Source organism: Helianthus annuus, chromosome 9, assembly GCF_002127325.2.
Source record: "Helianthus annuus cultivar XRQ/B chromosome 9, HanXRQr2.0-SUNRISE, whole genome shotgun sequence".
In the NCBI taxonomy this organism is placed as follows: Eukaryota; Viridiplantae; Streptophyta; class Magnoliopsida; order Asterales; family Asteraceae; genus Helianthus; species Helianthus annuus.
Window position 1 is genome coordinate 183,379,414 of NC_035441.2, and position 143,077 is coordinate 183,522,490.

The 143,077-nt window shown below is 37.2% G+C and overlaps 14 protein-coding genes and 1 long non-coding RNA gene across 30 annotated transcripts; 5 read left to right on the forward strand and 10 right to left on the reverse strand.

Annotated features, from left to right (window-relative positions):
- Positions 1-40,104: 40,104 nt before the first annotated feature.
- LOC110880033 lies at positions 40,105-44,050 on the reverse strand. The gene is made up of 11 exons (XM_022128584.2): positions 43,739-44,050; positions 42,943-43,146; positions 42,677-42,858; positions 42,465-42,591; positions 42,205-42,372; positions 41,829-42,116; positions 41,655-41,725; positions 41,512-41,563; positions 40,769-40,852; positions 40,609-40,679; positions 40,105-40,518 (listed from the first exon to the last, which is right to left on the reverse strand). The coding sequence occupies exons 1-11, from the start codon at positions 43,835-43,837 to the stop codon at positions 40,323-40,325; spliced, it is 1,542 nt and encodes a 513-aa protein (XP_021984276.1). The 5' UTR covers positions 43,838-44,050; the 3' UTR covers positions 40,105-40,322.
- A 965-nt stretch (positions 44,051-45,015) lies between these two features.
- Positions 45,016-47,150, reverse strand: LOC110880034 (40S ribosomal protein S12). The gene is made up of 5 exons (XM_022128585.2): positions 47,032-47,150; positions 46,887-46,924; positions 46,463-46,757; positions 45,301-45,366; positions 45,016-45,214 (listed from the first exon to the last, which is right to left on the reverse strand). The coding sequence occupies exons 2-5, from the start codon at positions 46,892-46,894 to the stop codon at positions 45,155-45,157; spliced, it is 429 nt and encodes a 142-aa protein (XP_021984277.1). The 5' UTR covers positions 46,895-46,924; positions 47,032-47,150; the 3' UTR covers positions 45,016-45,154.
- Positions 47,151-51,510: 4,360 nt separating this feature from the next.
- Positions 51,511-53,020, forward strand: LOC110880035 (probable CCR4-associated factor 1 homolog 7). Its single transcript, XM_022128586.2, has one exon. It carries the CDS (start codon positions 52,031-52,033, stop codon positions 52,850-52,852), a length of 822 nt encoding a protein of 273 aa, XP_021984278.1. The 5' UTR covers positions 51,511-52,030; the 3' UTR covers positions 52,853-53,020.
- On the reverse strand, positions 52,630-54,824 carry LOC110880036. 2 transcript variants are annotated; one of them, XM_035977974.1, is made up of 3 exons: positions 54,135-54,824; positions 53,395-53,621; positions 52,630-52,767 (listed from the first exon to the last, which is right to left on the reverse strand). In XM_035977974.1, the coding sequence occupies exon 1, from the start codon at positions 54,544-54,546 to the stop codon at positions 54,202-54,204; it is 345 nt and encodes a 114-aa protein (XP_035833867.1). In that variant the 5' UTR covers positions 54,547-54,824; the 3' UTR covers positions 52,630-52,767; positions 53,395-53,621; positions 54,135-54,201. The 2 variants fall into 2 exon arrangements, with proteins under 2 accessions (XP_035833867.1, XP_021984279.1); XM_022128587.2 differs by lacking the exon at positions 52,630-52,767 and having other exon boundaries at positions 53,289-53,621.
- Positions 54,825-55,902: 1,078 nt separating this feature from the next.
- On the reverse strand, positions 55,903-58,115 carry LOC110880037 (60S ribosomal protein L7-1). The gene is made up of 6 exons (XM_022128588.2): positions 57,959-58,115; positions 57,461-57,645; positions 57,209-57,306; positions 56,997-57,134; positions 56,763-56,865; positions 55,903-56,208 (listed from the first exon to the last, which is right to left on the reverse strand). Exons 2-6 carry the CDS (start codon positions 57,641-57,643, stop codon positions 55,993-55,995), a joined length of 738 nt encoding a protein of 245 aa, XP_021984280.1. The 5' UTR covers positions 57,644-57,645; positions 57,959-58,115; the 3' UTR covers positions 55,903-55,992.
- Positions 58,116-59,707: 1,592 nt separating this feature from the next.
- On the reverse strand, positions 59,708-63,724 carry LOC110880038. 9 transcript variants are annotated; one of them, XM_022128593.2, is made up of 7 exons: positions 63,590-63,724; positions 63,363-63,418; positions 62,378-62,419; positions 61,894-62,195; positions 60,428-60,477; positions 60,268-60,320; positions 59,708-60,181 (listed from the first exon to the last, which is right to left on the reverse strand). In XM_022128593.2, the coding sequence occupies exons 4-7, from the start codon at positions 62,121-62,123 to the stop codon at positions 59,864-59,866; spliced, it is 651 nt and encodes a 216-aa protein (XP_021984285.1). In that variant the 5' UTR covers positions 62,124-62,195; positions 62,378-62,419; positions 63,363-63,418; positions 63,590-63,724; the 3' UTR covers positions 59,708-59,863. The 9 variants fall into 9 exon arrangements, with proteins under 9 accessions (XP_021984285.1, XP_021984281.1, XP_035833868.1 ...); XM_022128589.2 differs by having other exon boundaries at positions 62,378-62,984; XM_035977975.1 differs by having other exon boundaries at positions 62,378-63,281.
- Positions 63,674-65,568, forward strand: LOC110880039. 5 transcript variants are annotated; one of them, XR_002559168.2, is made up of 5 exons: positions 63,674-63,950; positions 64,210-64,263; positions 64,329-64,551; positions 64,732-65,048; positions 65,226-65,568. XR_002559168.2 is itself a non-coding variant. In XM_035977977.1 (5 exons), the coding sequence occupies exons 1-4, from the start codon at positions 63,836-63,838 to the stop codon at positions 64,824-64,826; spliced, it is 438 nt and encodes a 145-aa protein (XP_035833870.1). In that variant the 5' UTR covers positions 63,807-63,835; the 3' UTR covers positions 64,827-65,048; positions 65,226-65,568. The 5 variants fall into 5 exon arrangements, 1 of the variants encoding a protein (XP_035833870.1); XR_002559169.2 differs by having other exon boundaries at positions 64,210-64,258; XR_004868165.1 differs by having other exon boundaries at positions 63,701-63,950; positions 64,978-65,048.
- A 2,138-nt stretch (positions 65,569-67,706) lies between these two features.
- On the reverse strand, positions 67,707-68,358 carry LOC118482274. Its single transcript, XM_035977978.1, has 3 exons — positions 68,306-68,358; positions 68,148-68,200; positions 67,707-68,064 (listed from the first exon to the last, which is right to left on the reverse strand). The coding sequence occupies exons 2-3, from the start codon at positions 68,163-68,165 to the stop codon at positions 67,747-67,749; spliced, it is 336 nt and encodes a 111-aa protein (XP_035833871.1). The 5' UTR covers positions 68,166-68,200; positions 68,306-68,358; the 3' UTR covers positions 67,707-67,746.
- A 1,641-nt stretch (positions 68,359-69,999) lies between these two features.
- LOC110880042 lies at positions 70,000-73,116 on the forward strand. Its single transcript, XR_004868166.1, has 4 exons — positions 70,000-70,273; positions 70,407-72,005; positions 72,176-72,822; positions 72,920-73,116. It is a non-coding gene; the product is annotated as an uncharacterized LOC110880042 (long non-coding RNA).
- A 3,443-nt stretch (positions 73,117-76,559) lies between these two features.
- On the reverse strand, positions 76,560-80,715 carry LOC110880040. Its single transcript, XM_022128599.2, has 5 exons — positions 80,588-80,715; positions 80,104-80,405; positions 77,222-77,271; positions 77,064-77,116; positions 76,560-76,974 (listed from the first exon to the last, which is right to left on the reverse strand). Exons 2-5 carry the CDS (start codon positions 80,331-80,333, stop codon positions 76,657-76,659), a joined length of 651 nt encoding a protein of 216 aa, XP_021984291.1. The 5' UTR covers positions 80,334-80,405; positions 80,588-80,715; the 3' UTR covers positions 76,560-76,656.
- A 397-nt stretch (positions 80,716-81,112) lies between these two features.
- On the reverse strand, positions 81,113-81,675 carry LOC110876931. Its single transcript, XM_022125089.2, has 2 exons — positions 81,622-81,675; positions 81,113-81,540 (listed from the first exon to the last, which is right to left on the reverse strand). Exons 1-2 carry the CDS (start codon positions 81,637-81,639, stop codon positions 81,223-81,225), a joined length of 336 nt encoding a protein of 111 aa, XP_021980781.2. The 5' UTR covers positions 81,640-81,675; the 3' UTR covers positions 81,113-81,222.
- Positions 81,676-85,777: 4,102 nt separating this feature from the next.
- On the reverse strand, positions 85,778-89,870 carry LOC110880043. 2 transcript variants are annotated; one of them, XM_022128601.2, is made up of 5 exons: positions 89,729-89,870; positions 89,245-89,543; positions 86,355-86,404; positions 86,197-86,249; positions 85,778-86,112 (listed from the first exon to the last, which is right to left on the reverse strand). In XM_022128601.2, exons 2-5 carry the CDS (start codon positions 89,472-89,474, stop codon positions 85,795-85,797), a joined length of 651 nt encoding a protein of 216 aa, XP_021984293.1. In that variant the 5' UTR covers positions 89,475-89,543; positions 89,729-89,870; the 3' UTR covers positions 85,778-85,794. The 2 variants fall into 2 exon arrangements, with proteins under 2 accessions (XP_021984293.1, XP_021984292.1); XM_022128600.2 differs by having other exon boundaries at positions 85,780-86,112; positions 89,245-89,546.
- Positions 89,871-93,771: 3,901 nt separating this feature from the next.
- LOC110880046 (deSI-like protein At4g17486) lies at positions 93,772-95,428 on the forward strand. The gene is made up of 3 exons (XM_022128603.2): positions 93,772-94,066; positions 94,170-94,457; positions 94,932-95,428. The coding sequence occupies exons 1-3, from the start codon at positions 93,931-93,933 to the stop codon at positions 95,174-95,176; spliced, it is 669 nt and encodes a 222-aa protein (XP_021984295.1). The 5' UTR covers positions 93,772-93,930; the 3' UTR covers positions 95,177-95,428.
- Positions 95,429-100,146: 4,718 nt separating this feature from the next.
- On the reverse strand, positions 100,147-103,634 carry LOC110880047 (DCN1-like protein 4). 2 transcript variants are annotated; one of them, XM_022128605.2, is made up of 9 exons: positions 103,372-103,634; positions 102,674-102,752; positions 102,494-102,568; positions 102,361-102,397; positions 102,069-102,152; positions 101,899-101,959; positions 101,717-101,823; positions 100,596-100,661; positions 100,147-100,420 (listed from the first exon to the last, which is right to left on the reverse strand). In XM_022128605.2, exons 1-9 carry the CDS (start codon positions 103,451-103,453, stop codon positions 100,325-100,327), a joined length of 687 nt encoding a protein of 228 aa, XP_021984297.1. In that variant the 5' UTR covers positions 103,454-103,634; the 3' UTR covers positions 100,147-100,324. The 2 variants fall into 2 exon arrangements, with proteins under 2 accessions (XP_021984297.1, XP_021984296.1); XM_022128604.2 differs by having other exon boundaries at positions 102,674-102,758; positions 103,372-103,631.
- A 38,050-nt stretch (positions 103,635-141,684) lies between these two features.
- Positions 141,685-143,020, forward strand: LOC110880048 (ethylene-responsive transcription factor ERF003). Its single transcript, XM_022128606.2, has 2 exons — positions 141,685-141,999; positions 142,200-143,020. The coding sequence occupies exons 1-2, from the start codon at positions 141,917-141,919 to the stop codon at positions 142,645-142,647; spliced, it is 531 nt and encodes a 176-aa protein (XP_021984298.1). The 5' UTR covers positions 141,685-141,916; the 3' UTR covers positions 142,648-143,020.
- The last annotated feature ends 57 nt before the right edge of the window (positions 143,021-143,077 follow it).

A 143,077-nucleotide genomic window follows, 5' to 3' on the forward strand; every position in this document is an offset into this window, starting at 1 on the left:
GAGGACAAATGCTCGTATGTCTACACGAGGAGGAGGGGGTATCCACTTCAGCACTCCTCGACATTCTAGTAGTAGCCACTATCCGCCACTACAAGAAGAAGGACCTTCAAGTCCTATACAGGAGGCGAACTCCGCACCAGCTGCACGAAATTCGCCACCATTTGGGTATGACCAACCCATACCTGCTTATACGGGTCCAACGGCTTACAACCCGTTCGAACCGTCACAAGCACAATACAACTACGGCTATGAGCGCGACCCATATGTGGTGTCGGCAAGATATAATGCGCGCTACCCTGACGGAGCACATGGAAACATGGGACCACCGGACTACTCAGCTCATGGGTATCCGATACCTCCCAGACCTCCAGTTCCGCATCAAGCGCCGCAACCACGTTTCTCTCCTCCTGAACAGGAAGAAATACTCCATCGACTAGATCGTGTGGAGAGAGAGTTCGAGGAAGAGAAGAAAAGCCACCGAGGATTTCTCAAAGGCTTGGCGAATCTACTAAAGGGCAAAAAGAAGAAACGTGACCATTAGCCCTTAATAGTTGTACTAATGTAATTTCTACTTTGAAATAAGTCCCTGTGTGGGCAACTTATCGTACTTCAGTCCCTACGTGGACTTATCTTTAGTCCTTGCATGGACACCTATCTTGTATTAGTCCCTGCGTGGACTTGTCACTTATTTTAAAACCTCTCTGGAGGTATGTACTGTTTGAAAGACCCGTTTAGGGCAATATGTAATTGTATTTGAGATTTTGGAATGTATGTTATGAGTTTTGTTTTAATATATATAAAATAAATCAAAACCAATCCTTTTAATTGATCTGCCTAAATAAAGAATCTTAAAAGGTGAAACCTAGCTTGGTGTCTTTTAAGATCCAGCCAAGATGGTACGACCTAAATGAAAGGATTTTGATTCCCTGTTAACCTCTGTACGCATGTTAACAATCATGGCAGATGTGATTCGTTAAAATCACGCACGTCATTCCTATACAATAATCCCTTAAGGATTTCAAAACCCAACTAAATGATTCATAAATCGCGGGTTAAATCACCAATGAAGGTGATCAATATTATAAAGACATCCATTAGTGATGCAATGCCTACGGGCCAGTATTATTAAAACATCCATTAGTGATGTAATGCCTACGGGCCAATATTATTAAAACATCCGTTAGTGATGTAGTGCCTACGGGCCAGTATTATAAAAGCATCCATTAGTGGTGTAATGCCTACGGGCCAACCATATTAAAACATCCATTAGAGGTGTAGTGCCTATGGGCCATAATAATTGTCTTATAAAGACAAAAGGCAGTGGTAGTCTATGACTCTCTGTCAGAAAGAGGCAAGAGAACTACGGTTCAAACCTCTATGCCTTTGATTCTCTGGAATCTCGGCTAATATTATAAAACATCGTCATGATTAGGCTTTATGCCGCCAATACTATTTATATAGCTGAAATAGGATATATTCAAATCCTAATATATAATGAAATAATAAGTTAACCAAATATGGTCTTTGTACCATGGTTGACAAATTGTCATAAAAGACAATTATATAATAATCTCCTAAATAAAATTTTGTTATCTTCTGTAACAGATTCAAATTACAATGGCGGATCCCAATGGAGAGAACAGCCACACAAATGAAGATGACTATGACAATGCGTCAGTGCATTTGACAGGCGCACAGCTAAAGGCTCTGATTGACACTGCTGTTCAGGCAGCTATTGATCGTCAACATACTGAGTCCCAAGGCAGAACTGTGTCAAAACCACCCTCTAAACCAAAGACACACTCCAAACCACCCTCTGAACCCAAGAAAGATGACGACAAACACTCGTCCACTGAGCACAGCGTTCATCGCGATAGAGAATATACTGATGCATCCAGTGCTAAGGGTTGCACCTACAAATACTTTGTATCATGTAAGCCCCGTGAGTTTACAGGGGAGAAAGGTGCGGTTGACTGTATCATCTGGCTAGACGAGATGGACACAATTGTGGACATCAGCGGGTGCGCTGAGAGGGACGTGGTTAAGTTTGTGTCCCAGTCATTCAAGGGCGAGGCCCTGGCATGGTGGAGAGCTCTGGTGCAGGCTTCAGGTAAGTCTGCCTTATACAAAATGTCATGGGGGGAGTTTATTGCCCTCATAAAAGAAAACTACTGCCCTCAGCACGAGGTTGAGAAGATTGAGGCAGATTTTGTCTCACTAGTGATGACAAACCTGGATTGTCAAGCATATCTGACAAGCTTCAATACCATGTCACGCCTGGTGCCATATCTTGTGACACCAGAACCTCGAAGGATTGCCCGTTTCATTGGGGGCTTAGAGCCGGCGATCAAGGCCAGTGTGAAGGCCTCTAGGCCGACGACCTTCAGGTCAGTTACTGACCTCTCCTTGTCTCTTACACTTGATGCTGTCCGTCTGAGGGCACGTGGGTGAAAACCGGTGCTTGTAATTGTTTAATTTGATGTTTTTACACAAGTTTTAGTTTCGAATTGCCTACTCTTGATTAGATTTGTGTTTTGCAGGTTTAAGGGAGTTTAAGGAGCTTTTTGGGAGCTTTACGGGTCACCGGAGCGAAAACGGAACCACCGGGAAGCGACATGGGTCAACCGGAAGCAAGGAATGAGGAAAACAGAAAACCAAACATTCAAACACCGTCGCCGACGCCCATAGGGGCCGTCGCCGACGGTCTATGCATATTCCCGTAGCCAAAAGTTCTCCGTAGACAGGAAGTTAGGCCGTCGGCCAAATGTGAACAAGCAAGCACCGTCGCCGACGGGGCTTCAGGCCGTCGGCGACGGCTCGTCAATTGTGGAAACGCGCAGATTTTGGTTTGGGGGTTATGTTTGATTATGATTGGTTCTTGGAGATTCAATTCGGGAGTTACACTTCATTTGGAGTTTGAAAACAAGTCTTGGAGCCATTATTCACCCATCTTTCATCACCACTTCATCTCTATTCCATATTCCATCCTCTCAACAACCCGAATTCTCATCCAAATCTAAACCCTAGTTCATCACGATTACAACCATTCAACCCATTCATCACCACCAACCATTCCAAACCCTAACCATTCCATCATCCATCTTCAAGTCCCAAGATGATCCAACTCAAGTTCCGTGCATCCGTTGATCGTGCCATTTACACCATGAGCGGCTAATTCCTCGGAGGTTTCACCCCGGTGTAGGTTAATTGTAAGTCTAGGGTTTGAACAATGTTTTAGTTTGGTTTTGTGACAACTTGATTTGTATTTGAATTGATTGACAATTGTCTTGCATTTGAACTATATTTGTGAATTGTCGAGTGAGTTATGAAATTTGACTTTGCGAAATAAGTTTGTGCAATTATGCCTTGTCATTCAAAAGGTTTTATTTGTCCGAAGTAACGAAGTGCATTGTAGTCCGTGTATGCGTTGATAACAATTGGCACCTAAGCTTTGATGATAGAGATCCGTTAATAACATATTCAAGTGAATTAAATCTAAAACGTGTAAGAACCCTAGGATTGCAATAACCGAACCGGGTGTGAACCTTGTTTTCTCTATATTGTCCAATCCTTTATTTACATTATTGCAATTGCTCGTTTTTTTAGTAGTTATAATTTATATCTTCCAATCAAACAAAAATACAAAAACATATCTTAGCAAGCTTCATAAACGTGACATTTTCTGCATTTCATTCAAAGTCCATTCGCAAACCACATACTCTTCGTGGTTCGACCCCTTGCTACCACTAGCTATTTGTTAAGGGTAATTAGGGTATATAAATATTATCTTTGACCGGAGCGCGACTCTCCGATCAAATTTTGGCGCCGTTGCCGGGGAGTGCGTGCGCTTTGTGTTTGGATATTGTTTGAAGTTGTGTGATTAACTGTTTAATTTGTTTTGCTTTCTTTTTGTATTGTCTTTTTCCTTGTTACGCGGGGTGTGTTACTTGTGCAGGTTACAGGTAGTGCATGCGTACACGAAATTCCGGGAGGACTTCACCTCTAGTCTACGAACCGGAAATTGAAAGACTCGCAAGAAGAAACTTAGCAAGCCGGTTAGAAGCAACTCTTGCTTCTAATCAAACCAACCGAACACCACCACTTACACCGACCATTGAAACCGATTCAATGGCAAACCACAATTCCAACCAAGAATTTAACCCAAACCAAAACCTCCACCCAAATCAATTCCAATCCCGAGGAACCTTTTTCCCTGCTCAAGAGCTACCGGGTGGTAACACCAATGCAAGACCACCCACTCCACCTTTCCGAAACCAAAACACCAACAACACCCAACGAACACCTCAACAACAACCTCTTCACCGACAAGCATCGTTACCTATTAACCTTGATGATCGGAATGTCAACTCCGATCGAAGAGGTAACCGTGATCACAGCAATCCCGTGAACGAAGACCCGTTTTTCAACATCGACGATTTAAGGAATGCAATTCCCGATGACGAACCGTATAGTGTTCCCGGTTATCAATCGCCGGAACACGTGAGCATTCATACGGAAAATTCGGACGATGGGGGTTATTATGATGATCGAGCCAATGATGATGAAGATTGGGGTTACTTGAATAGGGGAAACGTATACAATGCTCGAAGGTACGACGATGAGGAGTTTGGGTCTCAAAACGCCAACTATGTTGGGGAAGAGGAATATGGCTACGGGGGTGGAAGAAACAATGGGTATGGGAACAACCGTCAACCACAAAATAACAACCAACGGAACCGGAATGAAGGGTTTTACAACAACAACAATGTAAACCCTAACCGGATTCCTCGTTTTGTGGGAGGTGGTAACCCGAGAGATAATCGAAGAGAGGAGCGACGGGATGAAAGACGGGATAATCGAAGACCGGTCGATCAAGAAGTTAATGGGCCACAACGTCGTCAACAACCTCCACGGGGAGTAAACGACCGTTTCCGACCAATAGTGACCGAGAACAACTCTCCAATAGTATGCGAAAGGAGGATGTTCGATTGTAAGCCGCATTACATCAACATCCTTCCTCATTTCAACGGGAGGTCCAATGACGAGCCGTACACCCATTTGACGGAGTTCTCGTCTATTTGTGATACTATTGGAGGGCATAATTTCGCATTAGAGGAAGTGAAGCTTCGCCTATTTCAATTTTCATTGAAAGATAAAGCAAAGCAATGGTTCTTTACACTTCCGGCCAATAGTATTCGAACTTGGGAACAAATGCAACAAGCATTTTTGGACGAATACTATTCCATGGCCAAGACCGACGATGCTAGAGATGAAATTCGGTCATTTCGTCAACTTTCAAGTGAGCCTTTACATGAAGCGTTCACCCGATTCAAAGAACTCATGAGGAGATGCCCACATCACCAAATAGAAAAATGGGAATTGGTGAAATGTTTCGTACGGGGTTTGGATGATGCGACTTGGAATCGGCTCGAGACGACAAGCAATGGTACACTCTTGAGCAATCATGAGGATGACGATTGGGAATTTTTGGAGAGGATGAGCAAACGGTCCAAACAAAAAGAATCGGCCGATAGAGCAAAAAGGCATCCGGTTTCCCGATCACTTCCCGATCTCGATTCCAAGGATAGGATTTCCACTTTAGAGCGGGAAATAGCTCAATTGAAGAAAAAGAAGGAGGTGAACGCGGTTCAATTTGAAGTATGTGAAGATTGTGGTGATATTGGGCATAGCACCAAGCAATGCCCAACGGGATCGAGTGACTACACCGAAGAGGTAAATCAAGTGTATGGGGATCGGAAGCAATACGACATGAATTCCAACACTTACCATCCGGGTTTGAGAAATCACCCTAATTTCCGGTATGGTAACGCCTCAAATCAAATGAATCCGAATTTCCAATCGGGTAATCAAGGTGGTCAAGGTGGGTCCTCATACAACAATCGTCAAGGTGGTAACCAAGGGGGTTACCAAAGGAATCACAATCAAGGGGGTAACTAAGGGTATCAAAACCGTGAAGGTAATTATCAACGTGGTTACAACCAAGGCGGAAATGGGGGTAATGCTTCTAACTCCCAAGGTGATGATTCGATTAGTTCGAAATTCGATGCTATTATGAATGCTGTGAGTACTCTTACCAATTCACACCATGAGTTCAAATCTGAAGTGAAGAAAGAGTTTGAAGTGAGGGATAAATCTCAAAAAGCATTAGAGAAGCAAGTGGGGCAACTTGCTCAAGAGATGGCTCAAATTCGTGGAAGCGGAGGAGGACTTCCAAGTGACACCACGGTGAACCCTAAGCATCATGGGTCAAGCTCGAAAAACACACGTGAGGTACCAATAAACAAAATTTCTTTACGTAGTGGTCGAGTGATAGATAACGGTGTTGAGCCACCACCACCCAAGTTTGTTGAAGGGGTGGTGGAAGATGCGAGTGATGATGAAGAGAATAACGGTCGAACGGGTCAAAATAAAAATGAATTAAAAATTAACAAAGATACACCCGTTGCGACCATTCCCATCCCAAAGGCTAAGGACAAGGGTGTGGAGGGTAATACCGCCCCTTTTCCCGAAGCTCTTTTGGGACCATCTAAGAAAGTGGTAAACAAAAGAGGCCCACATCAAGAAGAGATGTGGGAAATTTTTAAACAAGTTAAAATCAACTTACCACTCTTGGATGCTATCAAACAAATTCCTTCATATGCGAAATACTTGAAAGATTTATGCACCCAAAAGAGAACTCACAAATTTCCTAAAAAACTTGATTTAACCGAAAATGTGAGTTCAATCCTTTCGGGTGCACTTCCACCAAAACTCCAAGATCCGGGGGCGCCCATTATTTCAATACAAGTGGGTGAATTCAAAATGACACGGGCACTTTTGGATCTTGGGGCGAGTGTGAGTATCTTGCCGGGTAGTTTATATGACCAATATGATTTTGGTCCACTTCAAGTGTCGAACACCACCGTGGTGTTAGCTGACTTGACCCCTAAACTACCCCGTGGGATAGTCACGGATGTAATAGTCAAGGTCGAGGACTTTTACTATCCGGTGGACTTTCTTGTATTAGATTATGTTTCTTTGGACCGAACCAAGCAACCAACGGTGATTCTTGGTCGACCGTTTTTGGCAACATCGAATGCCCAAATTAATTGCAAATCGGGCACGGTCGACATGACTTTTGGTAACCGTCGGTTGCGGTTAAATGTCTTTTCAGGATTAACGGATCCTCTAGTTGGCGATGAATGTTATATGGCGGACATCGTTGACGAGTGTATACCTCTATGTGACACTAGTGTCGAAGAGGAAAACACAATAGAGGAGTGTTTCATGTTTGACAGGTTACAAGGAGAAACGAATCGGAGCATGGATGAAGAGATGAAGGAGTTGGAGGTTATGGCGGCAAAAGAAGGAAGGCCCACTTGGACACATCAAGTGGAAAGTCTTCCGGAAAGCATAGACACGAAGTTGAAGCCGTCATTGGAAGAACCTCCGGCATTAGAGTTGAAGGTGCTACCCAAGCATCTTAAGTATGCTTATGTGGGTGAAGGTAGCACGCTCCCGGTTATTATTGCATCCAATCTAACCGGGGAGCAAGAAGAGAGGTTGATGAAGGTATTGGTCACCCATAGAGCCGCTATCGGGTGGACCATTGCGGATTTGAAGGGAATTAGTCCCTCGGTGGTGATGCACAAGATCATCACGGAAGATGGAATGAACCCTTCTCGCGACACACAAAGAAGACTAAATCCGAATATGCGAGAAGTGGTAAAGAAGGAAGTTTTGAAGTGGCTAGATGCGGGTATTGTATACCCTATTTCGGATAGCCAATGGGTGAGCCCGACGCAAACAGTTCCAAAAAAGGCGGGTATTCAAGTCGTCACAAACGACGCAGGTGAAGAGGTCGCCACTCGGCCGGTAACCGGGTGGCGTATTTGTATTGACTATAGGAAGTTGAATGCCGCAACTTCCAAAGACCATTTCCCTTTGCCGTTTATTGACCAAATAGTTGAGAAATTGGCCGGACAAAAATTTTATTGCTTTCTGGATGGTTATTCCGGATACAATCAAATTGCTATACATCCGGAAGACCAAGCAAAGACTACCTTTACTTGTCCATATGGTACTTTCGCATTTAGGCGGATGCCATTTGGACTTTGTAATGCCCCCGCCACCTTTCAAAGGTGTATGATGAGTATCTTTTCAGATATGGTGGGGGAGTCTTTGGAAATCTTCATGGATGATTTCTCAATATTTGGGTCATCGTTTGATACATGCCTTGACCAACTCGAAAAAGTTTTGAAAAGATGTGTTGAGAAAAATCTTGTTTTGAGTTGGGAAAAGAGCCATTTCATGGTTCAAGAAGGGATTGTGTTAGGGCATGTAGTGTCGAGTCGTGGGATAGAGGTTGATCGTGCAAAGGTGCAAGTTATTTCTACCTTACCTTATCCCACGAATGTTAAGGGTATTAGGTCGTTTTTGGGTCACGCGGGGTTTTATAGAAGATTTATAAAAGGGTTTAGTGATATAACCAAACCCCTATGTAAGTTATTGCTAAAAGACCAACCGTTTGAATTTAACCAAGATTGTCAAAATGCCTTTAATGTGTTGAAACAAAAGTTGGTTGAGGCCCCAATCTTGCAATCACCGAATTGGTCGTTACCATTCGAAATTATGTGTGATGCAAGCGATTATGCGGTGGGGGCCGTGTTGGGTCAAAGGGTAGATAAGAAAGCGGTTGCCATTTACTACGCAAGTAAGACTCTCTCGGATGCACAATTGAATTACACAACCACCGAGAAAGAGCTGCTTGCGGTGGTATATGCGTTGGATAAGTTTCGTGCTTATATATGGGGTACTAAAGTCATTGTTTATTCTGACCATTCTGCAGTTAGGTATCTCATGGACAAGAAGGATGCGAAGCCGAGGCTAATCCGATGGGTTCTCTTGCTACAAGAGTTTGACCTAGAGATTCGAGATAAGAAAGGGAGCGAGAATGTGGTCGCGGACCATTTGTCTCGATTGAGTGTAGAGGATTCTTCCCGTGAAGAAATTAATGAGACTTTTCCAGATGAGCAAATCTTAAAAGTTGGAATATTACCATGGTATGCTAATATTGTCAACTATTTGGTTACAGGTGACTTGCCGGCTCATTGGGATAGAAGGAAGAGGTTGCACTTCCTGTCTCAAATCAAGTATTACACGTTGGAGGAACCGGACTTATTCAAGATTTGTCCGGATCAAGTCGTTCGAAGATGCATACCCGACGAGGAGATTCCTAGCGTCTTGATGCACTTGCATTCATTTGCTTGTGGGGGCCATTTTAGTGGTCACAAAACCGGGCACAAAGTGCTCAATAGCGGCCTTTATTGGCCGACTATTTTTAAGGATGCTTTTAACTTCGCTAAAAATTGTGTTGAGTGTCAAAAGTTAGGGAGCATATCAAAAAGGGATGAGATGCCCATGCAACCGATCCTTATTGTAGATATTTTTGATGTATGGGGGATCGATTTCATGGGCCCATTCCCTAATTCGCATGGCAACTTATACATTTTGGTGGCGGTCAATTATGTATCCAAATGGGTCGAAGCGATTGCCACTAAAACGAATGACCACACCGTTGTTTGCAATTTTGTTCAAACAAATATAATTTCTAGATTTGGGGTTCCCCGAGTGATCATTAGTGATGGGGGATCTCATTTCAAGAATTTTAACTTTGGCAAACTTTTGAAACGGTATGGTGTTGACCATCGAATTGCTACTCCCTACCACCCACAAACAAGCGGTCAAGTTGAGGTTTCCAATAGGCAAATAAAAGAAATTTTGCAAAAGACTGTTCGACCCGACCGAAAGGATTGGTCAACGAAGTTGAATGATGCTTTATGGGCTTATAGAACGGCTCATAAAACACCTATTGGAACCACTCCTTATCGTTTAGTTTATGGGCGAAATTGTCACTTGCCGGTTGAGCTTGTGCATCGTGCTTGGTGGGCTATAAAAGAAGTTAACATGAAATATGACGATGCAGGAAAGGAGCGAAAGTTAAAGCTTTGTGAGTTGGAGGAGCTTAGGGAAGAAGCGTACGAGTGTGCCTCAAAGTACAAGGATGACATGAAGAGGGCACATGACGCGAAGTTGAAGCCAAAGGAGTTTGAAGTGGGTCAAAAGGTTTGGCTCTACAATTCGAGGCTTAAATACTTCCCCGGAAAGCTCAAGAGTAAGTGGATGGGCCCGTATGTGATTACACGGGTCGGGAAACTTGGAGATGTTACAATCAAGGACCCGAAGGATGGGTCGAAGCAAACGGTTAACGGTCACCGCCTTAAATCATTCCTTGATGGTAACGAAGAGAAAAAGGACGCAAATGTGGAGTTGGTATGTTTCTTGGTAAGCGTGCCAACATATGAGGTGAAGTAAAAGGACCGGTAACACGTTTTGTAAAGTTATGTATATTTATTCAATTGTTTGCGTAGTTGGATGTGAATCGTTTCCGGTTCATACTAACCTTTCTTGATTGTGTGAAGTTCGGGCACTCCAAACGGGTCATGAAGATACAAGGTATGTTTTAGACTTGATTTGGTGCATTGAGGACAATACACGACTTTTTGGGGGGTGGTAGGGCCGTTAACGGTTATTTGTTTAGGAATTCTAACTCATAAAAACTCACAAAAAGATTTTTATTAATTTTTAGGAATTTTTTTTAGTGTACATAGCCCTTTAATAAAAGTAAAAAAAAAAATTGAAAAATTAAAAAATGGAATATATAGATGCCGTCGCCGACGGCATGTCTTCCCATCGCCTACGGTCCCTCAATTTCTCCGTCGCCCAATTTCTTCCGTAGACAGGAAGATAAGCCGTCGCGTGCCACAACAATTGCACATACCGTCGCCGACGGTCACCACACCCGTCGCCGACGGTGTCTCCAACATCAGCCGACGCTGATTCTTGTTTGACGCATAAAATCGAACCCAAACCCCTCTTTAACCTTCATAACCCATTCCAAAGTCGTTTTTAACCTCCTTTGTAACTTAAAAACCATACCATATCATTCTTACATCCATTCAACTCCTCCCTAAGCAGATCCATACGTTCTTCTCCTTCTCTCTCTTGCCTTTCAACTTCACCTTCCCCAACTTCCTTCTAAAACCCTAAATCTTCTTTTCTTCATAACTCTCTCAAATCTCCGCCAAATCAATTGATTCTTGAGTCCATTTTGAGTGATTTTCAGAGAAGAACAAAAACCCCATAACCAATTCCATCAATTCTTGCTTGATTGTAAGATTTCTGGACGGGTGTGTTAGGGTTCTTGAAGAGTGTGCATCCAAGTTCTTGTTTTTACACTTTTCTTTGGTTATTCCTGTCAATCTTCACTAAAGGTATGAACTTTCACTCCATCTTCACTAAAGGTATGAACTTTCACTCCATTTATGCATGATTTTCATATATTGTTGTGATTTCTTCCGAAATTTTAGACTTGTTGTTTAAGAGTAGGTTGTTTATCATAATGTAGGATGTTTAAGCATAAATTCAAGGGTGTTTGCTTGATTTGGGTGGGATTTGAGCATGCTTAGTTTTAGTGATGTGATTACACTAAGATTTTGGCATGATTGAACATAATAGTGATGTTGAACATTGTTGAACCATGATTTTTTATTTTAAAAAAAAAATCTTAGGAATAACCATATTAGTCAATATAGATGATAAAATGAGCGACTTTGGAAGTTTAAAAAGGCGATTTTACATCTAATATTGGATTAAAATTCAACATTACATATCATGTTCAAAGTATGAGATTGTTGAAGGTTGGAATGTACTAATTGTTGTTATCTTTGTCTCATGATTGTAGCCATGTTGCGTGGGAGCAAAAAGGCAAAGACCTCCGGTCAAGGTTCATCTTCGGGAGCCGGTTCGGGCTCTGGGGTTTATCAAAGACGATGGGAACAACTTAGTAATGTAGAAGAAGGCGATGGTCAACTTGAAAGACAAGATTGGGCTTGGGAAGAGGCGAAGAATAGTGGGTCGGCTTCGAAATGGAAGGAAGAGAAAACAAAGGCTCTTTCTAGATACAAGAACAAGAAGTTGGAAGCCAAGATGTGGAAGATGAAAATGGTTACGGGCATTTCGAAACCCGTACCTGACAGGGCGGTTTGTGAACGTACGGTGGATATCGAAGAGTTTAGGAAGATTGGGATAGTGCAGAGGTTCGAGAAACTCGGTTGGGAGCGAGTGATTGATTGGTGTGATGACATTACCAATCGGGTATACTTGGCGGCAGTTTGTGAGTGGCTATCCACTCTTCGTTTTGAACATTCCGATAGACCAGCCCATATGTGGAAGTTGATTGGAAACATTGGGAAAAATCAAATGGTGATGTCCGTCGAGCATATGAATGCTATAGCGAGGTTTGACTCGCTTGGGGTCGATGCATACGATTATTATGGGTATGATCAGTTTTTGGATAACAAGAGGAATGATGCTGACCCAGTGACTCTCTTGGAGGATACATTACCCGGTTCTGGGGGTTCAGGTAATGCAAGGGCAGATTTGTCTCTGATGGGAAAAATATTGCAAGGTATCTCGTTGGAGAACATCATGGTACGGTTTGGAGACCGTGGGACGGTGAAGGCACCCGACTGTCGGGTGGTGCATGCATTATTATATGGGACGCCCAAGCTCTCGTGGCGCCAAATTGTTATGATTAACACATGGGATACACGGGAATCATTTAAACGCAAAATGATTCCTTACCCAAGATTGATCAGCGCCATGATTCTCCAACAAAACGCATTACCTCAAGACTCACTATGGGTATCCAAACCCATTGATCAATTCAACTTTGCCTCTATGAGGCGACATTGGAATATAACCGTGAAATCTTTTGGGCATTTGCACACGGTTGAAGATGACCAAGGGGATAGCTATCGGTTCAACGACAAGGAGGTTGATGAAGAAGGTGAGGAAGAAGGGGGCGATGAGGAGATGCCCGATGTTGAGGAGGACATTGATCCTTCCGGTCCACGGGGACCGAGGCGTAGGTACCGAAAAAAGCATAGGGAAATCTCTGCCAATGTGGCAGATTTTGTGAATCAAAGACAAATACCGTCGTATCGGTTGTGGAACCGTGCGGATCAAGGGATCTACGACAATGTGTCGGCGGGTATTGGTGAAGCAAGAGAGTACCATGCTAGTCGGAAAGAATGGGAAGAGGCGCAAGGGGCGTACTCACAACAACAATGGGGTTTTCAATCATCTTTCCGCGAGAGGGTGGAAAAACAGTTGGAGGAACAGCAACTGCAACATGCGTTACAACAATCTCAAATGGAACGCATGATACAGCTGCAAGAAGAGGAAAGGGCCCACAGACAAGCGTGGGAGGAAGAGGATGCTAGACGCCGGAATGCACAGGCAGAGTTGGACCAACGCCGATGGGGGGCGTTGGCTTTCTCCAATCAGATGGCAATTAACAATTTCAAGGTACTCCATGACCAAGAACGCCATCAACGAGATTATCAAGCCGGGCTTCCATATGCTGAACATTCGGGGTGGACTGATTACCCCAACCTTCCTCATCCGCGAGGGCCAGCCGATCCAATCCCTCACTGGCCCGAAGCAGTCGGCTCGAGTTTTGTTCCCATGCCATACCAACCGCCACCCCAACAAGAGTCAAGCCCGTTGGATAACTATAGGGATATGCTTGAGGCCCTTACTGGTTATCCGTACCAGCCGAACCCGCCCGTGAACCCCAATGAGAGATATCAGCGGTAGAGGCAAGGTACGTTTTTTGTTGTTGTTGTTGTTGTATATTATTAGTTTAGTTTCGTTTTTCTCATTTTGATTATTTAAATTGTTACTTAGTTAAATGAACTTTGTGGGTGTGTTCCCTATATAACCCTCACGAGACCGACTCGTCCTCCCGAGCTATCGGGAGGTTTAAAGGGCTTGCGTGCATATGCTAAATGCCGTCGTGATTCCTACGAAAGTGAGTTAGGTTTATTGTAGTATAAAATATTTTCCACATAAAATCAAAAGTAAGATAATGTATGGCTTGGTAAAAATTTCATAAAAGTGGTAGAACTAGGTAACTAACAAATTTTGATAGCTGTGAGAAGCATGCTTCTACACAAGGGTTAAGATTTGTAGGTACACTATGTTCGTGAGACGACCGCTTCGTTGAAAAGATGAAGAGCACACGAGGAACTAGCGACAAACCAGGTGCATACATTTCTTTTTATCTTTTGATTTTTAGTAGCAAATAAGTGGATTGTAAATTGTATTTTATTTTCCGGGGTGTATTTTTTGGGAGGATAGCCGTGTCACATCCCTTGTGCTCTAAAAACTCTAGTTCTTACACATTGAGGACAATATGTACCTCAAGTGTGGGGATGGGGGAGTAGTAAAAATTTTCGATTTTGACCCGTTCATTTAAATACTACACATTGAGGACAATGTTTACCTCAAGTGTGGGGATGGGGGAAAATTTCAAAAATTTTTCAAAATATCTTGTTTTCAAGGCAATCTCAAAAGCACAAGTAACCAAGTCAACGAGGGATGTCACAACCCATTTGGTCTTTTGTCATGGTCAAGTTCAAATTAATAAGCATATCAGGTATTTAGCGGGTGGTTATTTGAGAATAATTCGCCTAAGGAACCAGCAATGTATGCATATCACATATCATACCCTTTTACGTGAGGTTTGAGCCCTTTATACATCATAGATTCACATTCACATGTTTCTTTGTTTGAGTGGGCCATTAGTCGCGTATTGTAGAACTTGCAACTTTTGATACATTCGAGACTATAGACCGAATACAAGCACGAGAATGATTAAGGCATTAGGTAAACCTTTTCCTTTTAAACCATTTATCTATCCTTACCCAAACAAGTCCCCTAGTCGCCCAATTTGAGCCTAAACCTTTCATTTGACAACCCACTTAGCCCATAACCATAAGCCTTTTATTTTTAAACCCGTGTGATGAAAATTCGATTATAGGATCTTAAGTTTGTATAGTTGTGATTCATTTGTATTAAAAAAAAAATATTTTTCAGAAACTGTTGCGAAAAAGAATGAAAAAGCATTGAGAAAAACACAAAAAGATGTGATAGTAGTTGGTTGAATAAAAGGCGGAAGTTGTTGCCTCATAGTTGATGTTTATTTGTAGTCTTGTTTAGTTTAGTGGTTTGTAATAAAAAATCGAATTTTTCATCACCTTAGTCACTTTAAAAATATCCTATTCCTACCCTTCGCCTAGCCCCGTTACAACCCCTCAAAGACCTTTTGTCACACCCCCATTTCCACGTGTCACCGGTGGGCCCGGTGTGGGGTACAGTGACGTAGTTGGCATTGTCATAGACAATCAACACAATATAATAATGCACAGCGGAAGCAGAATAGAAACATTTCAACTTTTAAATAAAGTGTAATGATAAATATCACAGTAGTTGAAATGGATCCACAGGCGGATCAATAAAATAAGATAAAAATAGTTCAACAGATATTTGTCGTCCGAGCTTGCGAGACTATAGTGGACGCTCTTAGGAAACAACCAGCCTATTTCCGTATAGTACCTGCACTTAACCTTTTGGGAAAAATACGTCAGTTTACACTGGTAAATACAAATCGACTGACTCATTTTGAAAATGATTGAAAATTTATTTAAATGCACAAGGCATAAATATTTTTATTAACTTGGGATAATTATATAATATAAACTTGTGAATGAATTACATGCACTTATATCTCTGGTGGCCCGGGATCTACTGTCCGGGCTAGAGATTTAATTGACACACCACATTAAAGAGTTATACACGACGGGTGTACGCCTACACCCCGTGCTCTGGTCGTGGCCATCTCGTAAGATAATGCCAAGGATATCCGGGACACGGTCAATAACCCCCCAAAGCCTTTTTAAGTAAGACAAAACTGTTTAAACGAAGTCGCACAAGCTATTCAAGACTGAACACCTATAAGGAGCAGGACTTGTGCGCCCGATCAAGCGGTATTTTAAATACCGTACCCCAAGCCCGTATAGGGAAAATAAGTCAAAATGTATTTACCTGAGTAAGTATGTAACACAAACGATAAGTGGTGGTAGCTTTTACCGGGCCTCCTAATCTGGAACAAAGGTTTATAATTAACCTATTAGATTTCTAACGGCCTTTTATTTAAGCTTAAGCTTTGACCGGTTAGTTTTAGGAATGATACGGTTTACGCACGATTAAGCGAAAGACCGGATAGAATGTGATTTAGACCCGACAAGTTTGAATACTTGTATATTATGGGTATACTAAATACATTCTGGATTTTGAGATAAAAATGATGACGTTTGACCCGGTTCGGTCAATTTACGCAAACTAGTTACGTAAACCGAACCGAACGCAATAAGGGCGATACGGGTAGCCAAATGATTCAAATACAAGTTCCCTGAAGTAATATGCTTAGAATATGATATTATATCAGTAAGTTATGTTCTATATTGCCCGGAATAGTTTTAAACCCAATTTATGCCTTAGAAGGGCATTTTGGTCATTTAAAAGATAATAAAAGGATAAAATTAGAAATCTGAGTTTCGGGTCTGGTTCATACAGTAAATATACTTAATATAACATATTATATCAGTAGGGTATGACCCATATACCAAATATATCATTTAAAACCAAACTATGCACCGTAGGGGCAATTTAGTAATTTCACAAGGGCTAAAAATGCCAAAACTGGAAACCTGAGTTCAAAATATTATACTTACTGTTATTATATGAAAATATGTAATTTACATCAGTAGGTATAAGTCTTATAGGTTTAAAACAAGTATAACGCTCACTAAGCGCTTAAAACGCTAATTATGCGATTTAAGGGTGTTTTCGGGTTTTCAAATTAATTCTGAGATTTTTATATTTCCAGAATACTTAAAATAATTTATTCATCATATAAAATCAGTAGAAAAAGGTTTCGGGTCAAAAGGATGTGTAAAACTCATTTTATGGCTAAAACGGTCAAAACCGACATAAGCCGAAATGACTAGGTGATCTAGGATCCGTTCAGCCAAAAATTAATTAAAAATCATCAAAATTCCCAGAATATTATATTACATCAGTTGGTAAAAAGTTTTGTACCAAAACGTGGCCAGAAACGGGTTCTACGCAAAAAGGACCGTTTATGCAAATCTATAATATAGTTTTACGCTAATGGCCATAACTCACAATCTGGACCACCAACTGATCCGAAACTTCCGGTGCAAGTTTATATAATAAAAATAAAGATTTCTATCCTTTCACTTTTCCAAAAATCCCGTTTTAAATCAAAAAGGGCAAAATAGTCAACTTTATGCATAAACCGGAAACATACATTCGAATAGGCTAAACATAGACTCAATCAAAGAAAATTCCAGAAAGTTTAACTAAAATAAAAATAGTCAAAAATACTTTCCAATACAGATCTCGAACATGCATGTATGAATCCGAATCGATAGTCTACGAAATAATCGTTTTACAAGACTTTCGGTTCCGATTCGTGGCTATACTATAGATTGTCGAGTTGATGATGATTAAAACACATTCTTATATATATTACAGGTTATTTTCAATGATCAATCAGGTTGCATGTCATCTATATCATTAATCATGTCATTTTTCACAAAAATCACTTCTGTTGACTTTTTAGAAATAGGTTTGACTCGACATTAAGCATGCATGTAGTGGGAATCAGTTAGTAACCTTTAGAGGGTTTGTTTCCCACATAAATACCAATCTATAACAAGTTTCAATTCGAGAAATTACTGAAAGAAATCCGTTTAATCAGAAAGTCAAAGGTTATGAACACCCAGTTTGACTTTTAGCAATAATCACTATAAAAACGGATTAAAGAACGAATTGAAGGCTTACAATAGTCCTAAAGATGTTTAGTGGACACTAGAAGTCGGCCTTGATGATCAGATTTCCTCCAGAAAGCTTGCTTGAAGTTCTTGAATATTGAGAGCACTTGGTTACAATGAAAAATGATCAAGAAATGATCAATAATCTGATTTAAAGCCAAGATTTCGAGGTTCCTGTAGTAGTAGGCATGCAAGACATGTCATTGGTGCATTTGGAGGCGAAACCAGCTGTTAGGCACCCAAAATCGGACTCAAATAACCCATTTTCGCATTTCTGCACGCTGGGCAACCCACGCGGCCCGCTTGGGCTTTCCCAGGCGGGTCGCCTGACCCCTGTTTCAGCCAAACAACTTTCAATTGTTGACAGCTTTGACCCCTGAACTTGTACGCGATGTTTCGGCTATTTTTCTCGACCCGTAAACCCCCAAACTTGGTTTTTAAGAACCTTAGGACTTTTACCAACATGGTAATGCCCTCGGATAACTTTGCGCTCAACCGAAAAGCCCTTAAATTCGACGTTGACGCTTTTAGTCCCTTAAGTACGGTTTTGGCCATAACTTTCTCATACGTTAACGAAACTTCATGAAATTTTTACCACATATTCTAGTGAGTATATTTTAGCTATACAAAGCTTCGGGTCTGCCAAAAGTTCACTCAGAGGTATAAATTAAACATGTTGACACTTTTGGCCCCTATAGTTTACAATACTTCACTTTTGGGCAATTTCCGCGTCGTATGATCCATGAACCATCCGTTAAAGGTCATAAACATTATGTGGGGTTATCATAGAGCCTATTTATCCATTGTTGACACTTTGGACCCTTACGTTCCATAGTTTTCACTGTTTGTCACTTTTAGTCCCTCTAAAGTATGTTTTCACATAACGGAACCTTATGACACGTGTCAAGACATTATTGGACGAAATTTTTTCGAGGTGTTACATCCTCACCCCCTTAAAAGAAATCTCGACCCCGAGATTTATTCAAACAAATGGGGATATTTATCTTTCATCGTGGATTCCACTTCCCACGTGTATTCGGGACCTCTACGGGCATCCCACTTGACCTTAACGATAGGCACGTGCTTCCTTCGAAGCTTCTTTACCTGTCGATCCTCAATCGACAAAGGTTTTTCAACAAACTTTAGACTTTCGTCTATGTGTATATCTGTATGCGGTATAACCAGTGAATCGTCAGCGAAACACTTCTTCAAATTACAGATGTGAAACACATTATGAATGGCACTAAGCTCTTCAGGCAAGTTTAACTTGTAAGCGACTGCCCCGACACGTTCGATTATCTCGAAAGGTCCTATATATCTCGGGCTCAGCTTGCCTTTCTTTCCAAATCTCATCACACCTTTCCAAGGTGATACCTTAAGCAACACTTTTTCACCTACATCGAAGTGAAAATCTTTGCGCTTAGGATCCGCATAACTTTTCTGCCTATCCCTGGCAGCTTTCAAACGATCACGGATCTGGACGATCTTGTCTGTCGTCTCAAAGACGATATCTGGTCCAGACAACTGGACATCTCCAACTTCTGCCCAACAAATAGGCGATCTACACTTCCTACCGTATAGGGCCTCAAAAGGCGCAGCCTTTATGCTGGAATGGTAGCTGTTGTTGTAGGAGAATTCAATCAGTGGTAGGTTCTTATCCCAACTACCACCTAAGTCGATCGCACATGCACGAAGCATGTCTTCCAAAGTTTGAATAGTACGCTCACTCTGACCATCAGTCTGAGGATGATAAGCCGTACTAAAATTTAAGCGAGTGCCCAACGACTGTTGGAAACTCTTCCAAAAATGTGACGTATATCTAGTATCTCTATCAGAGATAATAGATATAGGTATACCATGTAGCGCTACTATCTTATCGACGTATAATTGAGCTAACATATCTGAGCTATACGTCTCTTTGATGGGTAGAAAATGAGCTGACTTAGTCAGTCTGTCTACTATGACCCATATGGTATCATTTCCCTTTTTCGTCTTCGGCAACTTGGTGATAAAATCCATTGTCACCATTTCCCATTTCCATTTGGGAATTTCAGGTTGCTGTAGCAAACCTGACGGCTTCTGATGCTCAGCCTTGACTTGCGCACAAGTCAAACATTTGGCCACATACTCGGCCACGGACTTTTTCAAACCAATCCACCAGTAGTTTGATTTCAAATCCTGGTACATCTTGTCAGCTCCAGGATGAACGGAATATTTAGAGCTGTGGGCTTCCTGGAGGATAACATCCCGAAGTCCTCCATATACTGGAACCCATATTCGTCCGTTTAGTCGTAACATTCCATCCTTGTCGTGGGACAACTGCTCCTCAGTTACTCCCAACTTTTCTGCAGGATAGTTAGCTTCCAGCACAGCTTCCTTTTGTGCAGCTAACACCCTTTCATTCAAATTATTCCTTATTTCAATGCGCTTGGCATTGATTCTGATTGGTTTAACCCTTTCTTTTCTGCTTAAGGCGTCGGCAACCACATTTGCCTTGCCTGGATGGTATCGTATCTCACAGTCATAATCATTGAGAGTTTCCATCCATCGCCTTTGACGCATGTTCAATTCCTTCTGATTGAACAGATGCTGAAGACTCTTGTGATCCGAATAAATGATACACTTGGTTCCATACAAGTAGTGTCTCCATAGCTTCAAAGCAAATACAACCGCACCCAATTCCAAATCGTGGGTGGTGTAGTTCTTCTCGTGCACCTTGAGCTGTCGAGAAGCGTAGGCAATGACTTTGCCTTTCTGCATGAGTACGCAGCCCATGCCAGTATGTGATGCATCACAATACACCACAAATTCATCTATACCATCGGGCAATGTCAACACTGGCGCATTGCTCAGCTTCTGCTTCAGAATGTCAAAGGATTCCTGCTGCTTAGGGCCCCAATCAAACTTAATCTTCTTACGGGTCAACGAAGTTAGGGGCGCAGCAATCCTTGAGAAGTTCTCGATGAATCTTCTATAATATCCTGCCAATCCGAGGAAACTGCGAATTTCCGTAGGAGTCTTCGGCTCCTGCCAATTCATGACTGCTTCTACTTTAGCGGGATCTACTTGGATACCACGCTCGCTTACTACATGTCCAAGGAATTGGACTTCCCGAAGCCAAAATTCACACTTCGAGAATTTGGCATAAAGCTTCTCTTGATGCAAGAGTTTGAGAATACAACGAAGGTGTTTCTCATGGTCAGCTTGGCTCTTCGAGTAGATAAGGATGTCGTCAATAAAGACAATGACGAATTTATCTAGATAAGGCTTGCAGACACGATTCATGAGATCCATGAACGCGGCTGGTGCGTTAGTGAGCCCAAACGGCATCACTAGGAACTCGTAATGTCCATAACGAGTCCTAAACGCGGTCTTGTGTACGTCTTCCTCCTTGACCTTCAACTGATGATAACCTGACCTCAGGTCAATCTTGGAGAAATAACTTGCTCCTTGCAACTGATCGAACAGATCGTCGATCCTGGGTAACGGATACCTATTCTTGATAGTGACCTTGTTAAGCTCACGGTAATCGATGCACAGACGCATCGAACCATCCTTCTTTTTAACGAACAAGATTGGCGCTCCCCAAGGAGATGAGCTAGGTCTAATAAAACCTTTGGCTAAAAGCTCATCCAACTGCGTCCTCAACTCCTTCATCTCCGTCGGTGCCAATCTGTATGGTGCTCTTGCTGCAGGTGCTGCACCTGGTATGATATCTATCCGAAACTCTACTTGTCTATCCGGTGGCAAACCAGGTAGCTCTTCAGGAAATACTTCAGGGTATTCCGAAATAACAGGAATATCTTCAATCTTCGGCTTCGGCTCATCAATGGTAACTTGTGCCATATAAATGACACATCCCTTCTGCATGCATCTGGATGCCTTGAGCATGGACACTTGCTCCGGCAATCCATGCTGGGTATCTCCTTGAATAGTAAGTGACTCACCAGACGGAGTCTTAACTATTACTTGCTTTCTATTGCATAGAATCTGGGCTTGGTTACTCGACAACCAATCCATGCCTATCACTATGTCGAATCCAGCTAACTTAAAGGGAAGCAAGGATAGCGGGAAAGAATGATTCCTAATGGATATAACACATCCATCTAGGACAGTCGAGGCGGTTTCTATGGTTCCATCGGCTAATTCCACCTCATATTTCACACTTAACGTTTTAACAGGAAGGTTCAACAGTTTACAAAACTTATTATCTACAAATGACTTATCAGCCCCCGAATCAAACAAAACTCTAGCAAATATATCGTTTACAAGAAACGTACCGGTAATGACGTTATCGTCAAGGACTGCTTCCTTTGCGTCCATTTTGAAGACTCTCGCATTAGTCTTCTTCCCTTCCTCGGCCTTCTTCGCAAACTTTGGACAGTTGGGCCGAATGTGCCCTTTCTCGTTGCAACCAAAACACGTTGCATCCTTCATCTTCTTGCAATCCACAGCTTTATGATCCGTGGACTTGCAGATTCCACATCGTTTCTCCGAAGACTGGGATTTTGTTTCAAACCGACACCTCCCAAAGTGGTGTCTCCTACAAATCTTGCATCTGGGTTTCTCACCCGACTGATGATCACTTTTCCTAGACCCCGACCCTTTCCTGTGGTCGTTGTTCCCTCTATGTCGCTTTTCAGATCTTCGTGAGGTGTCATCCTCACGTTTCCGCTTGTTCTCCTCAGAGCTCCTTATGGCTCTCAATCTAACCACGTCTTGAATGAGGGAGAGGGATAGATCCGCTACGGATCTAAATGTAGTAGGTCTTGAAGCTTTGACGCTGGCTTTAATCTCCGGTGCCAGACCCCCAATGAATCGAGCAATCCTACGCGGCTCCGGGGTCACCAAGTAAGGCACTAAACGAGACAGCGTGTTGAACGTAGTAAGATACGCTTGACAATCGAGGTTCTTCATGACTAAGGATACAAAATCCGATTCAATTCGCTCGACCTCGTGCTGCGGACAGAAGTTCTCTTTAATCAGGGCCACAAACTGTTCCCATGACAACCCGTACAGTGTGGCCTTACCGGCAGCTTGTAGGAGTGACTTCCACCATGCTAACGCATCTCCTTTGAATGACTGGGACACGTACTTCACGACGTCCCTATCAGCACATCCGCTGATATCAACTACAGTGTCCATCTCGTCAATCCACGTCATGCAGTCGACGGCTCCTTTTTCCCCAGTGAAATCTCTGGGCTTGCAGGATACAAAATACTTGTACGTACAGGACCTGCTGTACGTGTCATGCTTCAGCTCAATCTCCTGCTTTGGGACGCTGCTGTGGTTGGAGGAACGATTATCACCCTCAACTTTCTTTGGCTCACTCTTTTTAGACGGCGGCTTACTATGAGCCCCAGAATGAGTCTTAGCCTTGACATGCGTCACTGAGCGGGTTCTACTCTGAGTACCACTAGATTCTTTGAACTGCCTATCCATAGCCTTGGCGACAGCATTATCTATCAGTGCTTGCAATTCCGCACCGGTAACGTGAATCTTTGCATTATCTGAGCGTTCCCCAGAATGACTGTTGGTTTCTTCCGATTTGGCCATTGTAGCTTTAAACTACAATAAAGGACAAGGTCTTATTTAGAACCTAACAGTATTATCGTCCTAGACGATTTATTAACCATGGTATCAAAAACCTTAGCAGTTAATTTAATAAATTTCATTCAGGCTCTTATTAGCAATCAAGGAATGAAAATATATATATTGGCACCATAGGCCTAGTCACAAGGACAATCACTAAATTATAAATTTAGATTTTTATAGGACTATAAATTGTATAATTAAACAAATAATCCTTTACTAGACAGAGAGTCATAAACCACAACTATCTTTATATAACATAGTTATAACCCGTAGGTATCAAGCCATTAATAGACTTGTGTACAGATAAAATCTGTAGATATTTTCTTTACTAGGCAGGGAGTCATAGACCACAACTGCCACTATATGACATAGTCATAACCCGTAGGTATCAAGTCATTAATAGACTTGTATACAGATAAAATCTGTAGATAATTTATTTAAAAGGGTGGCTCGTGTGATTCTACAGATCACGCTTAGCCAGAATGTTAACATGTTCTCAGATGTTAACAGAGAGTTGAATCTTTTCAACCAGGTTTTACCATCAGAGCCAGGCCTGTTAACAAGGCATTCAGGCTAGGTTATACCTTACTAAGATTCTTATAAAATGGCAAATCAAATAAAAATTGATATCTTTCCATTATTTTAATATTATATTCATGCATATAAATAAAATGATAAATTCAAATTAACCATTTAAATTTTCAATAAAATACCAGTACATAATTGCCCTAAACGGGACTTTGAAATAACATAGCTAGCATGAATAACATGCCCGCGCAGGGGCTAAACAAGTACATCAATAACAAAATGAAATAAAACAAACCCACGCAGGGGTTAACAGAATAACATACCCACACAGGGGTAGAGAAAGATAGATATACCCACGCAGGGGTAGAGTACTGGAATAAATGTCCGCGCAGGGACATGAGTACATGAAATAATAATCGAAGGATTCAACGATCCTTCTTGCTCTTACCCTTGAGCAAATCAAATACCTTCTTAAACATGCCACTGGTGCGTCGGCGATCCTCTCGCATATTGTGCTGAAACTCGCGTCGCATGCTATCAATCCCCTGCAGGATCTCCTGAACCTGCGGCGGCGACATCATAGGCGCCGGTGGTGGTGGCTGGTAGTGCTGCGGCTGCGGCGGCTGGTAAGGCTGCGGCTGCGGTGGCTGCTGGTAACCCGGAGGGTAACCAAAAGTAGATGGGCCAGCAGCCCAAGGGTCTCCAAGTGGACCACTATGTGGGAGTGAGCTGTAGTTCACAGCTTGCCAATAAGGGTCTCCCGTGTAATCATAACCCTGAGGGAATACCTGCTCGAACGGGTTGAACTGAGCGGCACTAGCATAAGCCGGAATCGGTTCTCCAAAATTCTGCGGCGGCAGAGGCGGGATCGTAACAGAAGTAACCTCCGATACGGGATGCTGAGACTCCCCTGTCTCAGACTCCCCGGGTAGAGACGTGTAGCGGCTGCTACTAACACGTGGAGGGGTGCCTATGCGAATCCCTCCGCGCGTAGACATGCGCGCATTCCTCCTAGGCCTCTGAGGCGGAGGAGGTAAGACTGGTGGCGGCGGTGGCGACGGAGTGATCACGTCGCGCCACAGGGCCTCAGATAGGTCCTGCGGTAATGGCGGCTGCTGCTGAAGCTGCTGCGAGTGGTGCTGCGAGTGCACCGGCGAACCATGGAGCGATTGAAGCATCGGAGTACCATGGAGTGATTGAAGCATAGGAGAGTTGTGGCTAGGGGTGAAGTACCAATCATGCTGCTTAAACCTCTCCTGGAAGCTGTCCCCACCATTATAGGGTGATCCCCTAAATGGCGACCCATCCGATATCTCAATCGGATGGTTAGGTGTACCTGATGGTGGTAGTGACGGGTCCGTATCCTCGTCTACGTCCATCTCGTGCTCTCCCTGAAAATGGTCCTCCGGCCCGAGTGGGTTGTGGCCCACTGGCTCCTCCACATAAGCATTAGGGTTATACAAACCCTGGTAGGCTGGCGCTGGATACTGCTGCGGTGACTGGTGCAATGGTATGTATGATCCATGCGAACCATGGGGCCCGTTCTCCGAATGGGGCCCAAACGAGTGGGGTAATGACGGAGAAGTGCTCGCGGAAACCGAATGCCTAGCAGGCTCGGCAATAGACCTCCAAAGGTCGTTGGCGGCTGTGTGGTGTGTAGCAGATGGGGCCCGCCTATGCGAGGGACCAGCCTCATGATCGTGCGATGTAGGAAATCCTCCACGACCTCTCATCCTTGGCGGCATCCTGATCCTGTCAAAAGTCAAACAAGTTGCGCAACAAAATATATAAGACAATGCATAATAATAAAAATAAATTAAACGAAAAGTTGAACATCTCCTAAGTTCCTTGTCTAGACTCGAAAATCGAGGAATGTGCAATTGTGTAACTGAGATTAAACACATTAGGATAGTGTTTAATTCACTCAGCATTGGCTCTGATACCAACCTGTCACACCCCCATTTCCACGTGTCACCGGTGGGCCCGGTGTGGGGTACAGTGACGTAGTTGGCATTGTCATAGACAATCAACACAATATAATAATGCACAGCGGAAGCAGAATAGAAACATTTCAACTTTTAAATAAAGTGTAATGATAAATATCACAGTAGTTGAAATGGATCCACAGGCGGATCAATAAAATAAGATAAAAATAGTTCAACAGATATTTGTCGTCCGAGCTTGCGAGACTATAGTGGACGCTCTTAGGAAACAACCAGCCTATTTCCGTATAGTACCTGCACTTAACCTTTTGGGAAAAATACGTCAGTTTACACTGGTAAATACAAATCGACTGACTCATTTTGAAAATGATTGAAAATTTATTTAAATGCACAAGGCATAAATATTTTTATTAACTTGGGATAATTATATAATATAAACTTGTGAACGAATTACATGCACTTATATCTCTGGTGGCCCGGGATCTACTGTCCGGGCTAGAGATTTAATTGACACACCACATTAAAGAGTTATACACGACGGGTGTACGCCTACACCCCGTGCTCTGGTCGTGGCCATCTCGTAAGATAATGCCAAGGATATCCGGGACACGGTCAATAACCCCCCAAAGCCTTTTTAAGTAAGACAAAACTGTTTAAACGAAGTCGCACAAGCTATTCAAGACTGAACACCTATAAGGAGCAGGACTTGTGCGCCCGATCAAGCGGTATTTTAAATACCGTACCCCAAGCCCGTATAGGGAAAATAAGTCAAAATGTATTTACCTGAGTAAGTATGTAACACAAACGATAAGTGGTGGTAGCTTTTACCGGGCCTCCTAATCTGGAACAAAGGTTTATAATTAACCTATTAGATTTCTAACGGCCTTTTATTTAAGCTTAAGCTTTGACCGGTTAGTTTTAGGAATGATACGGTTTACGCACGATTAAGCGAAAGACCGGATAGAATGTGATTTAGACCCGACAAGTTTGAATACTTGTATATTATGGGTATACTAAATACATTCTGGATTTTGAGATAAAAATGATGACGTTTGACCCGGTTCGGTCAATTTACGCAAACTAGTTACGTAAACCGAACCGAACGCAATAAGGGCGATACGGGTAGCCAAATGATTCAAATACAAGTTCCCTGAAGTAATATGCTTAGAATATGATATTATATCAGTAAGTTATGTTCTATATTGCCCGGAATAGTTTTAAACCCAATTTATGCCTTAGAAGGGCATTTTGGTCATTTAAAAGATAATAAAAGGATAAAATTAGAAATCTGAGTTTCGGGTCTGGTTCATACAGTAAATATACTTAATATAACATATTATATCAGTAGGGTATGACCCATATACCAAATATATCATTTAAAACCAAACTATGCACCGTAGGGGCAATTTAGTAATTTCACAAGGGCTAAAAATGCCAAAACTGGAAACCTGAGTTCAAAATATTATACTTACTGTTATTATATGAAAATATGTAATTTACATCAGTAGGTATAAGTCTTATAGGTTTAAAACAAGTATAACGCTCACTAAGCGCTTAAAACGCTAATTATGCGATTTAAGGGTGTTTTCGGGTTTTCAAATTAATTCTGAGATTTTTATATTTCCAGAATACTTAAAATAATTTATTCATCATATAAAATCAGTAGAAAAAGGTTTCGGGTCAAAAGGATGTGTAAAACTCATTTTATGGCTAAAACGGTCAAAACCGACATAAGCCGAAATGACTAGGTGATCTAGGATCCGTTCAGCCAAAAATTAATTAAAAATCATCAAAATTCCCAGAATATTATATTACATCAGTTGGTAAAAAGTTTTGTACCAAAACGTGGCCAGAAACGGGTTCTACGCAAAAAGGACCGTTTATGCAAATCTATAATATAGTTTTACGCTAATGGCCATAACTCACAATCTGGACCACCAACTGATCCGAAACTTCCGGTGCAAGTTTATATAATAAAAATAAAGATTTCTATCCTTTCACTTTTCCAAAAATCCCGTTTTAAATCAAAAAGGGCAAAATAGTCAACTTTATGCATAAACCGGAAACATACATTCGAATAGGCTAAACATAGACTCAATCAAAGAAAATTCCAGAAAGTTTAACTAAAATAAAAATAGTCAAAAATACTTTCCAATACAGATCTCGAACATGCATGTATGAATCCGAATCGATAGTCTACGAAATAATCGTTTTACAAGACTTTCGGTTCCGATTCGTGGCTATACTATAGATTGTCGAGTTGATGATGATTAAAACACATTCTTATATATATTACAGGTTATTTTCAATGATCAATCAGGTTGCATGTCATCTATATCATTAATCATGTCATTTTTCACAAAAATCACTTCTGTTGACTTTTTAGAAATAGGTTTGACTCGACATTAAGCATGCATGTAGTGGGAATCAGTTAGTAACCTTTAGAGGGTTTGTTTCCCACATAAATACCAATCTATAACAAGTTTCAATTCGAGAAATTACTGAAAGAAATCCGTTTAATCAGAAAGTCAAAGGTTATGAACACCCAGTTTGACTTTTAGCAATAATCACTATAAAAACGGATTAAAGAACGAATTGAAGGCTTACAATAGTCCTAAAGATGTTTAGTGGACACTAGAAGTCGGCCTTGATGATCAGATTTCCTCCAGAAAGCTTGCTTGAAGTTCTTGAATATTGAGAGCACTTGGTTACAATGAAAAATGATCAAGAAATGATCAATAATCTGATTTAAAGCCAAGATTTCGAGGTTCCTGTAGTAGTAGGCATGCAAGACATGTCATTGGTGCATTTGGAGGCGAAACCAGCTGTTAGGCACCCAAAATCGGACTCAAATAACCCATTTTCGCATTTCTGCACGCTGGGCAACCCACGCGGCCCGCTTGGGCTTTCCCAGGCGGGTCGCCTGACCCCTGTTTCAGCCAAACAACTTTCAATTGTTGACAGCTTTGACCCCTGAACTTGTACGCGATGTTTCGGCTATTTTTCTCGACCCGTAAACCCCCAAACTTGGTTTTTAAGAACCTTAGGACTTTTACCAACATGGTAATGCCCTCGGATAACTTTGCGCTCAACCGAAAAGCCCTTAAATTCGACGTTGACGCTTTTAGTCCCTTAAGTACGGTTTTGGCCATAACTTTCTCATACGTTAACGAAACTTCATGAAATTTTTACCACATATTCTAGTGAGTATATTTTAGCTATACAAAGCTTCGGGTCTGCCAAAAGTTCACTCAGAGGTATAAATTAAACATGTTGACACTTTTGGCCCCTATAGTTTACAATACTTCACTTTTGGGCAATTTCCGCGTCGTATGATCCATGAACCATCCGTTAAAGGTCATAAACATTATGTGGGGTTATCATAGAGCCTATTTATCCATTGTTGACACTTTGGACCCTTACGTTCCATAGTTTTCACTGTTTGTCACTTTTAGTCCCTCTAAAGTATGTTTTCACATAACGGAACCTTATGACACGTGTCAAGACATTATTGGACGAAATTTTTTCGAGGTGTTACACCTTTTGACTTGTGCTTAGTATTTGTGTTCAATAGTGGAGGATGATTGAGTTGCAAGCCTATGCGGGTACGTGTTCTAATCGGTTTTGAGCGATTAATTGTTGAAAAGCTAATACATCATACATGTTAGCAAACTTTAAGCCGAGTGGAGAGCACATTGTGAGGGATATGCATGAGTTGTTAGTTTTACGGGCGGGTTAATCTTGGGTAACCATTTGTGTATCTAAAGCACGTTACCATTAAATACATTGAATATTGTAAAGAGTTTGAACTTTAGCATGACATTAGACCTTAACCTTTGTCTCGGGAATGGGATGTACGTTCATTGTTCGACCCACGTGAAAGTGAAAAACAGATTTGCTTGAGGACAAGCAAAAGACAAGTGTGGGGATGTGATACGTGGGTGAAAACCGGTGCTTGTAATTGTTTAATTTGATGTTTTTACACAAGTTTTAGTTTCGAATTGCCTACTCTTGATTAGATTTGTGTTTTGCAGGTTTAAGGGAGTTTAAGGAGCTTTTTGGGAGCTTTACGGGTCACCGGAGCGAAAACGGAACCACCGGGAAGCGACATGGGTCAACCGGAAGCAAGGAATGAGGAAAACAGAAAACCAAACATTCAAACACCGTCGCCGACGCCCATAGGGGCCGTCGCCGACGGTCTATGCATATTCCCGTAGCCAAAAGTTCTCCGTAGACAGGAAGTTAGGCCGTCGGCCAAAAGTGAACAAGCAAGCACCGTCGCCGACGGGGCTTCAGGCCGTCGGCGACGGCTCGTCAATTGTGGAAATGCGCAGATTTTGGTTTGGGGGTTATGTTTGATTATGATTGGTTCTTGGAGATTCAATTCGGGAGTTACACTTCATTTGGAGTTTGAAAACAAGTCTTGGAGCCATTATTCACCCATCTTTCATCACCACTTCATCTCTATTCCATATTCCATCCTCTCAACAACCCGAATTCTCATCCAAATCTAAACCCTAGTTCATCACGATTACAACCATTCAACCCATTCATCACCACCAACCATTCCAAACCCTAACCATTCCATCATCCATCTTCAAGTCCCAAGATGATCCAACTCAAGTTCCGTGCATCCGTTGATCGTGCCATTTACACCATGAGCGGCTAATTCCTCGGAGGTTTCACCCCGGTGTAGGTTAATTGTAAGTCTAGGGTTTGAACAATGTTTTAGTTTGGTTTTGTGACAACTTGATTTGTATTTGAATTGATTGACAATTGTCTTGCATTTGAACAATATTTGTGAATTGTCGAGTGAGTTATGAAATTTGACTTTGCGAAATAAGTTTGTGCAATTATGCCTTGTCATTCAAAAGGTTTTATTTGTCCGAAGTAACGAAGTGCATTGTAGTCCGTGTATGCGTTGATAACAATTGGCACCTAAGCTTTGATGATAGAGATCCGTTAATAACATATTCAAGTGAATTAAATCTAAAACGTGTAAGAACCCTAGGATTGCAATAACCGAACCGGGTGTGAACCTTGTTTTCTCTATATTGTCCAAACCTTTATTTACATTATTGCAATTGCTCGTTTTTTTTAGTAGTTATAATTTATATCTTCCAATCAAACAAAAATACAAAAACATATCTTAGCAAGCTTCATAAACGTGACATTTTCTGCATTTCATTCAAAGTCCATTCGCAAACCACATACTCTTCGTGGTTCGACCCCTTGCTACCACTAGCTATTTGTTAAGGGTGATTAGGGTATATAAATATTATCTTTGACCGGAGCGCGACTCTCCGATCAGTGCATTTGACAGGCGCACAGCTAAAGGCTCTGATTGACACTGCTGTTCAGGCAGCTATTGATCGTCAACATACTGAGTCCCAAGGCAGAACTGTGTCAAAACCACCCTCTAAACCAAAGACACACTCCAAACCACCCTCTGAACCCAAGAAAGATGACGACAAACACTCGTCCACTGAGCACAGCGTTCATCGCAATAGAGAATATACTGATGCATCCAGTGCTAAGGGTTGCACCTACAAATACTTTGTATCATGTAAGCCCCGTGAGTTTACAGGGGAGAAAGGTGCGGTTGACTGTATCACCTGGCTAGACGAGATGGACACAATTGTGGACATCAGCGGGTGCGCTGAGAGGGACGTGGTTAAGTTTGTGTCCCAGTCATTCAAGGGCGAGGCCCTGGCATGGTGGAGAGCTCTGGTGCTGGCTTCAGGTAAGTCTGCCTTATACAAAATGTCATGGGGGGAGTTTATTGCCCTCATAAAAGAAAACTACTGCCCTCAGCACGAGGTTGAGAAGATTGAGGCAGATTTTGTCTCACTAGTGATGACAAACCTGGATTGTCAAGCATATCTGACAAGCTTCAATACCATGTCACGCCTGGTGCCATATCTTGTGACACCAGAACCTCGAAGGATTGCCCGTTTCATTGGGGGCTTAGAGCCGGCGATCAAGGCCAGTGTGAAGGCCTCTAGGCCGACGACCTTCAGGTCAGTTACTGACCTCTCCTTGTCTCTTACACTTGATGCTGTCCGTCTGAGGGCACAAAGGAGCAAGGAGGCTGAAAAGCGAAAACGTGAGGATGATACCTCACGAAAGTCTGGGAAAAAGCACCGTGGAAACGGTGAGAGCAAGAGAGGGTCGGAAGCAAAGAAGGGGGGGCAAGCTGATGGAAGACCTCACTGCAAGGTCTGCAAGAAACCTCACTCCGGGAAGTGTAGGTTTGCGTCTGGTTCACAGTCGCAACAAAAGACTTCATCCTGTGGGCTATGCAAGTCCAAGGATCATAAGACCGTGGAGTGCAAAAAGATAAAGGATGCAACCTGCTATGGTTGTAACGAAAAGGGGCACATAAAGAGTAATTGCCCTAAGTATGCCAAGAAGGCGGAAGAGACTAAGAAGTCAAATGCGAGAGTTTTTCGCTTGGATGCAAAGGAAGCGGTTAAGGACGACAATGTGCTTACAGGTACTTTTCTCGTAAATAATATATTTGCAAGAGTACTATTCGATTCTGGCACTGATAAGTCCTTTGTAGACCAGAAATTTTGCCAACTACTAAATATGCCTATCAAAACCCTTGACGTGAAATACGAAGTAGAGTTAGCAGACGGCACGACAGAAACCGTCTCTACTGTTCTAGAAGGATGTGAAATGTCCATTAGGAACCGTTCTTTTCCTTTATCTCTACTTCCTTTCAAACTGGCGGGTTTTGACATCGTGCTAGGCATGGACTGGTTATCCCGTAATCAGGCCCAAATCATTTGCGGCAAAAGGCAGATAGTTTTAAAGACTCCGAGTGGTGAATCTCTTACCATTCGAGGAGATACGCATTACGGATTGCCCGAAGACGCATCTATGCTGAAAGCTTCAAGATGTTTGAACAGAGGCTGTGTAATTTACATGGCTCAGGTAATAATTGAAGAACCAAAGCCGAAGATCGAGGATCTTCCTGTCATTTCTGAATACCCCGAGGTTTTTCCTGAAGAACTACCTGGTTTGCCACCAGATAGACAAGTGGAGTTCAGAATTGACATCATCCCTGGAGCAGCTCCGATAGCAAGAGCACCTTACAGATTAGCTCCAACGGAAATGAGAGAACTGAGGACCCAGTTGGATGAACTGCTGGCGAAAGGTTTTATCAGACCTAGTTCATCTCCCTGGGGAGCTCCTGTCCTATTTGTAAAGAAGAAGGACGGATCGATGCGGTTGTGCATCGACTATAGAGAACTGAATAAAGTTACCATAAAGAATAGATATCCTTTACCAAGGATCGATGATCTATTCGATCAGCTGCAAGGAGCAAGCTACTTCTCCAAGATTGACTTAAGGTCGGGTTATCATCAACTAAGGGTCAGAGATGAAGATGTACATAAGACAGCATTTAGGACTCGCTATGGTCATTACGAGTTCCTAGTGATGCCTTTTGGGCTCACAAATGCACCGGCTGCTTTCATGGATCTCATGAATCGCGTTTGCAAGCCGTACTTGGACAAATTCGTCATAGTCTTCATCGACGATATCCTTATATATTCCAAGAACCAAGCAGACCACGAGAAGCACCTCCGTTGCATTCTCGAATTACTACAACGTGAGAAACTCTACGCCAAATTCTCGAAATGTGAATTCTGGCTACGAGAAGTTCAGTTTTTAGGACACGTTGTGAGTGAGCGTGGTATCCAAGTGGATCCCGCTAAGGTAGAGGCAGTCATGAATTGGCAAGAGCCAAAGACGCCTACCGAAATCCGTAGTTTCCTGGGGTTAGCAGGATACTACCGGAGATTTATTGAAAATTTCTCGAGGATTGCTGCGCCCTTGACTTCTTTGACCAAGAAGAAAGAAAAGTACATTTGGGGCCCAAAGCAGCAAGAGTCCTTCGAAAGCCTGAAGCAGAAGCTAAGCAACGCTCCTGTGTTAACATTACCAGAAGGTACTGATGAGTTCGTGGTTTACTGCGACGCATCACACACAGGCATGGGGTGTGTGCTTATGCAGAAGGGCAAGGTGATTGCCTATGCTTCAAGGCAATTAAAGGTGCATGAAAAGAATTACACCACCCATGATTTGGAGTTGGGTGCCGTTGTATTTGCATTGAAGTTGTGGAGGCATTACCTTTATGGTATTAAATTTGTGATTTATTCTGATCACAAAAGCCTCCAGCACCTGTTCAACCAGAAAGAGTTGAACATGAGGCAACGCCGTTGGATGGAAACCCTGAATGATTATGACTGTGAAATCAGGTACCATCCCGGCAAGGCGAATGTGGTCGCCGATGCCTTGAGCAGGAAGAAAAGGGTAAAACCCATTCGAATCAATGCCAAGAGCATTGAGGTTAAGAATAATTTGATGGAAAGGATATTAGCTGCGCAGCATGAGGCTGTGTTGGAAGCTAATTATCCTAATGAAAAGCTGGGAGTAACTGAGGAGCAGTTGACTCTTAGCAAGGATGGAATTCTTAGACTGAACGGACGTATATGGGTTCCAATATATGGAGGACTACGAGATGTTGTTCTCCAGGAAGCCCATAGTTCCAAATACTCAGTCCATCCTGGTGCTGACAAAATGTACCAAGACTTAAAGGCAAATTATTGGTGGATAGGCTTGAAAAAGTCTGTAGCCGCCCACGTAGCAAAGTGCTTGACTTGTGCTCAAGTCAAAGCCGAGCACCAAAAGCCATCTGGCTTGCTACAACAGCCTGAACTTCCCGAGTGGAAGTGGGAATGCGTAACTATGGACTTCATAACCAAGTTACCCAAAACCAGGAAAGGAAACGATACAATATGGGTCATAGTCGATAGGCTGACTAAATCAGCTCATTTTCTACCCATCAAGGAGACATATAGCTCCGATATGTTAGCCCAACTTTATGTTGATAAGATTGTAGCCTTACACGGCATACCTGTGTCTATTATCTCCGACAGGGATACTAGATACACATCTCACTTCTGGAAGAGTTTCCAGCAATCTTTGGGCACGCGTCTAAACTTTAGTACGGCTTACCATCCACAGACGGACGGTCAAAGTGAGCGTACTATCCAAACGCTAGAAGACATGCTTCGTGCATGTGCGATCGATTTAGGTGGTAACTGGGATAAAAACCTACCCCTGATCGAATTCTCCTACAATAATAGCTACCACACCAGCATAAAGGCTGCGCCTTTTGAGGCATTATATGGTAGGAAATGTAGATCGCCTGTTTGTTGGGCGGAAGTAGGAGAGGTCCAATTATCGGGACCAGAGATTGTTTTCCAGACTACGGACAAGATTGTCCAGATCCGGGAACGTCTCAAGGCTGCCCGCGATAGGCAGAAGAGCTACGCTGATCCAAAGCGTAAGGATTTTCACTTCGAAGTGGGTGAAAAGGTATTACTTAAGGTATCACCCTGGAAGGGGGTGATGCGTTTCGGCAAGAAAGGCAAACTGAGTCCGAGATACATAGGACCATTTGAGGTCATTGAACGGGTTGGATCAGTTGCCTATAAGTTGAACTTGCCTGAAGAGCTCAATGGAATTCACAATGTGTTCCACATCTGCAATCTCAAAAAGTGCTTCGCCGACGAATCGTTGGTGATTCCACACACAGATGTGCATATAGATGAGAGCTTAAAGTTCATAGAAAAACCTTTGTCGATTGAAGATCGACAGGTGAAGAAGCTTCGCAGAAAGCACGTACCGATTGTAAAAGTCAAATGGGATGCTCGTAGAGGTCCTGAATATACGTGGGAAGTCGAAGCTACAATGAAAGAAAAGTACCCCTATTTATTTGAGTAAATCTCGGGTCGAGATTTATTTTAAGGGGGTGAGGATGTAACACCTCGAAATTTTGTGTCCAATGATGTGTTAACACGTGTCATTTGTTTACACGTGGCATCTATAATAAATAAAGGACTAATTTTGACAAACCTTGAAAGTATATAAATTCGAGGGTTATAAATGTCAACAAGGGTAAATATACTGTATAGTAACCCTAAATAAATGCTTGTACCTTCAAACGAATAAATCACAAAACGTACGGAAGCGAAACGCGGAAGAAAGTGAGAGATTACGAGCTACAGGGGTTAACTGTGTCAACATGTTTAATATTACCTCTGAGTGACCCTTTAACGTTCCCAAGACTTCGTAACAGTATTATACACTCACTAGAATATACTGTATAAATTCCGCGAAGTTCCGTCTTAAAACGATAGAGTTATACTCGAATTCGTATGAGAAGGGTTAAAAGCGTCAATAATGAAAGTTAAGGCTTTCTGAATAATTAATAAATAAACCGGGGACTTTATAACGCGGGTAAATAACACGAGGCCCCTATCGATAAATAACCGAGGGCCAAACCGCAAAGTTACCCCTTCAAACCCGAAAGGTCAGGTAAATCATTACGAAAGATTTCGTTATTAATTACCAGATTCTGTAATCATGACAAAAGATTTAAAATTTCTGAAATCTTAACCCCACGCGGCCCGCATTGCATATTGGGTTAAGTTGAGGCGGGCCGCGAGCCTCCTCAATTACGCGTCTGGTACTTAGATCCCAGGCGGCCCGCATTATAAACGCATGGAACTTCCATGCGGGCCGCATTAGACGCCCAGATGCAGAATTGTTGTAACTACTTGACCTTTGGACCATTTGAACGACCAAACACCAATCAATGAGGCATGGGTGCCCCCTACTCGACCCATAACCCTCTAATACACCTGCCATTCATCCAAGGGCACTTGTAGAGTTGTGTGTAATGATCTTGAGCCATGACATTTGCTATAAATAGCACTAGTAAGTTCATAACATTCATCACACTCAAAAACACATTCTCTGGTCATCTCAAGAGCTAATAAGCATCCTTCTCTGCTCCATATTCAAGTTCTAACTTCTGTAAGTTACCTTGATCATCCGTAGTTCAGTTTATGCTTAGTATTTAGCTAAAAACCAAACCGTCGTAAAAACGGTTTGACTTTAAATTATGTCCATGATGGTTCTGTCTTATGACGAATCAAAGGTGGTTATAAGTTGGTATCAATGGAGGTAATAAACCCCTAAAAGGGTTCCCTCTGATCACCACTCTAACTATGTCAAATATCGAGTCAAACGTGCGGTTAAAAAGTCAACAGAAAGCTATTTTAGCGATTTATGCATAATCTGTAATGTATATGTTATGGAACGTGTTTTGATAATCATAAAACATGATAATAAGTAAATAAACTTGTTTGCGCTCGTTTGAATCGATCATTTGCTATATGGAACCGGTTCGGAGCCGAATGTCGCAAAAGTTTGACTTTTGCTTTGACTTCAGTTCTGACCCGTTTTAGTGAGGTATAAATATACCTTAGAACTCTCTTAGGACCAGGTCACATGTTGGTATAAACCTCTGTGGGCGGTTCATGAGTTATCCGAGTCTTTTGCGCATTTCCGTCATTTGCCTAAAAGTTGACCGTAACGGCCTTTTAAAATTAAAACGAGTATTTCGGACACATGAACGGACCAAAACCTTGCTTATTAAATTATAAGCATGTCCTTAAAGTTTCACGTCAATCCGAGGTCTAGAATGAGAGTTATGCTAATTGGCGCAATTTAAATAAACTTTGGTAATTAACGGCGCAAATAGCATAACACCTATCTAAACCAAGATTTCGTCACCAAAACTTTTACCCACTGTATTAAAATAATATTTTGGGAATTTTAAAGATTTTTAATAATTTTTACCTCGCTCATAACCTGCGGTTATGGCTACGGTTCGGTAAATACCGAATATGCCCTTTTCGGCCAAAATGTGAGTTCTACAAGGTCTTTTGACCCGATTCCAATTGCTACTGGTTTTAAATAATAAATAAAGTATTTTAAGCTTTATAAGCTGTTCGGGAAACTCAGATTTCCTGTAGAACTCGAAAAGCCCTTTTAAAGTCTTTAAAATGACCGAAAAGCCCCTACGGGGCATAATATAAACTTAAACTCGTTACGGGCATCACGGAAGGTATCCTACTGATACCACAACCCATTTAAGGCATATTGACTTAGGAAATAAGCGTACGACTCTCATAGTTAACCGTTTCGCCTATTGCGCGCACGGTTCGGCTTATGAAACTAGTTTTCATAATTTAGCCGATACGGGTCAAATAATATCATTTGAACCCCAAAATCCAGAGTGTGAACCATTAACCCACATAAAACAAGTCTCTGAACTTGGTGGGTCAGAATCACACTCCATTCTCGGTTTTCGCCTTTTCGCGCGATTAAACCATATCTATATATATCGGAACCAACCGGTCTAGGCTACGGCCATTATAACGACCCGTTAGGATTCTAAGAGGTTAATTAAAACCTTCGTTCCAGATTAGGAGCCCCAGTAAAAGCTATCGGTGATTTAATCCAATTAAGGAAATATACTTGCAAAGGTAAATACTTTAACTTATTTCCCCTATATGGGCTTGGGTTACGGTATATTAATACCGCTTGATTGAGCATTATATAATTCCATCGCTTAGGTGGTTAATTGATTAAATATGATCGGCTCATTTAAACAGTTTTGTTGCTTATAAGCCTTTGGGGGGTTTAATGACCGTTGTCCCGGATATCCTTGGCATCATTTTACGAAATGGCCACGACCATCGACATCCCGGTGTAGGCGTACACCCGGTATAAAGTGTCGACATTAAATTAAAAGACGTAGTCGTTGGTTTTTATACTACGGTTTTACGCAAACGTGGTGTGTCTATAAATCTTTAACCCGGCACGACCCGGGCTACTGTACGCATAAAAGGACATGTAAAACGTTCACAAGATTTTATTATAATTTACCCAAGTTATAAAAGAGTTTGTGCCTTGTGCATTCAAATCAATTTTAATAAACATTTTCAAATGTGTCAGTTGAATGTATTTACCAGTGTAAACTGACGTATTTTCCCCAAAAGATTAAGTGCAGGTACCTAAACGTAAATTGGCTGGTATTAGCTCCCTAGCGTCGTGATAAGTCTCGCAAGCTTGATTGCAGTATCTGATGGAACAATACTTTATGTTATTTACGATCCACTGTGGATATTCAACTTCTGTAATACATTGATATTATCACCAGAGGTTGAAATATATATTTATCTTATGCTTCCGCTGTGCATTATATAATTGTGCGGTTTGACTATATTGTTGCCAACATCGTCACGATAATCCCCCACCGGGCCCACCGGTGAGACACGTGGAAATCGGGGTGTGACATAACGTAACACTTCTTTCATTTAAAATTTTATGTAAACGTTTCTTTCATCAATTATATAATTTATTGTGAGAAAATCCGTGTAATACACGGTACTTAAACTAGTATGTTCATATAAGCAACATTTGGTTCGTGTACAACGTAATTAATCACAAGAAGTATTATAAATACAACAGCAAATCGGCAATCTTTGTTAAGTTTAATCCGTTATTTTCATTACTCGATACCGTGGAAATTGCATGGAAGCTTAGGTCGTGATTCCGTGATACTTCATAATCATGTTCATGGCTCGCACACACCGTTCGCAAACTATGATACTGTAACACCTTTGACCCTCTGTATTAGATCTGGGCCTTATTTTGACTATTTCAAACCTTGTAAATTAAAAGTTGATTTTTTTTTTAATGATGAAAAGTTTATTTAACCATAATAATTGTAACTTGGTTATAAACTAGTACTTGTATTTGTTAATTGCAATTACACTCAATGTTTTAAAAATTCTTTTAAAATGCATAACATTTTACAAGAAAATAGTTGTTTTTAGATAAAACCATAATCAGATATATAAATCTTAATTGAGATTGGATTATTTTTTAGATGAATTTGTATTTTATAGAATTACATTGTTCAACCGGTTAAACCATTTCAAAGCCTAACCCGGTATGAATAAAAAACCGGTTTTTAAAACATTGATTACACTAACATTAATCTATTTGTCTCTTTTACATTGTAGTTGTATAGTAATCAGCAGCGTCGTTGTTGCCTTAACACAAGTATCTAACGTCGCTGTTTTTCTATATCTTGATCACTTAGATGATCATTGACAGGGTACATCGTCTAGTCGAGTAGAATGTGTAAAAATATAAAACTGATGAATTGTATAATTTTAGTCCCTCTGTTGAGTAGCTACAATTGAGTATTGACCCCAAAATTTTGGTCAACAAGACCCATCTTTGGTCAAAAGGAAATCATATGGAGAAATCCAAAAGAATAAATTCAAATGCTGATGGTTAAATACTCTTCTTAAAAATTCAGTGTCTTAAAACATCTATCATCAAAATAAAAATCAAAACTACATATGTGACAGCTAAAGATCGAATTATGGGTCTCCAAACAAGAACGAGTCAAACTCTAGATAATTGTTAAAAAAAAAAATCTTTCATCTATATCTTTTAGCAGGTTTTAGTTTTTAACCTCAAGTTTCGCAAGCTATATTGTCGGTTTTTCCAGTCTCTGTGTTGTCTCACTCATTTCAAGCAAACTCTTTTCTGGCAATTCTCCACTCGGGTCAGACTCGCCATTTTTCTCCACATTATCAATTGTCTGTTCGGTTGATGTAAGCCCGTCCGAAACGGCAAGTGCTAGAACGAGATTATCCTTCTGATTAGCGTCAGAAGGCGGTGGGCTGTTATTTAGACAGTAGTTGACCACTTTAGATGATGATTTAACAGGCCATTGACCAAACACATAAGAATCAAGTATACTATTAACCAACCTTTTTGGTGAATTGGAGTTATCTTCTTGAGTTGGTGACGATTCTGGGTTTCTCGTAACCTTTCCGTGTAGCTAATATAATATATTAGTAACGAAAGAATATAAGTAAAATTAAAAGTAAAAGAATAACAGAAAAATTGGAGCTAAGAAAGAATGGTAACTTGATCAGGTGAAATTTCATCAAGCATCTTCCACTTTTCATTATGTAGATCCAGCACTTCTTCATCCCCATCTGCATATAATACCTGCAACGAATAACAAAAAAAAAAAAAAAAAAAAAAAACTCAAAATTTATTAAAGAAAAAAAGGCAAATTGGATTTAAACAATCCCAACTCACTGTTATTGGCCAATAATAATCCCAACTCATTTAATCACCAATAATAATCCGAACTATTCACTTTTGTTTGTAAAATACTCCCAGTTAAAAAAACACTAACTAGGTTAAAAATTTGCTGATGTGGCCAATAACTAGGTTAAAAAGTGAATAGTTCGGATTATTATTGGTGATTAAATGAGTTGGGATTATTATTGGCCAATAACAGTGAGTTGGGATTATTTAAATCCAATTTGCCAAAAAAAAAAAGGAGTAAAATGCCATTTTCGTCCTTGAGGTTTGGCCAGTTTTGCGACTTTCGTCCAAAGGTTTGTTTTTCTGCATCTAGATCCAAAGAATTTGAAATCTTCTCATTTTCATCCGGCTTATTAACTCCATCCATAATAGAAAAATGGATGGAGTTAACGAGCGGAAGGAAAATGGCAAGATTTCAAACCTTTTGGATCCAGATGCAGAAAAACAAACCTTTGGACGAAAGTCGCAAAACTGGCCAAACCTCAGGGACGAAAATGGCATTTTACTTAAAAACCATGCAACTAACTTATTTCCACAAATCACAGTATTCTCACCCTGTGCTTGTCATCTCTAGGATCATAAGAAAAAACAACACCTTTGTAATACCTGCCCGTAGAGAAACTTATCAATACTCAACATCTAATTTTAAAAATAATCAACAATTATCCACTTAGCTAATGTATATAACGATACTTACATTTCATCTAACGGCCACCAAACTTTTATCCTATGGCCCACCAAATCTTCACCCCATTTCTTTGGAATATCCTGTATAAGAAATCAAGTCACTAAAAGTTAACCAACAATGAATTTATTATTTATACGCACAAGATATTACTATATTTAAAAAAACATATAATTCTAATGTTACCTTGCCACCAGAACCCTTATCAGAAGAACCGGAATTCTTGATATTGCCCTTGGTGTTACTCGACTGCCTTTTGTCCTGAAATCTAGTTCTTCTTGTATCTTCACGTGAGATATCCAGATTTATATTGTTCTTATTTTTCTTTGGTCGGCCCCGTTTGGGAGTGTCTAGTTCTTTTCCCTTAAACTGAGTTTTATCGATATACTTTTGCTTCTTCATGGATCTACCATTGTCTAAAGTAATAGTATCCCTCTTGTGAGTACTGTTGGTTCTTAGGGTTGATCTGGTTACCTGCGATAATGTTTTGAATTTTGGAATAAATATAAGGAAAACATTATAACAATAAAACTTAAGAATAAAGAATTGAAAATAAACGCACCACGTGTTCACTTTCATAGGCAAATTGGCATAAGAGAGCGACCACTTCAGCATAATCATCAAATTTTGATTTTACGAGTTTCCTTATTGTTTCATGATAGGGTTTAAGCGTATCCTTACAGTTTCTCAAGACCTTTTCTGCTAATTTCCAAGAAGCAGGGGAAACAAACTAAAAGCAAAATAATAACTAAATCTTTCAGGAATATTATAATCGTAAACGAATGTTTAATAATGAAAAACTTTTGAGGGAAATATAAGTACCTGATTTTCTTGTTTAACATGAGAAATTAGAAGGGATAAAAGCTTGGTGGCAACTTCGTCACTTTCTTCAATGATCAACGTCATGATAGTTTCAACGTCTGAGAATACTGTGTGAGGGTGAGATATCCTAGATTTCATCAAAAGAAACAACAATTTTGAAATGTTCACAACTTATTAACGGATTCAAATTAAACCGTATCAAGAGCCCTCACCTAATTTTAGTTAAAAACTGCTCAAACATTTCAAGTACCAATGCATCACACTCCAAATCCAGCATCAACAAGCATGACTTAACTTTAGCAACAGACTGAAGAATATGAATAACTTTATAATAACTTCGACCGGTCACGTCTCCCAACTGCTCAAACGCCATCACATTTAACCGGAAGATTTCCTGCGTCGAAAAGAAACAATAAAGTAATAAACCATTAAACGATAAGCACAGCCTCTGTTAAAAACACCTTAGTTCTAGAAATACCTTCATAACTTCATCCTTATAAGACTGTTCCGGTGCAGTTATTCTAGCTACTTCACAAAGACACGCCGCCACTGATATTCTAACATCTATATCTGAATGCTTTATCAGTTCATCAGCAATTAGGGCTCCCATTGGAGGCACAAGTGCTCTTTGCATCGAGACGGACGGTGCTTGACCCACACGCGTCAACAATTGCTTGGTTTTCTTGAACAACAAGTTAGATTATAGCAAGTATCGTAAGTATAATGTAAACGAACCAAACAGAGCCTTGTTCATGTTCATTCGTTTAGTACTGACCTTGTTCACGAACAGTAGACGAACACAAAGGAAAATATACCGTTTTCAAAAAGAGAAAAAAAGCGTTCTTAATCCCAAACATTAGACATAATCAACTTGTTAAGCACTTGATATAATAACTATAAACATAATTATCCCAAAATAATGGACATATACGAACATAAACAAGCATATTACCGAACGTTCACGAACGCGGCCTCTATTCGTGTTCGTTCATTTATTGAAAGAAACGGTTCATGAACGGTTCGCTGAACGTTCAGTTAATTTACAGCCCTAATGTAGCATAACAAGATAAAACTAAACTAAGCTAAATATGATGCTGAAAAACCCTAATTAGAAACCATTAACTGTCTAGTTCTTCTATATACACATACATAGTGATGAATAATGAAACTAGGGTTTACAAGTGCATTGAATTCATCACACCTAATAACATAAAGTTGAATTATCATAATAATCTGAATAAAGTAAGACATATAGAAGATTAACAATAGCTTACATCAAGGAGGTCTAGAAGGTGATTGAAGGAAGAAGGGGGAAGTGCAAGGTTTTCTCCGGCTTCTTTAAGCTGTTGCTCCAGCTCGTTAACGGAATCCATTTGGGAAACGAATCAATCGGACTCAAACGGAAACCGTTAGGGGCTCAAATGATGGAAGAATGTGTGTGTACATGATTATTATTGGTGGAATAAGGGTTTCTGCATCGCTATCTATCAATTTGATGGAATCAAGTGGTAAAACCCAGGGTTTGTTCAGTTATAGCAAAACGGGCACTTTATGAGAATTTGTTTTGGAAAACCTGAAAACAACGTATTTTCAAATGAATTTTATTTTTTTAGTCTGGTAGATAGAGGGGACCTTTACACGTCTAATTTCATTTGTTAATAGTGATGTATTTAGCTGGTGAATCAGAGCCTCTGATCGAAAAAGAGTCTACTGAATGGTTCAGCGACTCCTCAAATCAGAATGGTTAAGAGCTTGAAATCTCCATTCAGATACCATTCAGATGTCGAACAAACACCAAAACCTCTGACCGAATCAGAGCCAACCTCTCATTGATTCCATTCAGATGCAAACAGGGCCTTAGCCTTACTACATCCATGACCAAGTTCTGGTGTGAGTATGTATTGATGAGGGTGATTAGTGTTGTGAAACTCGGTACTGGGGAGCGATTAATTGCCGGTTACTCACTAAATGTTGGGTTGTCAATGCGATTTCAACTAATTGTCAGATAAAATCGGTAATTAGTAAAAAACGATCAAATTCGGTCAAAACTGGTCAAAACCTTAGTATATGAAAAATCATACTTATTAATCCAACTCAGTTAATAACTTTCAAAAAATTCTACATCAAATTTAAAAAAAAATGTATATATGTAACTTTAAAAAGTTGCAATATAAAATTTCAATTTTATTAATCCCTGCTAATCCTGACTAGCAGCGCCTAACGAATTTTACAACAATGAGTGTTGTAACAGTTATGAAGTTATGACATCCCTTTATGACATCCCCTACTCAATATTATTATTTGGTTGTTCATAAATGGTTAGTTTGTTATTGGTAGTCCCAGTTTGTTAAGATGCATCATGATCCTACCCATGACTTAGATTCTTTTCACTTCACACCAATCACCAGATGTTCTAGGCACAACACCGAGTATACGTGGAGCATAACCTAATGTAACAGGTCCCTGGCACACGGCCTATATCATGGCACATAGCTCGACGCTTGGTCTAATGCATATGGCACAATTTGTTCAATATATATGGTCAAAAAAATGATAGAACGCTTGACAAATTAAAATATAAAGAGAGAACTCGTTTTAATGATCCAAAATTTGCTACAAGAAATGTTCATCCAAGTAAAAAGAGTTGATAAACAATCACACATGAAATACTTTGAGCACTTGTTACATATCTAGTGAGACTTGACATACTCCTGGACAATGTGTAGACCTTCACTTTCCTCTCCATAATCCTGCAAAATGTTCAACAAAACTCAGATTTAAGAAAACGCAAACTAAACTAAACCATCGTTTTTACAAATTTTTCATTCAAAAATACCTTCACAACAAGGCACGAGCAGCCAACAACCTTTCTTGCCTTGCCTTCCGAATCTATCTTGCACAACTGCAAAGAAACAATCCAATCAAATGACTAGGAAATATAAAAAAATTGTGAAGATGTGACAAATTTGATCCGTAACAGGTCAAATTCAACATATTTATGTATAACGGGTCAAACGAGTAATATAAAAAAAGATTACCTAATATTTATCTACTATAATAAAAGAAACCTACTTTTAGACACATGTCATTCATTCAAGGTATTCTTAAATCTATACTTATCTTATATTAACTAAATAAATAATAAATTAATATTAAATTTTATCATACTCTAATAAAATATTATCCTCAAATCTAAATTGTTAATTTAATATACCTTTAAAACAAATACCTCTCTTTCCTACTTATCTTATATTAAATATAATTTTTTTATTATTTGGTAGATTTTTCAACCCGACTATACACGTGTTTTTTAAAGATACGACGTTTTTAGTATTTAATATACAAAATTACATTTATTTAATCTGTGTAATACACATGGTTTTTAAAGATATAACTCTTTTTTAGATCTATTCAACACGTGTAATATACAAGGTTTTTAAGGATGTAATTTTTTATTATTTGGTAGATTTATTTAACCCGATTACACACGGGTTTTTAAAGATACGACGTTTTTAGTATTTAGTATACAAAATTACATTTATTTAATCTGTGTAATACACATGGTTTTTAAAGATATAACTTTTTTTATTATTTGATATATAAAATTATATTTATTTAACCCGTACAATATACGGGGTTCATAAAGATATAACTTTTTTGTTATTTAATGTAGAAAATTACATTTATTCAACCCGTGTAATACACGGGGTTCTAACCTAGTATGCAATAGACAGAAATGGCCCAAAAAGTATTTTTTTGGTGCATTAACCTCCTAAATCATTATCATTTTATTCAAAATATTTTATAATGTTTTGTGATCATATTTGAAACCTAACTAGCAGTAGAAAATTCAAGCAAATTTCCGTGTCCTAGTTAACCCAACCGGTTTCTAGCTGTACTAGAAATTACACAATTCAAAAGTCTATTTTGACCCATTACACAACCCGTTTATACGACACCATAATAATGCAAGGAAAATAAGTAGAAAAGAAACTTACACCAGCCCACTCGCCAAGGGTCTTAGCACTAGGAACGGTAATCAAGCTCACGTTGTGGTCAGCACAAAGAGCTTTGACTAACTTTTGATAATCTGGTTGGTTACAGTCCTCGGCCAAGACACAAAGTAGTGCAGCATGTTTCTCAATCACTTTTGCAGCCTCATGAAGCCCCCTGACAAGACCACCATGAGCCAGTGATTTTCTAAGCACAAGCTGCAAGGCAGTCATAGTGTCCATTGGCTCACCGAGTGCAGGTGCGGGTGCAGCTGCCTCAACTGGAACAACACCATCTTCACTGCAAAAACCAATACAGCAAACAGTGTTAATTAGGCAAATTGAAACTAATCAGACGATATAATTCAATCTTATGAGACTATGTTAGGTTAGAATATTGTATTGTATTGAATAAGAGATGTTTACTTACCCAGCCATGATTTTTGTTGATTAAATCTTCAGTTCAAACTGCACCAAAGAGTCATAGAACAACAAATCATAAAAATGTATATTAACTAAAGTAGACCTATGAACACAATAACGATCAATAGAGGCTGAGACAAGAAGATGAATACCTGTTATGGAGAGTTGAAGAAGTGCAGTCTGGTCAATATCTCTGCTGTCTGGTTGAGTTTGCGATGTTATAAAGGGTACAGATTTCAAAACCCTAATTCCACAAAACAAACATCTGGTTTATTTTAACATTGAACCCTGTACTTTTGATTCTTTATGAATTAGCCCTTTAGATTTATTTTAACGTTACTTTGTAAGTCCATGTGTTTCTTCTTTTTAGCCAAAAATTTATTAAGTAATTCAATTTTGGGCTCGATTATGTCAAATGATAAGTTTGAAAATGGTCTTCACATATGAAAATGTAGAATCATTTTTGATGTATTAATAAGTATTAATTTGTTAATTATTTCTTTATATCTAAGATGAAAATTGATTAATAATATAACAAGAATAAATAATGTCGGCTAAGATGAAAATTGATAAATAATATAACAAGAATAAATAATGTCGGTAAAGAGTCTTGGGTTGATGATCTCCTCTCATTTTTTTATCACTAATCGATAAAATGTTTTTCTAGTTAATCATTCAAGTTCTGGAAGCATAAACTATTTAGTTGTCAATCAGAGCAAAGACGGAGACATTTGATACAAACTCCATGGATGTAAATCACAATTGACACGTATTCACTAATTGGCAGCCGCTAGTCCACCGTTGTTGTCGCCACAACCAAACTCTCTTTTACTTTATTTTATTATTGTTCGATTGGTATTTGTTTGTTCGATACCTTTACCTAACATCTCTAAACCCGTTGTATCTTCTTGCAAGGGGCGGACCCAAGCCCACTTCAAGTGGGCGGGCGCACCCCCGGGGAAAAAAAATTAGTGTTAAATTCCGTTGAAAATCCCATCCGCACCCCTTGGAATTTTTCGTCCGCACCCCTTGGATTTTTCGACCGCACCCTTGAACGCACCCCTTAGGTAAAAAGTGTTATCAATTTATATTTTAATTTTTTTTGGTAAACTCTTATTTAAAAAAAAAATACTACCTAAATTATATAACTTTTAGTACCTAACTAACTAAACCCAAATACCCATACATTTACCCACTTATAATTCCTAACTAGCTAGCCCACTAAGTCTTAGCCCATTAACCAAACTCAACAATATTTCAAACTATAATAAAATAATTAAAGCCAAAAATCTTTAGAAATTCTCTCCCGCTCTCTCCCTCTCTTGCGTCCCTGCACTGCCAACGAACAACATCACCCAGCGACAACAGTCCAGCAGCCGGCGACCACCGTAATCAGCCACCATACCACCGTCGTTTGACACCAAATCTAACCGGAATCCGAACACGGGTAAGTTTCTTTGTTATTTTGATGATTTTGTTCTTTGTTATTTTGATGATTTTGGTTGATATTATAGGAGAAAAAAGGTAATAAAGTTGTTAAATAGGTTTGAAATTTTCTGTGTTTTGACGTTGTTTATAGTTTTTTAGATGATTTTTAGGGTGATTATGTTGTTTATATATTTTTAGGGTGATTACAACTAACGTTATGATTTCTAGGCTTGAATAGTTGAAAATTAAAATTGAAACATTATGTTATGGAGCGATGAACTTATGTTATATAGAGAAAGAATTGTTTAAAAATTTAGTTTTAAATAATGTTTTGGATAGATTTCAAAAAATGAAAACCCGTAGGGCGTCGACGTTTTAATTATGTTTGTAACAAAGTTTACATGTTTTTATTATTATATAAATTTAGTTTGATGTTCGTTTTTTTTACATGACCCGGCTCGACCCGATACGAACCGATTTTTTTACTCATATATCTAGGGGCCTAAAATTTTTAAAAATGTTCCGCACCCCCATGAAAAAATTCCTAGGTCCGCCACTGCTTCTTGCACATCTCTAAAATTACTTTAGATGTCCAATTTGATATTTTCTTCTAGTGATTGTTCGGTGGAATGTCCTATCATCATCATTTATTTGTTGCACACCAACTAGTTGTCTCATTGAATTTGTATATATGTAGTTACTCGATCGATTTCTGTTAATATGTTGTTATTCAATGTCATCATCACACTTATTAAATCTCGCTAATAGCAAAGGTATGGTAGGGTCTGAAGAGGGTAAGATATAGACAACCTTACCTTTACCCCGTAAAAATAAAGAGACTGCTTCTAATCAGACCCGTGGCTTGCTGCTATTCAATGTCAAAACATGAAAACATAATCTTGTTAAAACCACTAAAATTGTGTTATTCTTGGATCCATTGCATGTATAATATACATGGAGCTCATAACCTAGCATCTACAAGTAACAATGATATGACCAGTAGAATGTTCCTTTAGCTTCACCACCACACCTTTATCAAAGCATCCACCAAAGGGTCCAAAACACAAACCGGTCAAAAAAAATTATTTATATCAAGATGTTATGTAAAACTAGTGTTTTACTCGTTTTACCATTTTAATTAGTGTGGACTAACACATGAATTTATACGTTCGGTTCACTTGTTAACTAACATTGGTTCACATGTGAACCAACACTATAAATTAAACTAGGTATTTTTGTATTTAAATTCACTTGAAACTCGATGTAAATTCACTTATTTCATGTTGATTCACATACGTTTTTTATATTTCAGTTAACAATGATTTATATATGAACTAGCATTTGTTCACATGGTAACTAACATTGGTTTGTATGTAAATTTCAGAACTTAGAACAATTGCCTAAATTAAAAAGAATAAACATCGAAATTGTTTCTGATATAGACCATCAATGGAAGAACTACAGTTAATGTATAAAACCAGGAAAACAAAGCGGCATTACCAAAACAAATACATGAATAAAATTAACCACCAAAACTGCTATTCGAATTTGCAAGACAGACCACATTAATATATACTAATCCACATAGAAGGTTTGTTATGATTGTGTGATGGAGAAGTTTGTAGAAAGAGCAAAGGTGTTAAATGAAGTGGATAAAGACAAATGAAACATTAGAATCTCATATAAGTGAAGATTGAGAAAATTATTCCATTCTTTCAACTAACAATTGAGAAGCAAAGAAGCATGTGAAAAGTAGTATGAAATACTCCAAAAGTCTTGATCTTTTTCTTCCAAAAAATATGAAACTTAACTAAGATCCCTGGTATTTCACCGACAACCATCCTCGCACAAAATAAGTGAGTTGTATTTTTACCTTTAGAAATGGTAGCTTAATCCACCATTTCCTCATGGAAAAAACAATGCATCTAGTAATCTGGTATTAGTAATACAATACTGGTTGAACAAATCTTGAACTCCCAAAATGAATTGAATGGCACCAAAATGTCATCCCTCCTTGAAATACATTGATTTAGAAATAATATTTCAAAATTTAGCAGTATTAGATCATTTTTGTTACCCACCTACCTATCGATTTTTGTTAATTTTATTTAGTTTCATAGAAATGCTCAATCCTTTCGGTTCTCTATCAAATATATATATTTTGCGATAACTATTTTTTTAGAACTGCATCGAATTACCAGGCCTAATAGGGGTTGGGCCAAAGCTCAACAAGTCCGTTCGAGCCCATATATAGTAAACCTCCCCACAAGTGGTAAATACGCGTCCAACCGGGGTCGAACCCCCAACCTCCATATATTTTGCGATAACTAATACAAATACATTTTGCCATAACTAATACATCTATAAAAGTCATCATATGAGTTGCAAATAATATAATCAGAAAAAAAAATTGTTTTTCTACTCTTCTTTGAATTTCCAAGCTTGAGGTACATCCATAGGTGAAAGGCCACTCATGCTCATGATCGCAAACAATGCTAGTGACTTGGCCCGTTACCAATTCCAGGGAAAACTCACCGCCCCGAAAATTAACCATGATAAAAACCCCTGACTCATGCATGACATTTCGTCAAGAACAAATCTCTAACCACTAACCTTCCCCTAGAAAAAATTACCGAAGTATCACTAGAACACTACTCTTTGGTTGTAAAGACAAAAATCTGACCATTTTGGCATTCATTAAAAGAGAGGTAAAGACAAAAAACTAGATGTTAACTGAAAAATTTGACCAGATTTTGCTTTTGGATGAAAAAAGCAACAAAATTAAAATCACAGAGGCCTAGATTCAAAAAGTTTGAGTTTTGGACTAAAATAACAAAAGGAGTTAATTGCCCGGATGGTCCCTGTGGTTTCATGTTTTTTCACGTTTAGTCCCCACTTTTTGAAAATAGCAGGTATGCTCCCTATGGTTTGTTATTTTGTTACTCGGATAGTCCCCTGAATAGATGTCAGTTAATTTGGAATAGCAGGTATGCTCCCTATGGTTTGTCATTTTGTTACTCGGATAGTCCCCAGATTAAATGTCAGGGACTATCTGAGTAACAAAATGACAAACCATAGGAAGTATACCTGCTATTTCTAAAAGGTGAGGACTAAACGTGAAAAAATGTGAAATCACAGGGACCGTCCGGGCAATTAACTCTAACAAAAGTGACAAAACTCGGAAACCATTCTGGCAGTTTATTCTTGGTTGTATTATAAGATCACACAAGGTGACATACATCACACGAATACAATAAGATCCAAATTACAAAAGTTCCAAAATTAGCCCCTATATTATCTGCAATTAAAAAAACACAAATGGAAGACAAAAGCCTGTGTGCAATGTTTATTTATAGTCATCTGCCCCAAAAGCATATCAATTTACAGCTGGTACTCACTCTTCTTTTCTTTCTCCCCCTTTCTTCCCCCCTTAATAATTTCTCCATTTCACTCTTTTATGGTGCTGTCTTTTCTCTTTCTCTCTTTCTGCATTTCCCACTGAAGGAGGTAGACAGGGAAAAGGCTAAACCACCGCCCATCTCTCCTCCCTTATCATCTCATTATTATTATTATTTTCATCATTCATTTCCGGTAACAATCGGTTGCCATTGCCCTCTTTTCTTTTCTTTTCTTTTCTCTTTTTTTTTTATTGTTAAGGTTTACAATTGATTCCTCTTGCAAAATTCCCAGATCTGTATGTTGTTGGATAATTGTGTTTGAGAAATGTCAAAAGCGGATTCGATTCAAATCCGAGAGGTGTGGAACGACAATCTGGAGGAAGAATTCGAATTCATTCGACTTATCGTTGATGATTTTCCATACGTAGCGATGGACACCGAGTTTCCAGGGATCGTTATTCGCCCCGTTGGTAATTTCAAAAACACCAATGATTATCATTACCAGACGTTGAAAGATAATGTGGATATGTTGAAATTGATTCAATTAGGATTAACCTTTTCTGATGAACAAGGGAATTTACCCACATTTGGATCCGATACAGATACAGATACAGATAATAGACATTGTATATGGCAATTCAATTTCCGGGAATTTAACATGAAAGATGATGTTTACGCGAACGATTCGGTCGAGCTTTTGAGAGAGAGCGGTATAGATTTTAAGAAGAACAACGAAAAGGGTATAGATGTTGGGAGATTCGGGGAGTTGTTAATGTCTTCCGGCATTGTGTTGAACGACAGTGTGTATTGGGTGACGTTTCACAGTGGGTATGATTTTGGTTATTTGTTGAAGGTTTTGACTTGCAGGAGTCTGCCCGATACACAAACCGGATTCTTTAATTTGATCAATATGTTTTTCCCGACCGTTTATGACATTAAGCATTTGATGAAGTTTTGTAACAGTCTTCATGGAGGATTGAACAAGCTTGCGCAGCTGTTGGAGGTGGAGAGAATTGGGATCTGTCATCAGGCGGGTTCGGATAGTTTGCTTACTTCGTGTACCTTCAGGAAGTTGATAGAGAATTTCTTTAGTGGTTCATTGGAGAAATATGCTGGTGTCTTGTATGGTTTGGGTGTTGAGAATTGAAAAAAGTTGAAAAAAAAAACTAAAAAAAAGTTTGAAAAAATTGTGAAAAAAAATGGTAGATGTATGTTTAAGTTACAATCTGTGTTGTAATGGCATTTGGCACCACAGGTTGTATACTTAAGGATAATTAATTAAAGGTTAATATTTGATTTTAGAATTTCTGCTTGATTGCTTGGTGTTGTGTTAATATTTTCTGTAATAATTTGTGCAGTTGGCTCAATTGATGCATTGTCTTGTCTGATTTCATGATGTTTATAACCCTTTAAGTTTCCTGTCTCTTAATTGTTCTTTTCCGGAGCCGACCCATTTTCAGGCTGATGAAATATTTTGTTATCTGTCACTGGCTACAATGTTTTCTTTTCTAGATGTGGTGGCATACTGGCATGTGATTGTTTCTTATGAAGTAAATACTAAATAGCAGCTACAAATTGTATCAATAAAGCAGCTGTAAGATTGAAGAAGCAATTACAGGCATAGAAACCTATGAAAAGTTGCATATATGATAACAAAATGTTCTGTTGAATGATGTATGATTTACTCACCACTCGTGGCTGGGGTTTATCAAAACCATTTAGGGACCATGTGACCGGTGACACCAGCTGTTGCAACCAACCAGCACCTGTGTATGTGATAAACTCCAATGGCCAAGTCAACGAACAGGGTAGACGTACACGCACCTGAACAACCTAAGAAGTGCTGATTTGGTCGATGGTTAGTGCTTTTGCTCACTTGGCTTGAATTCTCCTCTTTGTGAATGATCTTTCTGTATCTGCATTGTTTGCAAACAAAAGACAGCATGAGATCAATTCTCTTAGACAGGGCGACAAAGAAGACTAAAAATGCAGTATCGCATTACTCTTCTATGGTTCGATATAATTTTAATAATTCCTAAAGATCTTATATATAATTTTATGTTACTTCGATTGATCATGGAGGAGTTCTGCTACACAACAAAACCGAAACTAGAGTGCAGCAGTAGTCATGAACCTATGTGACGGTTAAAGCTTTTCACGCGTTCGTTTAGTCTCTATACTTGTTTCAACTTTCAATGCGCATACATTTGCAACTATCAGACTATATCATCAATTAATCAAGTCATTAGAGTAATGTTTCTCAAATCAAAAGGTGAAAATGTTAAATATCTTAGCAACATATTCTACATCTAACTAACTATATGAGTTATTCTGGTTAGAATCTATACACAGATCTACAACAAAATCAGCCTGAAAACATAAATATTCAAAATTAAACAATAAATACAAAATTCAAAGGCTGTGAAAACCTGAATTGTGAGCGATTCAACAATGATCACCAGATCTGGAACTGTAATTATACCGGTCAAACTCGAATCAAACCATCTCATATCCTGGAGTTTGCTCGAACTGCACAGATCTATCACGAGAACAAAATGAATTCCATAGATTGAGAGCAATCACCGCAACTAAAACGCCGATGATGTCAGCAACGGCGTCTTTGACGGAACCACCGGCGGATTTGAAGAAGCCGAGCTCGTCGGCGAACTCTTTTGCGGCACCGGCGGTGAGTGAGAGAACGCAACCTATGGAGATGCTGCGGCGACGTAGGAGAGAGTATTTGGTGCGGGATGCGAGGAAGGAGACGATAATGGTGATGGTGAAGCAGAGAATGAAGTGTTGGAGCTTGTCGTGAGCTAGCCAATCGTCACCGTTCTCCATCTCCGGCGAAATTCAGGGCGGGGGTGACTTCACAACCGTTGTTTGACTTCAGTTACAGTTTATCGTCTTTGGGTTAATAATATATTTATAGTGTTTGGTAAGGTGTAAACGAACCGTTTTAAAAGGCATGTCTTCTTAGCCGCGAAGCAGCCTGGGTCATTTTCGAGGGACATTTGGGAGAATGGACGAATCAGGGATTTAATCCCGGGTTCGAACCTGACGGGGGCAAGGATTTACGAATTTCATCCGCTTCGCACGCATCAGGGGGCACAGTTTCATAGCGGTCGAGAAGTCGGACCTTGGACATAGCCCTGAGTAGGATGTGTTTACATGTGAGATTCTTTGCCGTTCAAAAAAAAAATTGTTTAATACACCAATGAATACGAACAAGAAATTCCGTTCGGTTATGTTAAATGAACTATGTTCGTGAACGTTCGGTTATGTTCGTTCGTGTTCAATAGTTTTACATTTTATTCAAATACTTCAAAATTCTCACTATTAAAATATTTAGTAAATAATAATATATTGTATATTATTACACATCTTTTAACAATTTAGGGTTCATGAATGCTTGTTTGTGTTCATGAAAGTTTGTTTGTGTTCGTCACCTAAAATTAACGAAAGAACACGTACATTTCCTTGATGAACAAACACGAATGGAAAATTTTGTTTACCAAGTGTTCAGGAGCAGTTCGTGAAAACATTTATTTCCTTAACGAACGAACACGAACAAGACCTTGTCCGTGTTTATTTGGTTGTGTTCGTTTCCAATGGTAGTGTTTGGAAAAGATTATCTTACGACATGCTACATCAAGTTCCCCCTTTTCGGTTGTTTAAAAGAAGCAAATCAAACTGGTTGATAATCGTTAAACATATGGTTTAACACGTAACCTCCCAGAACATTTTATTTAAATAGCTATATTGTTTCTAATATAATGTAATTGTTGTAATCAGTGACACAAGTTATTCATAAAAAAACATAACCTCTTAAGTCTTAAAAAATGTTAAAAGTCTAATATTGGTGTTTATAGTATGTGAACTATGTGAGACAAATGATAAAAACATTAGTCCCGGGAGGGGTTTTATCAACGTCACGTCACACATGGGCTTTAAGGCCTCTATCCTTAACTTGAAGGGTGTGGGATAAAGCTCCCTCAATGCATATAGCACCCCCTTAATCTTGACCAACTACCTCAATCAAGCCAAAACCCCTCGTTACCATGATGGAGCCTCATCAATGGCGCCCCTAGTTAAATTGGTGGGTGTGGGTCGATGGCGCCGGGTGGCGCTATAGGGGCTGAGGTGACCTTGGTGGCGCCTCCACACCCTCCGGCCTAACATTGAAAATAACCAAGCAAAAGAATAAAGAACTACTTTTACTGTTGGATTCAATTTGGTTCACACAAGATTCAAACTATTCTTCTCTCTTATATCTGAACCATATAATCAGTTCATCTTACTAATCAACTCATTTATTTGATCTTCACGGTTCCCAGAATCACCCCCATCCCTGAACGGTTTTTTCTTACCCTGCAGCGCCTTCTCAGGCTTGTTCAGAGTAAAAGGACACAAAACGTTGCTAACTTCCTTGAAATGTGGGCCTACATTTGCAATCTCGTTTACGATATCTTCAACGCATATAATCTTGTGCTCACCAAGTGCCTGGAAAAACCATCAAGCAAGGTGAATATTAATTAAAAAACTTTTATATAAGTAGAAACAGTGTGACCTATAAAAGCTAGAAGTACCGATTATAACCCATTAAGTCATGAATGGGTTGATCCGCTTTATTGTTAATGTTTAGCCAAAAAAATGGTTTATAAAACAAACCTAATGGCTTGAAATTTGAAAGTTGAATAAGTTTTATTTTAAATGATAAAACAGGGTAGGGATAGTGTACATTAATTCAGAAGTGTGAGAAGTGTATTATAACACTATATAACACCATATAAACACCGTATAACACTATGTAACACCATATAACACTATGTAACACTATATAACACTATACATCTATCATAGACATGCTATCAGACAAAATATAGTGTTATATTTGTTATATAGTGTTATATAGTGTTACATAGTGTTATATGGTGTTACATAGTGTTAAACGGTGTTTATATGGTGTTATATAGTGTTATAATACACTTCTCACACTTTTGGATTAATGTACAGGATCCTCTACCTGATAAAACATATAGAAACAAAACATATACCTGTTCAATGATGTTATTATCTGTCAAAGGGTATATCTGCTTGTTAATTTTTGCCAGCCCCTTCTTGTATATCAGCTCGTTTACACTCTTGAGATTCGGATACCTTTAAATTGTCGGAAGAAAAAACAGAACACAAGTTTTTCATAAGACAGTAAGACAACGCAAAAATTAAAAATATTGAACATTGTTTTTTAACAGGACTTGATAAAGTTACAAGATTATAGATGGTCTTACCCGTAAGTCACATACGGTTCAACTTTTTGTAAGATATCTAATATTCTGTCGTTTGCTTTAACAAAAACACCGGTGAACATTCGCCTCAGTCTCAGAGCGTACAAAAGTTTCCTTGTCTGAGGATGCATGTCGCTTTTACTATTAACAAAAAAGGCCACGTAAGATACAGAAAAAGAAAAACAAAACAGAAAAAAACATCACCAGTGACATACCCTTGAATACGCATGATGAAAAGGAGCTTCGATCGGGACAAATCAGATGTTTTAATCGGTTGTTTTGCCCGATATTTCATTTTGATAAGATCAGACTCCTGAATAAATACAAAAGCTTTTGTTAGTTCCATAAAATGGGAATTTGGTGCAAACAGGCATCTTATAAGTGTTAGTTAACTTAATTTAGCAAGGGTTAGTTAATAATCAGAAAAAAATATATATATATATATATAAGATAAAAAGCTAAGTTACCCTATCGCGGTATTCTCTGATAAACTGTTCGGGCTTCTTTATAACAAAATGATCACTTTTTGACCTCTTGACCCGTTGTTCCAACTGCTCTTTTCTTCTAATTGCCCAGTCCTCGTTGTTTTTCCGTTTCTTCAGAACTATCTCTGATACGTAATCAAGAGGCTTTGATTCCGCTTCAGCCATACCTGCAAAAAGCATACAGAAAAAATATATATATAAGAAATTTGCATAGTAGCATGTGTCCCTAGATATACACTATACAATCCCATGTAGATGATACTCCCTAATCACAAATACATATAAAAATCATAAACAAAGAGGTCGTATGCCTCGGATAACAACATAAATATCCCTATTTTATAAACATGTAGTTTACATAGAAATTAAACAACATTGGAATCACTATCTATATCTGCACTGGAAATTAGGGTTTCGTTAATTTTCAACGAATATGAAAGAGAGAAGACATGATGAAGGTTGGAAAGAGAGAGAACTTACCGTAAGGATTCGAGAAGCTGAGGCTGAAGTCGAATGAAAAGGGAGAAGTGGTGAAACTGCAAGAAGAAGAAGAAGAAGAAGAAGAAAGAGGGAAAAGTTTAGGTTACTCCCTGCAAGGCCGTATCAGCTACACCTGGCCCATTATTCGTTGAATTTGGCCCAACCTATTTATAAAAAGTTAAAAACCAGATGAGTACAAAACCGGTTTCTTACACAAACCGAACCGGTTTTGGCCCAAACAGGTTCGGGTTAGAAATCGTTCTACGATGAAAAACGTTGGAACCTATCATACTGGTTGGGGTCAGGTTTCAAAACCGATTTGGGGAAAAAACGGGTCGTTTACATTTTTTTTTCAAACCGGGTCTTAAAGATGAAACCACGAACTGGTTCCAAACCGGCAGTTAGGTCGGGCCCAAACCAGTTTTTTCACCAGGTCAGTCCGGGTCGGTTTCTGGTCATTGGGTCCTAACTGATTTTTTTACACATCGGATTTCTCGAATTTTTTTTTAAATAAATTTGAACTAAAAAAACTTGTTCAAATTCATCTGACTTGACTAAATGGAACTATGAAGAAAATAAAAAAAATATATATATATATTTGTGTATATATTTCATGTCGGTTGGATTTGAAAATCACAAACTCAATTAGTTTTGAAAATATTCTTAAAATTTAGTTAGATTTTTGTTTTTCAAATCCGATTCAAATACTCTTTCACCTCTAGATAAAAATTCGTAACTTTTAATTACAATCCCATGGAAAACGGGACTTTTCAATTTTCATAACAAACAAAACATATTACATATTGTATGATTTTGTTTGATTCTTGAATACATCTCATAGAATATAGAACAGAGGTAAGGTTTGTTTACATTTCATTCTCCCCATACCTAGAGGGGGCAATCTTGACCCAAAGCCTTCCAAATGGGTCAATTTGGGTTGCTTTTAAAATTATATGAGTTGATTTGGGTAAGATATTTTAACTAATTGGGTCATAATGGGTCACTTGAAATTCCATCTTGTTATTTTCAGGTCAAAGCGGGTCGACAACATTAAAGAAATGGGTCGATGTCGGTTAGTGTCTTAAAGAAACGGGTCGGTTCGGGTCGGGTTTCGGCCCGACACGGGTTTCTGCACGGACGGGTTTCGGATCGCAACAGGTTTTGGGCCGGCACGAGTTTCCGCACGAGACGAGTTTCGGGTCGGGACGAGTTTCGTACCGTTTCGACGCGAACCGTTTCGACGCGTACTGTTTTGACCCGTACCGTTTCGACACGAACCGTTTCGACCCGTACCGTTTCAGCCAGTACCGTTTCGACCCATACCGTTTCTACCCGTACCGTTTCGACCAGTACCGTTTCGAATCGAACCGTTTCGACGGGAACCGTTTCGACCCGTGCCGTTTCAACCCGTACCGTTTCAACCAGTACCGTTTCGAATCAAACCGTTTTATTGTTTGTGGGCCTTTAGCGGGTATGGTTGTCGTGTCGTTTAATTCTTGACACATTTTTACCAAATCTTAAAGTATACTCAACCAATTACTCATTTTGAATGCATCAACAATCAACCATATCAACTCAGATTGATTTAAAACTATTAAATTCTTAAAGGGTATAATGGTCCGCAATTTGAAACCATGACCCATTGTTATAAACAAATAATTTTTCAAAAATTTAAAAACTACATATTTTATAATAATAAAAAAAGTGCTTGTGAGTCATTCTAAAACTTACTCATAATCTCTCTAGAAGTGAAAGCAAAACAGAAATCCTTCTATGAATTACCTTTATCATAAAAAACTAGACATCACAAATAGCTAGTTCATTGCTCATTGTTACATTCTCTATCAGTTTAATCGAAAGTTTTCTTCAAAATGTCTGGCCCGTGTACCCGAACCCATTTGCGGTTTACTTCTCAGCACTGGTTGATCCGCGATGTGTAGCCGTCTGACTCTCATCCCGTTGTCTTTCTTGTTTGTCGGAAGCTTGTTTGTTCGGGCTGTGTTCAACAGCAGTGCTGCTTACATGCTGTTTTGTGTCATCTTCTTTTTGCTCTGAAACTTTCATATTTCTTTGGTTTTTGGATTCCGTTACAATCTCCTTGACGGTTCTTTCCAAGCTGTCTAATCTCTCTTTTACCTCCAATAATTGTGGATTAGATTTTAGTACTTCTTCTTCGGTTGCCTTTATCTTCTTGGACTCTTCAATTCGTCTCTTTTCTAGTTCCTGCAAAAAAAAAAAGTTTATTTGACAAAAAAAAAATAACTAACGAATATGAAAAGATTAAAGTACGACGAGGGGAGTTCATTTACTGCATCCATTTTCTTCATTTCGTGACGAGCATATTGAGCAACTAAATAAACAGCTGTCACAAAGAAAAACTAGAGATAAAACAAAACTTGAAAGCTTATATATGTATGTGTGCATATGTATATGTTGTGTGTGTATACAGAGAGAGAGAGAGGGAGATACCGAGTGAAGGCAAGCAAACAAAGAAGAGCTGAACCAGATGAAAATCAAGCCTGAGAATTAGACACTAAAAAGTATTAATAAAACACTACCTCAAGTGTGCAACAGATTCATAGGACCATAGCTTGCAATCGCCTAATAGCATATGCTTTTTGAACTATAGTGTTTGGTTCATCATCAATTTTGTAGATGTTAAAATTTTTCATAAGGTTTGACCTTTCATATCAATTATTTCAGCCTTTTATTAGTAGTCTAGATTCTTGCTATCTTCAGTCTTCAAATTCACTGATCTAAATAAACGATAAGAAATTAAAAGAGAAAGTATCATCGGTTGTCCTTTGCGTAACAGAAGCTGTTCAGTGATTCGCTTATTTTGTCAACTGAAATCTGGTGTGAGAAAAATATAGGAAAAGAGAATTTCTCCAAAAAATTGAGTGTAAAGATCGATTTATTTTCTGGTTTATATATTTATTTGACTATTTTGGGATTTAACGGGTACGGTTGTTGTTTTAATCGACTATTTTGGGCTTTTCTATGTTCAGTTGCTATGTTACCACCTTAACAGAGTCACTTGGTAATAAGAATGGATTATGAAGCGTCCAATTTTCAAGATTTTAGTGTATTAAAGATGTAATGCTTGGAGGGTCAAGTTATTCTACAAAGGCTTCTAATTGTAAGAAGTGTAAGAAGGATTTATAGAGTGACAAGTGTCCAATAACCTAAAAAAACCCACTACATCACCACCAAAAACCTAAACACCCACCCCCACCCAAAAACCTAAACTCCTTCTTACACTTCTTACAATTAGAAGCCTTTGTATTTGATCCTAATCCGTGTGAGAGATATAAAAAATGATTTTGCAATGTTTATATGTTAACCTAATAGGTTTATTCGATCTATATTACATGTGTTTCATGTAACCTTTTTTTTTTGTTTTAGATTATAAACTTATCTAATCTCAGAACACTTAAAAGAAACTTTTCATTTAAGCTTCAGCACTAAATCGTATAGGAGTTTTATAAGTAAAACAACTAAATCATATAGAAGATTAGAATGGTAATTTATGGCATTCAGAACATTTACAAAGCCATCAATTTTCATCTAGAACCAAGTCATGACACAAACATTGAATCGTTACAGCATTTGCAGGTCTAAACATAAAGGTTTGATCATTGTAATTGCTACTATACATACACATGATCAATGTTTGCTGGCTGCATTAAAGCAGCAAACATTCTTATGAGTAGAACAAAAGCCCAAATTTAGTTCTCAAGCACAAACAAGTCTAGGCGTCTAGCAAACAATCGATAAAAACGAGTGCCATAAAGTGCAGAAAAAAGACAACATGCATAGTAAATTTTCATCTATCCAATTGCATGCCAAGTGTTCGACGAAATGCCTAAACCAAATCCACATCACTAACCTAGCCAAAAAGCACATAAAAGTAAAAAAACAAACAAGAAGAATACCCGAATTTCTTCTTTTTCGGAGGAGTGGTGAAGAGAATCTTGGCAGCAGTCATGAAATCAAGCTTATCGAGGTCTCGATACGAGTCATGATGAGTTAAACTATTAGAACTCTCTCCATTCTTGTTTGATTCAATAATATGTTTACTGTTGTTTGTGGATAAACATTTGCTTCTGAATCTTGCAGATGTTACTATCCCTATTCGCCTACCAACCCTTCCCAGAAGCATCATACATTAACTAACTAAATGATGATGTCACCAGCAGCAACATATGCAATTTGTATGTTTGTTGCTTACTCTCTGCTGCAAATATGGAATCAACTCAAAAGTCATATTTATGAAACAAACGCAATTGATTTAACAGAATAAGATTAACAATAACGTAAGCTACATAGAATATGAATGAAAATATCGACAACTTGAAACCCTAATTGACAGCTACCGAATAGAAACCCACTAAAATCGGATAAATAGTAAGTACGCACCTGATGATTTGGAAGAAATCAATGGAGATTGATCCTGTCTGTCTGGTAGAAATTGAAAATGTTTTTCAGTTTTTTAACCGAGAAATTGGAAGTGATGAACAAGAAGACGATTTTGTGAAACCTTTTTTTTTTTTTTTTTATTTTTATTATTATTATTATTATTTTTTGTAATTTAATCATCAAATCATAGTTGTAGACTTGTAGCATGTAATTTTTTTTGTTTGCTCACTATTGTGACATTTTATTTTACTAGATCAAGTAACAAAATGTCTTAACTTAGTGGGATTATCAACAAGCCTAATGAATAGAGTGGGTACAATGGGTTAGCACAATGAACTTAAGAACGAGTCCGAAGCATATCAAGCAAGCGTATTAAGGTTAAACGGTTAACTCGTGTATATATACGAGTTTATCCCTTCACGACAATCAATCTTATTTGTCATGTAGAAAATATACGCTTAGCATCTCATCTTTCTTTGAGCTAGCTTCTTCCTAGTTAGCTTTATCGCTTCTTCCCATGTGGAACAAGCTTCGCTTGGATAGCTTCTTCATCACCTTGAGTCATCTCCTTCATAGTTTTCATCTCTCTCTTGCCATTCATACATGGCTGTATACACCATAAGCATCATATAAAAATCATAAACAAAGAGGTCGTATGCCTCAAAACATCATAACCCATGTAGATGATACTTCCTAATCACAGATACATATAAAAATCATAAACAAAGAGGTCGTATGCCTCAAAACATCATAACCATTATTAATCATAAGGATCATAAATCTTTTTCAAACCTCAATTAATGATCGGATAACGCCCATGATAACAACATAAATATCCCTATTTTACAAAACATGTAGTTTACATAGAAATTAAACAACATTGGAATCACTATCTATATCTGCACTGGAAATTAGGGTTTCGTTAATTTTCAACGAATATGAAAGAGAGAAGACATGATGAAGGTTGGAAAGAGAGAGAACTTACCGTAAGGATTCGAGAAGCTGAGGCTGAAGTCGAATGAAAAGGGAGAAGTGATGAAACTGCAAGAAGAAGAAGAAGAAGAAGAAGAAAGAGGGAAAAGTTTAGGTTACTCCCTGCAAGGCCGTATCAGCTACACCTGGCCCATTATTCGTTGAATTTGGCCCAACCTATTATATATTATATATTATATACTATAATTTTGTAACATTTGTAGGCTATGCAAGTTGTACCTTTTGCTTGATTGATGTTTCTTTGTAGTTTGTGGACATTTTTACAGCTCATAACCACTTCCTCTCCTCTGTTTTACTCATTTTACCCCAATCTCATACACAGTTACACACATTAGAGAGGATAGAGAGAGAGAGAGAGAGAGAGACCGATGAAAGGAAGAGGAAACTGGCCACCCAAATCCGATTGGGGGGGGGGGGGCGTACGCTATCCCTACTCGCTACTGGAGGACGAGGGTTCCATTAGTGATGTCGTTTCGGCGACGGTTGTTCTGTTCCCATGGTTCAGGTGGTGCACGACGTCGGTCGACGGCGGCGGCTGAAACTGGAACTAGGGTTCCGGTGGTTTCCATGTGCAGATCTGGTATATACTAAAAAGCAAGTTGAGATTATTGGTTTTTCTTACTCTTTTGACCTACGGTTGATGTTTCAAAACAATTTAATTTTTTTGAAAGGTTTTTTTTTTTTTTTTTTTTTTTTTTTTTTTTTTGCTAAAAGTCAGTTACTTAGTATGGTTATGTTTATAAATTTTTTTTTTTTTTTGCTAAAAGTCAGTTACATAGTATGGTTATGTTTATAATTTAGCATATGTAAAATTTCTAACATCTATGTTTTTTAACTAGAATGGGTAACAACACTGGCACGCTGAACTCATTGCTACTTTTGCCATTGGTCAGGTGCTCTTTTATTTACATTACTTGTATGAACTATGAAGTTTTAATTAGATTCTTGAAATTTGCAGAGGAACCAAGATATTGTTCATGCTTTTGAAAGGAATCTTCTTCAAGTCACAGATGGTGGTTGTACGTCTTTGTTTAGAGTTTGTAAAGTGTGTTGGTTGTTACGCGTCTCACATAGCGTGGCGATTGGATTGCGCTTTATTTGGTCTTCCTTTTCCACAAATGGTTATTTGCGTTTTCCACTGAATCTAATCTATGTTAACCGAGCGAGTCTGATTGTGATAGGTAAGCGATTCATACCATTGCATGTATTTTGAATGTACGATTATCGATATTCATTTCTTATCTGTATCAGCTTTTGGCGTTTAGATCTCTGTATATATTTGGTACTTATGAGTTGATTCGGTTTGAATTTTTTGTGGTTCATTTGTTTCGTCACTGAATGGACATTTGTTTATGCCGTAGGTGTGGTTGGCAACAACTATCCAAATTTAGGACGGCGCTACTTCATGGCAACCACTAGATACCTCCGATTTTACTCAATCCGCACCTACTTCTAGCCACAATCCCTTAGATTTCTAATTTTACCATACACTAATAGGAATTCTTTTGTTCCCTTCAAACTTGAACAATTTTACATTTATGGGGTATAATTTACATTGATTTTGCTGGATTATAGGTGATTTCTAACTCTTGCATAATAATAGTCAGGTCCTTAAGATGCTCCAATTCAGTATTGCATACGACTTCCATAGAACGATTCAATTCAATGGGAACTGAAGGTACTTCATCCTACATTTTTTTTTCTGTTGTGTTTGATGCTTTTACAAACAAAAAAAAGTTTGAATAACAATAACAGTTTGAAGATATAAAAGAAGTTAATGAAAATTTTTATATAAAAATGACAAGTTTTGTGATTAATAGCATTTGACGTCAGGCTAATATATTTAAACTTGCAGATTGATGATGGTACCTTCTTCATCGCCTCAGAACTCATCAACTCGACGAAGATCCTCATTGTCGCCTTAGAATACCCATTATCTCAATAGGGCGATGTACTTCCTATTTGTAAATGATGTTACCGTATGTGATGTGCGATTAAAGGAAACCTAGATTTTTTTCCAACATTATGCTAGGCGATTTCTCATTGTCAACATAAACAATCCCATGACGCTCATAGATAATTATGATAGTTTCACTTATAACCTTAGCCAGGTTTCCCATTCTTTACCTATGTCAAAAGTTAGTAGATACAAGTACAAGAAACATGAATTACGGAAGGTTTTTTTTTTATTTTTTATATCATAACCTGTTTATATGGGAACGAGTCATAGAATTACTCATATGGGTCAGTTTTTGTATCAGATTGAATGTAGCTACATGTTTTGTGTCCAAAATATCGCTTTCTTTTCCATTCTAGCTATATGAATGTCTCATGTTTGTATACATTTCATGTAGCTTTAGGTATCCTTTATTGTCTCATGTTTGTATACATTTCATGTAGTTTTAGGTATATTTTCATGCATATTTTTAGGTACGAAAAAATGGCTTCTTTGAAATACTTTAAAGTCATTGCGCCGCCGCAACGCGCGGCGGGTTAACTACTAGTTTATAAAAAGTTAAAAACCAGATGTGTATAAAACCGGTTTCTTACACAAACCGAACCGGTTTTGGCCCAAACAGTTTCGGGTGAAATCGTTTTACGATGAAAAACGTTGGAACAAAACATACCGGTTGGGTTCAGGGTTCAAAACCGATTTGGAGAAAAAAAAACCCCGGTCGTTTACATGTTTTTTTTTTCAAACCGGGTCTTAAAGATGAAACCACGAAGTGGTCCCAAACCGGAGGGTAGGCCGGGCCCAAACCAGTTTTTTCACTAGGTCAGTCCGGTCGGTTTCTGGTCATCGGGTCCTAACCGATTTTTTTACACATCGGATTTCTCGAATTTTTTTTAAATAAATTTGAACTAAAAAAACTTGTTCAAGTTCATCTGACTTGACTAAATGGAACTATGAAGAAAATAAAAAAAATTATATATTTGTGTATATATTTCATGTCGGTTGGATTTGAAAATCACAAACTCAATTAGATTTGAAATTATTCTTAATATTAAGTTAGATTTTTGTTTTTCGAATCCGATTCAAATATTGTTCACCTCTAGATAAAAATTTCGTAACTTTTAATTACAATCCCATGGAAAACGGGACTTTTCAATTTTCATAACAAACACAACATATCACATATTGTATGATTTTTGTATAGAATAGAGGTAATGTTTGTTTACATCTCATTCTCTCCATACTCTACCAATAGTTTTATTGTTTGTGGGGCTTTAGCGGGTATGGTTGTCGTGTCGTTTAATTCTTGTGGGGTTTTAATTCTTGACACATTTTTACCAAATCTTAAAGTATACTCAACCAATTAGGGTTGTTCATCGAATCGAATTATTCAAATAATTTTATTTTTTCCTTGAATTCGTATTCGATTCGAATTCGATTAAAACTTACCGAATTCGAATTCGATTAAAACTTACCGAATTCGATTCGAATTCGAATAAATTCGATTTAATTCAGATTCTGTATAAACATGTAAAAACTATCAAAATGAAACATAAATTTTAAAGCATCCATAAGCACGATATCATATTATAAAGTTCCAAATAAAGTACCATAAGTCTAAAATTCAAAACGAGAAGTCTAATAACCACACCACACTAAAAGTTAATATTTATAGGGTTATAAATCTATTGATAGATTTGTTACTTAGGTTTTAGTTATGGACTTATGGGCCATGTAGTGGGTTTGGTAATATGTAATTTTAATACTTGGAAAAAAAATTGAAAATAATTTATAGTATAGCTTAATAAAAGTTATATAGGCATTATATTTAAAAATCGTAAATAAAATGTATAGTTTTGATTCGAATTTCGAATCGAATTTGAAATTATAAATTCGTATTCGATTCGTATTCGATTTACATGACTCGAATTGAATCGAATTCGAATTCAAATTCTTTTAATCGAAACGAATTCTTGATAATCGAATTTAAACGAATTTCGAATTTTTCGAATTCGAAACGAATTCTGAACACCCCTACAACCAATTACTCATTTTGAATGCATCAACAATCAACCATATCAACTCAAATTGATTTAAAACTATTAAATTCTTAAAGGGTATGATGGTCCGCAATTTGAAACCATGACCCATTGTTATAAACAAATAATTTTTCAGAAATATAAAAACTACATATTTTATAATAATAAAGAAAAGTGCTTGTGAGTCAACATACTAAAAACTTAGTCATAATGTTAACTCTCTAGAAGTAAAAGCAAAACAGAAATCCTTCTATAAATTACCTGAATCATAAAAAACTAGACATCACAAATAGCTAGTTCATTGCTCAATTGTTACATTCTCTATCAGTTTAATCGAAAATTTTCTTCAAAATGTCTGGCCCGTACCTGAACCCATTTGCGGTTTACTTCTCAGCACTGGTTGATCCGCGATGTGTAGCCGTCTGACTCTCGTCCCGTTGTCTTTCTTGTTTGTCGGAAGCTTGTTTGTTCGGGCTCTGTTCAGCAGCAGTGCTGCTTACATGCTGTTTTGTGTCATCTTCTTTTTGCTCTGAAACTTTCATATTTCTTTGGTTTTTGGATTCCGTTACAATCTCCTTGACGGTTCTTTCCAAGCTGTCTAATCTCTCTTTTACCTCCAATAATTGTGGATTAGATTTTAGTACTTCTTCTTCGGTTGCCTTTATCTTCTTGGACTCTTCAATTCGTCTCTTTTCTAGTTCCTGCAAAAAAAAAAGTTTATTTGACAAAAAAAATAACTAACGAATATGAAAAGATTAAAGTACGACGAGGGGAGTTCATTTACTGCATCCATTTTCTTCATTTCGTGACGAGCATATTGAGCAACTAAATAAACAGCTGTCACAAAGAAAAACTAGAGATAAAACAAAACTTGAAAGCTTATATATGTATGTGTGCATATGTATATGTTGTGTGTGTATACAGAGAGAGAGAGGGAGATACCGAGTGAAGGCAAGCAAACAAAGAAGAGCTGAACCAGATGAAAATCAAGCCTGAGAATCAGACACGAAAAAGTATTAATAAATCACTACCTCAAGTGTGCAACAGATTCATAGGACCATAGCTTGCAATCGCCTAATAGCATATGCTTTTTGAACCACAGTGTTTGGTTCATCATCAATTTTGTAGATGTTAAAATTTTTCATAAGGTTTGACCTTTCATATCAATTATTTCAGCCTTTTATTAGTAGTCTAGATTCTTGCTATCTTCAGTCTTCAAATTCACTGATCTAAATAAACGATAAGAAATTAAAAGAGAAAGTATCATCGGTTGTCATTTGCGTAACAGAAGCTGTTCAGTGATTCGCTTATTTTGTCAACTGAAATCTGGTGTGAGAAAAATATAGGAAAAGAGAATTTCTCCAAAAAATTGAGTGTAAAGATCGATTTATTTTCTGGTTTATATATGGGAAAATGCTACAGAAATGTAACCAAGTTTACAAAGTGTTTCAATTAAATCATCCAAACTTTTTTTGTTTCTCTAAAATAACTAAACTTTAATTTAACGTTTTAAAAGTGTGTAATTACCAGGTCATTAGGTTATGATATTTTTTCAATAAACTTTTGTTTTCTTTTTGAACTATTTGGATATTAGGGATGAATATAATGATAATAATGGGATAAACTATCATGTTCATATATGTGTGCTAGACATTTCTTCTGAAACAAACGAGAGACCTTTGACCTTGAAGACACCCCCACACCACCGCTGCAACTTACCACCTTTCAACCGACCACCATCGCTGCAAGCCATCTGCAAACGCTGCCCGACAACCCACCACCAACGCCGATAATCTTGTCATCAACCTTTCTATCAAAAGATCCCTAATTTGCCATCGGAGTCTGGGTTTGAACCATCGGTACAAAATACTCCATCGTCACCTCCGGAGCCACCGGCGGCTTTAAATCGGGTCCTCGCCGGAATTGGGCTGATTGGTGAAAGTCCGGTCAAGAAGAGAAATACATTTTTTAAACTTTATGGTGGAAGAACTATCACTGCTGGCGGCAGAATACAGTGGTTGACGATGGCACCTGTTTGTCGGACATCGACTTTTTCCATTTTATAAAATGTAACGTCCGGTAATTATAGGAGAATAACAGGTAATGAATAAAAGTGGGAAATTAAATTTGAAATAAAAAGTATATAAAAAAGAGAGATACATAAAAAAGAGAGATAAATAAATAAAAAAAAGAGAGAGAGACAACTTATCGTTTAGCTATAAGTTCTTCCACTAATCAGTAATCACGATGAAGAAGAAGCATTAAGAAAAAGAGAAATGATCTTGTTATAAAATAAGTAAATGAGTTTCATAAATAGAGAAACAATCCACTTAATATTGGTGTTTGAGAATGAAGGAGTACAATTTTTTTCCCTAAATCATATTTGGAATAAATAATAATAATAATAATAATAATAATCTATATATATTCTAAAGTTTAGTTATATGTTCTATTTTAAAACCAAATTTATGGTTGTTTTAAATGCACCAACCTATAAAAATCCTATTAATTGCATTTAATTTACTTAATAATCTATATCTATCTATATCTATAATATATTAAAAAGGCACCAAACTTTTAAGACACTAGAGGGATAATTTTGTTATTCTCACACGCTAAAAACCCTTCCCTGCCCTCAAGACCTTAATCGACAACCCCCTCCTTTAATTACCTAAAACTCAATCGCTCAACTCTCTCCACCTTCCACTCATCGCCGTTGCTGAATATCTACCTTTTCTTATCCTCTCTGCCAGGCGATTTAGGGTTTAGACACGCCACAAAATCAAAGAAGATTTAATCGGGAGAATCGAATCCACGACTGTAAATCGATGGCCACACAACCTCCAAACGATGGCTGAAGACAGACCATCCCCATATCTCTGCTATCCTCTACAGCTAGACCATCGAAAGGTCACCTCTTTCTCTCTCTAATTGCGTGTATATATGGGGCATGTATATACAATCTTCCAATTTCTTTACTTTTTGTTCAAAATTTCAGAAAAAAAAATATGCTTTAAGTTTGTTTGTTGATATTGACCTGTAGAATTTGACCAATGGGCGTTCGGATCAGTTGAGATGGCGTCTCAGAGCAATGGAGGAAGAAGTAGACCGACGAGATTAAATTTATTCATAGGGCGAGGTGCTTGTGGAATGGATTACAAAGCCAAGCAGGTAAATTTATCAGTTTTATCATTTTGCTAGACTTGACTATTTTATTGTTCCTTTGTTTTGTATATTAAAAAAAATATCGATTGGGTGGTATTTAGTTCCTCAATTTGTTTGCGGGTGACTAATACTTGATTTACAACTTAACGTCGTAAGGTATATCTTACTCTTTCCAAACTATTATTCATGTTCAGAAATTGAAGAAATCAACCACATAGGCTTCAAGTATAATAATTACAGTAATTTGATATAATGCATTAAATGTGGCTTCCAACAAATGGAATAGCCTGGGTACAAAAGTGGTGAGTCGAGCAGGTGGGTGTTAACTACGATTACAAAAACTATATTAGTACAATCTAATGATAAAGCTAAAGAATCTGATGCTAAATGAGTTGATCAAATATCAAACCAAACAAACAATCAAGGTTCTTGGGTTCCTTTCTTCACTTTCTGATATTGATCATGAGTTTTGGGAGTTTTGTATGCTGGACTTATGATTGAGAAGAAATCTGCTTTGCCGAAATTAATCGAGTACAACGTCCGGTTCGGAGATCCAGAATGTCAGGTAAGCTAGGTTCTATCTCCAGTCACTTTTAAAACACACATCCAAACACGCCCCCTAAGTTTCATGAATTTGTAACATAATCTCTTCCTTAGTTAAGCAGTTTTAGTCATTTATATATCCTCTGAGTATCTATAAACCAACTGTTGAAAATCTGACTCATTGGTCTGTTTATTTTATCTTTGGTACCTTTTCGTTCAGATCGTAACATTTTAAGATATGTTCAACTAAAAATCATTCAGATGTAATCTTGAATCGCAAGTATATGGCTACTCATTTCCTCATCTTACAAAGAGAAATAATGTTGCTGGGCACCACATAGCATGTTGACTTACTACTTAGGAGAGGGTGATGTTCTGTGCCTTCTCAAAAAAGTATTGTATACATGAGATTATTGTGCTTTTACACGTACTAAGACCTGGTAATTGCCTGGGAATGCTAATTTTGAGTAATTATGCTATAACATTTGTTCGTGGAACTTCAAAAAGGTACGTTTTCTTCTATTTATTTTAAACGGATAAGGGTAGGGGTGTTCATAAACTCTTAAAATCGATCAAACAACCCAAATCGTGTTTAATTTCACTCACAAAAGTCCTTAAAAGTTAATTTTTTTTTGTTTAAAAGGTTGGAAAATTGTTTAAAAAATTACAGGCTTGCAAAACATAATAACTTTGACTACGTTGACTTTTTTTGACTTACGCCAATGGGTGCAAACAAACATGGTTACCTTAGAACAATCTCTAGACCAAAATATGTTATCCTTTATGCAGTACCCATTATACAGTTTTATCTTTTAAGCTTGTGGTGTTGGTTGCTACGGTTTACTAACATATGATATAATGCAGACCCTTTGGTCGCTTGGGTATGGATGATATTGTCACAACTGTAGTTGGTAGAGCTGAGCCACATAATCAGGTTCTTAGTCTTATTTTACCCATTATTTATTATTTATTATTATTATTATTATTACTATTATTATTGTTATTATTATTATTATTACTAATATTATAATATATGTATTAAATCAAGAATCTGAATATTAAGTTTTTGTTTTATTATTTGTGAATGTTCTATGTTTTTTATAGGCGCTGCTTCATCCTAACCAAGATAGAGTGTTGACCATTCCATGAAAATGCACGTTTACAAGGACTTCCTGATCATTATAAACTTTGTGGACCTGTTAAAGCAAGGTAATGTTACTAAAAATGAGCGTGTTTTAATATTTTCTAACACACGGTTTCCTCATTACTGTTCTTGACATGGTCTTGACTTCATCGTTAATTTAAAAGTTATAAAAGTTATTACTGTTCTTAAAGTGGTACGGGTTCAAGTCTAACAAAAAAGGCAATAGTGCCCGTCTTATTGAGTCATTTTGATTTTAAATTTCAATGTTCATATGATTTCAATGGTTTGGTTTCATATAGTTACTGCTATTGAAATTTCCAATAACTAATGTTCATGGAGTGATTATTCTCAGTGATCCATATGAGACTTTGGTCCCTACATATTTATACAACGTAATTTCTTTTGTTTCTCTCACCAGCTTATTGGTTTTCTTATGCTTTATATGGGATTGGAATTCATGGGCTTTACATGAATGTTTTTTTTAAATCAATTATAAAAGTTGGTGTTTGCAGCTGTGTATTTTTCTGATAGATCTGAAGTCCAATGTCTGCATCGCTGGAAAAAGGTTCTTAATTCAGAACTTATTAAAGGTCCATAGACTCATGAGGTTTTCACCACATCCCCTCCTACTCTTTGACACGTTTGATCAAAACAGCTTTTATGGTCTCTTTTTATTATTATTATTATTTTTTTTTTCGCTGTAGGAGGATCAAAAAGTCCTTGAGCTGGTGAAAACATATGGATGGGCCCACAAAATGGTCTCTCATAACACAGTCTCTTCTCAGTCGTATTGGTAAGCAGTGTCGTGAAAGGTACACGATTTGTGTATAAATCTAAAATCTTGCGAGATGTGGATTAACTATTAAAGGGATTAATAATTTGTCTAGCAAACTTCTTCAATTGGAAAAAACAAACATTCTACATTAGTAATGCAATATAAGCGATCTAAATGTGTGATTATTTAGGAGTTTGAGAGCTTAAAGAAGGTGTTATGATAGAGCGAGTTAAACGGTTCTCCTACTCTATTAGTTATTTTATATATGTATTTATCAAAAGGTTCACCAACGGTTTGTTGGATGTTTGATTTGTATATAGATATACTCACTATTATTGTTTATAGATGTACTCACGGTTTGTTGGATGTTTGGTTTGTTTACAACGGCTTTGATGTTTTAGCGACACATGTTAGGATCAATGCCAATGCAAGAAGATGGCCTTCACATGTCCGGACATGTAAAACAAGCCGTTCTTGCAAGAACTTAAAACATATACGAAAGCTGTTGTTCGAGTCTTCTTTTTGTATGTGTGGATCTCTATTCAGACATCTGAATAACATGCACATGTGTTTCGGGATAGAAAAAAGTACAATTTTTGTAGTAGCTTTGATTATCCATATAAAAGAACTGGAAAATGAAACAATTATAGCATCAACTATATTAGTTTCTACATTTGAAAGGGGAAGTTTGACACGAAAAGTCGTAACTATTTTTCAAATTTAGGTTAGTGAAGAGTGTAGAATAAAACGATTGATGAACTAACATTAACAGAGAACGAGCAGAATGGTGTAAATTGTCGACTCCGACGTAATGCTCTGGTACAAAGAAACTTTTAACAACCTGAACCCAGCGGGTCCCCCGGAGTAAACGGTTCATAGGTTAAATTATATTCTTCCCCTGTACAGAAACTTTTAGGACAAGCTGGCGATAGATGTTTCAAGTCGGATCGTTATACTTATGCATGGAATACTCTGTTTACTAATATAATTAAATAACGCGCTGCTCGGGTTAGTAGTCATCTCGCAGGTTAGTTTGTCAAGCATTGTCAAACATCTTATCACGAACAAACAATAGCTATTATGCATGTTGTGCATCGCACGGGCTTTCTCCCTAGTAATAATAATAATAATAATAATAATAATAATAATAATAATAATAATAATAATGAAACCTGACACATCATCATTGTTACCTAGTAACCTAAAAATTACATGGTATTAAAACATTAAACTAAACTTTAGTGATTTTAGAGGGACGAAAAAAGTTTAAGTTATTTAATTGGAACACTTGATAAACTTTGTTACATTTCTATAAAGTTACCCCTTTATATATTTATTTGACTATTTTGGGATTTAACGGGTACGGTTGTTGTTTTAATCGACTATTTTGGGCTTTTCTATGTTCAGTTGCTATGTTACCACCTTAACAGTCACTTGGTAATAAGAATGGATTATGAAGCGTCCAATTTTCAAGATTTTGGTGTATTAAAGATGTAATGCTTGGAAACTCAAATAAATATGTACACACACAGTCACACACATATATGTTTGGCCTGATTATTCATAACATCCTTTTTCATTGATAAGTTTGGCTGATTTTATGTTCGGTTGCTGTGTTCACCTGTAACAGTCTCTAGAATGTACAGATGTAATGCTTGGAAACTGAAATAATATATGTAAATACACACACACACATATATGAAATCGATAGCTTTTATGATCCTATAACCTTTTACTAAATTCGTAAATGAAGTCGTATGCTTTATCTTACACAATTACATACACATAGAGGATGCAAAAAGAATGATTAGACTTTAAGTTCTTCCAGCACTATCAAATATCAATGTGAGTAATTTTGTTTCGGTCTCCTCCTAAAGGGGCAAAAAGGGGGTGAATCAAGATTGACTGTTGTGTGAGAGATATAAAAAGTGATTTTGCAATGTTTATATGTTAACCTAATAGGTTTATTCAATCTATATTACATGTGTTTCACGTAACCTTTTTTTGTTTTAGATTATAAACTTATCTAATCTCAGAACACTTAACAGAAACTTTTCATTTAAGCTTCAGCACTAAATCGTATTGGAGTTCTATAAGTAAAACAACTAAATCATATAGAAGATTAGAATGGTAATTTATGGCACTCAGAACATTTACAAAGCTGTCAATTTTCATCTAGAACCAAGTCATGACACAAACATTGAATCGTTACGGCATTTGCAGGTCTAAACATAAAGGTTTGATCATTGTAATTGCTAATATACATACACATGATCAATGTTTGCTGGCTGCATTAAAGCAGCAAACATCCTTATGAGTAGAAGAAAAGCCCAAATTTAGTTCTCAAGCACAAACAAGTCTAGGCGTCTAGCAAACAATCGATAAAAACGAGTGCCATAAAGTGCAGAAAAAGACAACATGCATAGTAAATTTTCATGTATCCAATTGCATGCAAAGTGTTCGACGAAATGCCTAAACCAAATCCACATCACTAACCTAGCCAAAAAGCACATAAAAGTAAAAAAAAAAACAAACAAGAAGAATACCTGAATTTCTTCTTTTTCGGAGGAGTGGTGAAGAGAATCTTGGCAGCAGTCATGAAATCAAGCTTATCGAGGTCTCGATACGAGTCATGATGAGTTAAACTATTAGAACTCTCTCCATTCTTGTTTGATTCAATAATATGTTTACTGTTGTTTGTGGATAAACATTTGCTTCTGAATCTTGCAGATGTTACTATCCCTATTCGCCTACCAACCCTTCCCAGAAGCATCATACATTAACTAACTAAATGATGATGTCACCAGCAGCAACATATGCAATTTGTATGTTTGTTGCTTACTCTCTGCTGCAAATATGGAATCAACTCAAAAGTCATATTTATGAAACAAACGCAATTGATTTAACAGAATAAGATTAACAATAACGTAAGCTACATAGAATATGAATGAAAATATCGACAACTTGAAACCCTAATTGACAGATACCGAATAGAAACCCACTAAAATCGGATAAATAGTAAGTACGCACCTGATGATTTGGAAGAAATCAATGGAGATTGATCCTGTCTGTCTGGTAAAAATTGAAAATGTTTTTCAGTTTTTTAACCGAGAAATTGGAAGTGATGAACAAGAAGACGATTTTGTGAAACCTTTTTTTTTTTTTTTGTAATTAGCATGTTTGGCAATCAACTTATTGGCTTAATCAAAAAGGGGTCTTAGGGGCTGTTTGGTAGCCTCTTAATTACCATTCGAATTCGAAACGAATTCTGAACACCCCTACAACCAATTACTCATTTTGAATGCATCAACAATCAACCATATCAACTCAAATTGATTTAAAACTATTAAATTCTTAAAGGGTATGACGGTCCGCAATTTGAAACCATGACCCATTGTTATAAACAAATAATTTTTCAGAAATATAAAAACTACATATTTTATAATAATAAAGAAAAGTGCTTGTGAGTCAACATACTAAAAACTTAGTCATAATGTTAACTCTCTAGAAGTAAAAGCAAAACAGAAATCCTTCTATAAATTACCTGAATCATAAAAAACTAGACATCACAAATAGCTAGTTCATTGCTCAATTGTTACATTCTCTATCAGTTTAATCGAAAATTTTCTTCAAAATGTCTGGCCCGTACCTGAACCCATTTGCGGTTTACTTCTCAGCACTGGTTGATCCGCGATGTGTAGCCGTCTGACTCTCGTCCCGTTGTCTTTCTTGTTTGTCGGAAGCTTGTTTGTTCGGGCTCTGTTCAGCAGCAGTGCTGCTTACATGCTGTTTTATGTCATCTTCTTTTTGCTCTGAAACTTTCATATTTCTTTGGTTTTTGGATTCCGTTACAATCTCATTGACGGTTTTTTCCAAGCTGTCTAATCTCTCTTTTACCTCCAATAATTGTGGATTAGATTTTAGTACTTCTTCTTCGGTTGCCTTTATCTTCTTGGACTCTTCAATTCGTCTCTTTTCTAGTTCCTGCAAAAAAAAAGTTTATTTGACAAAAAAAAAAAAAAAAAACTTACGAATATGAAAACATTAAAGTACGACGAGGGGAGTTCACTTACTGCATCCATTTTCTTCATTTCGTGACGAGCATATTGAGCAACTAAATAGACATCTGTCACAAAGAAGAACTAGAGATAAAAGAAAACTTGAAAGCTTATATATGTATGTGTGCATATGTATATGTTGTGTGTGTATACAGAGAGAGAGAGGGAGATACCGAGTGAAGGCAAGCAAACAAAGAAGAGCTGAACCAGATGAAAATCAAGCCTGAGAATCAGACATGAAAAAGTATTAATAAATCACTACCTCAAGTGTGCAACAGATTCATAGGACCATAGCTTGCAATCGCCTAATAGCATGTGCTTTTTGAACCACAGTGTTTGGTTCATCATCAATTTTGTAGATGTTAAAATTTTTCATAAGGTTTGACCTTGCATATCAATTATTTCAGCCTTTTATTAGTAGTCTAGATTCTTGCTATCTTCAGTCTTCAAATTCACTGATCTAAATAAACGATAAGAAATTAAAAGAGAAAGTATCATCGGTTGTCATTTGCGTAACATAAGCTGTTCAGTGATTCGCTTATTTTGTCAACTGAAATCTGGTGTGAGAAAAATATAGGAAAAGAGAATTTCTCCAAAAAATTGAGTGTAAAGATCGATTTATTTTCTGGTTTATATATGGGAAAATGCTACAGAAATGTAACCAAGTTTACAAAGTGTTTCAATTAAATCATCCAAACTTTTTTTGTTTCTCTAAAATAACTAAACTTTAATTTAACGTTTTAAAAGTGTGTAATTACCAGGTCATTAGGTTATGATATTTTTTCAATAAACTTTTGTTTTCTTTTTGAACTATTTGGATATTAGGGATGAATATAATGATAATAATGGGATAAACTATCATGTTCATATATGTGTGCTAGACATTTCTTCTGAAACAAACGAGAGACCTTTGACCTTGAAGACACCCCCACACCACCGCTGCAACTTACCACCTTTCAACCGACCACCATCGCTGCAAGCCATCTGCAAACGCTGCCCGACAACCCACCACCAACGCCGATAATCTTGTCATCAACCTTTCTATCAAAAGATCCCTAATTTGCCATCGGAGTCTGGGTTTGAACCATCGGTACAAAATACTCCATCGTCACCTCCGGAGCCACCGGCGGCTTTAAATCGGGTCCTCGCCGGAATTGGGCTGATTGGTAAAAGTCCGGTCAAGAAGAGAAATACATTTTTTAAACTTTATGGTGGAAGAACTATCATTGCTGGCGGCAGAATACAGTGGTTGACGATGGCACCTGTTTGTCGGACATCGACTTTTTCCATTTTATAAAATGTAACGTCCGGTAATTATAGGAGAATAACAGGTAATGAATAAAAGTGGGAAATTAAATTTGAAATAAAAAGTATATAAAAAAGAGAGATACATAAAAAAGAGAGATAAATAAATAAAAAAAAGAGAGAGAGACAACTTATCGTTTAGCTATAAGTTCTTCCAGTAATCAGTAATCACGATGAACAAGAAGCATTAAGAAAAAAAGAAATGATCTTGTTATAAAATAAGTAAATGAGTTTCATAAATAGAGAAACAATCCACTTAATATTGGTGTTTGAGAATGAAGGAGTACAATTTTTTTCCCTAAATCATATTTGGAATAAATAATAATAATAATAATAATAATAATAATAATAATAATAATAATAATAATAATAATGAAACCTGACACATCATCATTGTTACCTAGTAACCTAAAAATTACATGGTATTAAAACATTAAACTAAACTTTAGTGATTTTAGAGGGACGAAAAAAGTTTAAGTTATTTAATTGGAACACTTGATAAACTTTGTTACATTTCTATAAAGTTACCCCTTTATATATTTATTTGACTATTTTGGGATTTAACGGGTACGGTTGTTGTTTTAATCGACTATTTTGGGCTTTTCTATGTTCAGTTGCTATGTTACCACCTTAACAGTCACTTGGTAATAAGAATGGATTATGAAGCGTCCAATTTTCAAGATTTTGGTGTATTAAAGATGTAATGCTTGGAAACTCAAATAAATATGTACACACACAGTCACACACATATATGTTTGGCCTGATTATTCATAACATCCTTTTTCATTGATAAGTTTGGCTGATTTTATGTTCGGTTGCTGTGTTCACCTGTAACAGTCTCTAGAATGTACAGATGTAATGCTTGGAAACTGAAATAATATATGTAAATACACACACACACACATATGAAATCGATAGCTTTTATGATCCTATAACCTTTTACTAAATTCGTAAATGAAGTCGTATGCTTTATCTTACACAATTACATACACATAGAGGATGCAAAAAGAATGATTAGACTTTAAGTTCTTCCAGCACTATCAAATATCAATGTGAGTAATTTTGTTTCGGTCTCCTCCTAAAGGGGCAAAAAGGGGGTGAATCAAGATTGACTGTTGTGTGAGAGATATAAAAAGTGATTTTGCAATGTTTATATGTTAACCTAATAGGTTTATTCAATCTATATTACATGTGTTTCACGTAACCTTTTTTTGTTTTAGATTATAAACTTATCTAATCTCAGAACACTTAACAGAAACTTTTCATTTAAGCTTCAGCACTAAATCGTATAGGAGTTCTATAAGTAAAACAACTAAATCATATAGAAGATTAGAATGGTAATTTATGGCACTCAGAACATTTACAAAGCTGTCAATTTTCATCTAGAACCAAGTCATGACACAAACATTGAATCGTTACGGCATTTGCAGGTCTAAACATAAAGGTTTGATCATTGTAATTGCTAATATACATACACATGATCAATGTTTGCTGACTGCATTAAAGCAGCAAACATCCTTATGAGTAGAAGAAAAGCCCAAATTTAGTTCTCAAGCACAAACAAGTCTAGGCGTCTAGCAAACAATCGATAAAAACGAGTGCCATAAAGTGCAGAAAAAGACAACATGCATAGTAAATTTTCATGTATCCAATTGCATGCCAAGTGTTCGACGAAATGCCTAAACCAAATCCACATCACTAACCTAGCCAAAAAGCACATAAAAGTAAAAAAAACAAACAAGAAGAATACCCGAATTTCTTCTTTTTCGGAGGAGTGATGAAGAGAATCTTGGCAGCAGTCATGAAATCAAGCTTATCGAGGTCTCGATACGAGTCATGATGAGTTAAACTATTAGAACTCTCTCCATTCTTGTTTGATTCAATAATATGTTTACTGTTGTTTGTGGATAAACATTTGCTTCTGAATCTTGCAGATGTTACTATCCCTATTCGCCTACCAACCCTTCCCAGAAGCATCATACATTAACTAACTAAATGATGATGTCACCAGCAGCAACATATGCAATTTGTATGTTTGTTGCTTACTCTCTGCTGCAAATATGGAATCAACTCAAAAGTCATATTTATGAAACAAACGCAATTGATTTAACAGAATAAGATTAACAATAACGTAAGCTACATAGAATATGAATGAAAATATCGACAACTTGAAACCCTAATTGACAGATACCGAATAGAAACCCACTAAAATCGGATAAATAGTAAGTACGCACCTGATGATTTGGAAGAAATCAATGGAGATTGATCCTGTCTGTCTGGTAGAAATTGAAAATGTTTTTCAGTTTTTTAACCGAGAAATTGGAAGTGATGAACAAGAAGACGATTTTGTGAAACCTTTTTTTTTTTTTTGTAATTAGCATGTTTGGCAATCAACTTATTGGCTTAATAAAAAAGGGGTCTTAGGGGCTGTTTGGTAGCCTCTTAATTACCATTCGAATTCGAAACGAATTCTGAACACCCCTACAACCAATTACTCATTTTGAATGCATGAACAATCAACCATATCAACTCAAATTGATTTAAAACTATTAAATTCTTAAAGGGTATGATGGTCCGCAATTTGAAACCATGACCCATTGTTATAAACAAATAATTTTTCAGAAATATAAAAACTACATATTTTATAATAATAAAGAAAAGTGCTTGTGAGTCAACATACTAAAAACTTAGTCATAATGTTAACTCTCTAGAAGTAAAAGCAAAACAGAAATCCTTCTATAAATTACCTGAATCATAAAAAACTAGACATCACAAATAGCTAGTTCATTGCTCAATTGTTACATTCTCTATCAGTTTAATCGAAAATTTTCTTCAAAATGTCTGGCCCGTACCTGAACCCATTTGCGGTTTACTTCTCAGCACTAGTTGATCCGCGATGTGTAGCCGTCTGACTCTCGTCCCGTTGTCTTTCTTGTTTGTCGGAAGCTTGTTTGTTCGGGCTCTGTTCAGCAGCAGTGCTGCTTACATGCTGTTTTATGTCATCTTCTTTTTGCTCTGAAACTTTCATATTTCTTTGGTTTTTGGATTCCGTTACAATCTCCTTGACGGTTTTTTCCAAGCTGTCTAATCTCTCTTTTACCTCCAATAATTGTGGATTAGATTTTAGTACTTCTTCTTCGGTTGCCTTTATCTTCTTGGACTCTTCAATTCGTCTCTTTTCTAGTTCCTGCAAAAAAAAAGTTTATTTGACAAAAAAAAAACTTACGAATATGAAAACATTAAAGTACGACGAGGGGAGTTCACTTACTGCATCCATTTTCTTCATTTCGTGACGAGCATATTGAGCAACTAAATAGACATCTGTCACAAAGAAAAACTAGAGATAAAAGAAAACTTGAAAGCTTATATATGTATGTGTGCATATGTATATGTTGTGTGTGTATACAGAGAGAGAGAGGGAGATACCGAGTGAAGGCAAGCAAACAAAGAAGAGCTGAACCAGATGAAAATCAAGCCTGAGAATCAGACACGAAAAAGTATTAATAAATCACTACCTCAAGTGTGCAACAGATTCATAGGACCATAGCTTGCAATCGCCTAATAGCATGTGCTTTTTGAACCACAGTGTTTGGTTCATCATCAATTTTGTAGATGTTAAAATTTTTCATAAGGTTTGACCTTTCATATCAATTATTTCAGCCTTTTATTAGTAGTCTAGATTCTTGCTATCTTCAGTCTTCAAATTCACTGATCTAAATAAACGATAAGAAATTAAAAGAGAAAGTATCATCGGTTGTCATTTGCGTAACAGAAGCTGTTCAGTGATTCGCTTATTTTGTCAACTGAAATCTGGTGTGAGAAAAATATAGGAAAAGAGAATTTCTCCAAAAAATTGAGTGTAAAGATCGATTTATTTTCTGGTTTATATATGGGAAAATGCTACAGAAATGTAACCAAGTTTACAAAGTGTTTCAATTAAATCATCCAAACTTTTTTTGTTTCTCTAAAATAACTAAACTTTAATTTAACGTTTTAAAAGTGTGTAATTACCAGGTCATTAGGTTATGATATTTTTTCAATAAACTTTTGTTTTCTTTTTGAACTATTTGGATATTAGGGATGAATATAATGATAATAATGGGATAAACTATCATGTTCATATATGTGTGCTAGACATTTCTTCTGAAACAAACGAGAGACCTTTGACCTTGAAGACACCCCCACACCACCGCTGCAACTTACCACCTTTCAACCGACCACCATCGCTGCAAGCCATCTGCAAACGCTGCCCGACAACCCACCACCAACGCCGATAATCTTGTCATCAACCTTTCTATCAAAAGATCCCTAATTTGCCATCGGAGTCTGGGTTTGAACCATCGGTACAAAATACTCCATCGTCACCTCCGGAGCCACCGGCGGCTTTAAATCGGGTCCTCGCCGGAATTGGGCTGATTGGTGAAAGTCCGGTCAAGAAGAGAAATACATTTTTTAAACTTTATGGTGGAAGAACTATCACTGCTGGCGGCAGAATACAGTGGTTGACGATGGCACCTGTTTGTCGGACATCGACTTTTTCCATTTTATAAAATGTAACGTCCGGTAATTATAGGAGAATAACAGGTAATGAATAAAAGTGGGAAATTAAATTTGAAATAAAAAGTATATAAAAAAGAGAGATACATAAAAAAGAGAGATAAATAAATAAAAAAAAGAGAGAGAGACAACTTATCGTTTAGCTATAAGTTCTTCCAGTAATCAGTAATCACGATGAAGAAGAAGCATTAAGAAAAAGAGAAATGATCTTGTTATAAAATAAGTAAATGAGTTTCATAAATAGAGAAACAATCCACTTAATATTGGTGTTTGAGAATGAAGGAATACAATTTTTTTCCCTAAATCATATTTGGAATAAATAATAATAATAATAATAATAATAATAATAATAATAATAATAATAATAATAATAATAATAATAATGAAACCTGACACATCATCATTGTTACCTAGTAACCTAAAAATTACATGGTATTAAAACATTAAACTAAACTTTAGTGATTTTAGAGGGACGAAAAAAGTTTAAGTTATTTAATTGGAACACTTGATAAACTTTGTTACATTTCTATAAAGTTACCCCTTTATATATTTATTTGACTATTTTGGGATTTAACGGGTACGGTTGTTGTTTTAATCGATTATTTTGGGCTTTTCTATGTTCAGTTGCTATGTTACCTCCTTAACAGTCACTTGGTAATAAGAATGGATTATGAAGCGTCCAATTTTCAAGATTTTGGTGTATTAAAGATGTAATGCTTGGAAACTCAAATAAATATGTACACACACAGTCACACACATATATGTTTGGCCTGATTATTCATAACATCCTTTTTCATTGATAAGTTTGGCTGATTTTATGTTCGGTTGCTGTGTTCACCTGTAACAGTCTCTAGAATGTACAAATGTAATGCTTGGAAACTGAAATAATATATGTAAATACACACACACACATATATGAAATCGATAGCTTTTATGATCCTATAACCTTTTACTAAATTCGTAAATGAAGTCGTATGCTTTATCTTACACAATTACATACACATAGAGGATGCAAAAAGAATGATTAGACTTTAAGTTCTTCCAGCACTATCAAATATCAATGTGAGTAATTTTGTTTCGGTCTCCTCCTAAAGGGGCAAAAAGGGGGTGAATCAAGATTGACTGTTGTGTGAGAGATATAAAAAGTGATTTTGCAATGTTTATATGTTAACCTAATAGGTTTATTCAATCTATATTACATGTGTTTCACGTAACCTTTTTTTGTTTTAGATTATAAACTTATCTAATCTCAGAACACTTAACAGAAACTTTTCATTTAAGCTTCAGCACTAAATCGTATAGGAGTTCTATAAGTAAAACAACTAAATCATATAGAAGATTAGAATGGTAATTTATGGCACTCAGAACATTTACAAAGCTGTCAATTTTCATCTAGAACCAAGTCATGACACAAACATTGAATCGTTACGGCATTTGCAGGTCTAAACATAAAGGTTTGATCATTGTAATTGCTAATATACATACACATGATCAATGTTTGCTGGCTGCATTAAAGCAGCAAACATCCTTATGAGTAGAAGAAAAGCCCAAATTTAGTTCTCAAGCACAAACAAGTCTAGGCGTCTAGCAAACAATCGATAAAAACGAGTGCCATAAAGTGCAGAAAAAGACAACATGCATAGTAAATTTTCATGTATCCAATTGCATGCCAAGTGTTCGACGAAATGCCTAAACCAAATCCACATCACTAACCTAGCCAAAAAGCACATAAAAGTAAAAAAAACAAACAAGAAGAATACCTGAATTTCTTCTTTTTCGGAGGAGTGGTGAAGAGAATCTTGGCAGCAGTCATGAAATCAAGCTTATCGAGGTCTCGATACGAGTCATGATGAGTTAAACTATTAGAACTCTCTCCATTCTTGTTTGATTCAATAATATGTTTACTGTTGTTTGTGGATAAACATTTGCTTCTGAATCTTGCAGATGTTACTATCCCTATTCGCCTACCAACCCTTCCCAGAAGCATCATACATTAACTAACTAAATGATGATGTCACCAGCAGCAACATATGCAATTTGTATGTTTGTTGCTTACTCTCTGCTGCAAATATGGAATCAACTCAAAAGTCATATTTATGAAACAAACGCAATTGATTTAACAGAATAAGATTAACAATAACGTAAGCTACATAGAATATGAATGAAAATATCGACAACTTGAAACCCTAATTGACAGATACCGAATAGAAACCCACTAAAATCGGATAAATAGTAAGTACGCACCTGATGATTTGGAAGAAATCAATGGAGATTGATCCTGTCTGTCTGGTAGAAATTGAAAATGTTTTTCAGTTTTTTAACCGAGAAATTGGAAGTGATGAACAAGAAGACGATTTTGTGAAACCTTTTTTTTTTTTTTTTTTTGTAATTAGCATGTTTGGCAATCAACTTATTGGCTTAATCAAAAAGGGGTCTTAGGGGCTGTTTGGTAGCCTCTTAATTACCATTCGAATTCGAAACGAATTCTGAACACCCCTACAACCAATTACTCATTTTGAATGCATCAACAATCAACCATATCAACTCAAATTGATTTAAAACTATTAAATTCTTAAAGGGTATGACGGTCCGCAATTTGAAACCATGACCCATTGTTATAAACAAATAATTTTTCAGAAATATAAAAACTACATATTTTATAATAATAAAGAAAAGTGCTTGTGAGTCAACATACTAAAAACTTAGTCATAATGTTAACTCTCTAGAAGTAAAAGCAAAACAGAAATCCTTCTATAAATTACCTGAATCATAAAAAACTAGACATCACAAATAGCTAGTTCATTGCTCAATTGTTACATTCTCTATCAGTTTAATCGAAAATTTTCTTCAAAATGTCTGGCCCGTACCTGAACCCATTTGCGGTTTACTTCTCAGCACTGGTTGATCCACGATGTGTAGCCGTCTGACTCTCGTCCCGTTGTCTTTCTTGTTTGTCGGAAGCTTGTTTGTTCGGGCTCTGTTCAGCAGTAGTGCTGCTTACATGCTGTTTTATGTCATCTTCTTTTTGCTCTGAAACTTTCATATTTCTTTGGTTTTTGGATTCCGTTACAATCTCCTTGACGGTTTTTTCCAAGCTGTCTAATCTCTCTTTTACCTCCAATAATTGTGGATTAGATTTTAGTACTTCTTCTTCGGTTGCCTTTATCTTCTTGGACTCTTCAATTCGTCTCTTTTCTAGTTCCTGCAAAAAAAAAGTTTATTTGACAAAAAAAAAAAAACTTACGAATATGAAAACAATAAAGTACGACGAGGGGAGTTCACTTACTGCATCCATTTTCTTCATTTCGTGACGAGCATATTGAGCAACTAAATAGACATCTGTCACAAAGAAAAACTAGAGATAAAAGAAAACTTGAAAGCTTATATATGTATGTGTGCATATGTATATGTTGTGTGTGTATACAGAGAGAGAGAGGGAGATACCGAGTGAAGGCAAGCAAACAAAGAAGAGCTGAACCAGATGAAAATCAAGCCTGAGAATCAGACACGAAAAAGTATTAATAAATCACTACCTCAAGTGTGCAACAGATTCATAGGACCATAGCTTGCAATCGCCTAATAGCATGTGCTTTTTGAACCACAGTGTTTGGTTCATCATCAATTTTGTAGATGTTAAAATTTTTCATAAGGTTTGACCTTTCATATCAATTATTTCAGCCTTTTATTAGTAGTCTAGATTCTTGCTATCTCCAGTCTTCAAATTCACTGATCTAAATAAACGATAAGAAATTAAAAGAGAAAGTATCATCGGTTGTCATTTGCGTAACAGAAGCTGTTCAGTGATTCGCTTATTTTGTCAACTGAAATCTGGTGTGAGAAAAATATAGGAAAAGAGAATTTCTCCAAAAAATTGAGTGTAAAGATCGATTTATTTTCTGGTTTATATATGGGAAAATGCTACAGAAATGTAACCAAGTTTACAAAGTGTTTCAATTAAATCATCCAAACTTTTTTTGTTTCTCTAAAATAACTAAACTTTAATTTAACGTTTTAAAAGTGTGTAATTACCAGGTCATTAGGTTATGATATTTTTTCAATAAACTTTTGTTTTCTTTTTGAACTATTTGGATATTAGGGATGAATATAATGATAATAATGGGATAAACTATCATGTTCATATATGTGTGCTAGACATTTCTTCTGAAACAAACGAGAGACCTTTGACCTTGAAGACACCCCCACACCACCGCTGCAACTTACCACCTTTCAACCGACCACCATCGCTGCAAGCCATCTGCAAACGCTGCCCGACAACCCACCACCAACGCCGATAATCTTGTCATCAACCTTTCTATCAAAAGATCCCTAATTTGCCATCGGAGTCTGGGTTTGAACCATCGGTACAAAATACTCCATCGTCACCTCCGGAGCCACCGGCGGCTTTAAATCGGGTCCTCGCCGGAATTGGGCTGATTGGTGAAAGTCCGGTCAAGAAGAGAAATACATTTTTTAAACTTTATGGTGGAAGAACTATCACTGCTGGCGGCAGAATACAGTGGTTGACGATGGCACCTGTTTGTCGGACATCGACTTTTTCCATTTTATAAAATGTAACGTTCGGTAATTATAGGAGAATAACAGGTAACGAATAAAAGTGGGAAATTAAATTTGAAATAAAAAGTATATAAAAAAGAGAGATACATAAAAAAGAGAGATAAATAAATAAAAAAAAGAGAGAGAGACAACTTATCGTTTAGCTATAAGTTCTTCCAGTAATCAGTAATCACGATGAAGAAGAAGCATTAAGAAAAAAAGAAATGATCTTGTTATAAAATAAGTAAATGAGTTTCATAAATAGAGAAACAATCCACTTAATATTGGTGTTTGAGAATGAAGGAGTACAATTTTTTTCCCTAAATCATATTTGGAATAAATAATAATAATAATAATAATAATAATAATAATAATAATAATAATAATAATAATAATAATAATAATGAAACCTGACACATCATCATTGTTACCTAGTAACCTAAAAATTACATGGTATTAAAACATTAAACTAAACTTTAGTGATTTTAGAGGGACGAAAAAAGTTTAAGTTATTTAATTGGAACACTTGATAAACTTTGTTACATTTCTATAAAGTTACCCCTTTATATATTTATTTGACTATTTTGGGATTTAACGGGTACGGTTGTTGTTTTAATCGACTATTTTGGGCTTTTCTATGTTCAGTTGCTATGTTACCACCTTAAGAGTCACTTGGTAATAAGAATGGATTATGAAGCGTCCAATTTTCAAGATTTTGGTGTATTAAAGATGTAATGCTTGGAAACTCAAATAAATATGTACACACACAGTCACACACATATATGTTTGGCCTGATTATTCATAACATCCTTTTTCATTGATAAGTTTGGCTGATTTTATGTTCGGTTGCTGTGTTCACCTGTAACAGTCTCTAGAATGTACAGATGTAATGCTTGGAAACTGAAATAATATATGTAAATACACACACACACACATATGAAATCGATAGCTTTTATGATCCTATAACCTTTTACTAAATTCGTAAATGAAGTCGTATGCTTTATCTTACACAATTACATACACATAGAGGATGCAAAAAGAATGATTAGACTTTAAGTTCTTCCAGCACTATCAAATATCAATGTGAGTAATTTTGTTTCGGTCTCCTCCTAAAGGGGCAAAAAGGGGGTGAATCAAGATTGACTGTTGTGTGAGAGATATAAAAAGTGATTTTGCAATGTTTATATGTTAACCTAATAGGTTTATTCAATCTATATTACATGTGTTTCACGTAACCTTTTTTTGTTTTAGATTATAAACTTATCTAATCTCAGAACACTTAACAGAAACTTTTCATTTAAGCTTCAGCACTAAATCGTATAGGAGTTCTATAAGTAAAACAACTAAATCATATAGAAGATTAGAATGGTAATTTATGGCACTCAGAACATTTACAAAGCTGTCAATTTTCATCTAGAACCAAGTCATGACACAAACATTGAATCGTTACGGCATTTGCAGGTCTAAACATAAAGGTTTGATCATTGTAATTGCTAATATACATACACATGATCAATGTTTGCTGGCTGCATTAAAGCAGCAAACATCCTTATGAGTAGAAGAAAAGCCCAAATTTAGTTCTCAAGCACAAACAAGTCTAGGCGTCTAGCAAACAATCGATAAAAACGAGTGCCATAAAGTGCAGAAAAAGACAACATGCATAGTAAATTTTCATGTATCCAATTGCATGCCAAGTGTTCGACGAAATGCCTAAACCAAATCCACATCACTAACCTAGCCAAAAAGCACATAAAAGCAAAAAAACAAACAAGAAGAATACCCGAATTTCTTCTTTTTCGGAGGAGTGGTGAAGAGAATCTTGGCAGCAGTCATGAAATCAAGCTTATCGAGGTCTCGATACGAGTCATGATGAGTTAAACTATTAGAACTCTCTCCATTCTTGTTTGATTCAATAATATGTTTACTGTTGTTTGTGGATAAACATTTGCTTCTGAATCTTGCAGATGTTACTATCCCTATTCGCCTACCAACCCTTCCCAGAAGCATCATACATTAACTAACTAAATGATGATGTCACCAGCAGCAACATATGCAATTTGTATGTTTGTTGCTTACTCTCTGCTGCAAATATGGAATCAACTCAAAAGTCATATTTATGAAACAAACGCAATTGATTTAACAGAATAAGATTAACAATAACGTAAGCTACATAGAATATGAATGAAAATATCGACAACTTGAAACCCTAATTGACAGCTACCGAATAGAAACCCACTAAAATCGGATAAATAGTAAGTACGCACCTGATGATTTGGAAGAAATCAATGGAGATTGATCCTGTCTGTCTGGTAGAAATTGAAAATGTTTTTCAGTTTTTTAACCGAGAAATTGGAAGTGATGAACAAGAAGACGATTTTGTGAAACCTTTTTTTTTTTTTTTTTTTTGTAATTAGCATGTTTGGCAATCAACTTATTGGCTTAATCAAAAAGGGGTCTTAGGGGCTGTTTGGTAGCCTCTTAATTAACATTCAGATGCTATCTCTTAATGGTTTAAAACCAACCTCAAGTCTGAATGGTTAAGAGGTAACCTCTGAATGGTAAATTATCACATCTCACATTCTTCTACCTTCTCATTGGTAAAATTCTTAATGGTTCCATTAAGAGGTAGCCTCTTAATGACCAATTAGATGCTACCAAACAACCCCTTAGTGTTTGGCAAATGCAAAAGTACTTTTCAAAATGACTTTTTGAGAAGGAGAAAAAGTCATCAAAAAGTCATTTTTGAAAAGTTAGAATGTTGTGACTTTTTGAAATAACTTATTGGCTTATTAGCTTTTAGTCATTTTATATCAATAAGGTAAGCCAAACACTTTTTAAAAAACAACTTATTGACTTATTGGCTTTTCCCCACCCCATAAGCTAATCCAAACACTTTTTTTTTAAAACTCATTTTCAAAAAGTCATAAGTCAATAAGTCATTTTCCTAAAAGTCCTTTTTAAGCCAAACATGCCCTTAATCATCAAATCATAGTTGTAGACTTGTAGCATGTAATTTTTTTTGTTTGTTCACTATTGTGACATTTTATTTTACTAGATCAAGTAACGAAATGTCTTAAGTTAGTAGGATTATCAACAAGCCTAATGAATAAAGTCGGTATAATGGGCTAGTACAATGAACATAAGAGTGAGCCCGAGGCCCCGAACAATCCCATATCAAGCAAGCGTATTAAGGTTAAAAGGTTAACGCGTCTATATATACGAGTTTATCCCTTCACGACAATCAATCTTATTTGACATGTCGATAATATATGCTTAGCATCTCATCTTTCTATAAACTAGCTTCTTCCTAGTTAGCTTTATCGCTTCTTCCCATGTGGAACAAGCTTGGCTTGGATAGCTTCTTCATCACCTTGAGTCATCTCCTTCATAGTTTTCATCTCTCTCTTGCCATTCATACATGGTTGTATACACCATAAGTATGTCATACATTTGTTTGCTACTTATAAATTAGTTACTGGAGCGTCGGAGGATGCTCCTGAAGCTTTGACTTGGGTAATCTTCCAATGAGTTCTTTTCATGTTGTGGTTAGGATCTACGCATAGGCGGAGCTTATTTAGGGCTAGTAGGGCCCAGACCCCCCCTTATATATAGTCTTAGAAGTTTAACTTTGGCATATTACCTTTGAATAATATTATCTTTAACTGGTTAAGACCCTCCTAATCCAAAAGGCCCGAACTGGATCTACTTTCGGGACTATCTTCGTTAGGCTCATGGCAACTCTACGTGACATTGGTTTTGCAAAGTCCAAACACATAAGTATAAGGAGACATTACGGTGTGATCACAATATCATAAATATAAGGAAACTTGTGGTGTGATCACAATATCGTGGATGGTGTCACGTCATCGGTGTCAAGACTCAAGACGTTGTGTCTTTGGAGCCCCCACTACGAATGGCTCATATATCATAATCAAAACAAATGATTACGGTAATCAAGTCATGCAATAAAACCTAGATAACTTTGATAACAAGTTAGGTAAATAAGGTATCATATTTTCAATGAGCATGATGTGAGTATTACACGTATATAATTTTAATATAAAACTAAACGTAAAACGTTTGATTGAATATCAAATCAAAATAAAGTTAAACTACCTTTCAATAATATCACGAAGCAAGAACACACACAAACACAAGAGGGTTGAGACCAGTTAGATATGAAGATGAGAAAGAAGCTACCATTTCCAGTTTTGGGTTTGGTTACCTAGTTGCAATACTTAACTTATGACGATAACATTTGATGAGTTACATAGACATAACTTATATTAACCAATCGTATAACCCTCCGTGCCAACATGACATACTTTTTGTTTTTCACATTTCACATAAAACTCACCACATATAGTCTAGTATAATGACCAAAAAGACATTAACATAATTTATTTTATATTTTGCATTTAGTTATAATTCCATTTTCTAGAAACCGTATCAAACAAAACAAACGATACAAGAAAATAGATTCAGGGTGTTCACAATCTTACATATGACGTCATGTATAATTTTATTACAGGCCTAGGATGAGAACGGTGCCTTGGGACATGTGTCACCGGAGTCGACTTTCAAGGCATCCTCGGTTGCCCAAGGACAAGCCGTTTTGTCCCGCTTATCGAGACAAGTTATTGGTCTCATCATGTTATGGATTCTTAAGAGAAATGAGTAGTGGCGTCAACTCTCAACTAATAGCACGACCAGAAGTGCTTGCACTTGAAATACATACACTTTCCATCCGTTAAGATCACATAAGAATTGCAGAAGTAGCCAACAAACCTAAATGATTTATTTAGCATAATATAAGTAGATACGGTCTTCTCATATATTTGATACATCGCACTTATCTTGTAAAAGTTTTTTTAATAAATTTTATTATTTAAGAAATAAAAAGAAACTGAATTAATCACAGCTCATCATAACACACTCTATTATTATCCAAGCTCCACCCTGCATTGATTAACAACACACTTCCACTACACATAATCATCAGCCTCTTACTTTGTGATTAATAAAAAAAATAAATTGTTTGAATATTTTATAAGATAAACATTTATTTATCACTTTTTAGAATAGAACACGAATTTTATTGTTTGTGCGTTAATATATCAACAATTTATCTTCTAATTCAATTTTTTATATATAAATATAACGTTTCCATGTTTTTTTAAAGACGTATCATTAGAACTTTTTTTAATAGTAAATTTCTTTTAATCATTATTGTTTTGTTTGTAGAACTTGAGCTCAAGATATATCATGATAATGGGAGTAATAATAATCTTGGCCCCCCTGTTATTGTGTATGGACCGAAAAATCGCACTAGTGGCCCCTTTCAAGTACGCGAGGACGAATCCAAATCACAAGAAAATGATCTACTAACATGAAGTGAAACGACTATACTATATGTCCATTACACAATAACAAATAACCCGTGAACACAAAATGCTCCAGTTACCATTTATAATTTTCAGCCAAATTTTCTGTAAAACACTTTTGTACCATTGTTCCCAAACACATTTTAAGAAATGTTTAAACAAAAACACCTTCAAAGTACAAATTGTAGGCCACAATATCATATAATTGTTAGTAAAAGGCTCCCACTGTTTCCGCACCTCTATATCTTAAACCCACACCTCTTTTCACTTCATCTCTCTATATATATCTGTATATAGAGAGAGAGAGATAGAGGGGAAGAGTGTGTGTAAGAGTGCAAACGAGCCGAGTAGTTGGCGAGCTACTCGAGATCGGCTCGGAAAAAAGCTCGAAACAGGCTGAGCCTTATCGAGCCCGAGCTTGACATGTGAAGCTCGTCAGACTCGTCAAGCCTTTTCAAGCTTTGGTATAATATTAGTTTTTATTAATATTTAATAACATTTACCCCTTATTTAATTTTTTCTAGTAAACGAGCCGAGTTTATTTAAACTAGTTTACAAGCCAAGTCCGGACCTAAAATAAGCTTGTTTTAGTAAAGGAGCCCGAGCTTTACTTATCGAGCCTGCGAGCCTAAACGAGTATATTTTTATTTAATAGATAATAAACAAGTCGAGCTCGAGCTTTAAAAACAAAGCTCGAACAGAGTTGAGCTCGAGCTCTCATAAGTTAATCGAGCTCGAGTCTGGTCAAGCTCGGATTCGGTTCAACTCGTTTCCACCCTTAGGTGTGTGAATATCAACTCCATCCCATATTTTTGCATTTTAGTATTTATAAACAAACCATCTTGTAATTTTACAAAGGACATTGGTGATGGTCCCGCCATAAAGCAAAGGTTGGTGTACTTAAATCCCGCCAGTGACACCAATCTCAGCCTCCTCTTCATACAATTTCAACATTTGCATCCAATGCTCATCAGATTTTGATTTTTTTTTTTTTTTTTTTACTTTTATAAAACTGCTAACTGTTAGTTGACTCATAGAATACACAAACCATTAATCAGTTACAAATCAGTTGCAACAGAAAGATGTTGTGCAGAGGAAACTCGATAAAATGCCAAAAGGAAGGATCAGTTCCAGTATACCTCAATGTATATGATCTCACCTCCATGAACGGTTACGCTTATTGGCTCGGCCTTGGTGTTTATCACTCTGGCGTGCAAGGTTTGAACCTAGAACCTCTCCACTTTTTTTCCTCTTATTCATATCGAATTCTAGAATAAATTCGATCTACTTTTTTTTTTTAATTTATTTTCTATGAATTTAGTTCATGGAGTTGAGTACGCGTTCGGATGTCACGAACAAGAGACGACTGGAATATTCGAAGGAGAACCGAAACAATGTGAAGGATTTACGTTCAGGAAGCAGATTCTGATCGGATGGACGGAGAAGAATTTAAATGAGGTGAGAGGAATTATGGAGGAGCTAGCTGAAGATTACAAAGGAGTTTCATATAATCTCATTACAAAAAATTGCAATCACTTTTGCAATGATGTATGTGTTAGACTCACCAGCAAATCAATCCCTAGTTGGATCAATCGGCTCGCTAGAATCGGTATGTCAATTTCTTAAACACAATCGTTCGATTGTAAATTTTGTAATACGATCGTATCATCAACGAATTCAGATCTAAATGGTTTTCTGTTGATATTGGACTATATTATTAGAGTTTATTACTATGAGCGCACAGGCTCACTTAGGTTACAAAAATTATTATACTAATAAAAGAATATACAGATCACAAGGAACTCTAGTAACCTAGCTTAACATGTGGGCTAATACTAATAAACCTTAATAATAATAATAATAATAATAATAATAATAATAATAATAATAATAATAATAATAATAATAATAATAATAATAATAATAATATAGTATAACAAAATGTTGATATTGTAGGTTTTTTGTTCTACTAATAAAAGAATATACATAGAGCACAAGGAACTCTAGTAACTTAAATGAACCCGTGGGCCCGTATTAATAAACCTTAATAATAATATAGTCTAACAGAATATTGATGTGACAGGTTTTTTGTGCAATTGCATAATTCCGGCGAGTATAAGTTCAACTAAAGTCGGGATTGAAGATAACAAAGTGCATAACGAAGGCGAGACGAGGAAGCTGAGGAGCATGTCGACGTCGACTTGTAGTTATTCACCGGAATCTGAGAAATCGTCTTCGGTGACATCGACTGGTGAAACTAGAAGTCATAGAATGACAACTTCTCTTCCTCCACCTTCACCTTTGAGTCTAGATTCTTCTAAATCATAACATGCTATGATGTTTATGTAATCCAACTTTGATTTTTTTTTTTTTTTTTGGGTTTTAATTGATTTATGTAATCATGATGTCGTGTTTTGTGAAATCTGGCGATGGTGGGATATGGATGTGTCTCCTTTTGCTTATCAAAGAAGGGTTACGTAATTATAATCCTCTGCTGCAACTGTTTCACCTAACAAGAGTTGAACCTTCAATACATTTACGATTTGTTGATTCCTAAAATAAAACTTATGTATTGTGTTACATTTGATGCAACAATTTCAGCTACTTTAAATGTTATATTAAAATCATTCAACTATTAATATATCGTAACAGCTTAGCCGATGCTAGACGTATAACTTACATAACTTACTACAATGCACTACGTTAACTCATGAACATGAAAACTGTGGCAATTCGTGAAAATGAAAACAGAATCAAATTCAAAACTTTTTAAAGAAATGTATATGCATAACATGTTATATATATAGATGCAGCATATAAGCAATTAAATCACATTCTACATCCGTGTGGTTTGTCAAAAATCACTATTTCAGTCCATTAGTTTAAAAATTGTGATTTCAGTCCCTGTGATTTCACTTTCGCAACCATTTCAGTCCCTGTGGTTTCACTTTCGTAACCATTTCAATCCATTATTCTGTTAAGCACAAGGACTGAAATGTTTACGAAAGTGAAACCACAGGGACTGAAATCACAATTTTTAAACTAATGGACTGAAATAGTGATTTTTAACAAACCACAAGGACGAAAACAGTAATTAACTATTTTTAAAAATAGGTAACGTAAGGGATAAAACAAAATTAAGCTCAAATGCATGTAATATAAACTTTCTTTTTATAGTTTATAATTAGTTATTATCAGAGAACAGAGGATGTAAATCGTGCATGATTAAAAATTTTATGCATATCTTTGCACTCACTTCGTTTTATAACGTTTAACTATGTAATAACAATTTCGAGAGGAGTTTAGAAAAGTTAAAAGAAAAATTTAAGTATAACAAAAACGTGTTAGTGGTTTAAGTAAGAGCATCCACAACGCTCGTCAAAGTCCAAAATCCAAACTCGTCACATCATTCCAAATGTTAACTATTTCAAACCCCATTTTTTTCCTACAACGATAAAACATTCCAAACCTACATGTCACACCCCACTTTTATAATTAAAAAAATAATGTATGTGTGTATGTGGTCCCCACCATTCCAAACCGGACTGGTCCGCAGGAACAAACCAGACCAGCCAAGTCAAAATCCTCTCGCTCATTACCACCATGGTGCTTTAGCCCATGGCACCACCTGGTTTCACCCCTACATGAATTCACGAGCGTTGAAAAGATGATGTGGCTGGCCTTTCGCGCCCGCTATACTCGGTGATTGTCACGTTACTGCCTCCTAGTCAATGGAACTCTAACTAACTAAACCTTCAAAAGTGTGTAATGGTTTAACTAAATCAAATTAAATAAAGTAAAAAAAAAATTAAAAAAAGGGTGATCTATCATGGCGTGATTGGCCAAAAAGAGTGAATTACACAACTCTCCCTCAAACTCGTTAAGCTGGTCACGCCCCCTCCCCGAGCACATAGTGGTGTTTAACGCCTAATACAGCTTATGTGGACTTGGCTCCATCTCCTTGACGCCCACTACGTTTAGTCTTACAAAGAAAAGCCGGTTGTAGCGTTGCACCAGCACCACGCAGGTGTACCGATACGAATGCTTTGCGCTAAGGTGGTTTTCTCTAATTTATTTTATTGTAATTTGTAAGGCAAGTGAAGACAAATTTAATGTCATGTGAGCGCACATGTACGAGAGTCTTGCGCCACATTGACATGTACATGATAACATGAACTTTCCCATAAAATAACTATTTGAAGTTGTACTACAAACACTAGTGTAGGCAAATTCATTTGTCTCCCTCGGGCTACTCATTTGCATATGGTGTATGGTCAAGCGTTATTATTGTGATGAATTGCTTAGGTACTCTTTAATTATGTGAAAAGAAATGTAGGCCCCGATTATATGAAAAGAGATTGATGACATAAAAACTCGAACCTACCGGCGTAAATTTTAAACCGATATATTCAGGTTAATGATTGGATTGAGTTTTCAAGAACATTTAAGATTAAATATATACTAGTAACTCAACTCGTGCGCGTTGCGGCATGGATACATTGCAAACATATAATGAATTAGTCGAAACGTTATATGATGCGTTAACGGTATGAAAACACGTGTTTTGATGTATCTGATTTAACTTAAAAGTATTGTGGTTGGATCGAAACCTAAAGTAAAAAAACATAAAACATGTATAAAGGGAAAAGCGACACAGGTTGAAATTTTACCTATAGCGCGTTGTGACGGGGTCGAAACGTAGAGTAACTATAATTTATACCGTCGGACGAAAACGTATTATATTTAACCCAACTCGACACGTAAACCAACTTGAATCTATACGCGAACGTACATAAAAACACGAACGTTAAAAAATTAGTTTTAGGGGTAAATACGCAAATGGAGAGTTTGAAACTTGAGGGGTGTAAAGTGAATTAATAGTGAAAGGGCCAAAAGTGTAAATTATGAAACTAGAGGTGCCGGCGGAATTAATAGTGCAAGGGCGAAAATTGTAAAGTATGAAAGTAAAAGTGCCGGTAGAGTAAAGATGTGTAAGGGGCAAAAGCATCAACTATTTAAAGTTGAAGTGCCGGCGATGTAAAAGCCAGTGACACTTCAAATTAAGTTGTATATAATTTTTTGGGCTTGGTACGAGAATGCTATTTGGTGTTCTTTGCCACGACTAAAACCAATACCAAACACTCTTAGTCGTGTTAGTATAAATATAAAGGGCTGAACCTTGAAGCAACGGTAAGATTGATGCCATGTGATTTGCAGGTCAAAAGTTTTTACTCGTGGAAAGTGGAAACATCTTTAATCTTCTATAAATGTAGGGTAAGGATGCGTACAACAAGCCCAAGTTGGCCCGACACTCCAGACCCCACTTGTGCAGGAGCCTATGCACCAGAATCTTTGCCTAAATAAAAATATATTATAGAATATTAAAAAATTAGAAGAAATATTATTTCACATTAAAAAACCAACTGGGGTAGCCCAGTTGGCCAGTCCCACCCTTTCTCTTCCAAGAGACCCGGGTTCGACTCCAGTGATGGTCACAAGCCACACACCTCTTCCCAGAGGAAACAGAATCAACTCAGGGCCAAGGGTATTCACCGGCAGGCAGTATTAGGACGGTACTAGCTTGTGGAGTGGGATCACTCCAACGGCCGGGAGGTCCGTGCAATAACCCCCTCCCCCCCCCCCCACATTAAAAGATATGTGTATTAGGGTAAGGGTTCGTCTACAAATGACATTTTTCTTACAAAATGTGAGAAATCTATGTAGAAATTGTGTTTTAAATTTTAGGCATGATGTTTTAGATTTTTTTGGCATGGTAAAATATAGAAAAACACCGAACACAACAATTTAAAACACAATGAAATGTATTCCACTAGGCATGAAATATAAAACACCATGCGAAGAAAGTTAATCAATGTGTTTTAAATTTAATGCCTAGAATACATATGATTTTGTGTTTTAAATCGTTGCGTTTGGTATTCTTCTATATTATATCGCGTCAAAAGAATCAAAAACATCATGCCTAAAACTTAAAACACAATACCTACGTAAACTTCTCATACTTTGCAGGAAAGATGTCATTTATAGACTAACATTACCCTGTGTATTGGTTATGAGACTTCAACCCTCCTATAATGTACTTTCAACTTTGAATCGTAGTATCGTACTACTACAAAATTGAACTTTTAATCGAGGGGTGGCAACGGATTGTATGTTATGTCCATCCTATTTTAATTGTTAAAAACATAAAACCAGTTTAGAATCTATATCATCGTACTTATTTCTTGATGTCACAAGTCAGTATTTAGATGTGTTTGAGATCCGGTTTCAAAAATTTGGATGGATAAATTTAGATTCCTAAAATTATAAACTTCGACCAACCCCACGAGAGAAATTTGGATGGATAAATTTTGATTCCTAAAATCATAAACTTCGACCAACCCCACGAGTTAACCCACAAACCCGGTGGTCAATGAGTAATCCAATACCCAATTAGACAAGACCGAGTTTGAGATCAAATTTTACAACTGGGTACAATATAGAATACTATAACATGCCCAAAACTCATCCCATTGTGATCCTAAATGGATGCGAGGCTCTATATATGCGGTATGCGTGGCTCAAAATACATATACAAATATGAAATACTAACGGGCTATTTGGCAACATCTGAATGGTTAAGTATTGAACCAGTAAAAGGTCTGAACCATTAAGAGCCTGTATGATGCTTAACCGTTCAGAGGCAACTGTCTGACCAATTCAGATTAGAGGTCTTAACCATTCAGACTCTGTATAAATCTTAACCATTCAAAGGCAAATGTCTGAACCATTCAGATATCTGCTCATGAAACAAACAGTCTGAACCATTAAGTACTGAACCAGTAAAAGGTCTGATCTATAAAAAGCCTCATTAAAAGGTAAACAAACAGCCCTAAGGACCTCAAATACCTCAAATAGAGGTTCACAAATCACACATCAATCTGTAATCTTTAACCATATCTTTGCTTTTACTTCTGGCTTGGATCACATCCAAGTTTCAACTACTAGCCATAAATCCCACCCACTGTCGGTTAAAAAAGATCATCAAGAATGAATGATATTCCCTTGTTCAGGACCAACGACACAATAATAGCATAGAATAAGAGCATTTAAGAAAGAAAAAAAAATAAATTATTTGATCCTCCCCTACCCACCATCTGACTCATTTGTCTCCTTTATTTCTCACTTTCTTTCTTTTTTTACCTTTGCAGTCCAAAGAACACCTGTAACTGGACCCACTCTCAGTCAGTCCCCTCATAGGATTCCATTGCTACAAATGACCCATTATTATTGGCAAGTCATTAAAAGCTATTAAAAAACACTCATTTCCTCTACAATAGAATATAAAATGTTGACAAACAGATGGAGGATGTTTTTCATGCAACATATGTTGTTTAGCACAATCCTGGACATTGATTTAAGACTATAAAATTAATGAAGCCAGATCACGAATTTCGCTTTGCTCTTTATCATATTTCATCAGCTCTGCTTTGACTTCACCCAGTCAACAAAGTTGTCGAGAATCAGAGGCCAGGCGAGTTCCTCGTCATAATCGTTGAAATCTGGAAAACTTATCTGTAAAACCAAGAACATATTATTGCCTCTTATTAAATCATTTTATACAAATACTAGATTATGTATATAATTTTGGTATGCATATCGGATACACTACTTTGGTGGTCAAAGTCAAACCGGATACACTATTCGTACGGGTGCTGAGTAAAAATGATCAAACGAAATGTATGGTTACCTCATTGCAGAATCTATAGAACCCCATCCATTGATCCATGTTTATGACCTTGTAATCAATCTGTGTCTGCGAATTGTACCAAAATAAGTTAAATAATACACCGTGTGACGATTCATAAATTTATATTTGCTCCTTTTATTTTTGTATTGGGTTTACTGTAAGGATGATAATAACATTTTGTAATAAAATGAAACATAAGATATTATATCGTTTATGTTCGTTTATCTAATTAACGAACGAACATGAACAAATTTATTAGTTCGTTTAATTAAATGAACGAACATGAACACACATGTTATTTGTTCATTTATGTTCATGAACGTTCATTTATGTTCGTTATGTTTGTTCATTATGTTCGTTTATATTTTAACAAATACATATGGAGTTGTATTTATATAAATATAAACATAAAAGAGGTTTTCTAACTACTTATATACATAAATCTAATTGATAACTGGGCTTTCCAGTAATAAAAATGTGCTTTCCAATTGAACTTATCGTAATTAATTATTAAAAGAGTAAATTACTTTTTGAGTCCCTGTGTTTTAGTGGTTTTAACCACTTGAGTCCAAAATTAAAAAGTTTAACGCCCTGAGTCCCTAGCCATTTATTTTATAACATTTTGAGTCCAATTTTGTTTATTTTATAACGATTTGGGTCCAAAAAATTGGACTCAAAAGGTTAAAATTTGGACTCAAAAGGACTCAAATGGTTAATGAAAATGCTTATAGGGACTCAGGTCGTTAAACTTTTTGCTTTTGGACTCAACTAGTTAAAACCACTAAAACACAGGGACTCAAAAAGTAATTTACCCTAATTAAAAATTTATATAAAAAGGCTACTTTATGTTCGTTTATGTTTGGTCATTTATGTTCATTTGTATTGTTTTATATTTGTTAAATTATGTTCGTTTGAGTTTGTTTGTTTATGTTCGTGAACTGTTCATTTAGATTTTAAACGAACAAACATACACGGACACAAACATCCCCATTTTCTTAATGAGCGAACACAAACACAAAAAATTGTTCGATTATATGTTCGTGTTCGATTAAAGTTAAATGAACGAACATGAACATGCCTCTGTTCGCGTTCATTCGGTTCATTGACATATAGCTACTCACCTTTAGATACTGAATGAATAAATCAACCTGCTGACGAAACTGAGACCCCAAAACAAGCTCCAATAATTCACATATGCTCTCAATATCTATGCTCTTTTGCTTTTCCTCTATACAACAATAACAACAGTAATTAAAATGAGAGAACCATAAAAGTTCAAAGTTATGTCATAGGTTTGTTGTACCTGTTAGGCAATATCGAAATGCATAAGAATAGAATTCCACATAATTCGATGGCCTACGGACCTTTTAAATGACAGGAAAGAACAAACAGATTAGCAACACAGACATCTAACATCTTTTCCGTTATGTTATTAAAGAAGTTTGTAGAAAATGGTATTGTGTGCAAAAATACCTCGTTCTCCAGCTCCGGGAGTGCCTTTTTTAATTTAACTATAGTATCAGCATGTAATGCTTTCAGGCCTTTTCGCCATTCTTCCTATGAAAAATGAATGTAAGAACAGGAATTTCAAAGATTATTTCAACACTATTCGCTACAATTAAGAACCTGGGCTATAATATATGCATAACAATCATCATAAGTTGTATGCATATGTTACATTAAATTAGTTAAACCTAAACCTAAACATACAATTACGATGGCAGTGAGCTTATACTGTGCCATGTAACAAGGCTCGTTTTATTACCAGGGTGAAGTATCCCTGCTTTTCCGCCTGCATTTTCCTGGAAAATATAGACCGATTAGTAAGTAATGACACGAAAAAATGATTTTTTTTAACTGTGATGTAGTTTAATGATAACGGCTAAAATGGAACATACCAAGCAAGCATCAATATCCGTACATCTGTGTGTTCAACTTCTAGGTCAGAACACAGATACTCTATTCCTTCTGGACTGTTTGCAGAAACGATAATGCATTAAGAAGCAGAATAAAACAAAAAATAAAGAATAAAGAAAGAAGAAAATAATCTACTGCGAAAGCAAAAGGATTGCACTTACTCAATCATACCAGAAGACTCATTCGAATATGAATAGAATAACTGATCAATTCGTTCCAGTTCCTTGGTTGCAGCCTTTCCTGAAGCTAAAGAAAAAACGTTAACTCTTGACTTGACTGCATCTTTTGGCTAAGAGATAAGTCTTAAAACACTCAAACTTGTCGAAAACTAGACATACAACATATTTCAACTTAGCCCTGCTTAATAAAACTCATAGTTTCGAACATTCTTCAAATCAATCCAATTATCACCAAACAGATTACAAAATTTGCATCTTTAAACCAGTTTGAAGTGCACTCTATAGCTATTTCGTCGATCAGTCAGCCTATTAAACTGAACTGAGACGATATCCTCGGAAACCTTAATTCGATAACATAAACAGCTACAAGCTCTAACAAACAAAGTCCCATCCTTTGTAGTTATCTAATACTGCATGTCTTACAGCAATAAACTAAGATTAAAATCTCAACAGAAACCTAGATTTACATGCTAAAAATCATACTCCTTCTAACTAATTTAATCCTACCTCTCAATTCATCAAAAACCTCAGATTTTGATAATAATAGTTGATAATAAATCTATGAAGCAACGTGATTAACACGCTATTCGTAAATAACCCTAAATTAAAGTTAAAATCGGAGGAAATCAAGGAATTAAAGTGAAAAGTTAAGTTAATTAGAAATTGAAATGAAGAAATACCAGAGCGGAATAGATCCATGGCGGAAGAATTAGTGGAGGTGGTTGAATTAGAAGAAGTTTTCTTGGAGGAAGCACGACGCATCTTGGAGGAATAAATTAGGGCAAAATTGATGAGATCCGATGATTAATGAAGAAGAAGAAGATGATCGGAACGACGTCGGATAACAGGCATCGGTGGATAAGTGGTTGACTGCGTAGATACGATGATGGTCGGTTGGTTATGATTTATCAACGTCAAGTTCTGGGATCCCTTTAGAATGAATGTTTCACCAATTATTTTTTTATTTTTTTTTATTTTAGGGTTGATATGATGTATGATAACGTAGCGTCGAAAAAAGACGTAACCCGGTTAGTTTTTTGCTGATGTGTCACTTTGGTATTGACATGGAATTTTTTTCATGATGTGACAGCTGAGGTGGCTGTTGACTTGGCATTTGATTTGACATTTTTGATGATGTGGCAACTGACGTGGCTTTTTTGATGATGTGTCAGCTGATGTGGCACCAGTTTGGTGACATGGCAACTGATGTCAGCAAACTGGGTTAGTTTTAGAGCGCTATCAGCCAATAAGTTGAAAGTTGGAGGTGGTAAGGTACAAATCGAAAGTTGAGAGTGTTATCGGTCAATTGATAAAAGTTAGGGTTATTTAAATCTAATGTCTCATAATAATATATATTTTTAATGGTTTTTAGACCATTAAAGTTTATATATTTATATTTGAGTGAATTGCAAATTTTGTCCTTTATCTTTATACCTGTTTGCAAGGATTGTCCTTTATCTTCAAAGTTGACGAGTTTTGTACTTTATGTTTCTAAATTCTACACGTTTTGTCCTTTAGGCCTAACCTAGTTAATTTTTTCAGTTAAATCTGATCATGTGCAAGGCACATGAGGGCAATTTTATCATTTTACCTTCTAGGGACTAAATACGTATAATCTGTTATATATATAGGTTGTTGTGTATAAAACAAAACTCATCGAATCATCATCATCACAACCTCTTAAACTCATCAGATCATCAGCATTAGCTTCAACTTAAAAGATGAATTTAATCATCTTCCATATCCCTCTAAATAATATACGGTACAACCCACAAGCACCATTCTCAGGAACCACCTATCACCACCACGACAGCACCACTCAAGAACCACCTATCACCACCACGGCACCGCCACCATCACTGATCACAACTAAACCCTAACCTACCACCACCACCTCTCTCTCTCTCTCTCTCTCTCTCTCTCTCTACCTGCAACCTATCACCACCACCTCTCTCTCTCCTCACTCTCTACCTGCAACCTGCCACCTACACCTGCCGCCGACCACCTCAACCCCAAACATCTGAAAATACAACCCACCGCCATCTCTTTACCACCTGCAACCCACCCTCAGCACATATAAACCCTAGTCCCAAAACAGATCTAAAAACGATGGGGGAGTTGGACCGATTTTACATATCAAAGCTTACCTGCCGCCGGAGTATGGAGGTCGGATCCGACAGTTGTGGTGTGGGGGAGGTGTGATGGCGGCGGCGATGATGATGGCGGCGACGATGATGAAGGCGGCGGCGATGATGAAGGCAGCGGTGTAGAGGTGATTGTTGGTGGTTAATGGTGGCGATAGAGAGAGAGAGGGGTAGAGAGAGAAGCAAGGGTTAAGAGAAGAGTTAGAGAGAGAGAGGTAGAGAGAGAAGCAGGTTTTTTTAATTGAAGATGATGCTGATGATCTGATGAGTTTAAGAGGCTGTGATGATGATGATTTGATGAGTTTTGTTTTATACACAACAACCCATATATATAACAGATTATACGTATTTAGTCCCTAGAATGTAAAATGACAAAATTGCCCTCATGTGCCTTGCACATGATCAGATTTAACTGAAAAAATTAACCAGGTTAGGCCTAAAGGACAAAACGTGTAGGATTTAGAAACATAAAGTACAAAACTCGTCAACTCTAAAGATAAAGGATAATCCTTGCAAACAGGTATAAAGATAAAGGACAAAATTTGCAATTCACTCTTTATATTTTGAACACAAAACAAGTTTAGTTTATTGGGATTTTTGGTAGTATGATATAAGGGAGGGATCTCGTAATGTTGCTGGTGAAGCTTGATTTCCACAAATAAAGCCATGATAGCTTTGAGAATAATTTTAAGCTTCAAGTTTAAACTTGTTGCTACAAGAATATCTACTTAACGACATTGTGAGCTTTGTAGTGGTGAAGTGGAGATCTTCTTCTTTGATGTCTACACAAGGTCGGAGTTGTTAACCCGAGATCTGTGAGAGGAAGATTCTCCTTGTGACTTGATCCATACGTAAAAGTAAATAGATGTGTATTAAGAGAGTTGTGTATTAAGAGAGTGGGAATATAAAAATTGTCTAACCATTAGTAGAAAAAATATTTGTAGTAAACTGTTTCTGGACTCTTATGTTAGGGTGACAAGTAATCTAAAGATTGTTATTACGTATTTTTGGATATTTTGGATCATACCTCTTGCCTACTACGTTGAGTCTTGCTATTAGTTCATAGTGTTAGCAGTTGGGAATGGAGTTTGAATTATCTTTGTCGACCATTGTTAATTTGCAAGTCATGTCATACTGATGACGGGGTAGCCCGAGACCAAATAAAATGACCAAGTATGAAAGCATCTAAAAGGTTAAAAGGTTTAACGCTTGAAAAAGCTGAGGAGATGGAGTAAAGCAACACGGGAACAGTGAACAAGTCACATCCCCAAACAGTCTCACCAACCACAGCCGTAAAAGCAACGCAGGTCCACAGAATGCACGTTATTACCCGGGGGTCAAAAGGCTTCAACCCCCGAAAGGGTAAGCCCCTCACTGCAAGCTGGTTCGCTAGTCAAATGAATACTCCTTTGGGACATGTCTTCTCCTATATAATGACACTTCATTTACTAAAAAAGACATCCCGGATCAGACTTGTTCTCTCCAACTCTGGTCCTTCACATCGTACATTCACTTCACTCAAAGTGTCCCTCATTCAAAGTGACATTACACTTATTTTTTCTGTTCCTCAATCCATTTCTGAATAATACTTCAGAACTGGATCCTCAAACAAGAAACATAAACTAGTGAACCTCCTTCCACGTCTTGCAAACGTGGGGGGACCCCACGACCTGTGTTAGGCAAGGTTAAACCCTTTAACCCTTCTGCCTAACCACCTTTGCTACTATCCTCGGTCTATATTTTGTTGTCTCAACAAGTTGGCGCCCACCGTGGGGCTACGCCGCTATTTCTCCTCAAAAAGACCTAGTAGTGTAGCTCTTCTCTCTCAAAGTCGTCATGTCTGAAAGTGGATCACCAGGTGAAGTGAACCAGGTACCAAACACTTCAACTCCGGGTAGTAGCCAAGCCCATGTGGCTATCCCAACTTCTTTTTCAACTCCGGGGAGCACGCCCGAGTTTCTCACCTTTAACACTCCAACCCCCTCTAGATCTGGAGTTCCTTCCCCTAACGTCGGTGTCACGGACACCCCCACACGTATTGAACTCACCCCCGAGGGAGTTGCTAACAATTTTCTTGAGTTGAGGACCCTCCTCAATCAGTATGTGAACAAAGAAAAAGATAAGGGAGTAAGGATTCGCCTAGATTACGATGAGCCTGAACCAACACTGTCTCCCGGACCTCCCATTCCACCTTTTACGACCAGGAATGAGGCTGGCCCCAGTAATCCTTCAAACCCCGTTCCATATTTATCCACCATGGCAAATCCTACAACATATCCCCTCTTTTCATCCCAACCAGTTACAAGTGGTGCTCCTCTGGGCCATGAGCTGACTTTGGATCAGCTCCTACATTCCCCAGTAGCAAGCTTTCCAGCTTCAACCTCCACTTCGTGGGAACAAACCCTGTCAGTACTTCCATTGGCACGGAGTGCAGTAATGAGCACCCCTCTTGGGGTTAGCTGCCCGATCACATCCGGAAGCCTCCAAGGTTTCAACCCTATGTCCCAGATGATGACCCAGATGATGGCCAGTTTCCCGTGGCAACACTTCCTTAATCAAGTACTAGCCACTCAAGGGACCAACAATGGCAATAATAATATGGGTACAAGGGTCGAAGAAGACTTGGCTAAACCCTACAAGCCGAGTAACCATTAATGCTTCTCACAGCAAATAGCTGATTATGATTTTCAAACAAAGATCAAGATGCCGTCCCACCTCAGAACGTACTGTAACAACTCTCACTAAAATCAATAATTAGGATGATAATTAGACAATAAGAAAACCCTAATTGAGACACCCAAATAATTCTGCATTAGCCCTAAAATTTTCAGAACAATCGGAATCAGGATCAGGGCCCCTAAAACTCAAGGGGGGTAAACCCTAGTTGGACGATTATCTAAATAAAACGTTGTTTAGTCCTGATTGGTCGAATTCATTGATTCAGCATAGCTAGTCCCAACCGTGGCCGACCTATGATAAATAGGTGTCCCTTACGAACCGTAAGGGATATGGCTTACGGTCCGTAAGCCTGTCCCAAAAATTAGTATAAATAGCAGACATTGGCAGTCGGTTTATGCTGCTCAAACGACGTTCAAAGTCGAATTACACACTGAGTTATACTCTGTATACTCTTAAAACACACACGAGTCACGAAGTGCTGCCGCAATCAGGGTAATAACTCAATCGCTATTACGATTCATTTTCCGACCGATCAATATATCCAATGGATGTTTAAGTGCCGCCCACATTAGGGCTATACTTTGTCGTTCGTCGTTAATTCGATGGATGTTTAAGTATCGCACTTTGTCGTTCGTTGTGAGAATTTGATCTCGTGAGTTATCGTAAATGCTGAATTAGTTATTAATCCCATTTGCGTGTATTGTGAATTAAATTAGGTTAATCAAGGCTAATCAGTAGGCTTATACTCTGCTCGTTAAATCTGCAAGTGAGTTATTCTCTTTTTATCAACTATTTTACAATACTCCAAATTATTTTCAAGAGTTATAATTACAGGGACTAAGTCGTGGATATCTTGATTTATTGGTTAGTGGGGTATTGTGCACATTACTATTTCTCCCAGTTAGGTTCATTGACCTACTAGGGAGGAACGTCACTATTAGAGTTCATTGACCTAATAGTGGTATGACCATCGTCACCATTGTGACTTGTCACCATTGTGACAGAAAGCCAGATAAATGAAAGATATAAACCATTGTAATCGCTCTTATGCTGTAATTAATAACTACACATAATTTTATGTAAATAGAATGATTCACTCAGTATTTCCCCGCTGACAAACCTTTTTCAAACATGTTTCAGGTAATCTGTTGTGAGCAAAGAAAAGTGCCATGAAGCACTACAAGCTTAGAAAAGTGGCTCAATGTAAATAAATAAAGAAACATGTTTTGTAAAATAAAGATTTCCCAGTGAAATCATCTTATTGTAAATTACAGGGTTTTATCCCTAAATTATATAAAACGGGCAGTTTCAAATATTGAAAGATCCTGTTTTAAAAAGACTTCCGTTGTCGCCTAAATTAAATACCGCAGGATTTCTGTCCCGCGGCTCCTGAAACGGGTCAAACCGGGTCGGGGGCTGTGACAGAAATAAGGTGGTATCAGAGCCACTTATCAAGCCACTTATCAAGCCACTGATTTAAGCCAATTAAATATTTAGAAAATACTTAATTTTTATTAAATTGCTATTTCATGATTATATGTTCTATTATCTGAATAATTGTGCACAGTATGAACAAATCTTTATATGTTAGCCAAGGTAGCAATTAATGCAAACTTAACTCCAGTATTAGTACCTTTATTATCTACAGTCTAGAAGTCTTATTCGGGAAATCATAAGAATTACAAATAAAACCTAATGTATTTTAAATTTTAGTTGCTTTGATAGTTACCCAATATAAAATAATATTTAAAAGTTTTTCTGCAAAAGTTTGTTATGAATTTCAACTTAATAATTGTGTGTATTTTACTAAACAGCATGAGTGACTTGTCTGAGGCCCTTCAGAATTTAAATCTCTATCCAGTAAGAGTAGAAGTTTCCAGAGATTTCAATAGGTATATACCAGACATAGAAGAACCTATAGAATTCAACGTTTTACCTCCCGAAAAACCTAAGAAAATAGAAATTGGGGAAGGTTCTAGGCAAACGGAAGAATTACCATCTCAGGAAGAGCTAGATTTTACAATGGCAAACTATAGTATTATTAATCCTGATAATGAAAATGTTTTTATTCATTCTTTTGAAACACAACTACCGATGAACTTAGAACCAGCTATTCCAAATTTTTCAATCCACTCGCAAATAGACGAATGGTTGACTAGTGAAATACAGTTACAAAACCATCCCTATAAGCTTTTTCCTCAGCTCAATTCAGAACCTTTACCAAATCCACCAATAAGTAACGAGAATACGGATGAACTTTGCTTTGCTGAAGAACTAATGGAGACTGGGAATAAAATCCAAGAGATTTGGGGGACAGATGAGAGGGAACGCCGTTACTAGAATATTATCTAACAAAGGATAGGAGATTATGGAACTATGATTATGTAATAGTAATAGTAAAATCAGTATGTGTAAATAACAAAATGATTGTATATAAAAGTATGATATAATCAATAAAACAAATGAAATTTTAAAAATTTACAAATTTTGTTCGTTTATGTGATTGTGTGCAATTAAGTGTAACCTTGGATTATTTCTTGTATACTAATTATTTATCTATAAAGTAGTTATCAGATGGAAAACGTTAATAACGAACCAGTTAACGAGATTAATCAATCTGAACAACACTTAGGGGATCAATATATGACTAGGCAGGATATAGAAAATATCGTTGCTCAAGGAATCACCAACACTATTCCAACAATGATTGCTCAAGGGATAGCCAACGCTATTCCAACAATCGTTGCTGCTGTTAAAAACCCAATAGAACCACAACAAATCGTTCCTAGCAAACGTATTTCTGAAGACAACTTCAGTAACAGCATAAACGGAGGCGATAATCATGTTAATCATGATAATGAACCACGACAAGCTCCGCTCCCTAAGAAAATAAAAGCTGCAACGCCTGGTTGCACTTACAAAAAATTTCTTGCTTGTAAACCATCTGAGTTTGCAGGCAATGAAGGAGCGACTGCTGCACTACGTTGGTTAGAAAAAACTGAGGCAGTAATTGCCATAAGTAAATGTGCTCCGGATGATCAGGTCATGTATGCGTCAAATCTTTTCAAAGAAGGAGCGCTAGAATGGTGGAATACGGTGTTACAAGCAAAAGGAAGAAGGATGGCGTATGCTATGAACTGGGAAGAATTTAAGAGCTTGGTAGAAAGAAAATTCTGTCCTGAATATGAAAAGGAACAAATGACAAATAAGTTTCTAACCCACCGGATGGTGGATGTAGATTGTCGAGGGTATACTTCGACATTCTTCGAGTATGCTCGAGTAGTACCAACCCTGGCTTCGCCAGAGCCGGTACTTATTTCTCGATATATTTGGGGATTGATTTCTGAAATCCGTAACATCGTCAAGGCTGCGAAACCTCGCACGATTGATGATGCGGTGGATTTAGCCAATACTCTGACTGACGAACTAGTACGGACAAGAGAAGAAAATAGAAGGAAGGAAGTAGCCCAAAAGATTACCCAGGTAATCCATTCGGGTAACCATAACGATTTTAAGGAAGGAGGGAATGGACAATCTTCCGCTAGTCCATTTTGCAATTCTTGTAAAAGAAAGCATTTTGGAAGATGCAAGGGATATTGCAATTTTTGCTAAATTCCAGGGCATCAGGAAGAAGACTGCAGGAGGAAGAGATCTTCAGTCTGCTACAATTGTGGAGAAGCTGGACATCTTAGGCCAGATTGTCCAAAACTGAACAAACCATCTGACAATAAAACCAAACCTGCAGAAGGAGCAAAGAGGAATGTAAGAGCCTTTCAACTGACTGCTCAAGAAGCAGAACTCATTCCAGATGTGATAGCCGGTACGTTCTTAGTTTACAACGGTTACACAAAAGTATTATTTGACTCTGGTGCAAATCAAAGTTTTATAAATACTTCATTCTGTCAAGATCTTAACTTACCTTTAACCAGCATTAGACAAATCTTTACCGTCGAAAGAGCAAGCGGAAATACCCTCATCTATTTTAGTAAATCTCGAGGACGAGATTTTTCTTAAGGTGGGGAGGATGTAACAACTCTCACTAAAATCAATAATTAGGATGATAATTAGACAATAAGAAAACCCTAATTGAGACACCCAAATAATTCTGCATTAGCCCTAAAATTTTCAGAACAATCGGAATCAGGATCAGGGCCCCTAAAACTCAAGGGGGGTAAACCCTAGTTGGACGATTATCTAAATAAAACGTTGTTTAGTCCTGATTGGTCGAATTCATTGATTCAGCATAGCTAGTCCCAACCGTGGCCGACCTATGATAAATAGGTGTCCCTTACGGACCGTAAGGGATATGGCTTACGGTCCGTACGCCTGTCCCAAAAATTAGTATAAATAGCAGACATTGGCAGTCGGTTTATGCTGCTCAAACGACGTTCAAAGTCGAATTACACACTGAGTTATACTCTGTATACTCTTAAAACACACACGGGTCACGAAGTGCTGCCGCAATCAGGGTAATAACTCAATCGCTATTACGATTCATTTTCCGACCGATCAATATATCCAATGGATGTTTAAGTGCCGCCCACATTAGGGCTATACTTTGTCGTTCGTCGTTAATTCGATGGATGTTTAAGTATCGCACTTTGTCGTTCGTTGTGAGAATTTGATCTCGTGAGTTATCGTAAATGCTGAATTAGTTATTAATCCCGTTTGCGTGTATTGTGAATTAAATTAGGTTAATCAAGGCTAATCAGTAGGCTTATACTCTGCTCGTTAAATCTGCAAGTGAGTCATTCTCTTTTTATCAACTATTTTACAATACTCCAAATTATTTTCAAGAGTTATAATTACAGGGACTAAGTCGTGGATATTTTGATTTATTGGTTAGTGGGGTATTGTGCACATTACTATTTCTCCCAGTTAGGTTCATTGACCTACTAGGGAGGAACGTCACTATTAGAGTTCATTGACCTAATAGTGTTATGACCATCGTCACCATTGTGACTTGGCACCATTGTGACAGAAAGCCAGATAAATGAAAGATATAAACCATTGTAATCGCTCTTATGCTGTAATTAATAACTACGCATAATTTTATGTAAATAGAATGATTCACTCAGTATTTCCCCGCTGACAAAACCTTTTTCAAACATGTTTCAGGTAATCTGTTGTGAGCAAAGAAAAGTGCCATGAAGCACTACAAGCTTAGAAAAGTGGCTCAATGTAAATAAATAAAGAAACATGTTTTGTAAAATAAAGATTTCCCAACGAAATCATCTTATTGTAAATTACAGGGTTTTATCCCTAAATTATAGCAGTTTCAAATATTGAAAGATCCTGTTTTAAAAAGACTTCCGTTGTCGCCTAAATTAAATACCGCAGGATTTCTGTCCCGCGGCTCCTGAAACGAGTCAAACCGGGTCGGGGGCCGTGACACGTACGATGGGTCTGAAGACCCAGAGGACCATCTTCAGATCTTTACCGGTGCAGCAAGGATAGAAAAATGGTCGAACGCTGAATGTTGCTTAATGTTCATGCAAACCCTCATCGGATCTGCCAGAATCTAGTTCAACGATTTACCCGCTCGAAGCATTCGAAGCTTTGACGACCTCAGCAAGGGTTTTTTGGCCAACTTCTCCCAGCAGAGACGATATGTCAAAGATGCAACCGTCATTTTTCAAATAAAACAGCGAGACAATGAAAGTCTTCGTGAGTTTATTGAACGATACAAGAAGGAAGGTCTAACCTATGTAGGGGCAGATGAAAAAATGAGGGTATCCGGTTTCATGAACGCTATCACCTCAAAGTACCTCACAAGAGATTTCAACAAGTCCCTGCCTAAGACCTTGGAGGAGGCCCTTGAAAGAGCAGAAGCCCACATCCGGGGAGAGGAAGCAGTTGACATCAAGGAACAGAGGAAAAGAGGGTCTAGTTGGCGAAGTAATAGCCCAGTCAGAAAAAGAGGGAATTACAACTCCTATGACAGACGGCAAAAGGGCTCAGACCATCGAAGGTCTGAAGGCCGGAACCCTCCAACCAGGGAAAAAGGCATGAGTTTCACACCCCTCACAAAGACCCCTCAAGAAATCCTGGCAACCGAAGAAGTCAAACAGAACTTTAGACCTCCCAGGCCTCTCCCCAAAAGTAGAAAAAATGAGAACTCCACACGGTTCTGTGAGTTTCATGAAGAAAAGGGTCACCACACCAACGATTGCTTCCAACTAAAGAAAAGATTTGAAGAGGCTGTTAAGACAGGTGAACTCGCCCATTTGGTGAAAGGGGTTCGAGACAAGATGGCTGAAGGCAAAGGAAAGGAAGTCAATATGGTAAACTCTGATGAAAAGGTTCCTCATAAGAGGCAGCGGTTGTAAGCTTGGGAGCTTCAATGTGTTTGCTTTCCCCCAGCTGAAAAAGGGCCCCTTTCAAGCCCTCTCGTCGTAGAAGGTACCATTGGAACATTGGAAACACATAGGGCATACATAGACACTGGGGCAGCCACTGAGATCATGTTCGAGAAATTTTTCAACCGCTTAAGCAACGAAGAACGCTCAAGGCTTCAACCCTCTGGAACCTCCATAAAAGGTATCGTCGATATACCCCTCAAGCCTTTAGGGCAATTGACACTAGATGTTTGCTTCAGTGAAGGTCAGAAGAAGAGAGTCCAACCGCTTACCTTCGTAGTCCTCAACATACCTTCGAACCATGATGTAATCATAGGAAGGCCAGGGCAATGTGCCTTCTTTATGGCAGTATCCGTTGGGCATGGCACGGCCAAATTCCCAACCGAAAGGGGGTAGCAACCCTTCATCCCTCCCAAGAGGCCTACATGATCGAAGGTGAAAGTCCCAGAAGTGAAGAAGACAAGCAAAGGCTCATCATAAACCCTGAATACCCTGAACAAAGAATAAGGGTCAACCCAAACCTCTCGCAAGAAACTCTCTCCTATTTGGAAAAGTTGTTGACACATTACAGCTATGTCTTCGCTTTGTGTCCGGAAGATATGACAGGAATCCCTCGAAGCATTGCTGAACATGAATTGAGAATACCTCCTGATGTCAAGCCTGTCGTACAAAAGAAAAGGAGCTTAGCACCAGAAAGAAGCCTAGCTGCTTGTCAGGAGGTCGAGAAGCTCGTCTCAGCTGGCATTCTCCGAGAAGTGAAGTACCAATCATGGGTTGCAAACCCGGTCATGGTCAAAAAACCTGATAACTCCTGGAGAATGTGCATAGACTTCAAAGATCTCAACAAAGCTTGTCCTAAGGTGTCACACCCCGATTTCCACGTGTCTCACCGGTGGGCCCGGTGGGGGATTATCATGACGTAGTTGGCAACAATATAGTCAAACCACACAATATATGAATGCACAGCGGAAGCATAAAGATAATTATAATTCAACCATTGTTTGTAATATCAAATGTATTACAAATAGTCGAATAGTATCCACAGGGGATCAAATAAAATAGAAGTGTTGTTCAACAGACATAGGCATCTTTAAGCTTGCGAGACTCTTTATGATGCTAAGGAGAATATAGCCAGCCAATTTCGCATAGTACATGCATTTAGTCTTTTTGGGAAAATACGTCAGTTTACACTGGTAAATACATTCAACCGACACTTTTGTAAAAATGTTTATTAAAATTGATTTGAATGCTCAAGGCACAAACTCTTTTATAACTTGGGATAATTTATAATTAAATCTTGTAAAGAATTACATGTTTACTATGCGTTCGGTCGCCCGGGTCGTGCCGGGTTAAAGTTTAATAGACACACCACATAGTATAAAACCGTGGCGGGTAACCAACGGCTATACCTTTAAATCATAGACACAATGCCGGGTGTACGCCTACACCCGGATGTCAAGGTCGTGGCCATTTCGTAAAATGCTGCCAAGGATATCCGGGACATGGTTATTAAACCCCCAAAGGCGTAAAGCCAACAAAACAAATTTTTAAACGGGTCACATTGATAATACCCAACTACTAATGAGTTGGGGTCAATTGCCCGACCAAGCGGTATTTTAAATACCGTAACCTAAGCCCGTATAACGGAAAATAAGTTAGAAGTATTTACCTTTCCAAGTATAAATCCTTAATTGAATAAATCACAGATAGCTTTTACTGGTCTCCTATTCTGGAACGAAGGTTTAAAATAACCTATTAGAATCCTAACGGGTCTTTAATTTAGCCGTAGCTTAGACCGGTCAGTTTCCAAGGATAGTTACGGTTTAATCGCGTGAAAGGCGAAAACCGGGAATGGAATGTGATTTGGACCCAACAAGTTCGGAGACTTGCTTTATATGGGTATAATAATCACACTCTGGATTTTGGGGTCAAAACAATATGGTTTGACCCGTTTCGGCTAGTTTATGTAAACTAGTTACATAAGCCGAACCGTGCGCGCATAAGGCGCAACGGGTAACCGTAAGAGTCCTACACTGGTTTCCTAAGTCAATATGCTTTAAAGAGGTTGTGGTATCAGTAGGATACCTTCCATAATGCCTGTAACGAGTTTAAAGCCAATAAATGCCCCGTAGGGGTATTTCGGTTATTTTTAAAGTTTATAAAAGAGGTTTCTGAGTTCTACAGGAAATCTGAGCTTCCCGAACAGTTTATAAAGTCCAAAATACTTTGTTTATTATTTAAAATCAGTAGCAACTGGAATCGGGTCAAAAGACCTTGTAGAACTCAAGTTATGGCCGAAAAGGGCATATTCGGTATTTACCGAACCGATGCCATAACCGCAGGTTATGAGCAGGTTAAAAATAATTAAAAATCTTTAAAAATCCCAAAATATTATTTTACATCAGTGTGTAAAAGGTTTGATGCCGAAATTTGAGTTTAGATAGGCGTTATGCTAATTGCGCCATTTAATTACTAAAGTTTTCATTTTTGCGCTATTTAGCATAACTCATATTCTAGACCTCGGATTGACGTGAAATTTTAGGGACATGTTTAGAAATCAGTAACCAAGGTTATGATCCTTTCACATGTCCGAAATTCTCGTTTTAATTTAGAAAGGGCGTTACGGTCAACTTTTAAGCATTTAACGGAAAGGTGTAAAAGACTTGGACAAACAACGAACCAGTCACAGAGGGTTATACCATCATGTAACCTGGTCCTAAGAGAGTCCTAAGGCATATCTAAATCATCCTTTAACGGGTCAGAACTGAAGTCAAAGCAAAAGTCAAAGTTTTGCGACTTTCGGCTCCGAACCGGGTCAATATAGCAAATGGTCGGATCAAACAAGCTTAGACTAGTAAATATACTTATTATCATGTTTTATAAGTGTTTAAACAGGTTACACATCATTTACATTACTGATTATGCATTAAATCGTAAAATAGCATTCTGTTGACTTTTTCTAAGCACGTTTGACTCGACATTCGGACTAGTTAGAGTGGGAATCAGAGGGTGCCCTTTTAGGGGTTTAAAGCCCACATGTTACCAACATATAACTACCTTTGATTCGACAAACCACTGGACCATTTGTGATTTATCGTAAAGTCAATCGTTAATTACGACGGATTGACTTTTAAGCTAAACTAAGCATAAACTAAGCCACAAAAGGGTAGGCATATTTACAGAAGCTTGGTGCACGACTTAGGATGATAGAAGAATGCTTGAGAGCTCCAAGAATGATCAGAAGGCAGGTTTTGAGGTGTGTTTCACAATGGTACACTACCATGCCTTTTATAGTGAAAAACTTGGCTCAAGATCATTACAACTCACCCTACATTGGATCATGGATGATCAGCAGGTGGCCCTGGGTGCTAGGGGTCATGTAGAGGGCGCCCATGCTTCAATTAATGCTCACAAGATCGTTCACAAGCTTAATCATTGAATCTGTCCAAAGTTTCTGCATCTGGGACTCGTACGCGGCCCGCATTAGGATTCAGGTCACTTAGACGCGGGCCGCATTAATCCTAATGTCAGCAAACGTATCTCCACCTGGCTCGCGGCCCGCATTAAATCATGCATAACCTTAACGCGGCCCGCATTAGACTTGATTTTCAAGATTTTTAAATCTTTTGTAATCATTAACCAAATCTTTTGTAATCATTAACCTGACCTTTCGGTTTCGAAGGGGTAACTTTGCGATTTGGCCCTCGATTATTTACGATTAAGGTCCTCGTGACTTTTACCCGCATTGTTAAGTCCCCGGTTAGTTTAATTACTATCCGAAAAGCCTTAACTTTTATTGTTGACGCTTTTAACCCCTCGCATTCAAATTTGATCATAACTTTCTCGTTTTAAAACGGAACTTCGCGAAATTTATATAGTATATTCTAGTGAGCGTATTTTACTGTTACAAAGCCTTGGGTTCGTCAAAGGGTCACTCAGAGGTATAAATTAAACATGTTGACACAATTAACCCCTGTAGCTTGTAATCTCTCACTTTCTCCCGCGATTCGCTCCGTACGATCCATGATTTATTCGTTTGAATGTACGAGCATCATTTAGGGTTACTATACAGTATATTTACCCCTCGTTGACATTTTTAACCCTCGAATTTACATACTTTCAAGGTTTGTCAACTTTGGTCCTTTATTTAATATTAAATGCCACGTGTAAACTCATGACACGTGTTAACACATTATTGGACACAAAAATTTCGAGGTGTTACATAAGGACTGCTACCCACTACCGGAAATTGACCTTAAGGTTGACTCGCTTACCGGCTACCCTTTCAAATGCTTTCTCGATGCATACAAAGGGTATCACCAAATACTCATGAAAGAAGAAGATGAAGAAAAGACGGCATTCCACACTGATAAAGGAATCTTCTGTTACAAGAAGATGCCTTTTGGGCTAAAGAACGCCGGTGCAACCTACCAACGTCTGGTGGACAAAGCTTTTGCAAGCCAAATTGGCAAAAACATGGAAGCCTATGTTGATGACTTGGTAATCAAAAGCAAGACGGAGAATCAAATGCTTGACGATATCCAAGAAACTTTCAAAAATCTCAGAAAGGTTAACATGAAACTTAACCCTGAAAAGTGCTCGTTTGGGTTCGAAGAAGGAAAATTCCTGGGTCACATTGTCGAAAAACAAAGCATCAAAGCTAACCCAAATAAAGTAAAGGCTGTCCTTGAAGCCAAGCCACCAAAAACCAAAAAAGAGGTTGAAAGCTTAAACGGGAAGCTTGCTGCCCTGAAGCGTTTCACTTCCAAGCTGGCTGAAAGGTCCCTACCCTTCTACAAAACACTTAAAAATTGTTCTGATAAGAAGGATTTCAAATGGACCAATGAGGCCGAGGAAGCATTCAACCAGATGAAACAACTCCTGGCCTCCTTGCCAGACATTGCAGCCCCAGAAACGGGAGAATTGATATCAGCTTATCAGTTGCTGAAGAAGCCATAAGCGCAGTCCTCACAATCGAACGAAACACGGCTCAGGTACCCGTTTACTTCTTCAGCAAAACTTTAAAATTAGCTGAAACTAAATACCCTCCCCTCGAAAAACTTGCCCTATCCCTAGTTCAAACAGCTAGAAGGCTTAGGAGGTACTTCCAAGCACATCCTATACAAGTGGTCACTGACCAACCTGTCAAAAATGTGCTCGAAAAACCTGAAAACTCAGGAAGGCTAGCAAAATGGGCAGTGGAACTGGGTGAGCACAACATCACCTATGTCCCACGAAAAGCCATTAAAGCTCAAGTTCTGGCCGACTTCCTTGTGGAAGTCCCAAACCAAACAATTGACGAAGTAAACACCACAACCACTGAACCCTCCAACCCTGAGGCCTGGAAATTATTTACTGACGGGGCTTCAAGCGTTGAAGGGTCAGGGGTTGGGTTAGTTCTAATCAGCCCTGAAGGGTTAGAATTCACATATGCTCTCCGTTTTGATTTTCAGACCACCAATAATGAGGCTGAATACGAGGCACTGATCGCCGGCTTAAGACTGGCCAAAGAAATGAAAGTTCAAAAGCTTGAAGTGTTCACAGATTCACTGCTAGTCTCAAGCCAAGTCAACGATAGCTACGTTGCTAAAGAACCCAACATGAGAAGATATAAAGAGAAATCCAAGGAATTGATGAACACCTTCCAAGCATGCAGCATTAAGCAAATTCCAAGGTCCCAAAACAAAAAGGCTGATGCCTTAAGTAAATTAGCATCCCTCACCTTTGCCCACCTCACTAAAAAGGTGTTGGTTGAAGTGTTGAAGGCTCCATCGATTGATGAATTGGAGGTCCAAGATGTAGTCACTGAGGAAGATCCAAACTAGATGACTCCCATCAAAAAACTCCTTCAAAATAGTGAACTACCCAACAATCAAATAGAAACCGAAAGGGTTAAAATCAAAGCAAGACAATATGTGTTACAAGGAGAAACCCTCTACAAAAAGGGTTACCTTGCTCCCTTGCTAAGATGTGTTGGTCCCGAACAAAGTAAGTATTTGATCAAAGAAATTCACGAAGGAGTATGTGGAGCCCATTTTGGAGCTAGGTCGGTGGTTGCAAAACTCATGAACCTTGGATACTTCTGGCCCTCGATGCATCGTGACACCATTGAGCAATTGAAGAAATGTGATGCTTGTCAAATCCATGCTCCAATCCCAAGAAGTCCCAAACATGATCTTGTTCCAATAACCTCGGCATGGCCATTCCATAAGTGGGGAATGGACATTGTTGGGCCATTCCCTCCAAGCAAAGGAGGAGTAAAATTCTTGCTAGTAGCAATTGACTATTTCACCAAATGGCCCGAGGTTAAACCCCTTGCAAAGATCACAGGGAAACAAGTCATAGACTTCGTTTGGGAAAACATCATCTGCCGCTATGGGTTGCCGGGAGTGATTGTCACTGACAATGGAAAGCAATTTGCTGAGAAGCCTTTCAGCCTTTGGTGCAAAGAGTACAGGATCAACCAGATCTTCAGCTCAGTGGCTTACCCGCAATCAAACGGCCAGGTTGAAAGGGCTAATCGAAGCATAGTGGAAGGCATCAAGACGAGATTAGGAAGATATGAAAGCAATTGGCTCGAAGAATTGCCTAGTGTTCTATGGGCAATTAGAACAACCGAAAAAACAAGCCACAAGAAAACGCCTTATAGCTTAGTATTTGGATCCGAGGCTGTCATCCCTGCTGAAATAGGAGTTGTAACCCAACGAATTGTCAACATGGATCCCGAAACAAACCAACAAGAGACCATGTTGAATTTACAACTCTTAGAGGAAGCCCGAGATCATGCCGCAATCCAAGAAGCCAAATACTAGCAGAAGATGGAAGCCTACTACAACAAGAAGGTTAAGAATGAACGATTCAAGCCAGGGGACCTAGTCCTCAGAAACAACGAAGCTAGCAAAAAGGAAAATCAAGGAAAGCTGGGCCCAAAATGGGAAGGTCCATACACCATCCTCGAAGCACACAAGGGTGGATCCTACAAGCTAGCAGATTCAGATGGCAAAAGGCTTCCAAGACATTGGAACGGCAAAACCCTGAGAAAATTCCATGTTTAGACAGAAAAGTTTGGTTTGTATCAAAATGTACCTCGAACAACACTATGAAAACCCTTTGTAAAAAGCAAGTACTGCTTGAATGAATGAAGTTGTTTTATCAAACTTGTCTTTCTATCCTAATATCAGGTTGAGAACCTAGCAAAAAACTCCATGGCAAGGGCCATGTAAGGGGATGAGCTCCCAGGACATATCGCTCAATAGGTTCAAGGGTTAAATGAACCTATATAAGGGGTGAGTTCCTAGACCAATACAACTCCATGAGACTCATTCAGTCAAAACAAAATTGTCTCATAGACAGGTCTGAACAGCCTACACCAATCGTTCCTTAAGCCTTAGAAATATAACCAACAAACAGGCTTACGAAGTAAAATAAATCACAAAGAAATAATAAAGAGGATAGGTGCTATGTCTTTTCGTTAAAAATACCAAGGCTAAGTGTCTGCAGCACTGATCCCTTTAAGGTGTAAAAACATAAAGACAACGCAAACTCAACAAAGACAATGTTAAAAAAAATTATCCAAGTAAAAATCCATCGGCAAAGCATACAAACCAAATCAAAAACTATCAAGGCTTCAAGCCACCCACACGACAAGCTTGAAACGTTGAAGGCTCTAACCCAGCGACGACTAGCCAAAAGGCTTGAAGGGTTAAGAACCTATCAAACAAACTGGGCAAAGCAGGCATAAAAACACAACACAAGTAACATAATAACCATCATGCCATAGCAAAGAAAGTCATAAAAGACTTTCAAATAAAAGTTAAAGCAAGTTCTAGTAACTTGCATGGTAAACTATTGTTCAGATGGCCATACAGGCCCAACACACCACCAACAAGAACCTTAAGGGTTCCTGGAAACCTAATATTGTTCAAAATAACATTACAAACCATAAAGTGTTTTGCTAAGAAAGCTACGAATAATCATCAGATGGCAGAAGGCTTGGAACCTTCAGCTTTGGCCTTCTTGGCTTTCTTAGACTTCTTAACCTTAGCACCATCATCACCACAAACCGCTGAGGTCTCTAAACCAACATCCTTCGAAACATCCGGCAGACTTGAGAGGGTATCATCACTATCTCCGGAATAAGATCTCTTCTTTGAAAGGGAGCCCAAGACCTCAGTGCAAACCTTTTCATTTAGACCCTCCGGTTTCAAATCCTGTAAAACAGACAAAGGCTTACCAAAGCAGGAGGAAACCTGATGAACATAAGGATAGGTTAGCCTCTCCATCTGTTCAACTGAGCTTTTGAAAACATCAGAAGCATCGGGACGAAATAAGGGGGACTTTTCCAGAGCATGTCCAGCTTCATGCAGCTTGTAACCAACAATGAGACCTTGGTGTTTTCCCAAGTTTAGCAAATTTGTATATACATCACCAAGAGCATAATTAAACTCGGTAGAATGAAGCAGGTAAGTGACAACCTGTTGAAAGCCCTGCTCAATCAACCACTGGTTATCACTAGTTGCACGAGATACTGAAGCCTTCAAGCTCTCCTTCTCTTCATCAAAGGCTTTCTGGGCAACAGACAAAGCCTCCCTGTCCGCCTTTAGCTTCAACCGATCAGCCTCAAAGCTCTTCTTAAAGTCAATCATTTCAATCTCATGCTGTCTGGATAGGCCTTCAACCTTCTTCGACCAAGCTTCCTCCTTCTCAGCAAAGCTGCTTATCTCCTTTTTCATCGATGCCATCGAAGACTTCATCTTATCTTTCTTCTTGGAAAAATCTTCATACTCTCGCATCCTTTGGCGAAAACGAGCAACGCCCTGAGGAAGCATAGCAGCAAGGTTGCAAGTACTAAGAATCATCCGGGACAACATCACATCATCATCCATTTCGGAGATAGTCTTGTGAACCGAAGGAGGTGCAATATGACTCAAAGCTTCCTCACAAACAGCAGCATCCTTAAAGCTATCGTCAACCTTTACCGACCAACATGGCACATAAACCGCATCAGGATCCAACTCTTCAACGTCCATACTCGAAGAACCTTGAACAGGTGTAGCAGCAACCTTCTTGGCTGAACCCTTTTTGCCATGAACAACTAACTTCTTCTCCCTTTCAGAACCCGCCTCAACACCTTGATCCCCAGATTCTTCAACATCATCACTCAACTCCACTGGTTCAGTAGAAGTGGATTGAGGAGCAGCTTTCAGACGGCGAGTAGATCGCCGGGTTGAAGTCTTGGGAGCAAGGGGTTTAGAAAAACCCTTAACATTCAAGACACTAACATACCCAGCACCTTCAAACCTTTGTTCAGCACCTTTGACAACAACATTTTCATCGGGAATAACAGGAATATTCCCAAAAACCACATCCAAAGTGTCATCACTTTTGATAAAATCCAAGGCAGACATAACTGCAAGCAACAAGTAGACAGAACATGAGACAAAAATTAGAAAAATACAAGAAAGCAGGAAACAAAAATGCATACCCGTGCCATCTCTCATCAGAACCGGATCCCGGTCAGCTTTTCCCCATAACTTACTAACCCCTAACAAAACCAGCAAATGCTCAGGGAAGGGACGAACCCTTGCAGGGCATTCACGAATAGATTTAAGAAAAGCATCATTCAAATCAGATGCAAGGGGTTCCGGTTCATTGAGAACAGCATCGGGGTGTCGCCACACCATTTTAAACGGAACAATAGTGTCGGAAACCCAGAAAAAAGGATTCTTCCAAGTGCCAAGCGTGGTAACCATAGATGAAATAAGGTCGGAATCAACCTTAGATGCTTCAAAAGTAAACCAATCGCCATTTTTGGCCAATCGGAAAAAACGACGAAATAGCAATAAGGAGGGATCATATCCGAGGGCACGGCACAAAACCTCGAAATGTAAAACCCTAGCCATGCCCTTCGGATGAATCTGACCAAAAGAGACCCGGTAATACTCTAACAAATTCAAAACAAACAGAGAAAATGGATAGCGAAGGTTTGAAAATTCAAAGTGACGACAATAAAGGGCGATGAAACCAGTTGGGCATTTATCGATAGAATCATCACACGCATGAGCAGTAGGTGTAAACTCAATCCCAATACCATATTCCTTACAAAATAACTCTACTTCCTCTTGGGTTATCCGGGAAAAGGATTTTGCCAAATCCTTAAGGGCACCCATTTTTGAAAAGAAACTATGAAAAGTAAAGCAAAAGAAACCAACACTAACCTTGAGAGAAAAAGGGAAGACTTGCAGAAAAAACTTGTATGGAATAACGAAATGGGAAAAGAGAAAATATAAAGTGATAAGTTAATATAGGGGCAATAACGTAAACAATGCACCCTGCAAAACCGCCACCCTATGAACTGCTGCACATCAATTAAATCAGTTGTCAGATATTCAAAATTCAAACATTAACTGCCAACAACCCTCCAGGCCTTCAAGCCTTGAACCCTTGAAACCTTCAGGGAATAAAACAGATGCTTAAAAAAGTCAGAAGTCTTTGAGCTACTCCCAAAAACCTCTGACTTAGGGGGCTGATGACGGGGGTAGCCCGAGACCAAATAAAATGAGCAAGTATGAAAGCACCTAAAAGGTTAAAAGGTTCAACGCTTGAAAAAGCTGAGGAGATGGAGTAAAGCAACACGGGAACAGTGAACAAGTTACATCCCCAAACAGTCTCACCAACCACAGCCGTAAAAGCAACGCAGGTCCACAGAATGCACGCTATTACCCGGGGGTCAAAAAGCTTCAACCCCCGAAAGGGTAAGCCCCTCACTGCAAGCTGGTTCGCTAGTCAAATGAATACTCCTTTGGGACATGTCTTCTCCTATATAATGACACTTCATTTACTAAAAAAGACATCCCGGATCAGACTTGTTCTCTCTAACTCTGGTCCTTCACATCGTACATTCACTTCACTCAAAGTGTCCCTCATTCAAAGTGACATTACACTTATTCTTTCTGTTCCTCAATCCATTTCTGAACAATACTTCAGAACTGGATCCTCAAACAAGAAACATAGACTAGTGAACCTCCTTCCACGTCTTGCAAACGTGGGGGGACCCCACGACCTGCGTTAGGCAAGGTTAAACCCTTTAACCCTTCTTCCTAACCACCTTTGCTACTATCCTCGGTCTATATTTTGTTGTCTCAACACATACCTTTTTGTCAGGTTGTGGAGACACGGATATCTGAAGCTCACGACTCTAGACGTATGATCAACAAGGTCTAGTATTAGTATTTGTGGAGGTGTTTCATGCAATTTGGAACTCATGATCCCGACGTGTTAATATGTAGCTTAAAGTTCATGATTTATTGACTGTGACAAGGACTCATGGTATCAAATGAGTTGATCCGAAGTTCAGGCTGTGCAAATTTTGGGTGTATTCTTCAAAATTTGCTAAATAATTTAATCCATTTTGGTGAGTGTGCTAAGGGTGTACGGTGTGGGCTCAAGATAAACGTGGTGGTTCGGGTGGTTCTAGTGTCCCGTTTCATCCCCACTTTGGGTTTGCGAATCAAACCCAACCTCCATTTTATTTTAACCAACCCATGCATCAACCTTTCGGTTTGATGTTTTTTCCATTTTATCTTAAATTAAAAAAAACAGAAAATAAAAAAAAAAGTTTACCACTTCAGCAAGTGTCTAAATCATTGCCAACACTTTTCAGCAAAGTTTAAACACTTTTGACTGATTGACATGACGCACGCTGATTGGTTGTTTTTTTGGTTTGTCACTCTAAGGGTGAAGGGTATAGTCAATCACCCAAGGGTGTTTGAGTGAAATCCTGCCCAATAATATTATGCCATGTCAACTCCCCATTCTACTCCCCATTTTACACTCAATCACTAGGTATAGTCAAACACCCCTCAATTTAAAAAAAAAAAAAAACTTGATTGGTTGAGAGATCCTCTCTCCTCTCAATCACTCTCACCCGTTTTTGGTAACCACTCACCGAATTCCCCACCCTCTCTCCAACTCAATCAAGGGGGATGGTCACCGATCGGTGACTCCCACTCAAACACCCAACTCCCCGCTACTATACCCTCCACCCTAAGGTATTTAACCACTCCTTGCACCCTAAAGAAGTTCACTACTAGTTTAGTTTGGTGAGTGTGCTAAAGAAGTTCACTACTAGTTTAGTTTATTTGCTATTTATATTAATTTTTATTCTATAAATTAACAACATCTTGGTATTTCATGAAGTTGTACATTAAGTATTGAGAGTTTTCCAAAAAAAAATTAACTTTTCACATCTAACCCAAAGGTTTTATTTTTTGTATTCTAACCCCTCTGATTTTTTACTTTTAACCCAAAGATTCTCATCTTTGCAACTTAATCCCAACACTTTTTTATTTTCAACTTTGATCCACCATGCTTTTCATCTTTTGCAATTTTTTCGTTTTATATTTCGTTCTAAATTTTGCAAGTGAACACGCCGCAACGTGCGTGCGGGTTCAACGTTTTTTCGTCTACTTTTCCCGTTTGAGGGGCCCAACGCAAGTCGCAACGCATCTATTTTCCTTGTTTAACAGGTTCGTCGCAACGTGCGGGGTCCTATATCGACTTAGTTATTCTTTTATATGTTTTACGTTTCGGTCTAATTTATTCGCATTAACACACCGCAACGGGCATCCGTGGTTCAACAATTTTACATTTACTTTTCATTCGGTGTTATTTTTTCCTTTTTTTATTTTGTTTTTACAGGTTTTTCCGTGTAGTATTGGTGCTACTTGGCACAGTTAACGCCCCCGCCACAACATGGGGGCCTTAATACTAGTTTTACTCAATTCTCATTGTATATAAAGTGTACTATAGGTGTACCCACTTTTATGACAAAAAAATGTACATTAACTACTTATAGCTCCACTCGTGTTGCAGGGCACCAAATCGAATATTTTTATCTCATAACATGTACGTCTATGTTTCGGTTACTTGTACCAACTATTAATAAAACGTTCTAAAAAAATACATCGAGTCAATAAATTAAAACAAAACATTGTCATACTTTTGCAAAAGAAAAAAAAAGAGAAAACTAAAACGATGAAAAAAAATATAATTTTAAACTAAGGCAAAATTGTAATTTATCAGGACAAACGAGCGTGTGCAAGGCAGCCGCCTAGCACGAATAAAAATTGCACCGAGTCAACCAATTAAAACAAATCACTACCACAATTTTGTAAAAAAAAAAAAAAAAACTAAAACGAAGGGGTGACTATAATTTACACTGGGTGCAAATTCGTAACTTGACAGGAAAAAAAACAAAGATAATGGCAAAACTGTAAATTTGAACTAAGGGCAAAATCGTAATTTGGCTGGGAAGGAAAAAAACAAAACCAATGGCAACCCTGTAAATTTAAACGGGGCAAAATCGTAATTTAGCTACACCAATGGAGAAGTATCAGGCAGTTGTCTGACACTATTCCCCTCTATGGGACTAAAAAAAAAGGAAAATTGGTTTTTAATAAACCAACCTTTGCCCCGTTGGTAAATAATAATCTTACCTACGTAATTTGTATACAATAATCATACCTATCAACATGTTGGTACTCAATGAACTTTCGTTAATTTTTTTTAACTGAATTTAGTTTTTAAGTTTTATTTATTACACAAATTGTCCCTGTAGTTGTAATTTACCAGTTTTAACTAGTACACATATGTATATATAAAATTTAATTACATGGCCCTTGACGTTTTTTTGTTTTACAAAATAGTTAAAACTGGTAAATTATAACTACAGGGTTGTTTGTGTAATAAATAAAACTTAAAAACTAACTTCAGTTAAAAATAATTAACGGAAGTTCATTAAGAACCAACATGTTGATAGGTAGGATTATTGTATACCAATTACGTAGGTAGGATTATTATTTACCAACGGGACAAAGGTTGGTTTATTAAAAACCAATTTTCCAAAAAACAAAAACAATGGCAAAATTGTAAATTTGAACTGAGGGCAAAATCGTAATTTGGTTGGGAGGGGAAAAACAAAACCAACGGCAAACTTGTAAATTTAAACGGGGCAAAATCGTAATTTAGCTGGACCAATGGGGAATTGTGAGGCAGCTGACTGACACTATTCCCCTCCATGGGAATTTAATGATGGGAAAAGTTCCCGTACAAACAGCCTTATCATATAAAACGTATGAAAGGTATGGAAAAGTAAAAAAAACGTTGTGTCATTTTTGTAATTATTTACTCGTAGAGTAATTATCAAAATTACCCTACAAATGATCTTGTAGGGTAATTTTGATGTTGTAAGGTACTTTTGTAAAATGTGCTTGTAGGATAATTATCAAAATTACTCTATAAGTGTATCAAAATTATTATACTAATTTATCAAATAACATACAATTAAAGTTACCCTACAAAATCATTTGTAGAGTAATTATGATATTGTATAAAATTATCCTACAAGATCAAAATTACCTTACAGGATCATTTGTAGAGTAATTATGATACTCTACAAAATTACCCTACAAAAATCAAAATTACCCTACAAGATCATTTTACAAAATTACCCTACAAGATCATTTGTAGTATAATTTTGATAATTACTTCAGCAAAACCTTCAGTTCATACGTTTTATACGTTAAAGGTAATTGTATTTGATCTTTTGCCATTGATATATAAATTGTATGATATATAAATAATAAGATCTGAAATAAACTTAAACTATATGGAAATATTCATAAATAAAATATCAGAGTTTTTTTTCCGAAATATTCTTATTCAATAAAAAAATTAGTTTGTATACTTTTTTATTTAATTAGTTGATTTTTATGTAAGGGTGTATTAACTTCTATTTGAATTAATATGCATGTACAATGATAAGAGGAAATCGTATTTTCGTTTAGATTGGCATGAGGGTCTATGTTGAATTTTAGAAGCAAAAAACGACTAGTATTGTAAACTAGCCCATGACATTATAGCTTAGTGGTATTTTAGGGGTAAGATAAGGTTTAGGGACTATAAGTCCTGAGTTCGATTTCCATAAGTGGGGTTTTCCATATTTATTAGGTTTCCTCCTGAATTGGTGCATTGATATTATTGTCTGTCTAGTGGAGATGAATATGATCGGATAATTCCGCTGGTGACACGATGATACTTTGATAATCCATCAGTGATCCAAATTTGTCGTTCAATAAAAAAAATAATATTATAAACCATGAGTGGTTGTTGGTCACTATGTTCCCTTGATAAAATGATTTATAAGAAAAATAATTAGTATAAAACAAGATATGTTTTGTTATCTTAATAAAATATGCTCTTTGTTAGATTCATTGTATCCATATTACAACAATAGTTATGTTACTTATTTATAAATAAAACTCAATAAACATTTAAACAAACATCATCATTACTATGTTTTGTTTTTCATACCGATTATTATACAACAGTAGTTATGTTACCTATTTGTAAATAAAACTTGGTAAACATTTAAACAAACATCATCATTAGTATGTTTTATTTGTTGGTGCATAATGTCTATAGCCTACGTCTAAAGTCTAGGTCATGTCGATAGCTTGTATAGGGGTCAAAATGTCAAATATTGTAAGTTTATGTGTGTTTGTAAGTGATTTCGCACGAAATGACACGTTGTCATTTCGTACGAAATCAACATTGGTCATTTCGTGCGAAATAGTCTGCCTATAAATAAGGGACTTGTGTTTCTCATTTGGCACGAAATCACTTGGTGTGTAACGAAGTGTTGCCCAATTTTCACCGTGTAATCAAGTTGAATATCAATGAGAAACGTGTTTTAAGTATAATTCTCTATTTCTACACCTTTCTATCACTGATTCTAGATTGTTTGACTGTTTCCGCCTTTCAAACAGCTTTGTGTTGACTCTGAACGACTCACATAGGTCGCAAAACGATCCTACAAGTGGTATCAGAGCTCAGGATGAGTCAATTCACTTGAATCAGTGCTTAGAATTCTGTTTTTCTACTCATTCTTGAACTTCCGGACAAAATGGACTGATCTTTTGATATAACGTGTAAAATACAGTTTTAACGAACCCTTGAAAGAATCAGACCTAAATTCAGACTAAAAGTGACAAAATGGGCCAAAAACTTGATTTCGTTTGAACGAGCAATCATTTCGTTTGAAAATTTGAGTTCATTTCGCACGAAATGACTCATTTCGTTTGTAAAGGTCTTTCCGTTTGGCTATTTCGCACGAAAACAAGCTTTGGGTTGATTTCGTACGAAATGACTTTTCATTTCGCATGAAAAGTTGATTTCGTGTGAAAATCTGATTTCGTGTGAGAGTCCATTTCGTTTCTGTGATTTCGTATAAAAGTCCATTTCGTGTGTAGAAGTTGATTTCGCTTGAAAGTGACTGTTTTCAAAAACTTGAAAATTTTTCCGAAACTGTTTTCGTAAAATGGATAACCAAGAGTTTTACAACTTGTTTGCCGGTGGGGGAATGATGGCAGTTCAAAACCCAGCCAGTATCGTGCAAAATGTGAACATGGAAAATGAACTCGGTACAATGTAGAAACCGCCGAAGTTGATGAACATTGACGAGTATGCTGGTTGGTCAAGAAGGTTTAAGACATGGGTGCAAGCAAACCATTTCGAATGCTGGATGAAAATCGAATCAAAATATGTTCCAAAGAATGGTTCGGGAATTGAGAAATCAATTAGCAGTTTGACTCCACTTCAACAAGATGATTTCAAGGCAGAAAAGAAAATGATGAGTATTCTACAACAAGCAATCAAAGAGGATATCTTAGTGTTACTGCAACATCAGGATAATTCACAATCTGTTTTGAATGCATTGAAAGTAAAATTTCTTGGAAGCGTGTCTATGATTAAAAGCAAAACTGCTTTGCTGAAGAAAGAGTTTGATATCTTTACGAGTATAAAGGGTGAGACAACAAAACAGTTGATTGAAAGATATTGTCACCTAGTTGTTGAGATGAAGCGGTTGGGCATTGAGAAAACTGATGAAGAGTGGGTTGATAAGCTGGCGGATGCTTTGCCATACGATGAATGGGGTACTTATCTGTTGGTGTTGAAAAACAATTTGGAGTATGTCGGATTCAACCTTAGCTCATTCATTGAAAAGATTGAATCACATGAACTTGAGCTGATGAAGATTAGAAAAATGAAGTCTTCAAATGTGCAACAAGATGTTTCATTGTATTACAAAGGAAGCTCGTCAGCAATATCAAATCTAAGTCCAAAGATCCAGACAGCTTTCAGTGCTGATTCGACATCCGGAGTTTCACCTGGCACATTAAGCAGCAATAATTCACCATTTGCAAGTTTTGAACCAAATCTAAAGGTTCAAAACTCACCAGATCAATCATATACCCAAAGTTCGTCAGGATCAACCAGTCAAAGTCAAGGTCCAGGAATTCTGTGCCACATAGTGGTGAACATAAAGAATGCTCAAGACTTTACTGAATCATCAGCGAAACAGCACATAGGACTACTTGCTTCGGTGCTTGAATATTATGAAAGTTTGGTTGCTGGTATAATTGGGAACCCTGATATGACAAAGGAAGATTATGATCAAATTGATCCAGAGGAGCTGGAGTTGATCGATATCAAGTGGGGAATGGCAAGCTTGGTGAGAAGAGCTCAAAGATTTATGGAACTAACTGGTCGGAACAGTCTTTCAGGACCTGATCAAAAGCTTGGGTTTGATAAATCAAAAGTCACATGTTTCAAATGTAAAGAGAAGGGACATTTCAAGCGGGAATGTCCAAACAGGGAGGTCAACAACCATCAAAACCCGTTCACGAACAACTACTACAGACAAGCAATCTATCACAAGACAAGTCAACAACCATTCACCCAAAGACCTCAGATCAAAAACAAGCCTGAAAAGGCTCTTCTGGTCAATCAAGATGATGAGAAGGTTGCTGAAGGTTTTAGTTGGGATAAGTATATCCCTGGTAGTGAGGGTATGGCCATGATGGCAGAAATTGTGGAAGAACCGGAATGCGTTGTTGAAACAGAAGAAGTCAGTGAAGGAATGTCTGAAGAAAGCTTGGCAGAACTAGAAGAAGTAGCTGCAGAAGTTTACTACTATCAATCTGAACAGGAAATTATTGCTAGTTCTTTCAAATCAATAATGCCTTCTAATATGTTTGAATCTTTTGCAGGTTTTTTCAATGAGCCAACTACCGGATTTTGCCCACAATACGACGTTGAGAAAGCTCCAGTTGAAGAGATAGACGTCTCCAAAGAAATGAATGAAGAGACTCTAAAGGAGATTGCTGACAAAGCATTGATAGGAAAGTTGAAAGAGGTAGAAACAAAATCTGTCAAAACGGAGTCTGTCGACACCGAGTCAGTTGAAAATGTGTCTGTCGAAACAAAGTCAGTGAAAAAGGAGTCTGACGAAAAATCAGAAATTGAGGAGATCAAATCACGAGAAGAGTCTGAGTCTGAGTCTGATGAGTTTGGTAAAACTGATATTGACGTTACATTTTCTCCGTCTGACACTGATAATGAGTCACAGGTGATCAAAACCGTTGTTGACCAAGTGTTAGATGAAGAAAGTGATAACTCGGAGTTTGATACTGTGAAAACTCATTTTGAAAACTCCATTTCTGATTTTGAAGAAGATGGTAACTTCTTAGACAAGTTCATACCAAAATCAGATACAGTTGTGGATGATGATTCAATCATTGTGGTCTACACAATGACTGGAACTGACAAACTTTATTCTGATTTTGAGTATCCAATTCAAAATGCCAAAATTGAAAATGTTGAAAAGGTGTTTAAACTGGTTGAAATTGACATTTCTGAGGTTACTAAAATGAGTTTCTTTCCAAACCGAAAAAGTCTTTTGTGAAACCACAACCAAACAACTCGGGAAAGAAAGAGTGGGTGGGAAATGGTGGTAATAACAAGAGAAATGGAAACAATTTCAAAAACAAAGGGGTTGGATTTGAAAAGAAAATGGCTAAGAAGAATGTCAAGCCAAAAGAAAAGATGAGTGATGTTTTTGTTGCTGATCCTAGTGTTGATGCTGAAAAGGATTATATCTTCAGTCAAAAAGCCGTTGACGAATTCAAAGCAGCTAAAAAGTTGAGAGAAGAGACCAACAGATCAACTTTTGTCGAATATGACAAAAGAATCTGTTACCACTGCAATGAAATTGGTCACATGGCCAAGCAGTGCGTGAAAAAGCTTGAGAAACCAGTTTTGCAAAAACCCAAACCTAAAATTTCAACTGATGTTAAAGGTAAAACACCAATGGTTTCCCCCGTTCGAATTTTGAAAAGAGGTGAATCTTTGAAGTCCGAAGAAAAGCCGAACTCAATCTTTGAGATTGGTGAATCTTCGAAAACTCGAAAGACTTCAAAGGTTTATCCAAAGACGAAAATTTTTGAAAATCAATCATGGGTGGCAAAATCAAAACAATCAGTTGAAGAGAAGAAGATGGAAAGTGAGCTAAAATCTGAACCAAAAGTTTTTGAAAATGATGTTGAAAAACTGGAATTTGAACTAGACAAGTTGCTTGAAGATTTCCCACCAATTAAGGAGGGAGATTTAAAACCAAAATTCAAACCTGATGTTCCAAACGTCATCTTTGACATTCCGAAAGTTGATGTGTCATGTGATCTTGTGTTTGGTAGTGTTCCAAAGGTAAAGAAATCATGGGCTTCATTGTTTGAATGAATTTTTCTGTGATGTATGCAGGGGCTTCCGAGGTCAATAATCTCGAAGTGGATCATGGACAGCGGAGCTTCAAGGCATATGACGGGAATGTTGGCTTTGCTATATGATGTCAAATCTATCAACGGAGGATATGTTAGATTTGCAGGGAATCAGGGTGGCAGAATTGTTGGTGAAGGAACTCTAACAAATGGAGTCGTAACGTTTGACAAAGTGAACTATATCATCGAACTTGAAAACAATCTGTTGAGCATCTCACAGATCTGTGACAAGTCTTTTACAGTACACTTTACAAAAAATTAATGTTTAATCATAAAACCTGGTTTTAAAATTCCTGAGGACCACACAAGTATGTTCTTAACTTTTAATTTTTGTCAAAAAAAATTGTTCTTTTTATTGTTTGTTGTTTGTTTGCAAATAATTAGGGGTTAAACCCAAATGTACATGAGTTAATTGTATTAGTTTGTAGTGATTTGATGCAGTAAAATACATGATCGTGTCTTTGATGATTTTGAGTAATGTTTGCTGTCATGTGACATCTCAGACTTGGATTTTCGTCTGATGGTGTTGATATTAGGGTTATTTTTTACCTATAATTTAGGTTCATAAGTTTGTTAAACTGTGAGAATTGTTCGGAAATTGATCATCTTAAACTGAGAATTGTTCGGAATTTTCAGCAGATATTTGCTTTGTTAAGTTAAAAACAATCAGTCTTCTTCTTGCAGACTGTAGAGGTTTGGTCCACCTCTTCAACTGTAGATGTTTGTAGATGTGGTTCGCAGACTGCAGACGTTTTACCTCTGAAAAAACAAACAACACCTAATATTTGATCGTGTTTTTATACTTTTGGGGGTGTCATAGGGATCTTAGGAAGATTTTAGGGATCTTTGGACACCCCAAAAAGTATAGTAACAAGTTCAAAAGTTAGTGATCAGTTAATGACGTGGTGACGGAAGAAACTAAGTGTTAAGTTGGGGGTGACAGACGTCAAAGTGATAGTTGGAGTTGACAGCAACTAATAGCCAATAGTTAAGGGTGATAAAATCCAATAACCTTTTTTTATTAAAATCAAACCAACACAAATTACAAGACGCACAAACCCGTATCTATACTAAACATGCTTGATCACCAAACTATCCATCCCAATAAAAAAATACACCTAATTAGATAAATATACCAACAAAATTTATCTAATATTTAACCAATAAACATCACATTAAATAAATTGTTAAATGTTGCACTTGCAAATTGCACAATAGGCGATTCATGATCATGTATTGCTTGTACGTTTTCTTTTTTTGCTGAATGAAGCCACGTATTAGAAACAATGTTGATAAAAGCAATAACTTTCGTTGATATTTCATAAAATATGATGCATTTTAAAAACAAGATAGATTAAAAATAAATGTTAAGAGTAAAAATATATATAAATGGTCAATGAGTTTTGAGTGAAGTTGAAGCAAGGTACTTTTGCTCATTTTATATTTATCGTTTATTTCTTTTAAAGTACAAAAGATGAAAAATAGGATTCTCATAGCACGCGTAATCTTACCTTTTTCTTCTTTACATCTCATAAAAATAAAATTCTCATCTAGCCTTCCCTAACCATTTAATTTAAAATTTTAAAGGAAAAACAAAATGTTGTATCCATACATTTATTTACCGGTTTCATCATGTTTCGGTTATTGAAATTTCGTGAACTTTTTTACCAACGTAGGGTCACCAATGTCCCGATTCAACTAGTGCTAAAAACAATCTACTTATCATATTATTTTTCAAATTTAATTGAATTTGGTTAATGGTTGTTTGTTACAGCTCTTACTTCTTACTGATTCAGCACTTAATGGTTCAGATTATTTGTTTCGAGAGTAGATGTCTGAATGATTCATACATTTATCTCTGAATGGTTAAACATTATAGTTAGTTTGAATTGTTAATACCTCATATCTGAATTGGTCAGACATTTGTCTCTGAACGGTTACGCATTATACTGTCTCCTACTGGTTCAACACATAATGATTCAGACCTATTACTGATTCAACACTTACTCATTCAGAAGTTGCCAAACAGAGCTTTTATTGTACGTGTATTAACATTTGCTTATCTACTAACTTTTTATTTAATTTTAAACATCTCGAAGTTCATTTACACATCTTATTACAATCGACATGATAAAATCATTACTCATCATCATCACCATACTCAGTAAATCTCACCAATAGCAAAGCAAAGGTAGGGTCTGAGGAAGGTAAAATGTAGACAGCCTTACCTCTACCCCGTAGGAAGAGATATGCTGCTTTCAGTGAGACCCCGGCTCGATGATAAAATCATTACTCAAGTTGCTATAAATACACAAGAGAAAAGATAAAAACACCCAAAAAAAAGCTGTAAATTCAGTTGTGAAGATGATAAATTAGGAGCTGTGGTCAAACATTTCAGCAGCATCACGCCCGCCTACAACCCGATCCCACTGTGTGAAAACTGAAAAGAAAGGATATCCTAAACATTCAAGTTCCGATTGGATGTTTTGTTTCTAACATATTAATATATTCTTGTGATCTAAGATAAGGAAAGTAGTTTATATAAAATTAAAAGTAATCGATCGGTACATACCAATAATAAGGTATATTTATTTGATGATATTCCAACTTCTAACTTTCATCATTTACTAATCACCTTTTTAAAATTAAAATATTAATAACTAGTTTTCACCACTTATTTCATAGATTTTTGAAGATTACTTATTTCATAGATGGTCTTGGTATTCACCTTCAAAATCTTGAATCCATCCGTTATGGCTTTATGTTTAGCCTTTCAAAAAAACTTTGTTTATTTTTTCAGATGAACCTTTAAAAAAACATCATTTTAAAAAATTGTCATTTTTGTTTCAGTAACCTTTTTTTTTTTAAAAAAACATCATTTTAAAAAATTGTCCTTTTTGTTTCAGTTTTTGAATATAAAAAGTTTCTTTATGAAATGAGATTTTTAAAGAAACATCTATATTTTATAATAGTTAATATTAAGCATTTTATTTTTATTTTCTGCTTTATCTAATTTAGTTTAAATCAGTATTTTTAAAATACTTTTTCTTTTACAAAACACTTTTTAAGAACTTTTTTTAAATTATAGTTTTTTAGTATTATTAAATAATTCTTTAAAAGAAAAGTGATTAGGAGTCAGAGTACATATATACGTCTAGTGGTCGATGAATCGACGCAGTGGGCACTATTGTAATACCTTAGACAAATCACAAATCAGTGACCTCCTAAGAAGTCTCCATCAGGGCAATCAAAAACAAATCCGCGAGTTCTTAGATGAAAAACACATCAGAGATAAAGCGACAATATTGATGGTATGAGATGCTGGATGTTGCATAAATAGTTGCCTATCTTTTGAAACCACGGTCACACAACATCAATTTACATTTTTTTGTAGTTATCAGAAATATTCCCTCATTCCAACCGGGGACACTACGATCATTGAATGTTATAAACTAAAATAGTATGTTTGGTCACACTCCATCTATAATACGTCTCTAGCTTTTTCACTAGCATCTTAATCTTGTATAGGTTTGGGGAGATTTATCAGGGGACACAATAAGAGGAAGATAACCACTTTAAAGGCTTGATTCACCATAGTTTGAAATTGTATTACATTATTGAGCTTGATGAATCTTTGCCTCTTTGTTTCGTCACTTTAAAGGCTGGATTCATAATAGTTTGTACTAAATTATTGAGCTTGATGAACATTGCCATTGCCTCTCTTTCTTCGTTTTGTATTAGATAATATGCATAGTGACTAGTGATATTGTTGTTTACTTAAACTAGATTATCCATGTCGAGAATAATTAACAATAGATCTATATAATGTTTGTGTTTATGTAATGATTTGGATCATGTTTCTTCATGTATGGCATTTATTTGCTTTATGTTTAGATGATGTTTGATATATAATTGATAATGAACATGATGATAATTGATTGATGATCATTAAGATTTTAGTTTTTAGTTTTTAGTAAAATGAGTGTGCTGAAATTATTGATACTAATAGGTTGTTCTTTTATAAATATATTGTTAAGTGACAAAAAGTCAAAAAGTAGAGCTTTCCAGGTAGAGGTGTACAAATCGTTTTTTTTTTTTGGAAAACCGATCCGGTTTTTAATCGAACCGATTTTTTTCTTCCAAAACAAAAGCCGGTATTTTTAATAACCGGTTTCGGTTACTAACCGGTTTTTCAAGTCCAAATCAGTAACCGGTGTAACCGGCTAGGATCGATTTTAACCGGGTTTTTAAAACCGGTTTCAGTTACTTTTCAGATCAAGAATAGTAACCGGTCACAAACCACCGGTTCGGTTCGGTTCTAAAACAGGTTTTAAAAAACCAGTTAAAAAAAATGGTTTCGGTTCTTTTTTCCGGTTACAATTCTAAAACCGGTTTTTTTTTTGTACACCTCTATTCCCAGGTTAATAAAACAAAACTAATTTTTTTGGTGGTGAAAATGAAAAAATTCAAAAAGTATATCTAGCTAACAAGATGTATTTTAATATATACTAGGTTGTTCTCACCGTGCGTTACGGCAGGGAACCAACCTTTTTTTGAAAGCAAAAATAATCATAGTAATTAAAAGTATAGTTATTGATAACGATTTATGTTTCGGCTACAAACTTCCAGTACAATAACATAAATTAATATTATCTGCAACTATATATAAAAAGATGAAACATGTAAGAAAATCATGAAGTCACAGCGAAAATTTGTTAAAAATTTAAAGCGGTAACTTTTTTAAAATTCCGGGGTTAGTATACTACGTGTTTAAAAGAGTAAAAATAACTTTATTAAAGTTCATATGACGTGTGATAAATTTATTAAACTCATGGGATAAGAATGTAAAGTGGCTTAAAAAACTTAACAAAATTTGAAAGGGTCAAAGTGTAAGAACCAAAACCTTTGTGGTCAAAACATAAAAAAAATATAATGTCTTGTAGGATGTTTACAAATGCCATAAAAATTGAGTAAATTACATAAATGTCATAAAAAAGTTAAATATACGAGAGTAGATGACATTATTGTAATTAAAAGCAAAATTGAGACCAAAGCAAACATGTTAGTTTAGTGGTAAAACAAGTGAAAGAAAAAAAAATTTAAGAAATAAAGTCGTTAAACTTTAGAATATAAAATTTTTCTGATCATTTAAAAAAAATTTAAAACATTACTATAAACAAAACATGATACTAAAGTGAAAACCATTAATAAAATATGTGCGCAAGATAATGTTTAAGATTTAGTAGTATTAGAAGATTTTTCATGTTTAGCTTTCTATTTCAAATTATTTATAATTATATAATTCATGTTTTGTAAATCGTTAATTTTTATGTATGTATTTAATTAAAATTACCAATAATTATCATATATTGGCCTCTTATATTGTGTAAATTTATTTTTATAATTATCCTATTTTTCTTTAAATTTCAAAAAAAAAAAAAAGAAATTAACATTTTACTTATATGGGTGGTTTTAAAAAATTTTATATGGTATTTATCATCTTTTACTTACGTGATATATATATGTTATTTTACCCGTGTAATATACGGGGCTATAAACTAGTAAAATATATATAGTGTTAAAGAACCGATTAACTTCCATACCTTGATTCATTAAAAAGATAAACTGATCATATAGTAATTTCCAAAGAGACAAACACCCTTAGACATACATGTCTTAATATTAGTTAGATGACATGTTAAAAATTCATACAAAAACACTCTATTTTAAAGATAAACATATCCTTAAATAGATTCTAACTAAAATTTTGTGTTTCTAACAATGGCCCCAGCATCAGTACCAACTATATCTCCTTTGTTTTGTTTTTGAACAATATTAGTTTTTAAAGGAAACCCTTAGTTAACAACCCCCCTTTTCGATCTACTCTTCTCACACAGTTACTTTTTGCCTTTTTAGTGGTTTGTGAGAGAAAATAAAGAGTTATTCATGATGAAGATTGATAGTTAACTCTTAATAAGTGGCGGAGCTTAACAAAAAATTTTCTGGAGACGAAAAGTTATAAGAACCAATTTATATATTTTATAAATATTTAGACAAAATAATTGGGTGAACAATCCTATTTAACTTTAAAATTTTCGAACGAAAAATAGGAAATTTTACATTTTTAACCGAAACATTAGGGGAAGGGTGCACCCCACCGCACACTAAGCTACGCCCCTTGTCTTCATACTAGTGTTTTACAACAACGAAAAGAGAAAATAGGTAACAACTTAACATCAACTTTAAATATTGTTAGCAACATATAAATCTTTAAATTATCTGGACCCACCCTTATATTTATTATTCCAATTGTCACTATCTCATATACAAAGAAGACAAGTAAGAATATTTAGTATTATTATAAGATCTCTTGTCCATACTTTCTTATTATTCAACAGTCATGGCATATATTTCTACAACATTAGTATTCCAAACCGCTTGCAAGACAATAAAATCATGCAGAATAATGTGTTGTACGACATCCATGTTATATGTTTGATATCATATTATAAGGACACTGATTAGTAATATTACTAATCAAACAATTTAATGGTGTAAAACTATGTGTTTATACAACATTTTTAATCTGAACCTGAACGACGACTGTATCACATTTTAAATAAAAATCCATGTAAAGCGTTATGTCACACTAATATCATGTCGGTATTGTAGTCCAATATGGTGTACGACATCAATGTCATTGTTTCATACATTCTTTAACCGGAATAAAAAAAATGTATGCCATGTATGTGACAGGTTTTTTAAACCCTTTTACCAACTTTATTATTAAACTCTATTTATGTTTTCATTTTTTCGTTGTGTATTCTTATTAACCTCTACTTAGTTGTGTATTTTTTTTTTAATTTCAAACGAGTTCATCAAAACTTAAATTAAATGATTGTTTTAGAATTTGATAAACTAACCAGAATAATCTCAACTTAAATATTGTTTAATGATGATAATATTTGTAACAAAATATTATTAAAAAAAAAAATCCAATGTGCATCGAACATGGTATCAAATTTGTATCTTGACCTTATCAATTAAAGCACATGGGTTGTTTCCTATAATCAGGAAGTTTAACGTGAGGCATGTAGCATGTTCTTAAATTGTGTATAAATCATAGATGTCCGATGGTTGGTTTGAACAACATTCCTTTGATTTTATTCTAAGAACATAATTTATGCTTTTTATTAGACCATATGAGACATTTTAGTTGGTGGCTTGTTGATTTTCATCCTCTTAACATTTGGGACATAATGATTGTTGGGGGATTCTGGTCCATTGTTCCTCCATTTACGAGTGATTGTAAAATGATGTTGAGAAGTTGAAACATGTTATAATAAGTAATAAATTATGACAGAATTGTGGGTTTCTCAATTAGTTCGTTATATCGATTATAGTTCGTTTATTCGTTTATTAGATCTGTTAAATAGGCTATAGTAATAATAAAAACAATGAATAAGAATTTAAATTTAAAGAAGATGAAAATGCTCGTAAAAAGGTAAAAGAAAATTATATTACGACCATCCGGTTAAATTTTTCTAGTTTTGCCACTTGATATAACAGTTGGTTTCAAAAACCAAAAAGCATAGAGAGTAACTGTAAAGATAGTGTATTTCTATTATGCATTTCTTATAACAATTGACGTATTTTTATTATATATCTGGTAATTAATTTGGCTTTAGTTTGTATTATGTGATCAAGTCCAACCTGACCCGACTGGGATCCCAAAAAAATGGATATTTAGCGATAGAAAACCGTCCCTGAATCATTTCCGGACCCCATGAAAAAGTTTCAAAATCCGGCGTTGGCAGAAAGTACAATTTTATTAAAATCTTTTAGAAAGGAGGTCTCGGATTCAATTCCAAGCAAAGAGTAATTTAGGATTTATTTGATCTGATTTAGGATGTAAGCATTGTCATTCAAAAAAAATTAACATTAAATATATATCCCAAACTTTATGTAGCCTATAATTTAATTCACACAAATTTTGAAATAAAGATTCTTAATGAACATTAAAAAAAACCTTATACCACACAATAATACATATTTTGGGATGATAATCAATTTGTCCATTTGTAGTAAAGAGGGAAATAAAATTCTTGCATCATTATGAACGTAATTATGTAAAAGTAACCTAGAAGAAGCTAGGGGCCCGCCCATCCACATTAATCGACGGCTAAAAGACGTGACCAAAGTGGCAAACTCCCTATAAAGAAGTCATATATAACCTCCCACTATCAGCCCCCAAAGCCTCATCACTTACACCACAAGTCTTGTTCTAGTGTTCTCACTGAGACATTTCCACAAACACCTTCACGACAACCCCATCAAGATTCAAAACCTCTTGCAATTAATCAAACCACCATGGCTAGATCTCAACAGCGATACAGAGGAGTTCGTCAAAGACATTGGGGATCTTGGGTCTCCGAAATTCGCCACCCTCTCCTGTAAACTTCTAATCTTTGCTGTCATTTGTTTCAAACACACCAACTGTTCGTTAAAATGCCACAAAGAACAAAATTTAAAAAAAAACTTGGTTTCTGGCATAATTCTGACCTCAAGTTTTCTGGGTTTCTAGCATTGTTGTTAATAGTTTCGTTTTCTGATGGTTTATTATTAGTTAACTTAATTTTGTTTGAACTAACAGGAAAACAAGAATATGGTTAGGCACATTTGAGACAGCAGAGGATGCAGCACGAGCGTACGACGAAGCGGCTAGGCTTATGTGCGGTACGAGAGCGCGAACTAACTTCTGTTACGATGCCGAACAGGGGTCACAGTCGTCCTCTTCAAAGTTACTGTCTGCAGCTTTGAGAGCTAAATTACATAAATGCCATATGACATCTCTTGGATTAACGAACAAAACAGTCGCGGCTAACAAAGAAGTTAAACAAACTCAACGTCAGTCACCTTGTTCTTCTGAGACAGGGGATTTCACGGTGCATAGTGGCAATTGTGGAAATATGGTGAAATGGGAGGATAAAATAGATAATATACAACATTACAAGTCTATTGAAGATGAGCATATAGAACAGATGATAGAGGAGCTGCTACATTATGGGACAATTGAGTTTTGTTCTGTTTTACAAAACTAGACCCGAAATGTCGAAATGTCATACGAGGAGTGAAACTTTTGTCGCCCAATGGTGATGCACACTAGCTTGGTAAATATGATCAACATCCGAGAACAAGATCTTTCGGATAATACTGAAAATGTCACAACCACAGGACAAATCGAATAGAACTATGACGGATGGAGCATCATGTTATTGTCGTTATGGTTATTTACTTCGTTTCACTTTGTACCAAAGATTAATAGTTGAGTACTCGAGTATAGTTGGATATTATATCGTAGGATGCCATATTATGTGATCGTCTTTCCGTGAATTGTAATATGTTCTATCGGGCTATTTATCATCGAAAAGAAAAGCGATTGTTATGTATAGAGGCTCGTACGGTTAAAAAGTACAATAATACCTCTTAGAGGTACATATATACCATTCGTTGGTCATGAATGATATGGTA

Bases quoted from the DNA above. Each gene is read 5' to 3' on its own strand.
- LOC110880036 (XM_035977974.1), bottom strand. From the start codon at position 54,546: ATGGAGAACGGTGACGATTGGCTAGCTCACGACAAGCTCCAACACTTC.
- LOC110880040 (XM_022128599.2), bottom strand. From the start codon at position 80,333: ATGATGCTTCTGGGAAGGGTTGGTAGGCGAATAGGGATAGTAACATCT. The intron at 77,272-80,103 runs GTATTCTTCTTG...TCTGATTCTCAG, and splicing joins CCGAAAAAGAAGAAATTCGG to GCTTGATTTTCATCTGGTTC. The intron at 77,117-77,221 runs GTATCTCCCTCT...TCTTTGTGACAG, and splicing joins TGTTTGCTTGCCTTCACTCG to ATGTCTATTTAGTTGCTCAA.
- LOC110880033 (XM_022128584.2), bottom strand. From the start codon at position 43,837: ATGGATTCCGTTAACGAGCTGGAGCAACAGCTTAAAGAAGCCGGAGAA. The intron at 42,859-42,942 runs GTATTTCTAGAA...TTTTCGACGCAG, and splicing joins ATAAGGATGAAGTTATGAAG to GAAATCTTCCGGTTAAATGT. The intron at 40,853-41,511 runs GTGAGAATACTG...TATTCGTTGCAG, and splicing joins CTAGAGATGACAAGCACAGG to GTATTATATGCAGATGGGGA.
- LOC110880046 (XM_022128603.2), top strand. From the start codon at position 93,931: ATGTTGTGCAGAGGAAACTCGATAAAATGCCAAAAGGAAGGATCAGTT. The intron at 94,067-94,169 runs GTTTGAACCTAG...CTATGAATTTAG, and splicing joins TTATCACTCTGGCGTGCAAG to TTCATGGAGTTGAGTACGCG. The intron at 94,458-94,931 runs GTATGTCAATTT...TTGATGTGACAG, and splicing joins CAATCGGCTCGCTAGAATCG to GTTTTTTGTGCAATTGCATA.
- LOC110880035 (XM_022128586.2), top strand. From the start codon at position 52,031: ATGTCAAAAGCGGATTCGATTCAAATCCGAGAGGTGTGGAACGACAAT.
- LOC110880043 (XM_022128601.2), bottom strand. From the start codon at position 89,474: ATGATGCTTCTGGGAAGGGTTGGTAGGCGAATAGGGATAGTAACATCT. The intron at 86,405-89,244 runs GTATTCTTCTTG...TCTGATTCTCAG, and splicing joins CCGAAAAAGAAGAAATTCGG to GCTTGATTTTCATCTGGTTC. The intron at 86,113-86,196 runs GTAAGTGAACTC...TTTTTTTTGCAG, and splicing joins AAATGAAGAAAATGGATGCA to GAACTAGAAAAGAGACGAAT.
- LOC110880034 (XM_022128585.2), bottom strand. The intron at 45,367-46,462 runs GTAAGTTTCTTT...GTTTCTTTGCAG, and splicing joins CCCTTGGCGAGTGGGCTGGT to TTGTGCAAGATAGATTCGGA. The intron at 45,215-45,300 runs GTATTTTTGAAT...AACATTTTGCAG, and splicing joins GCTCGTGCCTTGTTGTGAAG to GATTATGGAGAGGAAAGTGA.
- LOC110880047 (XM_022128604.2), bottom strand. From the start codon at position 103,453: ATGCGTCGTGCTTCCTCCAAGAAAACTTCTTCTAATTCAACCACCTCC. The intron at 101,824-101,898 runs GTACAACAAACC...ATTGTTGTATAG, and splicing joins ATTTCGATATTGCCTAACAG to AGGAAAAGCAAAAGAGCATA. The intron at 100,662-101,716 runs GTGAGTAGCTAT...TACAATTCGCAG, and splicing joins TATTCATTCAGTATCTAAAG to ACACAGATTGATTACAAGGT.
- LOC110880048 (XM_022128606.2), top strand. From the start codon at position 141,917: ATGGCTAGATCTCAACAGCGATACAGAGGAGTTCGTCAAAGACATTGG. The intron at 142,000-142,199 runs GTAAACTTCTAA...TTGAACTAACAG, and splicing joins GAAATTCGCCACCCTCTCCT to GAAAACAAGAATATGGTTAG.
- LOC110880037 (XM_022128588.2), bottom strand. From the start codon at position 57,643: ATGGCTGAAGCGGAATCAAAGCCTCTTGATTACGTATCAGAGATAGTT. The intron at 56,866-56,996 runs GTAAGACCATCT...GACAATTTAAAG, and splicing joins GAACCGTATGTGACTTACGG to GTATCCGAATCTCAAGAGTG. The intron at 56,209-56,762 runs GTATATGTTTTG...TGGTTTTTCCAG, and splicing joins ATAATAACATCATTGAACAG to GCACTTGGTGAGCACAAGAT.
- LOC110880038 (XM_022128596.2), bottom strand. From the start codon at position 62,123: ATGATGCTTCTGGGAAGGGTTGGTAGGCGAATAGGGATAGTAACATCT. The intron at 60,478-61,893 runs GTATTCTTCTTG...TCTAATTCTCAG, and splicing joins CCGAAAAAGAAGAAATTCGG to GCTTGATTTTCATCTGGTTC. The intron at 60,182-60,267 runs GTAAATGAACTC...TTTTTTTTGCAG, and splicing joins AAATGAAGAAAATGGATGCA to GAACTAGAAAAGAGACGAAT.
- LOC110880039 (XM_035977977.1), top strand. From the start codon at position 63,836: ATGTCGTTTCGGCGACGGTTGTTCTGTTCCCATGGTTCAGGTGGTGCA. The intron at 64,552-64,731 runs GTAAGCGATTCA...TTTATGCCGTAG, and splicing joins AGCGAGTCTGATTGTGATAG to GTGTGGTTGGCAACAACTAT.